General features: G+C 40.8%; 1 protein-coding gene and 1 long non-coding RNA gene across 2 annotated transcripts; one reads left to right on the plus strand and one right to left on the minus strand.

Annotated features, from left to right (window-relative positions):
* The first annotated feature begins 49,649 nt into the window (after nucleotides 1-49,649).
* On the plus strand, nucleotides 49,650-99,965 carry LOC111238536 (spermatid perinuclear RNA-binding protein-like). Its single transcript, XM_022768104.1, has 17 exons — nucleotides 49,650-49,870; nucleotides 51,470-51,635; nucleotides 55,122-55,266; nucleotides 59,709-59,716; nucleotides 60,529-60,624; nucleotides 63,266-63,361; nucleotides 63,526-63,637; nucleotides 67,463-67,560; nucleotides 70,030-70,123; nucleotides 70,409-70,477; nucleotides 81,512-81,720; nucleotides 83,441-83,590; nucleotides 84,067-84,201; nucleotides 84,839-84,979; nucleotides 94,740-94,863; nucleotides 95,457-95,507; nucleotides 99,046-99,965. The coding sequence occupies exons 1-17, from the start codon at nucleotides 49,683-49,685 to the stop codon at nucleotides 99,132-99,134; spliced, it is 1,971 nt and encodes a 656-aa protein (XP_022623825.1). The 5' UTR covers nucleotides 49,650-49,682; the 3' UTR covers nucleotides 99,135-99,965.
* On the minus strand, nucleotides 93,201-101,980 carry LOC111238537. Its single transcript, XR_002665818.1, has 5 exons — nucleotides 101,556-101,980; nucleotides 100,147-100,191; nucleotides 98,150-98,210; nucleotides 93,708-93,779; nucleotides 93,201-93,312 (listed from the first exon to the last, which is right to left on the minus strand). It is a non-coding gene; the product is annotated as an uncharacterized LOC111238537 (long non-coding RNA).
* Nucleotides 101,981-134,348: the final 32,368 nt, after the last annotated feature.

The raw sequence follows: 134,348 nt of genomic DNA on the forward strand, positions 1-134,348 counted from the left end.
AGAGTTACTCGTGTTGCTTCTTTTCTTCGCCGTTGAACGGGAAAACCACATCGAGAGTTACTCGTGTTGCTTCTTTTCTTCGCCGTTGAACGTGGTTTCTTGTCGGGAGCGGTCCTTCGGGATGCAGATGAATATCGCCTTTTAGGAGGTTCAGCCATACCTGTGTTTCTGTGATGCTAAACGTGAGCTGCTGGAAGTTGTTCTTCTTCGTGGGACTGAGGTCAGACTTGACGCTCCGCTGACTCACACAGCGTCTAGTGTCACAAAGTGGCATTACAACACAGGACAGGTCGGGGCTGGCTGGTGCGCATGCACATTTCAGTAGATAACTCTGAAGTACAACAGATGGAGGTCTTGATCATGACATCATCACTGTGGCTGCTTCACACACTGTTGATAGTGTTAATTCATTTTTGAACATTTTAAACTAAAGTTCTGGCCACATCTTATATTGCACCTTTACAGCACAACCACCAAAGCTGACATTTAAAAGTAAAGCTACATGTTCTTTACCCACATTACAAACCAACTTAGTTAAAACAAAGACATTGAGCTTAACTTGACTGATATTGACACATTTGATGCATACAAAACATTTTGATTTGCTTTGACAGTATACAAATCTATACTTGGAAAATAAAATACAGTCATGTTTTCCTTTATACTTGCATTCAATATGTGATATACAAACGCTTATATTTGCCCATTTTGCATTCAGGTCAGTAGATGTTGCACTGTTCACATGAAGTCTAAAGGTATAAACCAACAGTCTTTTTCTAAGGGTGTGATGCACAATCAGAATTTTAAACCTAGCCCAGTCCCCAACAATCACCAGCATCTCAAACCAAATCACACATTACACACAAATGTTCACAAAGGAGATACAGAGGCGAGCTGCCTATCATGTCAGCCGCCACTAATGAAGAATGCAGAAAGTTGAAAGCAGGACTGATGACAAAATTACGGAAGATTGCTCCGGTAGAGGATAACTAAACCTCTAAACTAACCTCACACTGATGGTTTCAAACACTAATGTGTCCCCACAACCACAGTAAGACATGTATACACAAATGTACATGTCCTTATAGAAGTTGACCTGCAATTAAGCTTTACCACTATATCCCCATATAGACGATCGATTTTAAGATCTTTTATCACCAACCAATTACCTCTCCGATAGCAAATTGACTCCGCACTGGATCCGTCCTGGAGGTGTCATAGGCTCCGGAACGGATCGACAAAACAGGTCCAGATCGGAGTCCACTTGCACGACGGGACGGCTCCAGAACTGATGAGGATTACGGATCCAGACCACATTCGTATCCGCTCAGGAAGCAGCTCATTCGGCCCAGATCTGATTTGGACTCGTTCATGAAGTGGTTAACTCGGTCCAGACCGGTTCTGGATCCCTTATTCAAATGACTCATCCGGCTAAAACTAGCTGCAGGAATCTAAAATCTAGCTGACCAACACCTGGATTGCTCTATGAAAGCTTGAATACTGAACCAGTATGACACAGCAGTAAAGCTCCAAAGTTGGTCTATTTTGAAGACATCTCCCCGTTCATCCTCTATGGGAATTTTTTCGCCTTTTATCGCCATTTACATCGCCATTTACATCGCCATTTACATCGCCATGGTTACTCGAATTGCTTAGAAAAGTCATAGCACACCATTCCTGATCGAACCGCACGCATTGATATATACGCATTGATATATATGCATATATACATATATAGATTTTTGGAAAGTGGAAAGTTTTGGAAAGTGGAAAGACAGAACATTTTACTTTGAAGTGGAAAGTAAAGACATACTGGGAGGTGAGGACATTTGTATAGTGGGGGACAATTTTGGAAATTGGAAGTTGAGGATATTTTTGGTAACTTAGGACATTTTCTAAGATCATTTAGAAAGAGGACATTTTAAAAAGTAAGGACATTATGTGATTTTATTTAAGTTAGGACTTTTATTTTAAGTGAGGACATTCTGAAAAGTGAGGAGATGTATGTGAGTCAATGTTTTGTAAAATTGAGAAGATTTTTTAGGATGTGAATATGTTTTTAAAAAGTGGGGACATTTGTAGATAATGAGAAGTGAGGACATTTTTGGTAAGTTGACAAATTTTGAAAAGAAAGGACATTTATAAAAAGTGACAACATCGATGAGAGTGAAAATCATTTTAAAGTGAGGAGCTCATTTGTTGAGTCGTTGAATCTTTGGACAGAGAGGATATTTTTGAAAAGTGAGGACAATTTTAAAGGGAGCAGACATTTTGAGTTCTTTCTTCTTCTAAGTAATTTTCGGCATAAGACCTGGTTTAGAGGCAGCAGAATATATTATTTCAATACAAGTATAGAAGCACAAATCTGTGTCCATGCAGCCATGTGTCAGTGTTTGTTTGTGCATGTCTGTGTCCATTTCACTATATGCATATCCTATAAACATATGTATCTGCCTGTGTACATGCTTGTCATCAGTGCGTGTATGTGTGTGTTTGCCTACGTGGGTGTGTGTTTGTCCGTGTGTGTGTGTGTGTGTGAGACTGCAGAGTCTTCTGACCTTGGACGCCCATGAAGCTGCTGGAAACACACAGCAGCTCATCAAATATTTACGGCTCCATCTAATTCAGGACTTCATGTGGTCTCTCTTCCTCTGGCCTCAGGCTGTTGGCCACTGGCTGCCAGAGGAGAGAGGAAAACACATCTGTACTCAAGTCCAGGCTCACCATGAACACATGAGAAGCACCGTTCACACCTCATCCCATAATGAGCAGTTAGACAAGCTGTTCAGGGTTAATCACCGTGAACATAGGTCCAGTCTTTGTTCCTGAATAAACTCTGAATATGGAAATAGTGATAGTGATGCAAACAATGATTATTATTATGACTACTATTATTTATGCAGTCTATCATTTGTTAATTTAATCTATGAAATGTCAAAAAAATAGAAATAAAGTAAGAATTTAATTTTAAAATGTCCTGGAAATCAAGGTGACTTCTTAAAACCAACAGTCCAAAGCCCAAGGATCAATTAGGTCAATTCACATGTATTAAACGCTGTTGCTCAGGATGGCAATATCAGCTGGTCCACTAGGTTAATCTAGATGGAAATATCTCAGCAGATATTACTGTGCATGGATTCACAGGACATTTTGTACTGACATCTATGATCCCCAGAGGATGAACCCTGTTGATAACATTTAGTGTTCCCTGACATTTCCATTAGCTCCACACTGAGGTTCACGATTGTAGTTTTTGTTATAACTCAACAAATATCAGATGCATCGTTATGAAATGTGGTTCAGACGTTCATGTTCCCCTCAGGATGAACTGTAATAAGTTTGATGATCTTCATAGGTTTTTTCAATTTTTACAATACTTTATGACAAAATACCTGCAAAACCTATCCCATCAGCCTTAGCTGTATTTCATGTTTAGTGCTAATTAGCAAATGTTAGCATACTGACTCGCTAAACATGAAAAACATTGTACTTCATTTAGGGCGGGGCCGAACTACAGCCTCCAGAGGTCAGAAACTCCACTGTGTAGCCTTAACATTTATCAATGTTTAATAAACCAATTAAGTCTAACGGTGCCCAACTCTAGCAGAAGAAGCTCTTTGTTTTTGTGTGAGTTTTACAGTCTTTTAAAGTTTTATGACACGGTTGCAGGAAAAATTCTCTCTGCACACGTTTAACGTTCGGTTTAATCCTCATGTAATTAATGAATTATACCTTCATGCAGTTTGTTTTTGTCAAAAGCAAAGTTCAGGGCATAATTTCATTTTCAGGGTTATTTATCACTAGCTAATTTAGCAAGGTCATATTCTTACTTTGCATTAAAATTATGCTTCAGATGTGTAGGAGAAGAAACACCTAGAGAAAAAGAAAAAGTAATGTTACTATAGCAAATTGTAGAAGAAGTTAATACAGTGATTGTTATTTAAGTGTTAATACAAATAGGAAGGAGATTATGCAGGACAGCAGGGTTGTGTGGTGGTTGGAGCGACTGGTGAGAGAGACCATCTTTGAAAATGTGGACAGAGCTAGAACAAGAAACTTCCTGCTTCCTAAACAAACACTGAGGACTGTGGTTCATCCACCCACTCTGCTCCAAGTCAGTGTTAATGTGCTCTGACACTGTTTCCATCCAAATTTAAAGATGTCATCATCATCTCCAGTTTTGGCAGATCACAGACTCAACCTGAGTCTGGATGACAGTGAGATGGAGATAAAAGCTGCTTCACATATTGGCAACTCCAGCAGACAGAAATACAGCGAAGTGCTATGTGCTGGTTTATACCCAGAGTAAGTGAGGGGATAAAAGAGGAAACGATGAATCACAGATGAGGCTCAGATTTCACTCTTAGTCTTCAGCCACATTAGCGGGCTAGCTCTGGGGATATCTCCACTTTGGTCCAGAGAAGAAACAGTTATTGGATGGACAGTGATGAAATTTGACACAGTCGTTCTTGGTCTTCAGAGGATGCATCCTGACAACATCAGTGATTTTTCATCTCGCACCTTCATCAGCCAAACGCAGCTGTACAATTGAGATCAACACTTGCATGCTAACTGTTATGATGTTCAAGCACAATGCAAATGCTAAATGATAAATAATGATAAACTTTATTTGTTTTGCACTTTTCATACAAGAAACTCAGCACAACAAAGAAATTACATGCACCAAGAGCATCAAATGGAAAGACATAAAATAAACAAAAACATGTTAAAAACATGAATTGTAAAATGAAAAACATTAATGTAAAATGAGATGGAATAATGAAATAATAACAGTAAAAATAAATGAATAATTAAAATAAGTTAAAAAGCATATAATCAGGAAGACATGAATACAGCATTTAAAAGAAGGCTGAGGTGAAAAGATATCTGGTCGTATGTAAATGTTACTGTCGAACATGAACATGCTAATCAAAGACATGCTAATACGCTTCTTCTTACCAACCAGATCCCACTTCCTGTACGCAGGAGTCTCAATCCACCAGTGGGTAGTCACACACGACCAATCCGAGCTCCGATCTCGCCTCCACACGAACCACAGAAAGATGTTTCTATCCACGACCTGTACATTAAAATCAATAATCTGTTGTGTCCATCTCAGGTTAGATGGTGTTTAAATCAATAAGATCATTTTTAATTTGTGAAGTTTAATTTATTGGAAAATATCCCACAACTTTTTCTATACATCACAGCTAATGTCAGTGTCGCTTACAATCATAGACATGAAGTATTAAGAGGCCTGAAGACCAGCATGCGTCCATCTATTCTCCCCTACACACACACACACACACACACACACACACACACACACACACACACACACACACACACACACAAAGCAATGCTGTGCTCGCCATTTTTTTTCTTTTTTTTTTTCCTGCCCTGATCCCTCGATTGTAATGCAGCTGTGGAGGTGAAGGGCAGACGGAGGCCATGAATAGATCGGCGGCGAGGAAGAGCTTCCTTCAAGCGAGAGGAGTGATAAACAGCGAGGGTTGAAGGTGACTCCAACAAAGAGGAGACTGAGAGTGTCAACATTTGTGCGTCAGTGGAAGTGAAAAGTGTGAAAGGCGAAAGGCAGAGGAGAGAGGTGACGAGACGCTCGCAGCTCTTAACATCATGTTTTTTTATGTGAGGACACAAAAGGTATGAAGGAGTTCACGGATCAGAGCCAGACTGAGCTGATGTATGAATCTCAAGTTTATTTTGTTGTTATGAGCTTTAGATGAAATGCTGGCTCTGTTGTCTCAACCACAGCTCAGCCATTTTTCTTTTTTAGATTTTTACATTTACATCGCATTACATTTTACAACATATATATATTCTTCTTCTTCTTCTTCTTCTGTGTTTTATTTGAAGTGTTGATCCATAAGAAGATATATTTGTGGTTTTAAGAACCAAAAACCATCTCAGTGTAGTTTTACATCTCCTCTCTCAGGCTTCTCTCTGGAGCTCTAGTAACAACAGGTCAGTGAGCCAATCAGAAGAGAGGAGGCTCTGAGCCTCTCTTCTGATTGGCTGACTGTTTTCTGAGTGATCCAATAAAAATATAGCAGATTTCAGGTAAAAACACTCAGAGAAACCAAATCCTGCAAGGTTTGGATGGTGGGTCCAGGTGGGCGGGGCTTGGTGACTGCTTTGTTGTGACATCACAAAGTTCCAGAAGTCCTGACGGCTGGTTTTAAGGCTCAGTTTCTGAATACAGGCTGTGTGCATTTCTCTGTGGACTGAGGCTTTGATACTTTCACAGTATTAATATAGAAGCTAGAGCTGATCTATAATCACACTACACATGGACACAGACCTTTACACTGGAGGAACTTTAATGTTTCTCAGTTTTATGTCATGGAGGAAAATCTTTATCAAATGACCCATAACTGAGAAATGCAACATGCAATACAAAGTCAGAAATCAAGAGAACTGAGGTAAAAATAAACAAATATGCAGATGAAATGCACCAGAGCAACCAGCCGACATGTGCATGTAATGTTTTCTCGTTCGCAGAGAGCAGCAGTTCAAACAGCAGAAAGTCTGGAAGTTTCAAATGAAAAAGACAGAAGTGCTGAAGGAGGTGTGAACTCGCCTGAGGTGTTTTTTTTTCCACTGCAGCTCCTGTGACTGAACATGAGTCTCACGATGTTAACAGTAACTCAAGACAAAAGTCAGCTGAGGCTGTGAAAGAATTACACCTGTGCTCCCGTGTTAGTCATTGGGCATCTGCACACATCAAGTCAGAGGGGGGAAAATAACAAATAACGAGCAGTGCAAATGAGCAAACAATTCGTTTCCAGGAACAGATCGACTAAATCGTTACTCTTGTGTGGTTTCATAGGTGTGGAGAAATGAATCTGTTGCACTTTGCACCTGAACGTGAACTCTGTCCTGATCTTTGTGCTCATCAAATGAAGACAAAATGCTAAACTGTGCATTTGCATTTGAATCATTTGCCATTTCATTCAAAGTGTGTGTGTGTGTGTGTGTGTGTGTGTGTGTGTGTGTGTGTGTGTGTGTGTGTGTGTGTGTGTGTGTGTGTGTGTGTGTGTGTGTGTGTGTGTGTGTGTCATGTGTTCGGTAAAGGCACCAGCTAACTGGAGCCCTTCAGGGAAGCCATTCAGCACAGCTGGTCTCACTTGATCAGCCAATTGTTTAACATCACATAAAACCATTGAGTTCTTACTGAGGGAGCGCTGAGGCATGACTCAGCAGCTTTTGTGTGGCGGCCGCGGGGGCTGCGCTGGGGTTCGACACTAAGCTTTTAGAGCCATCCATATTACAGCTGTGTTACTTATTGATTATGAGGCTGTTGAAAGCCCAGAGTTGTCATTTTCACCACGAACTGCACACATTTCACTGAGTGGTCGTGTTACTGCTTTAAAAAGGGCTTATCATATTTAATGCCTTCAGAAAAAAAGATATTAAATTATAATTCATCATAAATACTGTATGGAAACATTCACATTTTACTCTGAAAAAGAAAATGTGCAACATATCTGAAGATAAAGAATAGAAGTCGGACAAAATTAAAGCGTTAATTTAATGTTTTAATGGCCTTTAATTCATCATGAGAGAAATAATCATCAACACCATGACTGAGTGTTTCCACCTTGAACTGCAGTGATGGGGGGCGGGGCTAAATAAACCTGAAACCTTGTCAGTACAGAGCGCGAGAGAGATTTAGCATTAGCACAACCGCTAACGCTGTGTCAGCCGCTGTTAACTACGCTAACCATTCTGATCCGTCTGCTAGTCTCTGGTTCTGGTCTCAACAGACTCCTCCTCTGAGTCTGGGTCTGACTGAGTCTCTCTGCTGTTTCCTCCTCTAACCATCATCATACTCTCTGCTCTCTCACCTGTCATCCTGGAGCAAGCAGGTGGTGGGCGGGGCGTAAGGCCTGATGCAGATTTATCAATCAGGAAGTAAGAGGAGATGAGCTTCAGACCCAGTTTTTATGTGTGAAAACAAAGTTAAACTAAATATGAATCATGCTGCTCCACGACTCTCAGGATGGCACGTTGGTGTGTCGGTCGATGAAACTGAGCCAGTTTCACTCTGGTCCTCTCTGTCCTCTCTGTCCTCTCTGCTCCTCCCTCCCACTGAGTCTCATTTATCCAGTCCCTGTGTGTGTCCTGACCCTCCATCAGCTTCTTCCCATTCATAAACTGGACCCTTCCCAGAGGAAAAGAAAGTCAGAGATCTGAAAAGTGTTCCATTTATTTCTCCTAGACGACTATAAGATCTGAGAGAAACCAATATGAGACTAAAGCTTATTTCTCCCGGAGAAAAAGACTCACAAGATCTCAGATTACTGTCCTTTTAAGTTCCAAATAAGATCTCATCAAACTCAGAAATGATTCTCAGATTTTCTCAACTTTTGTGCCTCTTTTTGATTCAAGCAGAGGAATCAGAGAGCTGTCTCTATGAACTCCATCTATTCTCATCCCAGCCTTTAGTTTCACAAGTCCACACATGTCACACTGAGCTCAGACAGAAAGTTCCCTGCAAGCACTCACTGAATTAATTAGTGTTTATCTCAACCCCTCATGTACAGTTGAAGTCAGAAGTTTACATGAACATAAAACTCACTTTTAACCACTCCACAGATTTCATATTATCCATAGTTTTGGCACATCTGTCACTGTTTGTTTGAGGGACTGGTGTACTTCACAAAACAGATGGCATCATGAGGAAGGAAAATTAAGTTTCAATTTTAGGCACAAGTCACCATTCGAAAGTTTCATTGGACAAGAGAGTAATCTGTCCCGCTCCCACACAGGTCCGTGCATGAAGTATAATTCTTCTGCACTTGTTCACGTTGTATAATGAAAAATGCCAGTTTAAGGGGTATTGCCTAATTTCATTGTCCTACTTATTCTGAGTGTAAATGTATGTTGACGTTTGTGAGCTCGTTCTTCATTAGCCGATGCTGCATAAACGCTGTTAACGCTTTGCGTCTGTTATTGTCCCATTAAATGAAGACGTGCAATTCAATTCAGCGCAACAAACCGTCAGTTTGTTCCATTGTCCAACCTGTACAATATAAAAATTGAACAAGGAAATCGAGAGTGTAAACTCTAAATAAAGGGTTGATTTGTTTCAGCATTTGTAAGTGTCCTTGATTTGTAGTTTTAATTCATATATATGTATTAGGTGAACCTGGATGAAACTAATGCAGTGTAATGGAACAGGCCTGCAGTAAATCCTCCTTCATGAGGATTATCATGTTCAGTATTTACTGAATCTGTTTGAGAAGTGTTGGTTTATTTTAATGGTCATTATGGTAATGTTTAAGTGTACTGGGATATACTGAGACGTGTTCCTAATATTTTGTCAAATCTAATTCCTATAAATGGGATGGACAAAATCTTAGGAACACATGTTGACATGTTGCTCCACAGCAGCTGTAGTATCGTTTCATTTACAAAGGAGAATAAAAGGAGCCATTAAAAACACTGAATGGAGTTCAGCAGGGTTTCTCCTTAAATCTCAAGTCGTCGTGACTCACCTATTTCTCCTCGTGGATTTTAGGAGAAAAATATGAGAAACAGCATTTCAGACAAAATAGAGACTAAAGTGAAGCTGAAATGAGAATCACAGTTTTGTCTCCTGAGCTGAAGAAGAGCAGTAAAACTTTCCTCCGGGCTTTTCCTTGTCTCTGCGTCTCTCAGCGGAGAAGTCGGACTCACATGGACTCCTGCCAGGCTCCATGGAGTTTGGGCTGTGCACCAAAAACTTACAATTTACATTAGACATTATATCTGGTATATATACTCTACATGTTTTAATTTTGCTGTGTGGTACCTGCTCTTGCAGCAAATCCATTATCCCTCCTGTAACCGACTGTATATCCATGACAATACTGTATTTATGTGTCTCACCTGTCCTGCAGCATGTAGCAGCATTCACTGAACATATGAGACAGACCTCCACCTCAGATGATAAGTAAGTGCACAGGCCTGATGGCTACCTGCAGCATTCTAACATCAATAAATCAGGAGTAAATTAATGTGCTGTAAACAAAAGAGACCTTCACTGACAACACTGTCGGCACAGATATGGAGTGAATCTCATCTACACACAACATGAAAAACTCAGGTTTTATCCGGATTAATTGTGTCTGCTCAGCGTCAAGCATCAGGACAGAAGTTCGACTAAACAAATGAGTAATCGTCTCTAAAAAAAATGCCCCTGGAAATCAGATTCTTCAGTCTGTTTAATCTGATCCCGAGACTCCAGCTGCTGAATTGTGCAGGTGAAGGACTCTGGACTCTGGGCCTGAACGCGTGAACACTCAGCACCAGCAGTATGATATAAATACTTATGAACTGACACAGTGTCTTCAATATGTATTTATGTTTTTGTTTAAAACGTGTTCACATACAGATGCTTAAATATAAATTAACTCATGATATAATTTCTCTCTAGGATCTCTGAGTATATCACCTAGTAGCTAATGCGGGCTAGTAAAAACAGCTTACTAGCAATGCTAAGCTAATGATAATCCTCCTCCACCCATTGATTTCATTGATTATCATGATAAATATTTTATTAAATGTCTGTTAAAAACTGCAGCTACATGATAAACTCAACAACTGTACAGGTCGTTCCTGAAATAGCGCCTGTACTTCAGCAGTCAATCACACTGACCTTAACCTTTGACCTTGAGTTCATCCTTGAGTTCAGGTGAACGTTTGTACCAAATTTGAAGAAATTCCCTCTGGGTGTTACGGAGATATCGCGTTGACGAGGCCAAAATTGTGTTTTGTGAGGTCACCATTACCTTGACCTTTGACCTTTGACCAGCAAAATCTAATCAGGTCATCCTTGAGTCTTAATCAATGTTTCATCTAGGTGTTACCGAAATATTGTGTCCATGAGAATGGGACTGACAGACGGGCAACCCACGGCGCCGGCGTGGAGGCATAAAACGAAGACAGAGTCAGACTGCATACTGTAGTGGTAATGAAGCGGCCATTAAGTCTAAATATTAAGGGCAGCCGCTCAACACTTCTGTCATGATTAAACTTCCATAGCTCCGCAGGATTGTAATAAGTGTGAAAACCAGAGCAGCGACGCCAAGTGTGAAAACCGTCACAACTTGTGGGTGTTTGTATGAAAACAGGCTGTAAGGCTGCTGCAGAGAGGGAGGCTCTCACTCTCCAGTCCACCTGCTACTAAGTGAGGCAGACAGGGCTGACACACACACACACACACACACACACACACACACACACACGCTCACCCCCCGTAACCCAGCACTTTGCTGATGCAGCACAACAACAGCCAGTGTGTCTCTCCATCTAAACAGGGTTACTTGAGCATGCAGAGCCACTGAGTGGTGCAACATGACGGATCAGCGTCGTCCTCCTCGCTGCTTTAAGGGGCTGAGACGGCTGCTGATGCACGCCGTTAAAGATAGACGTGGGGGATCTGACGTCTGTGGCGTTAAGCACATGCCAGATGGAGGGCGTCAGTGGGGTGTGTGTGTGTGTGTGTGTGTGTGTGTGTGTGTGTGAGTGAAAGGAAATCAGAGTTGAGTTTGAATGTGACAGTACAGGAAGAAAAGCAGAAAAGAGTGAGAGCATGGATGTGTGTGTGTGTGTGTGTGTGTGTGTCACAAAGGAGGAACGTGAGAGGTGATGATGATAATGATGATGTACACACAGCTCAAACACCACTGGAGCCTAAATGATCAGCTGTCACACGTCATCTTCATCAACTTGTGTGTGATTATTCACCAGGGTGTTTAATTAACAAGAAAAGCCAGCTAAGCGAGGAGATTGCTGCAATTACTGTAATTCTTTGACATGACAGGGCCTGAACTCGTCTGAACAACCCGCCGCTCCGCTCATCGGATAAACACGAGGTGTTGAATCTGATGCACTTCTTAGTGCATTAATGTGCACGGTGCCGGTGCTGGTGGTGACTCACCAGCAGGTTCACCGACTGTTACCTGAATTGCCTTGCCTTCTGCTGGGGGACAGCGTTTGTGTTTTTTGCACCTTAGAGGAGTTTTTAAAAAAAAAGTAAGAGGTGTCACTCCGCTGCTGATTCTTGGAACCAAAAACAGGCACTGGAGCCAGTTCTACATTTAACTTTCTCTCCTGCATGTATCTTCTCTGAAACTGAGGTTTTGATAAAACAGTCTCGTCACAATGTTCATTTAGTGTCTTTTATGGACGTTTCCTTTGCATTGTTTGGATTTAAAGTGTTTCCTTGACTCACTAAATGGAGCGTGTGCTAAGACTGTGTTGTCAACATAGATGAGAAGTTCTTAAAAATCTACAAAAAATAATTAAATAAACTCCTTTCAATCAGAACAGCTACTAAATGGACTTTGTGGTGTAATTCTGTCAAAAAATATAAGGTTTAATTTCTGCCATATTGCACATACACCAATATTTAGCTTATTTTTATCACCACTCATATGAACTCAATCTGCCGAGGAAGACGAGATGAAAAACACAGTGACCTTGACTTGAGTCCTGTTCACCTCGTGATGAACGTCTGTGACACTAAGTTCTGAACAAAACACACGTCTTTTGTTCAGCAGCAGCTAATGAACAAAGACACGCAATATAGGTGCATCACTGTGGAAATAAAACTTCAACCATCTTCACACCACGGCTGTGAATTTTCACACAACCCCGCTGTGCTTTTCTTGTATTCAAATGAGCTTCACGTTGCAGAGGAGTGAACAACTGAGAAGTTCCTGCTGTAGCAGCTTTCAGATGACTGCAGGATCACTGCAGAGGAAACCTGAGCTGGGAGCTCTTCAATTATTACTGCGATGCTCCGACATGCAGTCTCTTACTGCGAGGCTACTTACAGTAAAGCTTTGTCTTACTTTGGCAATAATACTCTTTGTTTATGATTAATGTAAGTGATATGATACTCAATAAATTGTTTTTTTTTTTGCTTTTAATTTAGTGCAAATGTTTCACATATACACACTGTACATGCTTGTTAAGCACTCCTGGGAAACAGGATACTGACAATATGTGCTGACCCTAAAACCTACACATTTTATGGAATGGATGCCTATTAATAATTTTCCACAGAGGCTCTGAGGTCAGTGAGGGCGTATCCAAGCACAGATGCTAAGTTTGTTCACATAGACGTTTTGAATTATGCACAAAACGATTCAAAAATATGTAAACTGGAAATGATCCTCTTTGCCATTCAAATCCTGTGTCTTAAAAAGTATTTTACATATTGATTTTCAACAGTTAATATGTTTTCAATGAAACAGGCTAATCCTGTCCTGATTGTTTTTACCTGCATAGAAACAAATGTTCATACTGAACCTTTAAGTGATTTTTTTAATCTTCATTGACAGTTATTGATTTAATTTATCCGCTTGAAGAAGCTAAAGGATCATTAATACTTTCATGGCTGTGTTGACGCCACCGATAGCTCCTGGTTAAAGTGAAGGAAAGTGGTTTCTGATTGGCTTTAGTTAAATATCGAACAAATCACCAGGACATGCTTCCTTTTTTCAATATCTAACTTTAAAATTGAAACTTTACTAAAGTGTTTTGTTGCTGAATCATAATCATATGCTAATTTTAGGAAGACACAGCCAACACATCACTGAACTCATATGTTTTAATCGGAGGTGGGAGTCAAAGTTGGACGTTACAAAAACGGCTTCACGAGGTAGGAGAACAATGTTGCTGTATGGGCGACTCAGAGTGCCAACATTCGAACATGCAGCATTGCAAAGATGATTAAAAAGTTAATTTTTAGTTTGTGGAGATGTGGAACATCACGTTTTCTGTCTTGCATATTTTAACTTCACTCAGTAATTACGGGCAGCCACTTTTTCTGTTGTGAGCTACAGTAAAAATTAGTTTCTGGGCTAAACCATGAGTTCCAACCAGTCTGAGGTGCACGCAGACACAGTAGTCTGAGTTGTTGTTTGGCAGCAGCCTGGTATTGGCTGCACATGATTTCGAATTATAGCAGAGTGCAAAGGCACAGCAGTTTTCAAATTAGAGGCTGTAGATGGAACATACGTGTCTGTCCTGCTGCCTTCAGACGGCTGCAGGGATTTACTCCGCTGAGGGGGAAGGAGGCTTCAAGAAAAATTGATTGTTGTTGTTAATCTTGAGCTTAGTAGAGACTTCGTGACATTCCTGATATCGTGGATGGATTATGAGAAATCGGGCAGAGACAGGTAAAAGCCCCCCCACCCCCCTCATATAGGTGCCCAGATCTCTTTGTGGTCATTTTCTTTTACCCGAGCTTTATAATTTCCAAACAAGAAAGGTTACCAGTCAATTCATACAGAGGCTCAGGCCCCCTCACCTCTCAGGTCCCTGGATCTGTGCCTGGTAATCCATCCATGCCTGATATAGTCACATTGAAGTTATAATTTAGATTCTGGTCATAAGAAATCTATTTTTAGTATGTTGACAGTTCACACTTCCTGGCACTGCCTCATCTGCAGGAGGATCTCTCCTTTAGCTGCTGCACTTTGACCTTTGGGCTTCACCTGTAGAAAATCAAATGGACTGAGAGAACATCTCAAAGTCAGGACAGTACCTCGACTTCCTGGAGTGCCTTGCAGGCCCAAACGAAACGTGAATGTATCTGTGGTATTTACAGATACAGGTACACTGCTGTTGATGTAGCATGGTTAAGTAAAAGCGAGCTGAATAAGCATCCTGTAGGTCCTTATGCCTGAAACAAAGTCTTGAGTCTTTTGCAAGAAAAAATGCCACAAGTCTGTGGTTGCAGCTTCTCAAATGAAAATTTGCTGTTTTTCTGAAATATTCATGACTGTAAGTAGAATATATTCAGTTCTCAGACTATTGATTGGACAAAAAAAAGACATTTGAACATGTGAAGTTGGTCTCTGGGATTAGTTTGATATACATTTTAAATATTTTCATGTCATTTTATAGACCAAATAATGAATTGATCAATTGAGAAAATAATCAGCATCAACAATCACGTTTAATTGCATTGATTATTTAATGAAATGCAGGTTAAATATATATATCTCATGTTTGATACATAGAAACATGTTTTTCTATGTATTAGCTACAGAAACCAACATTTACAAGTAACTTTAGCTGTATGTTGTAGCCTAGCCAACCACAGAAAAAGCATGTAAATGCTACCTGCCAAAAATGTATGTCTGAAAAATCTTCCGTAAATGAACAAAACTTCTGTGATGGGATATTCCTTCTAAGAATCTAATGTGGGAGAACTCAACAAAATTCCCAGACGTAGAATTTTACTGGACTGAGCCGACCATCCTGTTACTAGACGATCTTTGTTTCGCAGTAGCAGTCTGTGTGCGCATGCGCGTCCGCAACCTGCGCGTCCGCAACCTCCGCCCCCCCCCCCTCTCCCCCCCTCCCCCGCCTGCGCTGAGCGCTGACAGCGGGCTGACCGGAGACCGACCGCTGCCGCTGCCGCTGCCGCTGTTGTTGTTGCCGCTTCCACTCCACGTTGTGAGCTGCCGTCCGGATACGAAGTGACACCGGAACGGGACTTAATTTCTGTGACGGGACACAAAAACAACAACCGCAAAGAGTTCTCGGAGGCTGTGGACACGCTGACCGCTCAGCTCTCTTCCTCCTCCCGCGGTGGTGAACGGACGGTGGGTGAAGGTAAGTGTCCGCTTTTTGTGACAGTTTTTCGGTGCGGAGGAGGAGGAGAGGGGAGGAACGCTGTCCCGCACGGCTCGGTTAACTTCAGCTCGTCTTCTCGGCTGTCTCTGTGTTAAATAACCGACGTGATTTCATTGAAGTCTTCGCTTGTTAACGAGATGACCGGGATAACGGTTAAGTTTTTCCTCCGGCCGTCCGTTAACCGTCCGCATCCAACCCGTCCTGACCGTGGCGTTTTAAACGTCGAGAGGGAAACACTTTAAATCAACATATCTTCTTCCTCTTAGACAGAAGCGGCAGGTACAGGCAGCACAGGTGACTTCCCGCTACTGAAATTAAGTTTCTATTGTCTTGATTTGTAGCTCTGGCCGATGGCACCTGTTCGTTTTCTGGTCAATCACAAGTACAGGTAGGCCCACGTAGCGCCGGTGCACCTGTGCGCTGAATGATTGATCACGTGTTACCTCGTAGGTCTGCGCTTAACATAATCAATACTTTGCAGCCTTAACCTTCCCAGTCTCACCAGGACTGAGCTTAACTTAACTGGTCTCTGTTGCTGCTGTAAATATCCATCACTAAAAACCTGGATATTTACACAAACCAGTAGAGTTTGATTGGATTTAATGGTGTTTTACACACCAGACACGTGAGAAGAAAACAACACAACATACTCCTTTATTGATTAATTGATTTTCAGTGTGACTGAAGTGAATTGCAGCCTTTAAATTCCCCTTTATATATATCAGGAGTTGATGGTCCTCTTGTTTATACTGACTGAGAAGAGATCCTTTCTTAATGTGTGACCTCACTGTGACTGCAAACTTCATCTGAAGCTAATGTGAAGCTAAATCAGCCTGAGCTGGTGAATATCTTCTAAAATTAGTCTTTTCTTGAACGCAGTTTTGCACAGAAGGGACTGTGAATTTAGTCCCCACCTCCCCCACTGTATTCACACTAGGTATGGATCTTTTCACAGCCAGTACTCACAGAGGGAAACAGGGCACAGTAACCAGAAACTATTTCAGTCTGCTCGTGGACATGTGGGTATTGTATTGTGTGAAGGTAGACTTAAATACTCCACATTTTTTGGGTCCATTTGAGTCGATTTGTAGCAGATTGTCAACTGTTAGGGATCCTCCATCCTCCACTTGCTTGTCTTGGTCTCGTAGAGTCCAAATCTAGTTGTAAAACCTTTTTATTGTTTAAATTTATATTGAGCTTGTTTGTTGTAAAGTCGTGTTTTTATCGAATTGTTTTGAGCTTTTCTGTCTGAAAACCTCGGGAAAGGTTGTAATTAATCGGTCTCGGGAGAACTGTGAGGCTGCAACCAACGATTATTTTCATCATCAGTGTATCTGACAAATGTCCTCTTCATTAATCCCCCCATTGATTGTTCACTGCATAAAATGCCAGGAAAAAGTCATTCACAAGATCATTATTTCCCTGAAGCCCAGCAGTCAAACAAAACCACAAAATGTTGAGGTTAGTGAAATAAGAAATATTCACATTTCAGAAACTGGTACCAGTGATTGTTATCAAAATAGTTGCCAGTTAATTTTCTGCCAGTCGTCTCATTGATTAACCATCTAAGTAGTAGTGGTTAGTTTCTGGGGGCCTTCAAGATATTTGGGCTCCGAAAAAGTGAATCCAGTCATGAACCTGACTGGTGCTGAATGAAGTTTGACTTTTAAATATCCAAATGGCTTCAAATGTTTTGTCAGATTTGTAGTCGTCTCTTCTTCCTCTTTGATCTGACAGACTTTAATTTTAATTAAATTTTTTTTTTTTATTGAGACAAAGTTCTTGTGATTAGACATTTGAGAGCTTTGGCTTTTCTGAGAGATTGAATGAAAATATAGCAGATTTAAAGTAAACAGAGAAACCAAATCCTGCAAGGTTTGGATGGTGGGTCCAGGTGGGCGGGGCTTGGTGACTGCTTTGTTGTGACATCACAAAGTTCCAGAAGTCCTGACGGCTGGTTTTAAGGCTCAGTTTCTGAATACAGGCTGTGTGCATTTCTCTGTGGACTGAGGCTTTGATACTTTCACAGTATTAATATAGAAGCTAGACCTGATCTACAATCACATTACACATGGACAGAGACCTTTACACTATATGGGACCTTTGTTGTCTGGATATATGTTCATATTTAAAGTAAGAAAAGAGGAAAACGTTTTATTTCACTTATCCTGGCAGTGTTTTCACCTCAGCTGTTTTCTGTTTGGGTGGGTGGGGGTTATTTGGTTTATTTTGCCCTCACCAACTGGTAGCGAGTGATTGCTCCTGCTGATTTTCAGTCAACACGGGGTTTTGTTAACTGTTCCTGATAACAGTTGTTGTTTCTGTAAGTGGACTTCCGACAGCTTGTCCAGCTGCGTCGATCTCGTCCACACTCGTTGCCATTTTTGTGGCAACTTCCCTGTTGCTGCTTTTTTCATAGATGGAGGTTAGGACAGCTGATCGGATCAGAGAGCTGGGCAGGGAACTAGAGGTCTGGACTCAGGAGGTACAGTAGTGAAAACTGATACCAAGCTCCAGTCACAATGTGAAAATGATCATTGGTCAGATTGATTCAGAGTAGCTGGTAACGACTGAAGTCTCAGTTCTGGTGTTACTCAGTGTTTACGTGACAGTTTGAGTTTGATGAGGATTAAATGAAGGTAAATGTGAGGTTGCAGCAGTTAGAGGCTCCTGCTCAGGTTTAACAGTGTCATGAGCTGCTTGGCAAACAGGACACTGTCCCATAACATAACTGTGTCCCCTGCTAAAGTGTATAAAGTGTCCTCAAGACCCTCCCACCCCCACCTGCTCCTATAACCTGCTCTGTGGAGGTATTTCTGTGTGGAGACAAAAGGGCAGCTCTGTGCCGTCAAAGCTGCTTCTGCATTTGCATTTCCCACATTTGCCTGAACCTGATAAACGCTCTGATGTACGTCACAGGTTCAGGTTTCAGCCGGGGCCCGGTGCGCTCGGTAAACAGAGCGAGCACCGGCCGGAGCAGGTGGCCCCTCCGAGCCCGAGGAATGTAAATAGAAACGGTAACTGGAGCCTAATGTTGGGAGCGTGGTCTCCTCGAGGGCCGGCTGCAGCTAAAAGTGTTGACGAGGATGCGGCACTGCTCTTGTAAATGAGGATCAAGTGTGTGCGTGACATTTTGTTTTCAATTAGAGTTGTCCTGTGCTGTGTGTAAGGAATACATAAATGTTGTCCTAACAGTAAATCCTCAGACACTGACAGAGGTCTGACCAGCGTGTTCAGGCTCTGCAGACGTCCGGTCCGTCACACTCACACAGCTGAACTCACAGCAGCTGCTGAGCCAACACAATATGAGCTGTTGGTGCTCTGGTCATCAGAAGCCTCTGGTCGTGATACCGTCTTTGTTTTGCCATCGGATGTAATCCGTGTCAAACATACAAAACATGATTAAACAGAATAGGGGGGGGAAAAAAACAGGTTTAGTGCATAGATGCATGTCTGCACACACATACACATCATTAAAATTACATGAAACAAAAATAAAAGTCAACAAAATTTACCAAACTTACTTAAAACACAACTTTATACTTGAAGATAAATAAAATTCCTCCATCCTCTAGAAACGGTCGCCAAGTCTTTTGATTTTCCCTTTTAATGAAAATGTAAATTTTCTCCATACATAGTGAGTGTGAAAGTCTTTGAGCAGCTGCCTAAGATATGACTTTAATGGATTTGTATATTTGGCGTGCAGACATATGAAGAAAAAACATAACTGGCGACAGAGAGGGAGATCATAATTAATAATATGAGAAACATAAAATGCCACTTTCCTCCAGAAATCTTTGGTAACAGGATAATCCCATAAAGCAGTGATATAGTGTCCCTTTATCTTCTTCACATTTAATGTTCTGATGAGTCCTGTTTTCCATTGTCTTTGTTTTCTTACTCACAATAAAACAATTAAATAAATTCTCCCCGTCGGATCAGCGTAACTGAGGAACGAATGAAAAACGGTAAATGTTTTATGTAGAGATGAAACAGAAAATTAATTGGCATTTATTTTGAGTATTGATCAATAGTTTAATAATTTTTGACAAATGATTAATTGATTGTATGGAGAGAACTAATACCAACATAATATGTATAATATGACCAATATATGTTTTTAACTAAAACGCATCGAGAAATCGTCGGTAGGCGTGGACCATATCCAAAATGTAATATCTCAATACAGCTCAAATATCACGATATACGATATTATCTTCTTTTCTGTTTTTTAATAATACAAAGTATATCACTGTATTTCATGTTTGAAATATTTGAATCATGCATGTTTCTAATGAGTAAAACCCTTGTGGTTTTACTAACGGAGATATTCCATCTCACTATGTGACATCCACAGCACTTCATGGTAACTCGGATAACTGAAGTGCTGGAGCACTTACTTGATTAATCTATCTGTCACTTGACAGAAAATTAATCAATGGCTATTTTGATTAATCATTTAAGTCAGGGGGGCAACAGATGTTTGCCAGCTGTGAGGGGTGAAAGCAAACGACAGGTGGACAGTGAAAACTTAATTTCATCACCGTAATGTGATCTATATCTGGCATATGGTGCAGAACGAGGCACGGTGTCGGTTTGTGTTCCTCTCTCCAGTATTGATCAGGCTATTAGACGGAGATCTGAGGCCATTTTTCAACGTACAGTCACATCAGCTTCATTGTTGTTACTGTAGATTTATCAAATAGACTGAAAAGTTCTGACTTGGCCTGAAAACAGGGAACTTTTTTGGTGGAGGGGCAGATTTCCTCTGGCACGCTGCTGTTTGCTCACCTCATAATTTATCAGTAGAAATCAATGAAAACATTTTTTGCCTCTTTGCCCCCAAATAACAGTTTTATGGCAGTTTCAGCCAAAGTAGCAGCCAAGTCTCCCAGAGGACGAACCCTCCTGACTTTTCCTTTGCTGCCACCATGAGGTCGACAGTTTGATTTTTTACTGGAATATCTGTTGAAGGGATTCCCAAGAAATGTAGTACTTTGCTATTATTATTGGTAGTTTTGATCATCAATGAATCAATTTGAGTTAAAAAATCTCTTGTTCCGTCTTATTTTGTTGTTTCCTTCGTCTTCTCCAGTTGTAAAAAGCATCTTTTGGATGTTTGAAGTCGTCACTGTGATGAACATTTTTCCCTTCCCTGGCATTTTATTAAACAAACGATTAATCTGTTATTCAATAAAAAGATATTCCACAGATTAATCAATAATGTAAACTGCAGCCCTAGGTACAAACATTCATGGTCCCCAGAGGATGAACTGTAACCACCTCTGATATTTCCTCTTGTCAAATACTTAAAAAACGGATAAAACACTTCCATCAGCCTCAGCGGTGTTTTGTGTTTAGTGGTTAATTAGCTAATGTTAGCATGATGAAACACTCAACATTACACCTGCTGAAGATCAACACGTTAGCATTGTTATTAGCCGCAGTTCCTTTGCAGTTTTGCTCAAAATAGAAGCAATTCTTTTTTAGAAAAGTTGAGAAAACACAATTAAGATTGTGTTTCCATTGAGTGATGTTATGAATAAAGCAGAGTTTTCTCCTCATATCATTTGAATTAAACATGGCAACGGATTTTCAGCTACTGCCACTTGTTGGGACAATTGTATCCACCAATAGCTGTTGTAGTATTTAATCGAAGGTAACGAGGGCCTCTGGTGCAGATAACGATGGAACAGCAGACGCCATATATTTTGCAACGACCATGTATCAGGGATTTATGGAAGATAATAGTCTGCAGTGTTTTTTGATGTCATGTGACTTATTTATTTCCATTTCACTTTAGCTAAATATTGCTTTGTTGAATGGAGCGCATACATTTTTTTTTTTGTGGCATTTGAGAGATTTTTCCATTGCTATCTAGTTTTTTTAAGTTCACAATTTCAAATATACATTAAGCAGGTTTTCACAGTATGCAGCTCCTGTTAACTTGCTGATGTGAGCATTTGGCATGTAAGTGCAGCCTCACACAGCTGCTAACCTGGCAAAACACTGTTCTACAAAACTGACAATGTAGTTTACAGTCAGCGACGTTTCTCAGCAGTGGTCACGTTTTCGTTTTCCAACATGTCCGCTGTGACGAGTTGTTTCAATGGATCACTTCTGGCTCTGCGGTCCGTGCAGTGGAGGCTGTGATGCTGTCCTTTTGATTCGCCCTCTCAGCACTATCACACAGCATATTCATGGCAGAGCTATCGCCACACAGTGAATATCTCAGGGTGTTTGATATTCTCTGTTGATACTCTTACATTTTCATGATGGAAAAACATGTCTTTGAGCCTCCCCATATGTTTTCTCTTTTCAGCCTCTGAAAACACATTCAGGAGATCATGGTAAACTAAAAAACTCTCCATGGCCACCAGACTGGTGAACCAGTTTATCAGTCTTTAAAGCAGAGTGACCAGCACACCTATTTAACTTTCCAAAAACGTAAACCAGTCAAAGAAAAACGATCACTGTTGTATGTTGTGTTTCTGTGGTCATGGATGACACAGTACACAGACACCCACACACTGTTTACTCCAGGACCATGTTCGTTAATGTGCCTAACCCTAACACAGATCTGTGAACCTGCAGAGATTCAGCTCCAGCAGCATCAGTGAGGTCAAACACTGATGTTGGGTGATGATGAGGTCTGGCTCGACGACCCGCTTCATCCCAAAGGTGTTGGATGGGGTTGAAGTCGAGTCTGTACAGACCAGGCAATTTCCTCTACAGCAAACTGTGAAAACCGTTTCTGTATGGAGCAGCTGCTTTGTGCTCGCAGGTGTTGTCATGCTGAAACAGGAAAGAGAGAAAACGCACACTGTGTCCAATATGGCTGAAATCATTCATCAGTTAATCTGCAACAATTCTGATACTCAAATAATTCTTTAAGTCACTCGTCAGATACATAAATTTGCTGTTTCCAGATTCTCAAATGTGAAGATTTCTGCTCAAAGTAAATGAAACATCTGATGGTCTGTGTTAGGACACTGGATGTTGTTCAGCAGGTAACTGAGCAGATGGCCACTTGGTAGGTGTTAATAGGTCTATCTGATGCCAGTATTTTTATATTATGGCCTGTGTGGCACATTTAGTTTTTGCAGTAGTTTTCTTAATCTTTGAATTTGACCATTTTCTGCAGCATGAATCATCGTAGTCTGAATTTCTCCTCTGGAATCAGGCTGATTAATATTTTTAGTGTGAATTGCTTTTTCTTTTTTAGAGCAGGTCAGTACTGGTGCTAAATCATACCTGGGGTTTGGTACCTAAACAATTTGTTTTTTATGTAAGAAAAAATGCATCAGGTTTTAAAAAAGAATGTAGTATAGAAAATATTGAAGTATAAAAGTTTAATTCCAGCCACACTGACACTGGAACATACTGCCTCAAACCAAATGTTCATAAAACATGCAGCAACGTTCATGTGTGCAGCTGTTTTCATGGAGGAACTTCCACCAGCACCCGACCACATGACTGCACAACATCGACCCTATATAATAGCCAGCCCACATTAATTATGGATTGATATTAATATTTAGTGATAACTACATCAGCATATTGTTTACTCGTCCTGCTGCCAACAGCGTTGGCTCGGCTGCAGGAGCTGCATCTCTTCAGTGTAACTGAGCAGGTCTGCTGAGGTAAACCAGTGAAACCTGAGCACAGAGGTTCCTGCTGCCATCAGCTGCATCTCCTCTTATTTCAGCTCATCTTTCCCCCTTATTTCACCATCCCAGAGAGCCCAGAGAGCTCAACCCGCACTATAAACCTCAGAAACAGCCCTGTTTTAGAGCCCTGATGAGGACTGAAGAGAAGAAATCTGATCTGAAGCGGCCATCTCTCTCTCTCTGACTTTGCCAGGCTGAAATAAATACCTCATCATCCGGGGCACGGTGTTTTTTTATTTTTTTTATGAGAGTCCCTGAGGACGTCTCTTCTCCTGAGCCGTTTGATGTGCTCTGAAAACACAAACCCTGCAGCACTCAGGGTGTTTGAATTGCAGTAGCTGCCGGTCGGCTGCTTCTGGCAGCACCGGGACTCATTTACCAAATCCCACATGGACTTCCATCAGAGGGCCATCGTTACATGTAATGTTTAAGATGTTCAGGGAACACGTATGTCCTAGACGTGACCACAGAACACACATAAATTACTGTGTGAGCTTTCCTTCCTTATTTAATAAAAACAAAAACTCCTTTTTTTTTAATTAATTAAAATTAATGAAGTTTGAAAAATGGTGTTTACTGAATTAATTACAAAACTAAATCCTCACAGGAGGATACAATCAGTTTCAAATGCTGCACTCAGGCCCTACACTGTAAAAGAATAGTGTTAATATTGAGAGGTTAGTTTAAGGATGCCCCACCTTATTCTTATCCTACTCATTCCAATTTATTCTCCCCTGATATCAATTCAATCACCTTAACTCGAGGTATCTGTGAATACCAAGTTCCAACCCGATGCTATGATAGACGTCAAACCTGTGAAACACCTTGGAGTCATTTCTATGTAAAATAACATGGAGTCAGAGATAACTGTGGCAAGCCGTGACTTTGACGATTACACTCTATTCAAGGTGGATCAGTCTCATCAGGGCCGATACCGATCCACTTAATCCGGTCAGTATCAGCACAGATACTGGTTCAGTGGATTGGATCGTTGCATCCATTTTTGAGTGTTTAGGATTTTCCAGTTTGAAGATTTACTGGGTCAGACTGAAAAACCCTTTGCATTAAAAACACACAGCAAGTTTTGCTCTGGATTCTGGAGACTTGATGAAATATATCTCAAGATCTTTATAACTCTTACCACAACAAAGTTATTACAACAACTGCTTTACCCCCTGTCTCGTAGCATTTGATTGGCTCATTCTGATTTTGGCCTCTTGGGGGCAGCTCAAAATGTGGTCAACACAAAACTGACATCACCTTCTTTGCTTATTATTTTTAGCAGACATTTGGCGTTATGTTTAAGTCCACCTGGCTGCAGTTCCTCTAACGACCACTAGAGTCTGGCTACAGCAGTGAGTCAGTCCCCATAGACTTCCATGTTAAAATGTCCAACTTTACAGCAGAAATAAACATGTTTACAGCCTGGTACAAAAACTGTTTTGGTCTCTATAACGAATTTTCATGCCCCACCTCTTTTCCCGTTTTTGGATTAGCTGGGAGTTAGGGGCGGAGTCATGCACTGCCAAGATGGCTATGGCGGAGCAGCTCACTCTGAGCTTCAGAACTGCTCTTCAGAAACTTGTCGGTGACGTCATGGAGGCTACGTCCATCTGTCTCCACCCAATCCTGAGAAATATGCCAGGCTCTGTTTTAGCTGCTAAGTGTTCCACTGTCTTCTCCATGTTTCATAACTTTACAACAAGAGGCTAAAATGTTCATCGAGCTGAAAGGAAGTGGTGATGATTCTCTGAGTTAGCAACTATGAGTGACCTCTTTGACCTTAAACATTTCACATTGATTCATTTTTAATATAGAAAATATTGATGAGTGCAGCTTGAAGAGTCAGCAGCAGAACCAGACACACCGGGGCAGGAGTTGCCGCACTCCTAATGTTGTATTTTAATAATAAATGAAGGCATGTTAGCTCAGGTCAGTTCTTTAAAACTCAGTATGTGCTGACGTTACACCCACACCAAGCACACTAACATGTTCAGTTCTGTGTGCTGCTCCCTGGTCAGTGTAGTGAGTTGTGGATCAAGGAGGTGAGGCTCAAGTCCGGTTGTGATGCGTTTACTGTTCAGAGAAACAAACTGGTGGAAGGTCCAATGAAAGATTTAAGGCAAATAAAATTTTCAGACAGAGGTTTGGTGCAGTAGAGACTGGAAATCAACAACAGCAGCACAAAGCAGATGAAGCTGGAACAGGAAGACAGGAAGTAACAGCTAAACACACACTTTAATTTGAGTATTTCAATTTCTGTAACTGTGGTTTTCAGCGATGCTCAGCCCTGCAGGCTGTTTCCCAGACCGTCGTTGTCTTTCCCCTCAGGACGATCAGGCCCACCTGATTGTTGTCAGCCTGGAAATGAAATCCCCCTCCAGCCCCCCACCCCCTACGAGGGGCTGTCACTCGCCTTAAGATCTCTACTCATATCTTAAAGCGGCGCTCGACTCGTGGAGGACGAACGCCGCTCGTTTGAGGCTCGCTGAAAAAGACCCACAGAGAAGCAGAGCACTTTGCCAGCAATTTCACAGGGACTGAAATATTCACGCAGGCATTTCTGCTCCGGCAGCATGAAAGGACGGTCCTCACATCCTCCTCTGTGCTGGCACATTCAGCCGGCTCCCCCAGGTGAAGGACGGAGCTCGTACACAAGTCTCTCAAGTCTGAATAAGCATTCAAAATGGATTTCAGGGTGAGACTGTTATACTGAGTCAAATTTGGTCTTTTCTCTGAATCATGTCGTCTGCTGCCAATTCTCCCCGAACACAACATGAAGAAACTGCAATGAATTTTCAGATAATTTCACAACTCGGCAACATCCATTATGAATTACTTATTGATTTAAAGAGGAAAATGTGTCAGAGTTTTCCTCGTCATGAATAGATTGTTGGGCACAAACTCGGATCCTGATATTTACCTGAATGTGGACTAAATCTCTACCAAAGTCAACACACCTTATTCTTCACGAGCTCCTCAGTCCAAACACTAAAAGTCTTCACTCAAAACTGTCGATTAGAAGCTTTAAATCATGGAGATGTTATGAGTGAGATTTTAATAAGAGAGTGTTAGGTGAAGAGAGGTGACGCAGTTTGGCCGTAAAGCTGCATTTTTGTCTGATACGTCAGGCACAGTAAAGGGATGAATACCTCAGTATAAATGGTAAATGGATTGTGTTTATACAGTGCTCTTCCAGTCTTAATGACCCCTCAAAGAGCTTTACACAAGAGTCACATCCAGCTATTTACACAGCACTTGAACCACAGAGCACACACACAACATCATGCAGACTGGAGGAGCCCGGGATTGAACCAGCGACCCTCCGATCAGTGTACGACCCGCTCTGCCTCCTGAGCCTCAGCCCTCCCTAAATGGTCTCAAAGAATCTGTGAGGGTTGACATTTCCCTCATAGTGCTAACTGTCATATTTCCCAGCCTTACATGGAAACCTCCATTGAGCTTTTAGTCTAAAAATACCATCACTGGCTACTGTTGGTCCTAAAGGATCCGACTCCAGGTCTGTACCCTACGTTACATGGACACGTCTCAGGCTGTTGTCGTCAATCTTCTGCCTCGTTGAGAGTCACACCATCAAAACGACGCGTGGCTGTGACATGTACAGAGTGTCAGCGGTGCGGTGCCTCAGGTCAGGAGGGGAAACAGGGCTGCTGTACTGGTACGTGAGCTGCGAGCGCGATGAGGTGGACTCGAGGTGAAGAGTGCCGAGCATCCACAGCTGCACTAATGAAAGCCATTAGTGGACCGCAACCGCCTCAGACAAGACTCCTCCTGCAGCTTCACCTGAGCTCAGTGGAGTCAGGGAATTGCGTCATGACCCACAAAAGCTGCCGGTGGTTTGAGCCGAGGAGATAAAAGCTGAACTTTCTTTGTGCCTTTCATGGTGTATTTAGATTGTGACACTGAGGGACACCGGCTGTGTTCTGGGCCGTGTTAGTGGCTCATCCACACAAACCTGGCTGAATCTGAAAAGGCTCTTCACACTACCTGTGTCTGTGCATCCAGTCCACACCAGCATTTTTAGGTCATTTTCCTAAAGATCTCAGTCCGTAGTGAACACCTAAACAACACAAAAACTATTTTTCTTCCTCCTTTTTCAGTAGACAAACAACATCTTATGTCTCTTATTGAGCAGTAAGATGCAGTTGACAGCTCTGACAGCTTGTAAATGAGCCTCTGAGCTCAGGAAATGTTGCTTGGTTGCTAAAGTAAAACATGAACGTCCATGTCCAAATCAAAGTAGTGTATTATAGGCAACATGTGGGCTCCTGCTTCCTCAAATAACCCTTACAATTAGTCTCATGGACATCACATGAATATTTCCGTTTCTGTTTCAAAACAAACACAAAAATAAGTGACTTGAAAGCAGCAGCTAATATAAGCTACCTGTTAAGTAGCCAAAATACTTTTCTGGCTTTTATCATCTTTTTCCAGAAGAGACTGTTATCAAAACAACTCCAAGTCTGGGTATGAAGAACGCTGAGTGCCAACAGCAAAGTTAATTTTGGCATTTGTGTGTTAGTTTTAGTCAGATGTTTATTACTTCAGTCTATATTCCATCAATGACAGTTTAGTCTCATTTGTTTAGTTTTTATATCTTCAAATCATCACAGTCACCATGGTTACAAGTGTCATTCTCGTCTGTCGTAAGGCCTGTTTACCTCACATAACCCCCCCCCCCCCCAGTGACTCCAGTCTTACTATGATTTCCACACTCTTCCTGCTAATAGCGTTAGCATTAGCACAGCCACCTGTTTCGGATTCACTTGTTAATCTTGTGACCGTCTAGTGGAAGATTTAGGAGGCTGAATGTCGACTTGAATCCTGGAACTTACTCATTCTTTCTGCTGGCAACATTACAAAGTTATTATAATATATTGGTATATATAATAATGGATACCAATATATTATAATAACTTGAGGCCAAATGAAGAGGAAAGGATGCTTTATTAGCCCAGATCAGAATAACTTCACACCTGGTTTTATAAGGAGGAGGAACAGAGCTGCACTGACCTCTGTGGGCTGACAGGTGTAGATCTCTTGAAGCTAACACCCAACATCACAGCCAGGTGTGGTCAGCTGTGGACTTCCTCCATCCAAACTCTAGCATGGAGTTCCTCTCTACAGACACAAAGAAATGGCACCTTTTACTTCCTTTATATGATGTTGTAAGCTGCACGAAAACACACAGGGAGACTTTTTAATGCATCATACAATTCATTCCTTGCAATATTAGTTTAGAAAAAAGTAGCTGGATGTAATACGAGGGACGGAGAGTGAAACTGCTTCAGAGTCTCGTCTGTTTTCTGCCTCTGTTGTCGTCTGCTAAGTAAAGGCTGAAACTCCAAGAGATAATCTGTAAAGGCAAATTAGTAGCTTTTACGTGTAGCGGCAGTTGAATTGCAGAGAGCGCGTGCTGACTCATGAACTAATAAGCTGCCTGGGTCTGTGTATTCAGTGACAACATCAAAACACACTTGTTTGTGTGATTTGTGGTGACTCTTTTGTGTGTGAGCTGAAAGGGTTTCAGAGCAGAAAGCACAGCAGCATAGAGACGGCTCAGGTCTGTTGGACCGTAGCTTTACTTACAATATAAAAATCCATCTTTGTTCTTATGTTTTTGGCATTTTACACCGAATTTTCTCACATAATAAAAAACAGCATCATTGAATAAATGAAATTTGAAAACTGCTTTGGTTTGAGCTCGACAGCCGTGGATTTTGTGTTTATCCAGACGTTGCATAAGCACGGCAACCCAACGTGCGAGTTAAAAGGTTTTCATATAACATATCAATAGACAAAGCCTCGGGGGAGCTGCTTTATCATATAATTTGATGCTAAAATGTAATTTTATGTTGGAGGGCAGCACCTAGTGTTGGTAGAATTTATATTTAATAATGAATCAGATTGTAATCGTCCATATTTTAGAATAAAAAGACTGTAAAAGCACAGTGTCGGCTGCTGGTTCATCCTCCTCCTACCTCTGTCAGTCTGACTCCTCCAGAAGCTTGAAAGTGGATTTGGAAGTGCAGCTCACAGCTTTATGTGACACCTCAGGTGGTCGCGGCAGCAGGTCTGCCGGAGAAGTGCGAGGTGAAAAGCCTGGTGCTGCGATAACTCTCCCAGGCTGTGGATTGTATGAGGTGAATGGATGTAGTGAATTGGCCTCGGCCCATGAAGCCTGCCTGGACTGATGCCCAATACTACGCTGCTGGATATTATAATTAGCTTCTTATACTGGGACTTTTTTTTTTTCAGGCTCCCAGGAAAGTCTGGGAAAGGAATTTCATTCTGTCCACGTCGTCAGAAAATACGTAAAACTGCACTAAAGAAGAATGAGAGTCCTATGGAAGAAACAGGGACAATAAGCGTTGGACAAACCGTGTGGGGGAAAAGTAGGTCATTACAGTAAAACAGAATTAGGTTTGAGACACTTGCTGTTTCCACTTTCTCAAATGTGACAGTTTGCTGATTTTCTCTTTTGATTATTGTAAATTGAATGTATTTGGGTTCGAACAACACGGGACGTTTGAGGTCGTCATCTTGAGCTCGTCCGTGCTTATGTACGTCTGATATCTCAGCAGCGTCTTCAAACTCGGCACAAACATTCAGAGATGAAACGATTCCTCCTCTAATTATGACACAATTTAACTCAAATGTCTATAAGGATCAAATGAAGTGACGACATTATATATCCAAAAGGTCAAAGGTCAACTTCACTGTGACATCATAATGTTCTGCAAAAACACCTTTTATTATTCAAGGCTGTAGCTCAGGAAGGAGATGGTGTACATATATCCTGTAACGTGGCCGATTGGTGGAGGTATACAACCATGAGGTGGTAATTCTAGTTCGCTGTTCTTTACATTTCATAGACTTATCAGGTAGAGTGGTCGGTTGGATTCCCGGCTCCTCCAGTCCGCATGGGCAAGATAGTGAATCCCGAATTGCCCCAGATGTGTCATCAGTGTGTGTGGTAGAAAAACGCTGTAGGAATGTGTGTGTACAATGGATGAATGTGGCTTCTGGCTTTCACTGTAAAGAGCTTTGAGTGGTCGATAAGACTAGAAAAGTGTCCATTTACCATTTGCCATAAATGTACAAGCAGCCGACTGTGAAAGTGATAGTAAGTCACAGCCCCACAATGCATTTCTCCTGTGGCGTTTTATCAAAGTCCATCACGATGGGGCGACCTGATGGTTGGTTAGGGCACATATTATAACGTGAGCAGTGAGTCAGTGGGTCGACTCCCGGCTGGACTATTCCCTGCATGTCATTCCCCTTCTCTCCCCTGAATCTCCTGCCTCTCTCTACGGACACTAGCTAAAATCTAAAATGGCCAAAAAATACATTTTTAAAAATCCATCATTATAATTTGTAATGCTGAGTTTGTGTTCAAGTGTCCGGCCGTAAGAAAAACCTCAGTACTGAATGTGAAGCTTAAAAACAACCAACTGTCTAAAAACCTGCTGTTTCCAAATGTCAGGCTGTTACTGTGAAGAGCCGGAGAGTGATCGGAGAGAGTGTCTCCTTAAATCTAAACCCGTCCACCAACACGCAGATGTGGGCGTGTGATGGAGGGAGCGGGGCGGGTTGACATGGAAATGTTGAGTAAAACGTGTCCGTCCAGGTTCGCTCTCCTCTCAGCTCAGCTCTGAGCGGTCAGGCGTGCACGGCCACATGATGTCTCCATTACCTGGCTGAGAGACCGACACACAGCGCCTGCCTCTCTGTGCACACACACACACACGCACCCACACATACACACACACACACACACATACACCACCTGCTGCTTCCACGGCTGTCTTCATTCGTAGCTCTGTTCTGATTGGTCGTGGGCTGCTGAGGTGATATTTAAGTCTCCTCACTGCCTTGTTTGTTATTGTTTATTGAGTCGGCAGAGGTGATTGTCACCACCGGAGGTCTGTTGTAACTGACTGTACTTCCTATATCGTCAGTTTGATTCAGCAGCCAGTTGGATCTTAAAGCTGATTCTTGACTCGTTGAAGAAGCTTGTTTCTCTGGTCACTCGCTGAACGAATGGACTTCTGGTCGATGTTGTTGACTGTCAGAATAAATAGTAAATCACAAATCAATAGGTGGTTGTTGCTGTACTGAAGACTTGTGTTTCCAACAATCCCTTAAATAGCTAATTTTTTCAGTAACATGATTTTGCAGGTTTGTAAATTCCTAATGATTTCCCATCAAGTCTTTTAATTACCGGTAAAACAGAGGCTCTGCTCACTCTTTGTACCGCCACTGAAGTAAGCTAATGTTTCAGTCAGTGCACAAAATTTCAGTTGAATGTGCAACAAATATCAGATTCAACATATACAAAGAATAAAGTGTCTAATAATATAAGAGAGGTGAACAGATATTTGGGTTTAAATGGAGCAATTTCTTCCACAAAATTAAAAAATTGAATTGAACAACTAGTCAACAACTAACTAAGCTAACAATAATGTCTCACACAAGTATTTCCAAATCAAGAAAATTAATTATCTTTGAATAAGCATCTTTACAGATAGTTTTAGTCTGTTTGTTTAAAGATCAGTAAACGTAACATCACATTTTTATACCATGTTTACTTTAGACATATTATTCCATCGGTTTCCATTCATTTCTATACAATATGAAAATCTATTAGCATACTCCCCGCTGATGGATTAAACATCACAACCCACTTCCAGAAGTTTTCTAACTGGAGCAGCAGCAGAACTGTATCCAGAAATGATAAAAGTGTAACATGCACAGCTCATATGATTCGCAGTTAAACTTGCAAACACAGTGGTACGGTCCTTTTTTAAAACAGAGGAAGTCTCAGCGGTGAGCTGGGACCATCGTACTGTCAGCAAACATCCACAATAAAAAAAATAAAAATTTACCTCGCTTCATTTTCTACAACAATTCACACCGACACACACTTGTAAACAGAAACACACCCACATGCATGAAATGTAAACTTAATCTGCTGTATAGAAAACTTTCCTGGGCAGAGCCAAAAGTGCTTTACAAACAATATAAGGATAATAAAGAAGATAGTACGGCAAGCAATAAAAATGCAAGGCAAGCTTGTTTCTGTGGACTGGAATAATATAGCAGGTCTGGAGGAAGCAGCAGCTCTCTCAGCTCTCTGCTCTTTCTCATAATTTCCTGGCAGAGATCCTCCTCCCAGTTTTTGTTGATACAGAGGCGGTTTTATCTGGGAGACGCAGCGACCGCCGCTTACATTTCACTTTATGACATTATCCTGACTTTCACAGTTTGACTCAATTCTCTGTTTCTTCACAGAGACGCTTTTCATACTGTTTCGAGAAAAAAGTTTTGGCAACTGCCCTTTTATCCACCGGCTGGTCAACAGTGGGTTGATTATTTTACCTTTTTTAAAACCTCACTGCAGCATGTGACAGCGCGGAGGTCCGACACGCAGCAATGGAGGGACCGTGTGCCATGTCCATGCAGGATTATTCTGTTTGCCTCAGTGTAACTCAGGTGCCACAAGGTTGCATCTGCATATGTATATACCCATATAGAGATACAGGTACATACTGAAGTATACCTCAGCAGAGAAACAGTACAGCAATAACAGCAGTGACAGAGTTGTAGCTAACGGCAACATCGTATGTCCTTCATTTAGTAGTGGTTCAGTACCAGAAATTGTCCAGGTTTATTATTGGTAATTTCTAGGAAGATAGTGGGAACAGGTCCTGAAAAATACAATAGCAGTTTTGTTTTTCCAAAGTTATTCTCTGCAAAGACACAAATTCAGATACTTGGTCCGGGAACATCACAAAAGTTGGAGGACATACAAGTCTGCATTTTTTAGCGAAGTATGTTAAAGTATTAATAACCTGCATTTTTTCAAAAGTAGTTTTTTATTCATCAATTTACTTCACACAAAGTGCAGTAAGAGAAAAAGCCTGGATCAGATCAGTATTTCCTGTGACCCCCCCCCCCACAAGGGTCTCAGGTCTCTGTGCGGAGGGGGGTGTCAGACCATCTGCAGCAGGACTCCTTGTTCTTCTTTATGACTCTGTCTGTGTGTTTGGACTCGTCGTCCTGCTGCAGAATGAGTCTGGGACCAATCACATGCCTCCCTGATGGAGAAGAATCTAAACATCTGAAGTGCCTTGAACGCAGCACTGTTTGTTAAAAACATAAGGGAAAAACGATGCAAGGAAAATGAAAAATAGAGGGAAACAGCTGGCAGACATTTGAACAGATAACATAACTAGGCCATCTACAAGCTTCCATCCCAGGAGCACGAGCTAACAAGCCGAATAACACGTCGCCTCATACAGACACGCAGACTCTGACTCTGCCTACTGTATCTTGCCTGTGGAGTTATCTCGCTCTGAGCCAAGGAGGACCCCCATATGATGTTATCTCCGTGTTGTGTCTTTCCAGTTATACAGTGGGGAGCTGTGGCAGTGGTAGCAAGTAACAGTCAACATTTTCCATTGTAAACTTTCGTTAATCTCAGATTGGCATTAGCAATTTTTCTGTCACTATTTCTCTGGCTCTGGTGCAGGAAGAAGAAATCCTCATTTCTAATCCCACCTACAAAGCTCTGATTGGCTCGGTTGTTTTTCCAACAAAGAGAACGACTTTAATTTGAGTCGGTGGAAAATCTTGCGATTTGGATGACTGTTAAAGGTCTTGAACCAAGTTGGTTCAGCAGCCTACACATGAATAATGTCGTAACTAATGAATCCACCTCCTTTTTACATATGAAACTTCTAAAAACATCCATGATTGAACTTAAATACAGTGATTCTGTTTACAAATATCATGACCACAATTTTAAACACGCGTCTATATAAATTCTGACAAACTAATCACCAACTGGACAAACTATCCTCAGTTAACTGGTCTGACATCAGTCCCCAAAGGGAGCCTATGACAGAAACATACACATACACACATATCCAACGTCCCCACAAAGCTGTTGGACCCCACAAGCACATTGTGCTCCCGGTTTTCTGATCCCATGACCTTGACCACTGACCACTGACGTCCTCAGTTAACTGGTCCGTAGTGTAGGGTAGCCTATGACAGAAACACACACACACATACATCCGTGTCTCACTATAATTGTGGGGACCCTTTTGTTGAGATAATGCATTCACTAGCCCCTCACCCGAGTGTCTGACCCTAAGAACAAGTCTTCTGCTGGTCCTCACAAAGCCGTCGGACCCCACAAGTACAGTGAGCTCCCGGTTTTAAGACCCCATGAATATAGTAAAACAAGGCCACACGCACACACTGCTGCTGCTTTTAGCACCAGACAGGGATGAGAGTGTTGTGCTTACTTGGATGTTTTCAGGCGCACAGCACAGCACTGATCCATTAATGCATTAATGAAGGCCTAATCCTCCTCTGAAAAAAATAAAAACACTGAAGCTGCTGTTTCATAACAAAGCAGCTGTGGTTCCTGAGCCCTGTGTGTGTGGGCGTCACTCAGCTGGCCTCTACAGTATATAACCTGGCTTCAGGGTCTGCCCAACCTTTACCTCCGCTGCGGCTTCCCCCCCTCGGAGACCTCCTGACTGCAGGATTAGCGCGGGGGGGGCGGGCTCAGGCTGCAGGTGACGCTGCTGGTTATGACGGCAGGTTAACCAGTTAGAGGCCTGGCACAGCGCGATCACCGGGTGGAAACACGCCACGAGTCACCAGCCAAAAGCTTTATGTCGAGATTTGGCAGATTGTCTGCTGCCGTTATCTCACAGAGGTTTTTGTGTACTGAAACTGGAAAGATTGAATTTATTCAATTACACACTCTCTGTCTCCCGCTGTAAACCCTCTGTGCCTCAGTGACGCATGTTGCATCAGAAATTGCATCCCTATTTCACTTCCTGCCTCCATCAAATCAAAACACACACACACTCACTCACACACACACACACACACACACACACACACACACACACACGTTACACAACTTGCTTCTTTCAGTGATGCCAATATCTCCACTGAAGATTAATATCCATAAGTCACCTTCACACAAGAAGTCACTCCTCATCACTTCAGACCTCGTCTCCTGATCACAGACTATTTCTCTCACGTCAGAATTGTCTTGGTGACTGTTGTCTGCGTTTCCGTGGTTACAGCAACAAACACAAACAGCTAGTAGCCGATGCAGCTCTCCTTTCAGATTCGGTAACCAGCCCAGAACCTGACGGGTCCAGACCACGTGACTTGTGTTGCGTAAAGCTTCAGGCTGAGAGTTTGGTGTTTGGCGTTCACCAGCCACATTCCTGTTGTTATTTAGAGACGCAGCAGTGTTGCATGCTGGTAGTTGACTGCAATGTGTGTATTGCCACTAAACCTATATAGTGTTACGTTTGTTTTTTTTTGTTGTTGTTTCTGTGGTTAGTTGTTTCGTTGAGTGAGAGTAAGCATGTAACTTTGTACGGTCGGGTTCACGGCTCAAATTCAGTCGTGCCGGTCGGGTTACGTCTGTCTGACGTGGGAACGGGTCGTGGTCAGGTCTCAGTACATTTCCTCAAGCACAGCACTGAAGTGTTTATTCTGAGAGCCACTGAGAAAGAGAGACAGGAAATTCAGGGAGAGAGAGAGAGAGAGAGAGAGAGAGAGGGGTTGACTTGCAGCAAACAAAACGCAAGTCGGACTCGAACCCGAGCCGGGTTTATAAAATGATCCGTTCCGGTCATTCTCAAGTGAACCTCAGTCCACATGCTGGAGCTGCTCTCCGCGACCTGAAGATTGTTGTTCTCATTTGTGTGATTCGTCCTGTTTGCGTCACCCAAAGCATGATGGGAATTGTAGTACAAAAACTCCTAGACGTCCCAATGGAAGACAGAGAGTAATACAGGCTTAACCTTTGTCTTTTTGGACGTTACGTCATCTGTACATTTTATTTGAGGAGCTGAAATTATTAGTTGATTAACAGAAAATTAATCGGCAATAATTTTGATGATCAATTAAAATTAACTTTCTTTAAAGTGATTATTTGCTGCTTTTCTGATTATAAATTGAATATTTTGGGGGTTTGGACTGATTTAAATCTGTCAAAACTAAACTGATATTTTATTGACTGAATGATTGATTTGAGGAAACAACCAGATAAATTGATAGTTATAACAAATTATAAATGTAGTCATTTCACATTACTGAGGCTCAGAGTGTCACATGCTTTTTATATCCCCTGAAAACACTCAAACCCCTCACGTGCCGAACAGAGCCCTCTCAACCTGTGACTTTTTATTCGTTACAAATCACAGGTTTTCCTCCGAGTGCTTCGTGATCTGTAGAGGACGTGACGGAGCCTTTTTCCTCAGACCCGTCAGCCTGTAAAGAAAGGGAGTGAAACCTCCCTGTGCTGGAGGCGGTTCGTTGATCTCCTCTGTTTAGTTTGTTAAAGTGTGAACGCAGACGTCGGGATTGTCGCTGTTCCTTGCCCCCTGCTCCGCCTGCTTCACCCGCGACGGCGCCTGATGTTTGGAGCCGTCAGTCTCCCAATTATCACTTTTCCTGAAACCCTCCATCTTGATCCTGTTTTCTCGTCTCGGAACAAACGTGTAGAAAATGTGCAGATCCCAGCCTGAGACGGAAGATAACAGCTTCTTAACGAAGAGCGCTCCTTCAGCTCCGTCGGCAGTCGCAGAAGCTTGAGCGAGACGAGCGGGTGTTAATTAACATTCTAACATATTTTGATGATATTTCACACATTATTTTCACTTACCTCAACGGTCTGAGCTTTTTTTAGGATTTTTCCTTTCAACTAAATCACATCTTCCCGCCACACTCTGAATTTCACTGCTCTGAAAAACATCTTCTTTTTTTTTCTGGTTGTACTTTGATTCGACACTTCTTCTTCTTCTGCTCTGTCTGCTATCTGGTTGGCTCTGACCTTTGACCCTTCCTCTGAGTACTATTTGACTTGCTAATGATGTAAGAATCTCCACTTTAGCACTTATTTTCAGACAGTGGCTGAAACATATAGAATTTAATACAGTATTAAAATCTTCACGTCATCGGCTCACGTCCTGCTCTGGATCAGGCTTTAAACTCAGAGCATGCTGGGAGATTACTGTGGGCTTCTGAAACATCTGAGATGTGTATGCCTGCATTCATGTTGCTGAGTGTAGTGTTGTTACCTCTGCAGCCCCCCCCCCCCCCCCCCAGCCGTGACTCACTCGTATAACATTTGTAGTGGGTTTTATTGGCTCTGCAGCAGAGTCGGACATCTCCGGCTCTGCCAGGAGATCACAGAGAATTTGTGCAGCGAATGAAATATGTTCTCCGCTGTGAGGAGTCATAATGTTCGGGGGTTACAGCACCTGCGCTGAAATACATTATGATCTCCTCGCTGTTCTGCAGTGCTGCTGAGAGGAACCACGCAGGTGTCCCGTGTGTGAGAAGAAAGCTGGTCTGACACTGAGGTCAGCAGGTCAGGACTCGCGTTGTTCTTGAAATAAAGTGCTCAACATGAAGTTCTTACGCTCCTGACCCACAATCACATTCTGCACATTCACCAGCCTCCACCCAAGACTGGACTCCTGCAGTAGGCCCCAAACAGAACCACATCCTGAGTACCGTCAGGGCCAGTTGTTGGGTTTGGGCCCTCCGGTACACTGTGAAGCTGCATGTTGCTCCACAGCACTCTGACTGGAGGCTGTAGGTATAAACCCGCCATTGGTCGCCTGTTCCAGGTGTCACTCTCCTCCCCGTCCGCTTCCCCCGCCTGTTACTGTTGAATCCCCTTCACTACGGGAAACGAGCTGCGACCTACACACTGAAAATGAAGCAAGTTAAGATCTGGATCGTCCCGATCAGACGGTCGTCCCACGTCTTTGCTGTCGTTTGTGGCGTTTTCTTTGTGGGGAAATAGGACATTTTTAACGACAGTTTCTACAGTACAGGGTCGGACTCATCAGCCTGCAAAAAAATCATGATATTCAGTATTATTGAATCATCGGCCCGATCCTACAGTAAAACATAATGGACGTATTACAGATATGCCACAGAGAGTAGAACAGAGTAGAGTGCCTTTATTTGTCATTGCACAGCTATGCAACAAAATGTGGTGCAGCAGAAACGTTCAGGATAAAAATATAAAATAAGACAAAACAAACACATGATAAATAGCATACACAGGAGTTATGAAAACAGTTGTGAATAATCAATATATTGTATATAAGTATAAATATATATGAATATATACCAGTTGTTGGAGTTCAGCAGTTTGATGGGTCCTTGGGTAAAAAGAAAGATTTGTATGTGTTGAACTGATCTACAAACAGCTGTGTCTCCTCTCACCTCAGCACACACACACACACACACACACACACACACACACACACACACACACACACACACACACACACACATCCTGCTCTGCAGCATCACCATCTAATTTACCGAGGTCTCCTCACACAATGAAGCGCTCCCTGCTGGTGACGTTCATCAGGACCAGCGTTCATATTCCTACACATCGTCGTGCAGAGCGTTAATGTGTGGCGTGAGGCGGCATCATGCTGCAAATAAATTGGGTCATTTACAAAAGTGTGTGTCCATATTAGGGAAAGCAGATCTCATTAGCTGAAGGTCATTCTGCAGGAGCTGTCAGAAGGAGAGAATCTCCTCTCACCTACTGTCCAACCTGAGAGTTTTGACTCATTCCTGCCACAGTGTCGTGATTTAGTTTTTAATTAGTTGTGGAGTTTGGAGCATTTGTTGTACTTTAGCTTGGAGACATCATTTCACAGCGAATGACAACGTGTTCCAAGTGTTGGGAGACGTGTGATCCCAGCACTTGGATTATTGCGAGAGAGTCTGCATCGCCTTTTGTTGTCAGATCAAATGTTAGTCACAAATGCTTTGTATGAGAGAACAAGGCTTCTTTTTTTTTTTTTATGACTTCCCGGGCTCGCTGGATTGCAGAGGGCATCATTTGAAGTCTTGTATGAACATAAAAGCCTGCTCATAAAAGTTCCCTGCAGTGAAAACGACCTAAATAAACACAGCCCTAAAATAAAACCCTCCCCGGGTTCATCGAACATTCCTCAAAATGGAGGCCGGGGACGGGAGAGGCTGGAGGAGGCATTAGGGAGATAATACCTGAGGACGGGACGGTGTGGAGTGGATGTTTTCTCTCCACTGTGCATTACAGCAGCAGGAGTGGCTGCATTTTTAGCAGGGCTGCAGTGTGACCTTTGACCCTGGCAGTGTTACAGCCTTACTCTGCACACTGAGCCCCGCTGGGAATGGGATGAATGACCCTTGTGCCTTCCTGCGCGCCACAATCACGGCTGTCAGACTGAATTTATACCTTGGTTTTTGCTTTGTTTTTGCCTGAAAGCATCATTCATAGCTCAGCAGACAGTACTGACAGTCTCTTACATTGTCTTCTTTCCCGCCTCCAACCTCCAGCTCCTCCTCACTCCTCTCCTCTCCTCCCAGTATCAGGATGTATTCAACAAAACACAAACTCAAATATCTGAAGAACTTGAAAGACTGTTCACTGCATCCCACTTTGCTTTCCCATCGTCGCTTGTAATCTAAATTTGAGCGTATATTTAAAAGTTGCTTGTTTTTTGAGTTGTGTAACTCCCCTTGTATTAAGGTTAGGCATGAACAAATTAGAAGACATTGATCCCCTGGCACAGATGTGTGAAAACCCTCCTCTTCCTGTCTTTCCCTGAGCCAGAGCCCTGCTGCTCGCACTTACTTACCATCTTTTTTAGCATCATTTTAAAAGTCACTCTGCTGCTGCTGCTGCTGCTGGAGAACTGCACCTGAATACTGAACTTTAATATTTCTTTTCCAAAGCTTTCTGTTGCACAATTAAAGTCCCTCTCTGTGGCTCAGAGGTTAAGACTCTGGCCGTGAACCACAACGTCCACACTTCCGTCTGACGGGGGACGTTTGTAGCGTCTCTCACTGAGAAACAAAAGTCCTTTTCCACAGATATAAAACAAAATACAGTTAGATATCATAATAACATTTTAGGAAACCATCAGAGCGAATCTGTAATGCAGGTTATAGTTTCTTAAAGGCTGTTTTTTCTGCTGTACACGCATTTTAATTGCTTTATTAATAATACATTTTAATGTAGACTTGTAACCTGCGTAGACACTGTGCAGCTGTAATGTGCTGTGCTTTTATTTTATTATCATATATATTTGATAACCTTCTGAAACACTTATAGTCTCATTATGGCCAGTTTACCTCAGTGTTACAGGTTTACGAGCTTTGTACTGAAATGTGAGTTTTGCGTTCCATTAACACAAACCATGACCTGAACCATCACATGCTGCAGAGTCTGACTCCGTCGTCTTCAGTTATCAGGAAGTCTTCAAGGTTATTTTGTTCTCCGTGCACAGCAAGCTGCGCATTTGTATCATGTTACTACACTGCGGTGAACCTCATTGCACTTTCATTGCTTAATTGTTGCAAACATTTGTCTTGGACTGGAGTTTAATGGCGTTAATTGCTGTTTGGTGAAATCAAATGAAAAGCTGTTGCAGGGTTTTTTTTTTTTTTTGTTCTCGCTGAAGATCTGAGGTCGGAGTGTCATTTTCATTTATTGTCTCATGATGTGGGCGTTGTGAAGACCTTTGAGACGGTAACTGTGATTAAGGGCTATGCAAATAAACTCGACTCACAGGGAGTAAGATGCACCCAGTGTTTATATCCCTCACTGTACTGGCCTTTATTTCTGTAAAGCAGATCAGACTCGTGTAGAAAATCTATTTTTATTTAGTGAGAGAGAGAAAAAAAAAAAGCTTTTGCTCATTTGTTCTCACTCTCACTCCCTCGCCTCTTTTTTTTTCTCTCTCTCTCTCTCTCTCTTTTTAAATCAGCATTGTCTTTTTGTCACATGCTGAGCTCGCCATCTGCCACTGCTGCAGCACCGTCAACGTCCTTAAAAAGTCATTGCTGTATTCTTAATTATCTTGGTTTAATCACCTCCCCTCTTCACGGAGATGAAAGGTTATTAGAAAATGAGTCCGCACGGGGAATTTATTAAAAGAGCAGCAGAATACTGTACGCTGGTTCCTGGAGACGAGGGTGGTACTGTAGGTCCTGTCGTCCTTGTGCCATGTGTTTCAGGATTTGATGTTTTTTTTAAGGTGTTTTGGCTGAATTCCTGTCAGGTGTCTCGTCTGACTGTATTTTCGTCTTCTTCTTCTGTGTTTTAGTTGAAGTGTTGATCCATGAGAAGATATATTTGTGGTTTTAAGAACCCAAAAACCATCTCAGTGTAGTTTCGCACCTCCTCTCTCAGGCTTCTCTCTGGTAGGATAGTAGGATACAGCTGTTAATTGTTTTTTATAAGGCAATGGTTTCAGATCAATAAAAACTCAGAAAACTGGTATCGGAACATCTCTGCTAAGAACTAGCTCGTAAGACTTTCTGTCCGACCACCATCAGAGATCAAATGTGTCCTTGGTCTCTGCAAAGGAGTAAAATGCCGAGAGGACGTGATGTCGTCAAAAAACTGAGATAACGCTTCACATTGTCTGACGTTGTACTCAGAAAGATATTCATAGCGTTTGCAGTCGGTTGCAAACACGATACGTGCCACAAACAGCTGAAATAAATAATGACAACAGCCAGAAGGAGAAGTAGAATCCCGGCTCCTCTTACCTCCACGCAGCTGACGGATCACGGCGTTGGAAAGATGAGGGTGGAGGAGGTGTCCGACACCAACCGTTCAGATTCAGATGGGCTGTTTGTGCAGAACAGAACACGAGGATTTAATGAAGGTTGATGAAAGTCAAGATAATCTCATAGAGCAGAGATTTGCTTTTTATTTTCATGTCTGCACGTCAGTGACAGACGTTATGTTTTCAAGTTGTCCGTCCCATTCTCATGGACACGATATCTCAATAACACCTTGACTGAACTTCTTCAAATTTGGTACAAACATCCACTCGGGCTCAAGGATGAACTGATTATATTTCGGTTCAAGGTTCTTTATTTGTCACGTGCACGGAGATACAAGGTAAAACATGCAGTGAAATGAAGGAGATGCTCAGCTCAGCTACTGTGCTAAAATATAATAAGATAAAAGGAGTAAAATAAGTAGAATTTTAAGAGCAAGGTGGCTAAAGGTCAGAGGTCAAGGTCGGTGTGACCTCACTCTGGATAAACAGGGATGTGACCTGGAACTAGTCTGAGTGGCGGAGGGATACGTTGTTGGAAACAGCTGGTGAAAGCCCAGAAAATGTTATGACATGCTTCCATTTCTTTTATAGTAAGTGTAACCTGGACTCCATGTGGGTGTCTCTGTTCTCAACACGTATCGGGCTCCACAGGATCTCCTGCTCACACTTACTGGTACCGGCAGTTTAAAAGGTTCAGTTCTTCACACACACAACAGTGATGTTGGGTTTGTTTACGTGTGAGGTGGACACAACTACAAAGATTAGTCTTTCAACAGTTGGTAACAATGAGTGAAAATTAGAGATTAGAGATTTAAATTTAAAGTAATCCATGACCTGTGTGCCACCTCCGTCTCTCCTCCTCCCCCTCCCCCTCAGTAATCTGTCATTAACAGTCAATTAAGTCACATTTTCTCATCAGAGGCTGGTGAACCGGATTACAGCAGAGATGTGAAGGGAAGAGGTGATGGCTGAGGGGCCTGAGCTCAGGTCTGTGTTCTCTCTCAGAGTGAGAATAAGGCTGGTTAGCATTCATGTGTTGCGTTCGCGGTCTCACACGTACCACCGTCCTCCATTATTGAGCAGTTGTAAATGCTTTGAAGTTGTGCCGTTTGGGGAGGTTTTTGTACCAAAACAAGCGCGTGGGCGGGAACGCGGGGCTCTGAAAGGCAGAAGTCTCAGCAGATGGCTCGGTAATTGTCGTGTCACATTGATCAACATCCTTTCTTTCTGATACTTCTCTGCAAACAGTTGCACTCTGTGTTTATTTCAGCGGATGCCTGAAAGGATTGTGCAAACAGAGCAGGGGAGGCTTGTGGGGGATGAGCCAGAGCGGCTGCAGCGAACACCGTCAGCCTCCGTCATTAAAACAAGGTCAAGGTGACGGAGAATCTAATTGACACTCAGCTCGACCCCGGCGAGTCTCCCGGGATGTTGTACAGCAGCGCTCCCTCCTCCACCAGCACAGTTACACCATCACGTCTCATTAGCATACGATCGCGTGGGCAAAGCTGCGGCTCCGTCTAACGTATTTAATTGTGAGAATATACTAATTAAATTAATGCCTGTGGCCAGATAACAGCATCAGAATCACAGTGGTTTGTGTTGGTAAAGGCCAGTTTACGTCTTAATCATAATATTAATATTAAACATTAAGATCAGTTCAGTAAAAAACCATTATCTCAGACCAGAGGAACACGAGCAGCTGTTTACATAACACAGGCGGAACAGCAGAGGTGATGGGACGTTTATTCAGCATCAATTAACCCACAGCTTTTATTAGACGTGGGTTCAGGACGGTCAGAGGATCGTTTGTGTCGTAAGCGACACAAACACAGATACACACAAATGGAAAACTGCGTCCGACAGCTGTGAGAAACTGTTATTACACACTGGATGTTTGTTTGATGAACAAATGAATATATTAAAAGAAACCAGTTTGACTCTCTTCACATATCAAACAGTCAGCAGACCGAGTTCATGTTAGAAACCGTCCACCAGACGATACAAAGTCTAATACAGTGTTTGTTTATTTATAACATAAATTCATACATGATTCATTTTCTGTTATTTATTCATTTAACAATCATTTTTATTGATTCATTCTTTCTGCAACCAACAGCTCAAAAGTCCAATATATTCCATTAAAAATTAAATAAAACAAATAAAACTTTAAATTTTTAGAAAATGGAACTAAAAAATTTTCATATTTGACTTGAAATAAATTTTCTTCTGATTTTTTAAAATTAATTTTTTTTATTGACATTCAGCATCAATCAGACATTTCCATACAAAATAGATCAAACTGGATGCATCCGGCATGTATTCATGTTTGAATCTCACAGTTCTTCTTAACAATATACACACACATAAAACAGACAATGAAAAACAGCCGCGAGCAGGAAGGGAGTGATCATTATTATTGACTTCACGTCTATAGGGCCTTACATGATGATGTTCTCACCATTGCACCAGCCTCAGCAGATATACCGTATATATTCAGATTTGATCCAGTCTGATATTTATTCTTCATATCTTTACTAATTCATACGTGATACAGCTGCTCAGTTCCACAGTAACGGTGTCCTGTAGTGGACACATCTGTCCACGTACTGGAGGCTCCTCAGTTCCAGTGAAGCATATAATTATATGTCAGACAACAGTTTTCTTCCAGCTTTGAGTCGTAGTTTGTGTTTGACTCTTTCCTGTGTCCCTGTGCACAAAGCAGCTCCATAAAGAAACGCTTTTCCCAGTTTGGTGTGGAGGAGTTTTTACTGGTCTGCAGCCTGTGAGTGAGACCTGAGCACCCAGCTGAGTGGGATCAAATCCCTGCAGCAGCTTCAACATCTGGAACCAGAGGAGAGGAGGCAGTTAGAGCAGCACATTAATGTAAATGATGTCACAATCCCCTGGTCAACGCTCACATCCGGAGGAAACGCTCAGCTGTCCACATACTTTTGGCCATAGTGTTTCTGGGAAAATGAGCTTCGGAGCAGTTCTGCTGTGGCGGGAAAGTTTCAACAGAATTTAAAGGAAGAAATTCTTCAGCGAAGCCGAAATACAGAAAGTCTGATGTTCCTGAAGCTTTGACGGTTTTTATCCCTCGTCTTTACCATCGAGCGCCGTTCAGCAGATGTTGACAGAAGACGTCAGGAACGTTTGTGGTTAATTGTTGTGAAATATGAAGCAGAGTGGAAATCTGACGTTTGGGATTATTATTTTAGCCCCACATTTGAAGCATTTAGCTGATGCTCAAACAGAGCAGCTTAGAGTAAGCTTTAAATCCTGGATCACTCGCATTATAAGTAACAAATAGCACAAATACAAAGGTTGAAGCCGTATCACCAAGACGACACGAGGTATGTGTCGTCTTGGTGACATTATATTATAGATTCATGTAGAATAAGCTGAAGGTGGGAGTTCATCTGTTTGTTTGATTTTTCTTCCTACAGCGAGAGTGTGACCGAGAGGCCGACCGCCGAGAGACATCTGACTGCATGAAGAGGCCGAGTGACGGGACCCTGGTCCTCACCTAGACCTCTCCCACAACCCCCCCCCACTGCCTGGACATGGTGAGCCTCCTGTACACGTCTGCTGTGTGTGTTTTAGCCTTCAACAGACTCCAGACTGAGTCTTATTTGGTGGCCGATCAGGCGACACAAACTAGAGAGTTTTTCTTCTTTCTATTTCGTCCCTAAACCTCCATTTTTGTTTTGCATCCTGACATGAACTGGTTGAATCTGGAGAGTGTTTCCAGGGGACACAAAACAGTGATGAACCCAGCTGGGACACAGCTGTTGTTCAATGCTTTGGGACTTTTAAAGTTAAAAACATTAAACAACCAGTAATATTAACAATAATCTTTATTTAAAGAGCACTTTTCAAAAACTATGTTACAAAGACAGCAAAAAAAAGTAAATAATTGTAATAATAATAATCAATAGTCAATATATTTCAAAAAGAAGAAAAATTAAAACAATTAAAAGTAATTTTAAGAGAAATAAAACGACTCCAGGGAAGATAGAACCAGGGAAAACTCTCTAATCAAAGTGTGTTTTTAGAAGAGTCTTGAAGGAGGTTTCAGTCTCAGACTTCTCCTCGGGCGGATCATTCCAGAGCCTCGGGGTCCGACTGGAAATCAGTCGGTTCATCGCCGTTTTGTGTCCCCTGGAAACACGTCCGATGCCGTCTGTGCTACTTGCAGCGCGTTCCTGTATTTAGTTCTGCTGTGAGTTATTTGCAGCACGTGCGTTGTCGTCAAACTGATGATTTGTTTGGTGTTTTGTCTGTTTGCATGTGTTTTCTTCAGAAAATATTCCAAACCAGTCTGATTTATATAAAAAAAAAGAAAAACTATAAAAGATAATATTAGCAGAGCTTCTGTCAGTCCATCAGGAGAAGGAGACAAAACCAGCGCAGCGAGACCCACAGCAACATCATCTACATCGTTTAATCCAAAGCTTGTTTTTAATTAGATGAATCCTGTGTGAGCAGAGAAGGTGATGAAGACGCAGCACTCATAACAACACCAGTCATCGCTTACCTCTGTTTGGAGCAGTTGGTTTACCTTCATCTAAACTACTAAGTGAAGATTTGGGAACGTGATCACATGACTTCCTTCCTCATGTGTTCATGATGGTTATAAATAATCTCAGTATCATCTTATTCTGAAGTCTTCTTCCTGTGCCGGTTCTCTGCCGCCTTCGCAGATGCTCAGCTCCCCTCATACACAGTAAACCAGGCTGGTTCCACATCACAAGAACCTGGATGTGTCGGGTCTCATCCTCCCGAGTGACGTTAGAGAGAAAAGAAAACGTTAAAGGAATCATTTCTGATGTGCGTGTCAGATTTAAGTAAATTGCACCCAACGACAAAACCCTGCAATGCAATTAATTAAAGCAGTGAATGTCATTATCCTGTAATTGCGGCGCGAGCTTGAACTCCCAGCTGTCTTGTAGGTAACAAATAAAAGGCAGTAGCCGGATGCGGAGCCGGGCCGGGATCCCAGAATCAGCCGTGAAAGTCTTAATCTTTCATTTAGATCTTGTTAATGTTTGTGTGGACGTCTGTGTGCCGTGGTTGTTGACGCTGCCCACACTTGCTCGCTACACAGCCTCGAATGCCCCCGGCAGTTCAGCGAGAGATTAGCTAGGTCGTGATGAATGACCCTCGCAACTCCAGCACAAGCCCCCAAGACTCATGGCCATGAATTATTAAAGCAGCATCATAAATAACTCACCGTAATGAGGGGCGCTTTTACTCGCTGCAGGCGGGGAGAGAGGGAAGCTGGGAGAAGAGAGGATCGGAGCTGAAGAGGAAGCGATGATTGAGAGGGATGGCAGTTTGACCTTGGACTGAAAGACTGGCGTGACGCTCGGCCGGAGGACCAATGCACTCAGGCTTGTAAAACACAGCACTGAGCTAGTTCTGCACCTCGGCCATTTCTTCCTCTTCTCCCCTCAGAGAGATGGGCTCTATCCCTAAGTACATGCCATAAATGTTAATGTTAACTAACGCCGCCTGTATCTAGGCCGCGCGCAGACTCGCAGCAGCACAGGTCGCTTCAGGTGTCGCCGTCGCCGGGCCGACTGCGACGAGAGTCTCTGACTCCGAAAACAAGCTCCTGCGCTCTCAGCGGCTCCTCTCAGGAGGAAGGCGAGGAAAAACAACACGAGGCGTCGAATTTGAAAGAGCAGCGTTCAAGTTCAAAGAAGTTTCTGTGTAATTATCCAGAACGAGAGCAGCTTTGATGATGTGTGTTTGATGATGGACGACAGCAATGTTAATCCTTCTTTACACATAAAATCATGAGATCTGATCAATGATGACCTTTAAAACATGGCACCCGGCTGAACTGGTTCTCTGCCTTAAAAAAGCAGCTGATTATGTGTGAAATGTCTTTATCAAGCACCTGGAGAAAATTGGCATTTACAGTTTATGGCCAAAAGTATATGGACACCCAAACATTGCACACATTTGGTAAAGCTCTTTCTAAAACAGGCATTAATCCACTGTGAGTCTGCCACGTCATGTTAATCATGATTATTATACTCTGGCCCAACATATGTCTGGGACCTCGGCCCGAGTCTGGCCCATATACTTCCACATCTGGGCAGATTGCAGCTGTTATCCTGCTGTATTGTCTGACAGCCACAAAATTTTCTGTGTGTGTGTGTGTGTGTGCCGGAGTTGGTCCATATGTGGGAGCAGCATCTGACACTCATGCTGTTTATGGGCCAGAGTCAGGCCCGTCTTGTTTTCTCTCGCCATAACAATGTTAGCGAACCACAAATTATGAGCCATGTTTTCCTGTTTTTTTTTTTGTTGTCAGGGGCTACTGGTCAGCGCAGGTGTCTTTGACTGTTACCGTGGTAACATTGGTCTTAGGCGTAAGTTAGTCTGGGGGTGAAGTGTCTAGTTACTTTGTCTTAAAATGAGTGAGTGTTTGTTTCTGTGAAGCAGTTTGACGTGCATCAGACTGATCTATGAGCAGAGTGAAGACTGGAGCGACACCACAGACCACGTCCGACACATCTTTGTTAGGAGCTTCTTTCAGCTTTTAGATGTTTTGTGACCAGAGATCTGCTCATAGAAATGTCACTGCCTTTACCACCGTCAATCAAATATGATCAAAGCACACTCACACAGTCCAGGTAAAGCAGGTGAGTGGCATTCTGAAGCTATGGACACTCATTTATTTATAACTGTATTTGTAACTTCGATTAGAGAAGAGAGGAAGAGAAAAACCTGATTTAAAGAATCTTTTCAGACACTTGAAAGTAAGAAACGTGCGGCTCTGTTCACTCATTAGGTCAGTACCTGCTCACTGACTGACTGCCAATCATCAGCACTCCCACTGATGACATTTATGCTGATTAGTGGTAACGATGAGGCAGACGCATCATCTCAAAGGTCACAAGTTGTAAAGGCCACAGGTTTGATTTCTGCAGAAGCCCGCTGAAGTCCATCAGCGGACATGTTTCCTCTCTGAACGTCCTTGAGCTTCACTCTGAACCTGAAACCTGCTCACTGTGTGATTCATACTGGGCATCAGCATCAAATGTCTAAAATAAAATGATAATGTCTCCTCCCCCCCCCCCCCCCCCCCCCCCCNAGATCTGCTCATAGAAATGTCACTGCCTTTACCACCGTCAATCAAATATGATCAAAGCACACTCACACAGTCCAGGTAAAGCAGGTGAGTGGCATTCTGAAGCTATGGACACTCATTTATTTATAACTGTATTTGTAACTTCGATTAGAGAAGAGAGGAAGAGAAAAACCTGATTTAAAGAATCTTTTCAGACACTTGAAAGTAAGAAACGTGCGGCTCTGTTCACTCATTAGGTCAGTACCTGCTCACTGACTGACTGCCAATCATCAGCACTCCCACTGATGACATTTATGCTGATTAGTGGTAACGATGAGGCAGACGCATCATCTCAAAGGTCACAAGTTGTAAAGGCCACAGGTTTGATTTCTGCAGAAGCCCGCTGAAGTCCATCAGCGGACATGTTTCCTCTCTGAACGTCCTTGAGCTTCACTCTGAACCTGAAACCTGCTCACTCTGTGTGATTCATACTGGGCATCAGCATCAAATGTCCCTAAAATAAAATGATAATGTCTCCTCTCCCCCCCCCCTCCAATCTGAACCCAGAGGTCGTTCCGATCGTTTGCAAATGACGACCGCCATGTCATGGCCAAGCATGCCGGCGTCTATCCGGCCCCGGAGGAGCTGGAGGCCGTGCAGTCGCTGGTGTCCACCGTGGAGGGAGCCCTCAAGAAGGTCTCTGATTGGATGGACGGCCTCAACAAATCATCAGGGAAGACCTCCACCAGTAACGAGGCAGGGGACACGGTGGAGGAAGACGCTGCTGAGACAAAGTAGGTCCCTCTGTCTGTGCTCTTGTGTTAGCTGCTGATTAAAAGCGCTGACCCGACTATCAGTCATATGGTTCTGAGAACATCCCTGCTACAATCTTTTCCTTTTTTTTACATCGGACTGCTAAGTGTTTGTGTTTCCAAAGCAAGACGAAGTGATTTATTGTTTGTTCCAGTTTATTTCTGTAGCTTCAGGACAAGCCTCGTAAAACTGCTCTCTGCTGTAAATCTGAAATTTACATGTCCGCTGTAAATGTGATGATTGGATGATTAAACAAGCTCCACAAACAGTCATAAACTCTCCACATGTGGCTGCAACGTCCACACAGAGGCGAAGCGTCTGTGTGGGGAGCTGATGTCATTAACACACGACCAGGACTGGGTCCGTTCAGTCATATTATTACACAGAGAAGAGACACAGCTCAAAAACAAACCGAGTCTGCTCATTCCTTCACCACAGAAAGTGTTAAAGAGTTCGTTCACTCCAAATTAACAACAACAAAAAAAAAAAATCTATTTTCTTAATTCCAAGAGTCTGTAAGAAGCCAGTCACGTTCTGGAGGATGTGCAAGACGTCTGCACGAGTGAACACGTGGTCGTCTGCTGAGTCTGAGTCCATCCTGCAGTAAATCATGACCTCATTCATTTATTTAAACATGCCGATAGTTTTATTCTTCCATCTAATACAGTGAATCAAACACAGGAATTTAGCTTGTGATGCTGAAAGCAGAAACACGTCCTTCCCCCGCTGTGAGCGCCACAAACCGAATTCCATTCACTTCCGTTGTAGTGGATGGAGACAGACATCTTCAGTCTAAAACTACCTGCATGGCTGGACACTAGATTATTGATTATCAGTGCGTTTGTCTGGTGAGAAAAGTGTCTGATGTGAGTTTGGGCTCATTTAGAAACAGTATCTGTGAAACAGTTGGTCTTCCAGAGAGCATGTGTGTGTATATATATATATATATATATATATATATATATGTTTTTCTACACTGTATTTTTTAATTACCAGATTGAAGTGATCAATATGTAAAAGAAAGAATCAGAGCTTTTATGCCTCGGTGCTGACTCAGTAACACCTGAATTTTTTTCTTTAAATTTGGTACAAACATTCACTTGGTCTCAACTGATTAGATCGTGGAGGTTAAGGGTCAAAGGTCAATGTCACTGCGACCTTTTTTTGGCCACAATTCAAGAATAAAAATTCACTTAATACCTTTTATTTAATTCCTTGTCTTCACTGTTATGAGTCGGGACAGACGGACTGGATGGTGGAGAGATCCAACCACGAGGCAGTAATTGTAGTTTAGTAACATACATTCACTAAATACCAGGTGAAGAAAATATGCAAGAAAATGAGATTTTTTTTAATGTATAATCTGGTTGAAACTCTTACAGTGAAAATACCTGCTCTCCTCAGATCAGGTTTCCTTCACAGCTGGAAAAGAAGGAGCTGATGATCCATCTGTAACATTAGGTTGAACGCTTGTGTTCAGGTGCAGAGAAGCTGCTCTCTGGCTGCAGAGTGTGTTTGTGTGTTGTCACCTGCGTGGCTGTGAGAGAGTCTGACGCTGGCTGTCATCCTTCTGCCCTCAGGCCTGATGGTACGTCAGTGCTGTGCGGGGTGACGCGCGTCAGCCTGGTGGCCAAGGGCCTGCTGATCAAAGGGGACATGGACCTGGAACTGGTGCTGATGTGCAGAGAGAAACCCACCAAACTGCTGCTGTACACCATCAGCGCCAACCTCCCCCTGCAGATCCAGGTACACGCAGCCACACCTCCAGCACTGCGGTGTTGAGCACCGTGCATCCAGAGTGAGCCATGAAAACACAGCAGAGGACACAACCTTGTGCTGGGAAGGTTTATTTTTTATAAAGGCGTCTTTGTGATTCGAGCTTCAGTGGAAACACTCGTCCACTGAGAACAATCTGAAAGTTCTTCATGTGTGATGAAAGTAGGAGAGGAGACGTGCTGACACCCTGAAGAGCAGCAACACATGATGACATGACATGAATAGAAATAATAGAATGGTACAGGAGCTCAGACACAATGCAAACACTTCACAGTAAAATACAAACAGTATCTAGCTTTTAGATAGATAGATAGATAGATAGATAGATAGATAGATAGATAGATAGATAGATAGATAGATACTTTATTTATACCCTAGGGGAACTTCAGTTAGTTAGGGTTACATACAGCTAGAAAACCCAGAAGGTAAAAGGAACCTTCTGTCAGCTTTGATCTTCAGGTTTATTGTCACATAATTGATATCACTACTACATTACACAGTTTAGGTGTGTTTAGACTACAGACAACATTGTCCAAAGAGGATTTAGATTCATTTAGGTTTTAACAAATGTTCGGACAGAATACGACGTAAAATACAAGGAGAGCAGAACAAAGTGTTTTTCCCTCTGAGGTCAGTGTTAAACTGGAGACTAAAGAACATGACGCACCAAATTATTACTTCATTTAAAATGAAATGAATGTGTAGCCTTGTATCGTTTCAGTTAAAAAGAGTGAAAATATTTTCTAATATTGAAAAGAATATTGTGTTTACTAAGATCACTAACACACAGAGATACACATCTATAATCAAGGTATTTCTTTTGACTCAGTCAGAACAATATATTCCTTCCTCCAGCTTGTGGAAACACAAACTCTCTTGGATCAGAAGCCGTGTGTCACAAGGCCGACGGCTCTGCAGCCCCACGCATTTAAATTATTATAACTGTATTAAAAAGTTCATGACACAAACAGAGGAGTTTTCATAACCAAGGTTTATGTACGAGCACACAGGAAGTCGTGTAAACCTGGATGTAAACAAATGACACGTGGACTCGAGCCTCAACATTACACACTCAGTCAATTAAGATTAAAATATTGAACCACCTCCTGATCACTAAGTGTGAGTTTTAGACTCTCTCGCTCCGCCTCTCCCAGTAGGTGGCAGCTGTTAATGAGAAGTTATTAACTCGTGACCAGCAGCCGCGGAGGAGTAAAGACATGACGCTCACAATTATCTCCAGCAGTCAGGTCAGTCAGCATCACATAAAAATGAGCCTCAGTAATTCAGTGAAAACAACTGAAAATATATCATTTTATTGACATTTCAAACCAACCTAATTAAAAAATAACACTTAAATGAAGATACGAGGGTCCGTCATCATTAGATCCACTAATCCTTCACTGTGTGACAGCAGAACTAGTTGAAATCATTCACAGCATGAAGCAGCAGAGACGAGTTTGAGCTCGACTGGAGCAAAACATCCGTCAGTCTCCAGAATATTAAAGAGAGAATAAATAATTTCTCAAGGAGAAAATGTTTTTCATTCTTAAAGCAGATGAAAGGAGGATTTTCAGAAGGATAAAGGGCAGATGATGTGAAAAAGCAAGTGGCCTGAGACTCCTCTTGATTAATCTCTGTCAGTCTGTTTCCTTGAGACGTCTGACTGAAGTATAATCGTCACACCTCAGACCCCTGACCCCTGACCCCCGGGACCCTCGCCTCACACACTGACTGTGACCCCGAGAGCTCTGTGGGTTTTTAACATCCCAGAATCCTGCAGCCTAACAATCCCCGCCTTCAGATGGGTTTCCACGGCGTCCCCGCCCCTCCACGCGTCTGCTAACAGAACAGCGCAGGAGCACAGCGAGCCTGAAAGTGCTTCCTGTGCCCCCGGCTCAGTTAATTACCTGCCATAGCTGCCGTGCGCGCTTCATCATCAAGGCAGGAAACTATTTGAAGCTCTCATTTCCTGGGCCAAAGTGAGAGAGATTGACAGGCGGAGGGGTGATGGATGGTGTCATTTCTCTCAGCGACGAGATAGAGAGACGCACTTGAAAACATGTCACTGAAGGTAACACCAGTGCTGAGGAAAAACAACACAGTTAGGCAACAACAACAGAGGTGGAAACTCTGGATGAAATGTGGAGGAGAGCTGCATCCAAACAGCTGGGATTGACCTGCAGGGCACTGAACAAAAACACACTTTTCAAGCCCCTAAACATCTTTATTTACAGTATTTTAACAGTATTTATACTGTAAATCCTCCAATAAGAGCCAGAATGCAGCTGCAACAGTACAACAGAGTCTTTTCATCCAGTAACTTTCTCCAAACCCTTCTATATATTACATGTTGTGACGGCTGTGAAAGTTATAATCCTGCCACTAACAATCAAAACTACTATATGCAGCTGATTACTGAATTTAAATACATTGAATGGCTGTTGCAGAATAAAATGCATAACTATATAAATAGCAAAAATTTCAATTTATGTAACAACATAAACATGAGTAGTTTAAAAAAAACTGCATTAAAATCTTTAAATCTTTTATGTTTAATCTTTCTAATTTTAAGAGACTGTCAATAAACCCAACACCTCCGTTGACTGACTGTTCCACATTACCAAACAATAATCAGCTAATTGCTAATAACTGATATAATAGTGTTTTTCTCCCCGATATTAAAACAAGTTTTAATCACTGATGTGACCTGTGTTTCCTCCAAAATCAGACACATTTAACAGAGTGAGATTTAGCACCTAGTAGCTTCGATTATAAATGAATGAACACAAAGTGATGACTTCATGAGGTCCTGCAGCTAAAGTAAAGAAGTAAACACACACACAACTCCCAGGCTTCAGTGGAGAACATACGTGAGATCAGACTGTGTGCTGGGCATGAGTGACGGTTGAAGTCTGACAGATCCGTGCAGTTTGTGTGGATGAAAGTCAAACATATAAATATGGAGCCGACTGGTCTGTAGTTGAACCTGTTTAACCTGCACTGAGTGAGGATAAATGATTTCTCTAACAACATAAAACCGGCTCCTTCTAGCTCCTTCATGGTTCTATTATTTATTTCCTTTAAACATAAGAGACAATATTTACATGTCGGATGAAGACGTGCCTTTAATTTCTGTCTCTCCATGTTTGACCTGGTGCTGTTGCAGCCTTTACATTAATCTGACAACATTGCAATTAATATTTTTATATGGTTTAACATGAGCCTGGTTTTCTCTTAAGTATGTTTATTTAAATATATTTATCTCATGTCTGTGCACAGAGAGCTGAAGCTCAGTGTTAACAAAGTGTTTGATATGTAGGTCAGTGATTCTGCACGTTACAGGATCTTGTTCAGACACAACAACCGAGCAGCAGCTTGTTCTTCACAAACAGCAGGAGTCAATGTTGCGACTGTGATATTCGATTTTTAATTAATGGTGCAGCCCCTTCCTTGCAGACAATGACGGAGGACAAATACGAGGTGCGGTCGTGTGTGCCAGAGGCAGCTATCCGGGTCTGCAGCACCAAAAACCCTCAACTCACGCTGAAGATCACCCTGTCCTCCTTAGCCATGAGGGAGGAGCACAGCACCACAGAAGAAGGTATTGACTCCTCCGCCCCCTAACCCCCTTTCTTCCTGCGCCTCCTCCTCAGGAGGAAGCTTCCCCGGTTTTTTATTTGACCTTTACATGACAACAGAGGGGTGAGAGAGTGCTGAAAGGGGGAGGAGGCGGGAGCGGGACTTACAGGAATGTATGAAGGTATAAAAGTGCTATGAAACCTGAGCTAGAAATAGGAGGCGATCTGGGGGAAATTGGAAAGGACGATACGTGGAGAGGACTGAAAGCTGAGAGGTGAAGAGGGAAAAAGGAGAAGGGACGATATGGATCTGGGTGAGGTGTGTTGGAAATAGCAGATGGCCGGTTGAAGGTTGATTTTCCTGCGGGGGACGTGTTAGGTTGGGATTGGCGTCTGTCGCAGGTGTCCTCTTCTACCGTCCTGCAGCTGTGACGAGAGAGGATTCACTGATCCTGATTCAGATTCAGAATAAAGTTGTTCCTTTGGTTCAGACTTCATTTCAGGCCAGTCATAGATTTGTCTTCGGGAGCTAAGATGGTGCAGCAGATAACTGCAATAACAACTGCAAAATAGCAATTTCAAGGATTTTGCAATTTAATCTCTTGTTTTATCCGACAAGGATTTCAAATTCACAACTCTTGAATTTTAATTTTTCTTCTAATATGCAATGTGAAAGATTCTGCATAAAACAAAATGTATTTCCAAATCATTTATTATGAATGATGCCAACAGTTCTGTAACGACAGTCTGCTTGTTTAACATTAGCTCACTAGGCTAACTCGTTAGCGCCTGGCTAGTTGGCAAGTTTGTTTGTGAGTTAATGTTTTAGCTGGAATATACTTTCATTTCATTTCTTTTACAGTGTAATAAATTTTATCTTCTACATTGTTGAAATGTTTGATTTGACACTTGGATTTTTCATTTGAGAAAATAGAGGATGAACTTGCCGGAAATGGCGGCCATCTTGAATTTTCAAGTAGGATTCTTGCCAAGTTTAGCATTTGTATCCACATTTGAAAGATTTCCCTGAAACACGCAGGTTATGTGCCGCGCTGAGGTGGTTGGTTGTTCAAGTGACGTAAATCCCTCGCACCAACAAGGCAATTCATCTCCAGGGGCTGATGGGAAACTTCACCCCTGGTCCCGTCAGGTGTCTGTACTGTCAGTCAAGAGCTGACATTTTGGCTTCAGTCCTTCCACTCGTGTTTTGTTTTGTTCCACAAATGGGAATGAAATAAATAAATTAAAAATAAAAAGATGAATGAAAGGCGAGTTCAGAAGCTGATTGTGGTTCCTGCTCCCGGTGGTGCAGGCTGAGTCCGGCCGCCACAAAAAGGCAGACGGATGTGATTATGGCAGACAGGAGAGCGGCAGCTGCCGAGTGCGGAGCCACAATAAAGAGAAAAAAACGATTTTCCTTCTGGTTCAACATCCTGTCGACAGCGTCTCATCCCGGTTTGTAATACAGTGTGAAATCCCATGAACAAGACTATCGCTGTACCTCTGCTGTTTACACGAAACCAGAGCAGCGCCGACCGTCCTCACAAGGCTTCCTACATTTAAGAAGCTTATTCAGATTGGAGCTTTAGGCCAAACCATTCTGGGGTTCATGTAAGGGTTGGGGTCCAATGGATTGTTCCATTTTCCATCTGTTTTGGTCCAATATCTACATTTGTAAAGATCTGAGGGAAGAGCCGATCCTCTGCAGCACCAGTGTGTCATTGTGAGTGGATTTGTGTTTTAGGTAAGACCCTAATATTTGTGCTGCTTCACTGAACAGCTGACATGTGAGGGTTCTGTAAAGAATATTTTCTCTGGTGAGTGACCTGTATCAGTCTGACCCCCCCCCCGGCTCTCAGATGACCCCTGGTTTTTAACGTGTACCTCCTGTAGCTGGCCTCTGCTCACTGACTGTTGGTTTTGTTGCCGTAGCTCCGCAGGTCGGCGTCACTGTGTGGACACCTCTCTGCGACCCCCCCCGCTGCTGCTGACGAGGCGTCCCCCCCACACACCCAGCAGCAGGAAACCCCGGGTACAAGGGGCTTCCCCGACAAGCAAATCAAACCAACCCGCTCACTCTCTGCCTCAAACATGATCCTCTACCCCCCCCTCACCCCTCCCCTCTCCCCCCTCTCCCCCTCTGTTGACTGGACTTCTCTCTGGGTCACCATGAAATTCTGGTCCATGTCTACACACACTCAAAGGACAAAACGACTACATTACCCAGCAGCCCATATTCCAGCTGACCCCTCTCTATTGATCAATTTCTATTGGCTCAGAATGACATCCCACAATTTCATGTTGTAAAAACTGTGTTAATTGAATTAATCTGATGTTCTGGTCACTAATCGTGATGTTGATGTCAAGGAGAATTTAGTGGGGGTTGCCCTTATCTGTATGTGGTCTTGACCTGTGAGTGATGGGTCCTTCATGGCCTGCCTCTGGGAAACAACTCCCATGATGCATCTGCACTACAGGAGAAAAAAGAATGAAGGGAGTCAATAAACGTAAATAAATGTACAAATAGTTTCTTTAGTTACAATAAAATCTTCCAGTTTTTCATGTATTTTTACCCCCATTATTATAAACTATTCATCCTATGGAGTCTTGAGTGTGCCCCTGTTATAATTCACTGTTTAATGAGCGGCCAGCTGGTCAGTCAGAGTCCTGTTATTGCTGTTAATTGGATCTAATTTATTTTGCAGGCCGTCCCCTGTTTGCATGTGTTTAAATTAAAGAGAACCATGGATAAACGAAAGCTAATTTAGAGACTGGAAACCAAACATCACAGCAGGAGACAAATCAGCTGTGAGAGAATCATTCATCATCCAAATACAAAATACAGAGGCTGAAATGTGCCAAAAGTTGGGTCAACATTCCTGGTAAATGATGATTTGACCGCGGCCCTGTGGACATCAATATAATTATTCAGTTTTGTGTCATTGTAAATTCAACATGTTTGAGTTTTAGATTTTAAGGCAAAAAAGGAAGCGTCTGAAAATTAGATATTTTGGTATTTTCCACCACTTTATAGATGAAATTGATAAATTAGTCAATAATGTCAATAACTGTAGTTGCTGCACTAAATTAAAGAGACAAAAAAGAAGAAAGAATTTTGAATTAAATTTTTCAAATTCAATTGTAATAGAACAAAGTGTTGTTGTTAAATCCTTTACTGCATCAACCTGCACAGTAACGACGGCCTCCACCCAGGGACTACAGGTGAAAATCATCTTTTAGCTTCATCTTTATCCCTGATAAACGAATAATAAAATCAAATTAAATGAAGCAAATGAAGTTCAGAAAATAACATTTGAGAGCTCTTTAAAAAATTTAAATTTAACTGGCAGATGTAATTATTTTTTTTTACAATAAATGTATCAATTTGATAATTTATTGTAATTGAATTCTGAACAGGTCTATAGTCGTCTCCGTGGCACACTCGACACTCCATAGGTTTCAGTTACAGAATGCTATTGTATAATTCCAGATGTTTTTTAAATGTTGAGCTGATAACTTCTCATGAGTCCATCCTGTGGCATCAGCGGCACCGAAGACCATGATCCTAAGAACCATTTCTAAACTTGAGTTTCCTGCCACAAAGTATTTTTAAGAGAGAAAAGTCCTTTAATGGTTTTTTGTTGGGTTTCACTTCAGTTCCCAGTTTCATTTGTTTTCCCGGTCTCCAGGTGCCCCAAGTAAGAAAAACTTAAAGAGAGCACCTAGAAGTGTGAGATTAAAAAAGTTTACTCCTCCAGTTTACTTTGGCAATCCGCCCTGCAGATCTCCTTCCAGAGTGGTGCATTACATTACCCAGAAGTCCCAGGGGCAGAACACAGAAGGTCCTCATTCCTGGTCGTGGAGGAGGAGCGACACGGGGAACGAAACCTGTGTCTCTCATCAGCTCCTTCGTTTGTCTTCCACCTCTTCCATCCTGTTCAGCTTTCACTACGGTCTCTACAGCAACAGACTGCCGAACCACACACGCCGCTCGCCGGCTCACAGCGCTGACCGGTCACACGCAGACAAATGAATTGGAGTCTGAATCCTGTAGATACTGTTACCTCCTCTCTGTGAGCGGGAGCTTTTTTTAAAACCTCTGTGTCAGCGTTACTGTCAGAGCCTTTATTTAATCACTGCTGGCTATTGCTCATTGGAAGAGATCTTTGAACCATAATGGCGGTGATTCCACCGTGATGGGACATTTATCAAGATCTAATTTTTGCAGCTTGGCACGCTGAAGAGTAAAGATAATGTTTCAAGTTGCAGAGAAGTCGCCATCTTAGATTTCCTGCAGGAGATCATTGATAACCCGTGAGCCCTCAGCGCTGAGCTCTGCAGTGTGGTCTGCAGTCTGTTCCCCCTCTTGTTCGTCTGCTTGACTGTCCCACAGTGGGCACCCCTTAGCTGCTCCCGAGAACAAACAGCCTTCACTTTCTTTCCAGGGTGGCGTTCTCACTCTCAGATGTTTATGTTGTCGTTGTCATCTGCTGTCACTCTTCTTCTGCTGTCGTTCTCCCATGGCTCGGCCTCCAGTCATGGCAGGAGTGCTCCCCACAGGAACCCGGTGTGGAGAGACTGTTTCAGTCAAACATAAACATCTGACCGACCCCGCAAGAGTGAAAATACTAGCATGGCGCCCCAGAAAACTGCAGAGCAAGCTGCTTTTAAAGCAGAGCGACTTCTCTTCAAGTAGAATATGTGATGTGTCTGCACTGCGCCCTGCCTCTCCTCGCTCAGACACTCCTGAGCCAGTATTTCCTGAATCCATCCTTGTTCCAAAGTGTTATTGTAATCTTCAATCTGGCCTTTGGTCCTGAATCGTTGCCATGCTCTCATTTTCGTCCTGCGTCGTAATTGATAACACACTAATCTGGCGTGTTCCATCGCCTTCAGCCACTGATCTGCATCTAGAGTGAGACTCCGGCCGGGCAGCAAGACGCATGCGCTCACGTCTACTCCGGTTCCTCCTGTCAATGTTATGAAAAATCCTGCCTTGTGCATGAGAAACCCCCCCCCCTCCCAGAAAAATCACAGAATCTCTCAAATTCCCCCCTCCCCCCTCCTCCTAGCTCATTCAGTCAGATCAGTGGGTTTGCCTAATAATTAGCTGTCCAACCCCGCTGCCTGCGTGTCTGTGTGTGAGTGTGGGAGGTCACCGGGTCACGCTCAGTCTGTGCTGTCTCATCCTGTCCCTCTCTCCAGAGGAGGGCCATCAGGACGAGGACAAGGAGACGCAGGAGGACGGGGAGACGCAGGAGGACGGGGAGACGCAGGAGGACAAGGAGACGCAGGAGGAGGAAGAGGAGGAGGATGATGTCCTGGACAGGCATAAGTGCCAGGCTGCGCTGGCGTCGCTCCGACACGCCAAATGGTTCCAGGTGAGCACAGCTGGACTGACGACACGGCCTCAGTCTTACCCAGAATACCCTGCACTTTAACGAGCGACAGATAGATATGTTTTGAAGGGAACTCAGACTCAGTTTCTAATCAAGACACAGTTTTAATGAAGCTCAGAGCCCTGACGGTGGGGGTGGGGGGTTGGGGGGGACGTCCTGGACTGGAAAAGGAAAAGACACAGTCGGGAGTGAAATCCAGAAATCCTCTCAGTAGCACATAGATGTCATTTGGAGTAGGAGTCACTTTTGGAATAACCTCATAATAAAGTTTTTCCATCCGTCTGTTTTTATGCACATTTTCAGTTCTCTCATAAAAAGTCTCAGTGGAAAATTTGAAGGAAAAAAAAAAAAGTCCAAATATTGTAAAAAAAAAAAAAGAAGTTTATCCACTGAAATTAAAAAGTTGCTGAATCAATATTCACAATCTGAAAAGGTGCAGTGGAAACAAACTTGAATGAATCACGACGTACATGAAGCACATGACGATGAGGAGTTAAAATTCTCTCTACATGTGAATCTGAATTTGATCAGTCAGTATCCAGCAGTTACAAACATCGAAACTATAATAAGCATGTAGAGATGTGAGGTTTGAGTGGAGCTGCAGCTCTGCCGTCCTGACCGAGCTGAGAGTTATTCCACCACGGAGGAGACGGAGGGAACAGACAGTCAAGGTCAAGTGAAGCAGTGAGCAGCTTCCCTCAGGGAAGGACGGCTAAATGCCAGGTAGAGTCGGAGTGAAGGGCTGCACGGTGCCTGCAGGTGAGGCGGAGCACGACAATCTTGTTTCATTATATTCAGACAGGACTAATACGACCCGGGCACCTCGGCTGTAATAACTGCAGATACAATTAGTGACGTCGGTTTCATCCATCACCACGTCTGTAAAGTAAATGAAAGAACCTGGATTCAGCTGCTGTATTTATTTAGTTTGAGAGTCTTTTCTGAGCAGATTGAAGTGTCAGTAATCTCCAGCATGATTTGTTTTTGATTTCTTCTTCTTCTTCAGTTACTGTTCTCCTGCTACATTCTGCAGACACTTCCTGTTACTTTGGTTGAACCTTGCGAGGAGGCGTGTGAAAGCATCTTGTGTCGTTTTTCAACATGTTTTTTGATTCATTTCACTAAATGCAGAGGAGTCCAGTCAAAAGGTCGTGTGTTTTCTTAGGACTGTAGGACGTAGGACACAAGGGAGACATGTCCCAACCCTTCCTGAGGGATGTCCCCCCTCAATATACCATTGTAAACCTGACTATGTCAATTAAAGTAATATAATAATTAGCACTGAAAGCACTTGAGAAAATTATAAATGCAGTTTACACAGTGCTTCACAGTGGTTTGGTCCACTTCCTGCTACCTTGACCCCACACACGTTTCTTCTCTATCTAGTTCTGACAAAGCTGTAAACAGTAATTATGAGAGAAATAAACTGACTTGTAGCAATAAGATGATTGTATCTTATATTGATGAAAGCCTTCAGGGTTTAAAAACACATTTCTGTTCCTCTCGTTTCATCACAGGATTCTTTTGTTTGATATTTCTAAAGCCAGACCTTCACAATAAAAGTCTTTTAATGGACTCCAGAAACAGATAATGAAGAGGACACGGCTCAGTGCCACAGACACTTTCAATCATCACTTCCTGCTGACATCATCCAGTCTAACGCTTTAATTAAAAACTCTTCCTGTATTTAACTCTGCAGTGAGAACGACGAAAAGTTCACACAAGAACGTGACAAAGACTCATTATTACACTTCTGTTGGAGTAAATTTACCATCAGACATTTAGTTTAGTGAAACTTTCCATATTCCTCTGTTGAACCTTGTATTTTATTCTCAAAGAAAAGATAGAAATCCATCGCAGCAACAAATAGAGAGCGTGATACATGTGGTTTATGTTGAGCTTCCCTCGCTGTCGGCCGTCATCTGTCACTATCTTCCTGTCGTCGGTCTGCCCTCATGTATCTACGTTTGTGGTTTGTTTTCATTGTGTCAGAGATGATATATGTCTGTTATATATTGTACGTCTGTGTTTCTGCTTCATATGTTTCAGTTAATGTCCAACACTGCAGCAGCGCGTCGTCTTATTTGTTCCATGTTTCTATTAATATCGACATTAATCTCATTTTATCAGTAGTTGAGTTTGTGTTGTGAGACTTTGTGCTGCATCTGAAATAGTATCTGATAATGTAATGATGCTGTTACTCACTTGTTATGTTGTTATTGTTCTGCATGATTATAAATGATCTCAATGTCTTTGTTATTTCAATCTCTAACATCTGTAATATCTGTAACACCTGTCCAGGGACTGCAGAAGAAAAATAGCCTCTTGGCTGAACAAACAAATGAAAAATGAAATCACTGCAGCTTCTTGTTTTGTTCTGCTGCCAGCAGATCGTTTTCTTTTCAAAGAAAGAACATTATCAAGTGGAACATGTATAACTCACAGTCTGACATCGGTATTAGCCAGTAAAGTGAAATTTCAGGCGGTGTGAAAAACCTCTCGGCGTGCTGGACGCTCGTATCTGAGAGCGTGGAATAGAGTCTGTGCTGCTCAGCCGGGCTGCTGCCATCTTGTTGAAATGCTCCTCATGCTGTCAGTAAGTTTGGTCTGTCTGTCCCCTCAGGCCAGAGTCACAGATCTCAAGTCCTGCGTCATCATCTTGAGGGTCCTCAGAGACATGTGCAACAGACTGCCTGTGTGGCAGCCTCTCAAAGGATGGGTAGGTGCTTGTTGTCACAGCAGCATAAACATCTCACACTCAGTAGAAAGCAAACTGTAAATTACATGTTTCCCTGATGTGAATGTGCAGGTTGTGCTGTAAACTCTGTGAATCATGACTGTAATTGATTTAGTTAGTGTCTTGTCTCTCTCTGCCCTCTGCAGCCTCTGGAGCTGATCTGTGAAAAGGCCATAGCCACCTGTAACCGGCCGCTGGGTCCAGGTGAGGCCCTGCGCCGCGTCATGGAGTGCATCGCCTCAGGGATTCTCCTGCCAGGTCAGTGACAACTCCTTCACCGCAGCCTCCGAGCTCCGTGTCGTCTGCTTTCCTTTGTCCCTTCAGAGCTGTGGGATACAAACAGACACAGTTTATGAGCCCTGGTGTCTGTGCCTGTTAAAGACGGCTGTAAAACTGCTTTAAATGTTGATTTGCTGAGTGAAATTTAGAGGCAGTAAATGCATTTTTTAAATTATAATCATAAATGTGTACAGGTTGATGCTGTGTGTTTAGATGTGCATTATGCTCCTCATACATGCAAAAACATCTGTGCCGTTCTATCTACTCTGTCTCACACACACGTCTCTTATTTCTACTGGATACCCTTCGCAATTATTATCATTATTCATCTTTTAAAAAGAGGCAGCACACGTACAGAACTTACAGAAAGACATGGACGGAGGTGAATAAGTGCAAAATGAAGATGTGTTTGCCCCAGTTGAAAATTTTAGGAAAAGTTCCAGTTGAAAATCTTGTTGACATGAAGTTGTAGGACTCGTTCTCGGTAATGGAGGAAGACAGGAAGAGGAAAAAGGACATAATCGGTTTAAAGAAAGAGAAACACAGTGGACGTCTGTTCTCTGACATGGACTGTCGAGTTTAGACTGTACAAACACAGGAGTCAGATTTTTGCAGATGACTCAAAGAAATTCTGGCAAACTGTCAGATGAGTCAGGGAGACGAGCCACGGCTTTGGCCAGGCCACAATTAGCAGGGGAGGTGAACTTCTAACCTTGACTGTTGGGCGGTTTGAAGACTTGAGGGGGCGGGGGGGCGGGGTGGGGTGGTGGGGGGGGTCTGTTGAACCGTCTGTTGAACATTTGAGGCAGAAGTCGACGCTGACTCTTTCCCCAACTTTAAAATGTCTTGGAGCGCATAAAGAAAAATGAAAACTCATCCAAAAATGTGTTTTTCCATAATTTCCTTGATGAGGAGACGTTTACCAGCTTCTCTGAACATGGTGCATCCGTCTCCTGGTCGCGCTGCTTTACTCTATACAGCGTTAGAAAGATCAGGTCTGACCCGCCTCAGTACGCCACTCAGCTCTTGGTCCGGACCACGGTCATCTCTCACCTCCACCACGGCGGCGCCCTTCATGCAGGTCTCCTTTCACACGTAGTGAAACCCTGATGGTCCAGAGTCACGTTGCACGCGCCCATATTCCGCTCTGACCCAGTGGCAAGGCTCCATGTTTGGGCGAGACACTGTAGGCCGGCTCCGGACTTTTCCAGCTCTTGGTTTGTACCGGTAGCTGTTGAACTGAGCTGAAACACAACTGTTTGCCTCCTCTGAAGGATGCGGCCCCTGAATTGCGACACAGCTTGTGGTGTGGGTGTTCCCACCTCTGAAACCAGGCAGGTTGTCCCTCAGTTGTCAGTTGTCAGCGCCGAGCCTGCTGGGAAAAAAGTGACATGTTTTAAAACACAGCGTCAGTAGCTCTGCAGATTCAGTCCTCATGGAAAACGGTCTAAAGGCGGTCGAGTTTGGTTTTTTTGAATGATATAATAATGATGATGTTACTGAAAGTGGAAATTATGTATTTGACGGTATTCTCTCTTATCAAGGGCTCATGAGGTAAGAAGCATTAAAAGTAAAATAAAAAGATTGGTATTATGTTGACAGTCAGTCTTTTAACTCCAGCATAGTTTTTCTATTATTGTACTATGAAGAAGGTTGTCATGTAGGCAGTGTGTGATATTCCCTCTGTTCAATACATTAAACCCTTTTAATCTTGTAGACGATGAAAGTCATGCTGACAGAAATTAATATATTTGAGCCGTCAGTGGTGAGAGACCGTAGTGAATGACTCTCAGCTGAGAGCAGCGAAATGAAATTACAAAGTTTGGCACTGAAATTAAAACCAGCAAGGACACTTGAAGAACGACGTGAAACCTTCTCGTTTAGATAAGAAGAGAAAGTGTGTTATTGAATCTGAAGGAGCAGAACTGGACGCCTGTTATTTCACCGCATACAGTATTTAAAATGATGATCCACTGTTTGTGATCAAAGACTGATTGATCAGTGCGTCTTTACAGCAGTAGCACGTTTCCAAAGGGACTCGTACGACATAAGTGATGTACCTGAAGTGCAGCGGCTGTCAATCAGTTGCTGAAGTCAGAAAACTGGCTCAATGTTTCAGCGGCTTTCAGGTGGATTGCTTTGGTTCAGACAGTCACGGTTCTGACTGTGGTGATCTTTCCTCTAGCGTCACCGTGACGTTCACATCAGCTACTGGATGGATTTCCATTAAAGTTGGTTCAGACTTTCTCGTTCCCCTCAGCATTAATTATAATGAATCTGATAATCTTCTTAGTGCCATCATCAGCTGAACTAATAACATGACCATCAGCCTCAGCTCTACTTGTTCAATGCTAATTAATAAATAATTAATAAACACGCTAACGATCACGGCTATTAGATATCAGATGTGCTCCCTCCATCTCTACTTTTAAATCTCAGTTAATGACACGTATTTATTCACTGGCCTTTTAGTCTGTTGTCATGTTCATAATTGTGTATTTGCTCCTTGTTGTTTTCTTGCCTTTGTGAGTATGTGTATATGTTTTTGTAAACAGTATATGTACTATGCTTTCCTTATGTTTTACTTATTTTATACATTTGTTTTACTTACTTTTATTGACTTTTATTTCCTTTGTGCAGCACTTTGGTCAGCTCAAGCTGTGTTTAAATGTGCTCTAGAAATAAAGTTCACCTGAGAGTCGACTAGCAAGCTAAACTAAGATGGTGAACATGGTAAACATGACACCTCCTGAATATCAACGTGTTAGCATTTAGCTCAAATACAGTGCAGCCTCAGCTCTATTTGATTAGTGCTATTCAGTTTATATTAGCATGCTAACAAGCTAAACTAAGATGGTAAACATGACACCTCCTGAATATCAACATGTTAGCATTTAGCTCGAACACAGTGCAGCCTTGTGCCACATGGCGACAGCGTGGCTACACACTCTGTCTTGTTAGTGGATTTCCAACCATTTCTATTGTTTTTCTGAAAGTATTTGGACAACTGAAGTAAATGCTTCCTGACATCCAGTTGCATAACGTTCCTGTTAGCTTGTGAAACGGAGCCATCTCCCAGAGATCTTTGAGTGAAACAATACAGAAACAAGACATAAAAAAAAAGCTGTCACTTGAAGGAAACATCAGGCGTCTCTGCTCCCTGCTCCACTTTCCCCACGGTAACAAATAAAAATCATATATGTAAAGTTAAAAAAAAGGAAATGAGCCCCGGGACTGAAAACAAGGTTTTAAAGTAAGAAAGCAAATAAACTAAGAAGCCGACGAGCACAGAAACAGCTTTTTACTCCCTGGAGAAACATGAAGAAAAATCTTTAATGAATGTGTTTTAGGATAACCCTGGTGTCTGGCTGTAACCTCGTTACACACAGGGTGTCAACAGTGATGCAGTATATTATCTCCCACTCTACAGCGCAGTAATGATTTCCAAATTGGGGTACAGACTCCCTGAGGCCTCCTCGACAAAGTCCCAGTGGATTCACAGGAACATAAAAGATGGTCTAGTTTAACTTTTTACTTTCATTCAGAAAGTCAGTGCAGCGATTGAACACAGGTGAACACTATTATTACTCTGTATTATCTAAACATTTATCTTCTGAGATCCCACTGACAAATTTTCATCCAACATCACTCCATGTGAAAAATGTTTCTTATTCAACTCTGATAAATAGTGTGTTTTCCTGTCAAGTGAAATAAAGCTGAGTTCAAAGCACAGGTGCTTCTCCAGTCTGAGTCAGAGCCCGGCGTGGAAGCACTGACGTGGTTTTTTTTTTGTTTTCTTTATAGGAGGTCCAGGAGTTCACGACCCCTGTGAGAGGGAACCTACAGACGTCCTGTCTGAGCTCAGCGCCCAGCAGGCCGACGCCATCACACACAGCGCACAGGTCAGTCCCTCCACACAGCAGCTCACTTTACCCTCCAGTCACTTTTACTGCTGACAGCGTCATCTTCTTCTTCTGCAGTGACGGAAGTGAAATCTTAAACCTGCAGCGTTTCTTTACTCTATTAGCATTTACATCAGCAGTGTTTCTGACATTAGTGGTTCTAGATCATAATATGGCTGCAACTAATGATTATTTTCCATTTTAGCTACTCTGTGGATTATTTTCTCAATTAATCATTTGGTCTAAAATTTCACAACAAATCGAAATCAACAAAATAAGACACAAAAACACAGAGAAGAAAATGCACAATCGTCCTTGGTTAGTCGACCTGAGGGATTGTAGGTTTCTATATGAACACAACAGTTCAGTGATGGACCTGGGGGCTCCGCCATGAACAGCCTGATGGGAATTAAGATTTTATATTGATTATAAATTCCACTGGCAGCCAATGGACAGAGTCCAACACTGGAGCAATGTTCTCCCTGCTGCAGCATTTTGACCTGTCTGCAGACGAGCTACAGAGCTTAAAGAATTACTGTAATTAAGATGTGGAGACACAAAAGAATGAATTAGACAGAATATGATATGAAATGTTTCTTATCTGTAAAATGCCTGATTGTACAACTTTCTTAACATGTATGGAAACATGTAGACCTGTGATCACAAAATGCCCAATGGTAACATATCAATAGAAAATAAAATAGGACCAAGAACAGATCCATGAGGTGCTCCAAAGTCTACAACAGCAGTGTCAGACGCTTCAGCTCCGGCTGCTTCTGAAAAATATCTGTTAGATTGACAGAATCTAAACCATTAATAAGGGAAATTTAAAATTTCGGTTCATACCCGAAACACAAAATACCATAATATAACTATGTATTAAAGAAACGTAAAACAACTATATTAAAACCCGATAATGTCGTATACCTGGACTGTGTTGGAATATTAAATTTTGGATATTTCCCAAGGATATCTCTGTACTATGCTTGACTGAAAGTTTTCAGAAATACAGTTGGCAACTACTTTTTAAAAAAATTTCTTACATAAAAGGTTTTTTCATTTTGAAATGGGTGAGAAATTACTGCACAAACTTGAATCCAGATCATTTTTTTAAGAAGGGGCAGAACATCAGCCAGCTTAAAATAAAAGTGTGATAGCATTCATTTATTAACTGCTCTCCCACTGGGGCAGTTAGAGGTTTAATGCTTGGCTCAAAGGCACTTAGACAGTAGCTATTAAGTAATATAGGAGCATTTCCCACCCACATTATCCAGTCTGCTCCAGGGGTCTGAACATTAACAGCTTCCATTAACAGACCCCCGTGTCTCACCTCTGGGCCACAGCTGCACAGGTTCTAACAGGTTAGTTCTGAAAGCTCAGATTTAATCTCTGCGGACAAAAACATTTAGAAAGTTCTTGTGTGATTTGAGTTTTTGCAATCCAAGTTGGTAATTTTTAAGTATTTTTACAGGGATCTTAAGAGACCCCCCCCCCCCCCCCCCCCCCCCCTATGCCATAAAACCTGCCGCAGACTCTCACTGAGCAGAACGTAATCATTAGTCAGGCCCAGAAAGAAGGAGTCAGCCTCAGCCGTGCCACTCAGGAGACCTTGAAGCATCCCGCTGGGGTGTGCTTCCACACCGCCCACCGCACCAAAGTCAGCGTTTCTTCCAGGAAATCAGACGATTAACGCTCCCTCCTGTTACACTGATTGAAGGAGGGTTATTTAAAGCGAGCGCTTGGCCTCCCCGGTGAAGCCCCGCGCTCACGTCAGCACTATAAATAGCTGAGTGGCCGCAGAAGCCCCAGACTCTGACCTCTGATAAGCAGCCCCTCAGTGCCACGGAGGCTTGAAGAACTGGCAGCCTAATTAGCCACATAATGAGCGTGGGAACACTCTTCCTCGTTTACACCCACACCAGCACTACTACTACCACCGCTGCTGCCACTGCACAGCACAACAAAGTCTGCCCCCGGGCGGGAACTGTGGTCTCAGCGCTGAGAAACACAGAGACGTCCTCAGATTCATGGTTTCCTCTCTCTCTCTCTCTCTCTCTCTCTCTCTCTGTGGCGCTCGCTCGCTCGCTCGCTCTGCTCCTGCCTCTGTTTTCTCTCTGGAGTTGGATGAAACGGGCCTGAAATGGAAATCTGGGAATGTTTTTTCCTTCTTTTTCCTTTCCGCCTTCATTTTTGCCCACTGAGTATTTATTCATCTCCTCTATGATGCACCAAGTTTCTCCCAACAGAATTATCTGGTTTACACAAACGTTGAGCCGCTCGCACGAGTTTCCCAGATAATTAAAGCCTATTGATCGCAGAATAAATGGTATCTCTGCAGCCTGTTTATTTCTCTGATCTCCTGTGAGTGCACAGGGGCTTTTCTGCAGTCAGTGATGTGCCCTTATTCTGTCTCTGTGTGTGTGTGTGTGTGTGTGTGTGTGTGTGTGTGTGTGTGTGTGTGTTTTTCAGCATGCGTTACGCCTCCTAGCCTTTGGACAGCTTTACAAGGTCTTGAATATGGATCCTCTCCCTGCCAGCAAACCCTCACCGAGGCTGTTAGAAGGTGTGTGTTTTCTTATTGTCTGTTCCTTTTCATGTGGATCTGTGTGAGTGTGACAGTTTGTCCGTGTGGGTTTGTGTATGTTTTCATCTGTGTGTATCCATGTGTGTCTGGACTTTTATCTCCACGCTATATTCTACTTCTCCTGCATCTATACTCGTCTGTGTAGACGCGTTCTGGGAAAGGATCATTGTACTAACTAATAATAATGACATGTTTAGTGGTGTGTGTGTCCCTCAGTGTGTGTGGGACATGTGATGCTTGATCTCACCTGTGATCCCTCTGCAGGCGGCTGTCAGAAGAGGCTTCGGGAGGACGCCGGGTCAGATGACAGAGACTTCATCAAAAGGATGAAAGGTGACTTCAACCATCGACTCGCTTGTTTCAAAGAATCACGATTCAATCTGAAATCCTCTTCCTCTCACCTCACAAACCTTAAGAGAACAAATAACTAAAGCAGACTGATGTATCAGGCCAATAGCAGCCTTATATTAAATACTGTGTTTAGGATCGGAGTTCAGACATGCAGTGGCAGGAGGGCAACTAATGCAAGTTCACAATCAATACCATGAGACAGGATCCTGACACTCTGGAAGGTTACTCTGGTGCTTTTATCCTCCTCGAGATGATTGTGAAGAACTGCAGAAAAACATCGTTGACATTAAAAAGTAATCATCCAAAAACATGCACTTGCAGTTTGCCGCCTCATGCTGTGTTGCACGAAATGTTCAACTGTTTTCCAACCGTCCTGCATTTTAACGAGCGGTGTGGGGTTTTTATTTTTGACACGGTGCTAATGCTTGTGTTGCTGTTGGTGTCGGTCAGGAGGAAGTAGCTCCAGTTAGTCAGAGCTACTGGCATTTGACTAAGAAACTCGCCGTGGCTCCAGGGGTTTTCTCTTATTTTGTCCACCCCATTCATGTCAATGAAGATTGGAAAAATAACAGAAACAAACAAAAAAATTATTCAGATAATCAGAAAAGTGCTGAATATTGCATCTGTAATTTGAACTATTTTCAGTGTTTTTTCAAGTATATTTTTGTGGGTGGAATTCAAACTAAAAGAGACATTGCTGGTATAAACAGTAATCTCATCTAAACAGTTATAAGTGACCGATGACTTGGTTTGTTTGGACTCTGTTGCTTTGATTAAGAGGCTTTTTCCACCAAGTTTAGATTAAAAAGTGAATTTTGTGAATTTTGTGGAATGGAAACAGCAAAATATTACATGTAAACACAGAACATTGTGAATCAGTTGTTTTGGTCATGTGGAGTCTGACTTCCCAGGAGAGAACTGAGTAAGTGTTTGTCTCTTAACAGCAGATAAGTGGATATTGATTGAGGACTTCGCTCAGTTGTAGCTAATGACAAAGACAAAAGGCTGTGGTGTTCAGTGTGTGTGTGTGTGTGTGTGTGCGTGCGTGCTGTACAGCTGTAAACGACAGTTGATTGTAAACGTGCTGCTCTCTGACAGGGTCTGAGTAAAAGACAGAGAGGTGAGTGGGCAGAGCTGAGCTTTTCTTAGCGATCAGGAAGCTGTGGTTTGAGCAGGATCAAAACGACCTGTCAGGCAACCTGCTGTCAGCCGGGATTCACTTCACTCTCGGTGTCAGACGAGAGAAAACACCCCGACCCCGCCTGAGTCCGATCCTTTGTGGGCCAGTGTTTGAAATTCAGCAGCCGTGTCTGGTATCTTGACGAGATCATATTAGGAATCCAGTTCAGGGCATTGAATTGTGTCACTGGCTCAGACGATAAGTGTATCTCAGAGTGGCATCACATCACCCGGCTGCATGAGACATGTTGAAATTCTTCAAGCACCTGTTGCAGCAGCAGCAGCAGCTTTCAAGTGAAATGTTTCTACGAAGCAGAAAATCGTGTGAAGTTATCAGATGTCCAAATAACTGCAAGTGAGAGAAGAAGAAAGATTCAGAGTTTATCAGGCATCGGTCTGCTCCTGTGTTCAGGTGCCAGTGTCTTAATGTTGTAATGATGAGTCCAGAACAGCATCAAGGTCAAACTGTCCACCAGGTGTCCATCAGGACCACAGACAGGTTTATTCTGCTTATTATGTTGTCAAGAGAAATTCAGATTCCTGTCAGTGTGAAGTGGAGGAGAAACTGAAAGGAAGTAAAGATGAGACTTTAATGATCCCTGATGTTACAACAGCACAGAGGCAGACAGAGGATCAAAAATGAACTAAATAAAATATAAGAATTTAAAGACCCTGTGAGGTTAAACAGACAGGTACATGTCAGTGCAGTTATTGTTTGTCTGCAGATTTGTCCCATTTACCAACCCAGTCAGCTGCAGCAGCTCAATCTAACACAGATTCAGCAGCGCTTACACTTCCTGAGAATATAATTATCTCCGTTCTCCATCGTGAATGAATCTGCTTAGAAATCTCTGGGGAAAAAAAGGTTCCTCTGAGCAAATCAGAACCTGCCTCAGAATCATCACATGTGACAGTCATCTGTCTGTCCATGAGCACGTTGCAAACAGGAAGTGCTGATAGTGAATTTTGTCATACCTTTAATGGCGCCTGTTTGACAAAACTGACTGATGAAATGACCAGGAGATGTTGGGGGGGGGGTCACACTTATGCACTGTGTCCCACTTGGTAAATACCCTGTTTTAGAATCTATAAGTCAACTCAGGAAATATTTATGTAAAACAGTTCAGTAGTGCATGTTCAGGGGCCTGATGTGTGAACTATATACAGAATATATATGAATAATAAATAAAATATACATATAAACAAGTATAAAAGCATATGTAAAATGCACAATATATATTATAAAGCTATAAAGTATACTATATATAAGAGAAATGGAAGAGAATACCATGATAATTCTTATAGTATAATAATATACAAATAAAATATAAGCAGTATAAAAAGAATATGAATGTAAAATGAAATAATAATAATGGTAACTCTGTATAAAATCAATTTGACGATCTGCGGGTAGTTCTTTTAGTCCTTTCAGCACATAGTAAATTCACTAAGCAACAGTTATTGATGTGGAAACATTGATTGTTCACCACTTAGCTGTCTAGACAACTTTTCCCTGTGAGTCAGCAAAACTGTCCTCACTGAGAGCCCATCATCCTCATCATCATCCTCATCATCATCATTATCATCATAATTATCATCCTCGTTGTCATTATTCTCATCATCATCATCCTCATTGTCATCCTCATTGTCATTATCCTCATCATCATCATCCTCATCGTCATCCTCATCATCATCATCCTCATCATTATCCTCATCATCCTCATCGTCATTGTCATTATCCTGATCATCATCCTCATCCTCATTGTCATTATCATCATCATCCTCATTGTCATTGTCATTATCCTCATCATCATCATCCTCATCATCATTATCCTCATTATTGACCTCATCATCATTATCCTCATCATTATTATCCTCATCATCATTATCCTCATTATTGACCTCATCATCATTATCCTCATTATCATCATCATTATCATCCTCATTGTCATTATCCTCATCACCATCCTCCTCATCATCATCATCCTCCTCCTCATCATCATTATCATCATCATCATCCTCCTCATTATCATCATCATCCTCATTGTCATTATCCTCATCATCATCATCATCCTCATCATTAATCCCCATCATCATCCTCATCATTATCATCATCCTCATTGTCATTATCATCATCATCCTCATCATCATCATTATCATCATCCTCATCATTATCATCATCCTCATCGTCATTGTCATCATCATCCTCATTGTCATCATCATTATCATCATCATCCTCATCCTCATCATCATCAATGTCAGAAGGAAAGACTTTGGAGCTTCGTCGCCGACAGGAAGTCGGTCCATAAGAGTAAAGTGCTTCATATTAGCGGAACCTTAGACACCGGTGGTGATGAGGAGTGGGACGTCTTCATGAGAGAGAAACTGCTGATCGGATGGTTTGATTGGAGATGGTCAGGTGAAGGGGTGGAGGTGGGTCACAGATTCTGACAGCTTACGAGCGATTGGCCAAAGGTCGGTGTGTCAGGCTGTGATTGGGTGAAGACGAGAACGAGCTGGTGGAGCTTAGAGATGGTGGGAGACATGATGGTGACCTTGAAGGCGAGGAGGAGACAGTCCTAAACACCAGAGGAACTGAATTCATTGATTGTTTCCATCTCTGCAAGAAATCCTGTAGTTCATTAGCTCTGACCCAAATCAGTGGAGGAGATGTTCTTGCTGTGTTTTGCTCTCCAGCTTCAGTTCGGCTTCTTTTCATCTCAACAAGAAGCTGAAGAATTTATCGCAGGAACTGAGGAAACAAATATCTGAGACTCTGAAGTGCCAAAAGTTTCAACGACGAGGGAAACTCGATGTAATGTCACGCTGTTTTTCTTCTTGCTGTTGAGATATTATTCCTTGTTGATCATCGATCACCAGCCTGTGATCATCAGGTGTTTGGTTCAGTCAGGGAGGTTTAGTCTTGGATGTGTTCACTCCCGCTCTTTGGGAACAACCACCTGCTCCCGAGTCGCGGATTCTAATACCAGACATCCCAGTGTAGGAAGGTCAGGAGCCGTTCAGCTGACACCTGCAGAGTCCGAACTTGGAGGTGTGTCAGATTCCCAGCACAAACCAGACCAAGACCACTTCCTGTTCTCAGTTGGTCTGCAGTTGTTTTTGTTGCTGTGTTCAGATCGTACAAATCCGAGTGTGAGGTTTAAAAATTCCCTAAAATACAACTAAGCATTCCTCCACTGATGACTACAGCCCCCCCTGTCCCTCCCTCCCCCTCTCTCTCTCTCTCTCTCTCTCTCCCCCCTCTCCCTCTCACTCCTGTCTGTCGGTGTCACAGTAATTAAATTGGCCCTCACTGGGACGATCGTCTCCGGCAACTCTCATCTGCTTCCAGTTCAAAGGAGAGAGGCAGAGATAGAGAGGGATTAATACTGCAGGCTGCTGCCACGCAATTATCTCACTGCCTCCCACCACACACACACACACACACATGTTGGTGTACGGAGACACACACACACACACACACACACGTTGATGTACGGACACACACACACACACACACACACATGGACACACACACACACACGTACATACAGAGAGCGTTAACACCTCCTCCTCTCTCCCTCCCAGCACCTGTCCATCAGCACCTTCACATTCATCTTACGCTGCGTCTCCATCCATATTCATAGTGAACCACACTCCAGTGTTAAGTGTCTGAGTGTCAGAGCCTCACAGTCATTACACACACACACACACACACACAGTGATTGCAGGATGAAAGACAAGTGTGTGCAGAAGGTGCCGGATGATTTACAACCTCAAGTGTTCTCTAAGTGACTCCAGCTCGACAGAGCGTCGACATCAGTGGATGACTGTATGGAAAAAATATTTTAATGACTACCTCAGTATTTCTCAATTATTCAAGATCATCCTGAGTATTTAAAGTTAATTGATATAAGCATCAAGACCGATTACGTCAGCGCGGCGCGACTCTGCTGTCCCGTTTCAAATGTCCTTCAGATGCGTCGTCCTTTACCTGGTCAGTGACGGATCCAACATGATCCTTCATGGTCCAACATATCCCAAGATTCATTGCACACCCGTAACGAAAGCAAACAAGATCAACAGATGAGTACACTTTTAAATCTATGTATTGTGTTTCAGCCCATCTCAACAGCTAAAAGTTTTTGTGAAAAAGAAGTTACGCGTTGTTAAGGTTGCTAGGCGACAGGAGAGGAGCGGAACCATGACATCTTTATCAACACTAACGCTGAGTGAATGTCTCCATGTTGCTGTATCTGCAGTTTGAACTATTTCTGCTGTTAAAGTCTGTTTGTCACTTTAGTTCTGGCTTGTTGCCGTTGAACTATCAGACGTTCTGGTGTTGCCCACAGAAACCTTCCACTCGAGCCGTGAGAGCAGCAGGTCAGAGTTGTTCACTGCAACTAACTGACTTCCGGGTACGCAACAAGTGACAAACTATTTACAACTTCCGGGGCCTGATTTTCATTTATGATCTCATCAAGGTAAAACCGGATAATGGATCATTTTGTCTTTTTCTGTTTTTTGTTTCCCTATTTCTAAACAGGAACCGGGAAACGAGCTGTTTCCCGATTTCGGTTTTCTCATTTCAAAACGAAAGTTCGCTGCTCGCCAAGTTCAGGGACCCTTCAGTCTGCGTGAGACTCAGAGGTCACGATCGTTTCACAGCGTCTCGTACACAACGATCATCAGTACACATCATGTCTACTGGGTGATTGTGTTGTATCCCATGGAACCACTGAAGTCCTGTCTGCACATAATATGTTTAATACACATAAATCTTTTGGAAGACTGGGGCTCCATAATGAGCAGTTCACTGACATTCATCATTCAGGATTTTGCTATTTTTCCATTTCCAGAAATGGAAAAATGAGCAGCACAGGTTGGAGGAGGTGGTGAGTATCTAAACACCTGGTGAAAGACACCGGGCAAAGATGTGTGGAACATCTGGCACATCTGGTCTGAAAGAGTTTCCTCTGAAACTTTATCAAGTTCAGTAAACGTCTTCTTTTCTTCCGGCTGCGGGAATATTAAAGGTCAGGACTGTCGGCTCTCATTTAAATTCAGTTTGTTTACAGACGAAACAAAATGAAGCGCATTCTCAAAGAACAGCTGACTGAGCTGGAGTTAAAGCGAAACGCAGCTTTATAATAGAGACATCAGGTTTGTTATAATAGATGTCACCATGTGTCACGGTTTCATTTTCAATTCATCTGTGAGACATTACTGCTCGGAGGCTCTGGGGAGGCGGATAGCTCTCCTCATCTCTCGTCAGCGTGGAGGTGTGAAGTGGCTCTGACTCCCAGTGTGTCATCAGCGTGACACCAGGGCTCAGTCCCATCTACTGCCTATTAGCAGAGAGAGAGCTCGGCCAATCAAACGGCGTTTGAGACTTCCTGTATTCATGAGTGGAGCCAGCGCGCCGTCTGATTACTTATGTTGAAGAAAATTCACCCAAGTCCTTAGTTTCAAGTTTGCTGTAGTGATGCAAGTTTATTGGTATCCCAGGATACAGTGAGCCAACTGACACAGAGCAGATGTGAGGCAGTAGACTGACCCAGAGTGAAGGGCGGGGGGACAGTTATACAGTGAAAGACAAAGGGATGGACAACTGTATTTGCATATACCTGGGGTTACAGACATTTGGTCAGACAGGAAAGGAAATTAGAAACAAAAAGTAATGTTCTCTAGAGGTCTTGCAGTGTAACACCTAGATTCAAGTGATCAAGGGGGTAGGAGGGGCTCTTAGGCTGGATCAGCATATCCATAGGTTAACAAAACAAAACAAAAATTCGATCGAGTGGTATAAAGAAAAAGTGACAAAACTACGTGAGATAATTATCAAATGAAAATGTAATAAAGAAAAACAAAATCAATCGAGAAGCAAAACCAAAAGTGAGATAATTATCATCATATAAAATGTAATAGAGAAAAAACAAACAAAACAAAAGGTAGGATCTAAGCGTAACTAGTCAATCAATTTCAATTTTGAATAAAATCTGAACTGTCCTCTTTGTTTGGAGGGGCAGGGTGAGTTGTGGTGGACTACATGATTTTAGAAGTGCTTTTTGATATGAGTGATCCGAAGATGGACTTAAAACAGGTGAACAGGAGACTAAAGAAAACAAGATTCCAAAACCCAAGTACAAATTCAAAAATCAAATAACCTAATGTCTCAACTTTTACTTTGAACCGGTCAAACAAGCTAGTGGTGGCTGGACCATGTCATAGTTTGGCAATAATTTTTATGTGGTTAGTTATTTCTTGTATAGCATTGTTATTTGGTATGACCGTACAACATTCAGTCCCGATGATAGCACAGGTTCCTCCTTCTGAGGCCAGGAGGTAATCTAGTGCGGCACGATTCTGTAAAGTCATCATTCTTATGGCAGTCATTTCCTGTGTGAATAGAGACATGCCTCTTGCAGTAGAGTTTGCAAGATCTTCAACAGCATGGGAGAGGTCTCTTATTTGGTCCAATGTTGCCATAACTTCGTAAATTGCATAGGTGGAGTTGTAGTGTCACAGAAGCTGATGGGTGAAGCCATCAATGGGAGTCCTTCAGTTGTACTGTGTGGGATGAATCCACACACATAACAGTTGTTAGGATTTGGGCTATTGTCAGCTACCATTTTTGCCAATTGAAGATATGTGTTTGTTTGGGACTTTGGGGCATATGGGCAGTAGTTGGTTCTCTGTCGTGGTGTTCTGGTTGGTCTCTTTTCTGAAGTCTGTAGGTTTCTCTGTTTAATCCGTTTGGGCGTGCTCCAGGTGGCTGGAGATGTACATCGTTTTCTGGGGCTCCGGTGTCAGCGTTGTCCTTCAGCAAGAGGGGTCCTTTTTATGATCCTGACGGTGATGAGGGAGAATGTCCACAGGATGAGGAGGGTTCTTGTTGGTTTCTGGTGCACGGTAAATCCAGGTGGGACGGCCCTCACACTTGACTGCTGTGTTGGTGGTGAGCAGGACGTGTTGCAGCTTGGACCATCTGGGTTTCTGGGCATTCTTCGGCCTCTCTGATGCAGAACCAGTCCTCAGGTTGGATGTTGTAACAAGGTTCGTCGCTAGGAGGAGACTGGACAGCTTCTACTTGTCTGTGGATTTACTCAGCAACAGCAGTTAGAACACAGCAAAATTCTCATGTAGATGGCGTAGATCTTGACGCATTGCAGTCTTTCAACAATTGTTGACGCAGAGACATATTTACATCCATGAGAAAGCCAAAACCTATGATCCTTCACATCAGCAGCTTCTTGCAAAAAGAACCACGTCATTAGGGGAAACAAGGTTGTTAGCGGGTGTGGGAGAATAGAAGTTTAGAACTTTGACAGTAGTTTGGCCGCATGGTCGGCCAAACACCTTTTGCCCACAGTGTACAAAATCATCCAAATCGTCTGTAGTCTTTGTAAAATGTAATACATACCTTAGGCTGGGTGACAAGCCTTCGTCAGTACAAATAACTCAGCTACTTGGGCGGAGCTTGAGGATGGCAGGGCGACACATTCAATAATTATCACAATCAGCACAAATTACATACCCTGCCTATGGCACTCCATTTTCTCTAAGTCATCAGTGTAGGTACTAGAGTTTGGAAGGAAGAATTAATTAATCAATTAATTAAATTTCTTGTCAAATTTTCTTTGAGTGAACTTACAGAGTACTCGCCTTTGAAACACTTAAGTATTCAAACGTACTTTCACTTTATGTCAACACATTGTTGTATTGTTACAGGGTATTGACAGAACCTATTGGCTCTGATGCGGCTGACTGAATGTCTTGATTCACTGTAGAATCTGTAGAATAAAGTTTGTAGAATGTGATACAAAGACTGTAGAAATGGCTATAAAACAACTTATTCAACAAAAGGACAGCCATATCTGGAATTAGACAAACACCTGATACCTCGACATGCTTTCTAGAGTTGGACGGCAAATTTGTAGGTAGTGAAGTATTTTGTGTTAAACGCTGCAAACATTTAAAAGCTAATGGAATCTTAATTTAATTTAAATTCCAAATGGACTTGAAGCATCTTCTGCCTCATCTTTATCTGACATAGCCATCGTTAGGACAGTGCCACGTTCAAACTGAGCTGGTCAAACATGCAGCAACACAACATGACTGACAGTGTAGAAGTTTAACTGTGATTGCTTTGTTTTGTTTTGTTAGTTTGATGCAATTAACACATTGTATGATCTATCACACTTTAGAAAACAAAAGACGAGTTATTCTTTGACTAAAAGCTCTACTTCAAAGTAAGAGTACTTCATAAAGATGTAGTAGAGTCAAAGGTACACTATTTGTCTTTTAAGTGTAGTGGAGTAAAAGTCAGAAGTTTCTGAAACAATAATGTTTAAGTAAAGATACTGGAAAATATACTTAAGTACAGTACTGAAATACATGTACTTTGTTACTGTCCCCCACTACGTGGTACCATGACTCTGAGAAGTGGAGCTTACGACATCAGATTGTAAGTGCAAGTGTAGTTCCAATTAGCTTACAAGGTAGAGGTTCTGTTTCTACTGGTTCAGGTCTGGAGGAAATATAAGTAACAGGTTTGTAAGATGAGTTAGTTGTATCAGTGGGTGTGAATAGATTATGCCAATTTCCATGAAAGATTGGTTATGGGGAATTGAGCATCAACAGAGTCTGTGCTCGAGAGCTCAGGAAGCACCGATGTCTCCTGTGTCGCAGGTTTGTCGACTCAGTCCTCGACACACTGAGGAAATGTCTAACATTAATATCGGTGCTTTAAAAAGGTTTTATATTTTTTTAACCCATTTACTGCAAATATCCAGTGGTGGAAAGTAACTAAGTACATTTACTCAAACTTGTACTTTCCTGATTTATTCTTATTTATACGTCTGCTCCGCTGCGAGCTTGTCTATTAGAAGTTAATTTATACAGTGAACATAAAATCATAAAACCAGTGTCTAGTTTTGGGTAAATTTAACCAACATTTGACAAAGAATTAAAACGAATCCAAATGTATTCATCAGAACTTTGTCTTTTCTTCTTCGCTCCTCCTTTAATCGTCTCACAACCGCTCACATTTCTCTCGTGACCCTTTTGGAGGGGCCCGACCCAAGGTTGGGAACTAAACCAAATGACCATATGTAAAGTAATTACATCAGAAACATCAGTATTAACAATCTCATACACTGTACAATGATAAATCAGTCATGTTTTACTGAAGTATTTTTGATACTTTAAGTACATTTTACTGATAATACCGTTGTATTTTTACTTCCTTATTTTTAATGGAGTGGAGTCTTTTTACATTGTTGTACTGTGAAGCCCTCCATCTCCCCCACCGCCACCGTCTTTGGTTTGTTTCTGTTGGTAGAAGTGAAACTGTCGGTTCCAGGCAGCACAAACTCCTTTGATTTAAAACTGTGTTTGCAGATTCTTGAAACTTGTTTGTGTTTTCAGCCGAGTGAGATTTCTACCCGCAAATCAGTTGTAGGAAATATTATAGGACACAAAACAGAGGCTCAAATCTTCAATTTCTTTATTTATTTCATTTGAAGGAGCAAAATTCACAGTTCATGTGTTTTGCTACCAAATCAGTTGTTGCTCTCCCGCCCTGAATCTGTCCAGAAACGACACACATCAGATGGATCTTTAATGATCAAATATTGTCTATGAATAAACTAATAATAAAAAATAGTGATAGATGTACTGATAAGATTAAATAAAGTGGCAATAATTTTTGTAAAAAACTGCGTCACAGTCAGAGAGCAGCTGGTGAACATGGTGAAGCATTTAGCTGCTAAAGACACAGACGTTTCCTTCAAATCAACATAAAAGCTAAAAGTGAGTTTCTCTCTCCTCCTTTAGTCCTCGACTGGAGGATGACGGATCCTAACCACCCCATGAACGCTCTGATGCGTCTGAACCAGATCCACCCGGGTCTTCAGTACCGCCTGCTGTCCCAGTCCGGCCCGGTCCACGCTCCGGTCTTCACCATGTCCGTGGAGATCCAGGGAACCACGTACCAGGCCACCGGGAACTCCAAGAGGACCGCCAAGCTCCAAGTAGCCCTCAAGGTATTTACAGAGTTTAAAGAATTTAAAGAATCAGTGAAATCTGACACAGTTCTGACTGACATCATTTCATCTTTTCTTCATCAGTATAAAACTGTATTAAAAAAAAAAAAAAGTAGATTTCATGACGTTCTGAGATGAGAACTGAAGTGCAGAACGTCTTCGTAACAAATACAAAGAAGGAGAGAAACAAAACGAGAGTGTCACATCCACGCTCTCACACTCCTCCATCATTCATACACTCATCCTGTTGTAAGTCCCTGCAGACACACAGGTGAAAACACCGTGGAGACACGTGATTGGATGATGCTCCTGAGTAAATATGACATGTTTTTTTTAATTTTTTTTATTTAAAATTCAAGCACAAACTTTAAAGGCACAAATCAATTAAACATTTTCTGCATACAGTATTAAAGAGAAGGAAAACAAGAGCAGACTCAACCATGAGACGTGAGCTGGGAGGGAGGGTTTTAATCAAACGGCATAAACACGTCTAATAAATGAAAGTTTTATTCCTGTCCTTCATACATTGAAGAGATATTTCAAATAGATTTAATTCATTCTTCCAGATGTTCATTTGGAGCTCATGAATAACATCAGAAAAATGAAATAAAATGATTTAGCAGAAAATCCAAGTAGTTCTCTTTCATTCACGCTCGAGCTTTAACAGACGCAGAACTCCTGCTCAGATTCACACCGGAGGGAAAGATGTTGTTCAGGATCCACTGGAGGATTTATCCTGATTAAATCTTTTATGCAGAAAGTTGCTGCTGGATCGATTCAGGATTTTAAAGCTTTGACTTTAGCTGAGACAAATATTTTCTCTGCTCCTTCGTCCCTGTGCTCTCATACAACATTTCTTTTCAGCTGATTCGGTTCATATTCTGTTGACAAAACATCTCTAATAAACTCGTTACGTTCAAACCTTCAATACCGAGACGCCTCATAACTAAAACAATACTAGACTGCACCAGAAACTAATGAATAAGTTCAATGGGGAATTGGGTTTTATTACTTTATTATGTTCTCTAAATGAACAGATTAAATTGATCACACAAATCTCCTCAGTGTAATAAGTTTCCAAACTAACTTCCAGCCCATTATTAGTAAAGCTAAAACAATTAGTCAGTTAGTTGTTCAATGACTTTTTAAAATATTCGATTGATAATTTCAGTCATTTGTCTCTTTGTGTTTTTGACTGTTGATCAGACAAACTGATTGTTGTGAGTGGTTTATTACTTTTTGTCCAAAACCACTGATCACAAAAATAATCAGCAGATTAATCAATAATGATAATAATGGTTCGTCACAGCCTCACATCCACGTTATGCTAACAGGTCTCAGACTCTGACTTCTGCTGTAGTTTGTCACGTTTAGAGACGTGAAATGAACAGAACATTTTCTTTTTGTGACAAAGATTTTATTGAAGTCCGACTGCTCACACTGTCTCTGTTTCACACACATTTTTTCCTTCAGTTACACGTTCACACTCCCAGTACAGCCAGTCTTTGTGCTGTTGATGGTGTTGATGGTGTTGATGGTGTTGATGGTGTTGATGACCACTTCACTGCCTCACTACAGCAGCAGTGAGGTGGTCGACTGCCTTGCTCATGGACTGCTGAGTCACACATGATGACTTTTCTAATCAGATGAATGTTCAAATCTTTATTGTAAGGTAATGAAACGTGTGTGTGTGTGTGTGTGTGTGTGTGTGTGGTCTCAGGCGCTGCAGGCTCTGGGCTACGTGCTCAGCAGCGACGGAGACGTGGACTCTCTGAGCGCTGACGAGAAGTCAGATGGCGAAGGCAAGAACGACAGGATGTCGACCAGCTCCAGCTCCACCTCCATCACCTCCTCCACAGACGCACAGGAGGTGGGGAACACACACACACACACAGACACACACAGGGATTATTAACAAGTACACATGAGGTTGAGACTGATGCACAGACGGACAGTGGCTACAAACCTGTGAAGTGATGGAGATTCCTCACTATTCACAGCAGCACTTAAACACATCAGTGAGGTCAATTATGAAAGTGTCATCCTGCCAAAAACAACCTGGACCCTGAACTGAAGTCATCTGGGAAAATATTTGATGACATTTGGCTCGTTCCCACAGAAGTTTAATGGACTGATTATAAGTTGCTATCAGCCAAGTTCATGTAATGTCATGGAGGAGGGGTTTTAGAAACCTTTGAATGGGGGGGGGGCGAACCGGGCAACAATCAATGCATATTAGTTAGGAGTTATTGTACATGAGATAGAGGAAAACTTGAACCTGTTGCACCTCATATCTGTGACCAGAGGACGTGAGACCCGTGTGTCTGATTCTCTGTCCGTCTGCAGTCCAGAGCTCCAGGTCCGATCCTGACGGCGGGAGGTAAAAACCCGGTGATGGAGCTGAATGAGAAACGCCGCGGCCTCAAATACGAGCTGATATCAGAGAGCGGCAACAGCTACGACAAACGCTTTATCATAGAGGTACGAGAGCACGCACGTACATGCACACACTCACTATTGCGTTTCATAGATTTCCTGTCTTCCTTTCAGAAGGTCTTATTAGAAATTGATGAGGGAAGGAGCTTGTTTGATGTTTGGCTCCTCTGCGCTTCCTGCATTTCAAAAGTCTTTACACTTCTTATGAATGCCAGAGAAGACGCCGAACATGAAACAAATTTCATCCAATAAAATCAGCCTGAATCACTGAAGTTTATTTGGTTTTTACAGCTGAATTTTATTGTGGTGTCATGAACTGAGCTGCTAGTTTTCTGTCATAATCACTCAATGTGTGGCAGAAAATTTCTTTACAATAACACGAGCTGGAAACACACAAATCTTTATATGTAAAAATATTTGACCATCAAATGTTTAGTATTTTTTTTTAATAACTCATTTACACAAAATTTCAAATCAATAATGTTCTGTTGAACTTCCAAACGTTTTATGACATAATTCAACTACACAGCATTAGCCTGATAACACGAATCTAACATCCTGAGTGACAAAACATTGTGTAATCTGATCCTGACATATGCTCTACTGAGAAACAGAAACAAACATGTCTTATAGCCCCTGAATCCTCAGTGAGAACACGTCATATCTTTGTGTGGTGTGACAGGTGGAGGTGGACAAGCAGGTTTTCCGGGGGACGGGTCCCAATAAGAAAGTAGCCAAAGCCAGCGCCGCGCTGGCTGCCCTGAACAGCCTGTTCTCCGGCTCCAAGTCAACGACCAACAAGAAGAAACGGCCCAACCCTCCAGTGAGTGAATTAAACTGCTCCTGTAGTCAGCCTTAAGTGATCCATCATGTACAGTTGCTGATGTGTATTGAATTGAATTGAATTGAAGGCCTTTATTGTCATTGTAAGCTCTGCATACAATTAAATTTAGAGCACTGCTCCTTAATTGGTACATGTGAATAAATCAACACAATAATACACAAAATAATTACAAAATTAAGATGAATCAAGGGCATAGGTTTGCTTATGGACATGTCCCTACCAATATTTTGGGAGGACATGTTTAATGCCTAAGTATACTAAGACATTTTTATGACATTTTTCATGCCTTACTATACTATGACGTTTTAAATACATTTTTAATACCTTACTATACTATGATATTTTTATGACATTTTTCATGCCTTATTATAGACATATTTATGACATTTTTAATGCCTTACTATACTATGACATTTTTGATGCTTTACTATATTATGACGTTTATATGTTTAATGCCTTACTATATTATGACATTTATATGTTTAATGCCTTACTATATTATGACATTTTTATGACATTTTTAATGCCATACTATACTATGACATTTTTGATACCTTACTATACTTTGACATTTTTATGGAATTTTTCATGCTTTATTATACTCTGACATGTTTATGACATTTTTGATGCCTTACTATACTATGACATTTTTATGACATTTTTCATGCCTTACTGTACTTTGACAGTTTTATGACATTTTTGCTGGCTTGCTATAATATGACAGTTTTATGACATTTTTCATGCCTTACTGTACTATGACGTTTTTATGACGTTTTTAATGCTTATTATAGATATATTAATTACATTTTCATTCCTTACTATACTATGACATTTTTAATGCCTTACTATATTATGACGTTTTTATAACATTTTTAATGCCTTACTGTACTGTGACAGTTTTATGACATTTTTGATGGCTTGCTATACTATGAAATTTTTACATTTTTCATGCCTTACTATACTATGACATTTTTATGACATTTTTCATGCTTTATTATAGACATATTTATTACATTTTTCATGCCTTACTATACTATGACATTTTTATGACATTTTTCATGCTTTATTATAGACGTTTTTATGACATTTTTCATTCCTTACTATACTATGATGTTTTTATGACATTTTTTAATGCCTTACCGTGCTATGACAGTTTTATGACATTTTTCATGCTTTATTATAGACATATTTATTACATTTTTCATGCCTTACTATACTATGACATTTTTATGACATTTTTCATGCTTTATTATCGACGTTTTTATGACATTTTTCATTCCTTACTATACTATGATGTTTTTATGACATTTTTAATGCCTTACTGTACTATGACAGTTTTATGACATTTTTGACGGCTTACTATACTATGAAATTTTTACATTTTTCATGCCTTACTATACTATGACATTTTTCATACTTTGCTATACTATGTTGTTTTCATGACATTTTTAATGCCTTACTCTACTATGACGTTTTTAAGACATTTTTGATGCCTTACTATACTATGACATTTTTGTGACGTTTTTGATGCCTTACTATACTATGACGTTTATATGACATTTTTCATGCCTTACTATACTGTGATGTTTTTATGTTTAATGCCTTACTATACTATGACATTTTTCATGCTTTACTGTACTATGACGTTTTTATGACATTTTTGATACCTTACTATACTATGACATTTTTCATGCCTTACTATACTATGAAGTGTTTATGACATTTTTGATGCCTTACTACAATATGACGTTATTATGACATTTTATTGCCTTACTATACTATGACATTTTTGATACCTTACTATACTTTGGCATTGTTATTACATTTTTTATGCTTTATTATAGACATATTCATGACATTTTTGATGCCTCACCATACTTTGGCATTTTTAATGCCTGATTCTACTATGACATTTTTGATGCATTACTATACAATGACATTTTTATGACATTTTTCATTCCTTATTATATACATATTTATTACATTTTTCATGTCTTACTATACTATGACATTTTTAATGCCTTACTATACTATGACATTTTATGACATTTTTCATGCTTTACTGTACTATGACAGATTTATGACATTTTTGATGGCTTGCTATACTATGACATTTCTATGACATTTTTGATACCTTACTATACTATGACATTTTTGATGCCTTACTATACTATGACGTTTTCGTGACATTTTTGATGGCTTACTATACTAAGACGTTTGACATTTTTCATTCCTTACTGTACTATGACAGATTTATGACATTTTTGATGGCTTGCTATACTTTGACATTTTTATGACATTTTTCATGACTTACTATACTATGACATTTTTATGACATTTTTGATGCCTTACTATAATATGACGTTATTATGACATTTTAATGCCCTACTATACTATGACATTTTTGATGTCTTACTTTACTATGACGTTTTTATGACATTTTTGATACCTTACTATACTTTGACATTTTTATGAAATTTTCATGACTTACTATACTATGACGTTTTTATGACATTTTTAATGCTTATTATAGATTTATGACATTGTCATTCCTTACTATACTATGACATTTTTCATGCTTTATTATAGACATATTCATGACATTTTTGATGCCTCACCATACTTTGGCATTTTTAATGCCTAACTATACTATGTAATTTTGATGACATTTTAAATGTCTTACTATACTATGACATGTTTGACATTTTGATACCTTACTGTACTCTGACATTTTTATGACATTTTTCATGCTTTTCTATGCTATGACATTTTATATGCCTGACTCTACTATGACATTTTTCATGCCTTACTATATTATGACATTTTTATGACATTTTTGATGCATTACTATACAATGACATTTTTATGACATTTTTCATGCCTTATTATATACATATGTATTACATTTTTCATGTCTTACTACACTATGAAATTTTTAATGCTTTACTATACTATGACATTTTTTTGACATTTTTAATGCCTTACTATACTATGACGTTTTATGACATTTTAATGCCTTACTACACTATGAAGTGTTTATGACATTTTTCATGCCTTATTATATACATGTCTTACTATACTATGAAATTTTTAATGCTTTACTATACTATGACATTTTTTTGACATTTTTAATGCCTTACTATACTATGACGTTTTATGACATTTTAATGCCTTACTACACTATGAAGTGTTTATGACATTTTTCATGCCTTACTACAATATGACGTTATTATGACATTTTATTGCCCTTTCATGCCTTATTATAGACATATTTATTACATTTTTCATGCTTTACTATACTATGACATTTTTCATGCCTTACTATACTATGACATTTTTATGATATTTTTCATGCCTTACTATACTGTGACGTATGACTTTTTTTTTTCCTTACGGTACTATGACAGATTTATGACATTTTTGATGGCTTGCTATACTATGACGTTTTATGACATTTTTCATGCCTTACTATACTATGACATTTTTAATGCCTTACAATACTATGACATTTTTATGGCATTTTTCATGCTTTACTATACTATGACGTTTTTATGACATTTTTAATGCCTTACTGTATTATGACGTTTTTATAGTGTTTTTAATGCCTTACTATACTATATTTTTGATGCCTTACTATACTATGACAGTTTTATGACATTTTTGATGGCTTGCTATACTATGACATTTTTAATGCCTTACTATACTATGACATTTTTGATGTCTTATTTTACTATGACGTTTTTATGACATTTTTATGCTTTATTATAGACATATTCATGACATTTTTGATGCCTCACTATACTATGACATTTTTATGACATTTTTCATGCCTTATTATATACATATCTATTACATTTTTCATGTCTTACTATATTATGAAATTTTTATGACATTTTTCATACCTAACTATACTATGACGTTTTTATGACATTTTTCAAGCCTTACTGTACTATAAAAACTATAAAATATACTATGACTTTTGTTTACGTTTTATGCCATACTATACATACAGGTTTTTTGGCATTTTTATGCCTTACTATACTGTCTTGTTTGATGCCTGACCATACTATAATATTTTTATGACCTTTAATGCCTTAATATACTATGATGTTTTTTTGACGTTTTATGCCATACTATACCATGACGTTTTTGGCATTTTTCTGCCATACTATACTTGGATGTTTTTTGGCATTTTTATGCCTTACTATACTGTCTTGTTTGATGCCTGACCATACTATAATATTTTTATGACCTTTAATGCCTTAATATACTATGATGTTTTTTTGACATTTTATGCCATACTATACTATAACGTTTTCTGCATTTTTCTGCCATACTATAATTAGATGTTTTTTGGCATTTTTATGCCTCATTATATCATTTCGTCTCATACCTGGCCATACTATGACGTTTTTATGACTTTTTATGCCTTAATATACTAGGATGTTTTTTTGACATTTTATGCCATACTATACTATAACGTTTTCTGCATTTTTCTGCCATACTATACTTCGATATTTTTTGGTATTTTTATGCCTTACTATACTGTCTTGTTTGATGCCTGACCATACTATGACGTTTTTATGACTTTTTATGCCTTAATATACTAGGATGTTTTTTTGACATTTTATGCCATACTATACTATAACGTTTTCTGCATTTTTCTGCCATACTATACTTCGATATTTTTTGGTATTTTTATGCCTTACTATACTGTCTTGTTTGATGCCTGACCATACTATGACGTTTTTATGACTTTTTATGCCTTAATATACTAGGATGTTTTTTTGACATTTTATGCCATACTATACTATAACGTTTTCTGCATTTTTCTGCCATACTATACTTCGATATTTTTTGGTATTTTTATGCCTTACTATACTGTCTTGTTTGATGCCTGACCATACTATGACGTTTTTATGACTTTTTATGCCTTAATATACTAGGATGTTTTTTTGACATTTTATGCCATACTATACTATAACGTTTTCTGCATTTTTCTGCCATACTATACTTCGATATTTTTTGGTATTTTTATGCCTTACTATACTGTCTTGTTTGATGCCTGACCATACTATGACGTTTTTATGACTTTTTATGCCTTAATATACTAGGATGTTTTTTTGACATTTTATGCCATACTATACTATAACGTTTTCTGCATTTTTCTGCCATACTATACTTCGATATTTTTTGGTATTTTTATGCCTTACTATACTGTCTTGTTTGATGCCTGACCATACTATGACGTTTTTATGACTTTTTATGCCTTAATATACTAGGATGTTTTTTTGACATTTTATGCCATACTATACTATAACGTTTTCTGCATTTTTCTGCCATACTATACTTCGATATTTTTTGGTATTTTTATGCCTTACTATACTGTCTTGTTTGATGCCTGACCATACTATGACGTTTTTATGACTTTTTATGCCTTAATATACTAGGATGTTTTTTTGACATTTTATGCCATACTATACTATAACGTTTTCTGCATTTTTCTGCCATACTATACTTCGATATTTTTTGGTATTTTTATGCCTTACTATACTGTCTTGTTTGATGCCTGACCATACTATGACGTTTTTATGACTTTTTATGCCTTAATATACTAGGATGTTTTTTTGACATTTTATGCCATACTATACTATAACGTTTTCTGCATTTTTCTGCCATACTATACTTCGATATTTTTTGGTATTTTTATGCCTTACTATACTGTCTTGTTTGATGCCTGACCATACTATGACGTTTTTATGACTTTTTATGCCTTAATATACTAGGATGTTTTTTTGACATTTTATGCCATACTATACTATAACGTTTTCTGCATTTTTCTGCCATACTATACTTCGATATTTTTTGGTATTTTTATGCCTTACTATACTGTCTTGTTTGATGCCTGACCATACTATGACGTTTTTATGACTTTTTATGCCTTAATATACTAGGATGTTTTTTTGACATTTTATGCCATACTATACTATAACGTTTTCTGCATTTTTCTGCCATACTATACTTCGATATTTTTTGGTATTTTTATGCCTTACTATACTGTCTTGTTTGATGCCTGACCATACTATGACGTTTTTATGACTTTTTATGCCTTAATATACTAGGATGTTTTTTTGACATTTTATGCCATACTATACTATAACGTTTTCTGCATTTTTCTGCCATACTATACTTCGATATTTTTTGGTATTTTTATGCCTTACTATACTGTCTTGTTTGATGCCTGACCATACTATGACGTTTTTATGACTTTTTATGCCTTAATATACTAGGATGTTTTTTTGACATTTTATGCCATACTATACTATAACGTTTTCTGCATTTTTCTGCCATACTATACTTCGATATTTTTTGGTATTTTTATGCCTTACTATACTGTCTTGTTTGATGCCTGACCATACTATGACGTTTTTATGACTTTTTATGCCTTAATATACTAGGATGTTTTTTTGACATTTTATGCCATACTATACTATAACGTTTTCTGCATTTTTCTGCCATACTATACTTCGATATTTTTTGGTATTTTTATGCCTTACTATACTGTCTTGTTTGATGCCTGACCATACTATGACGTTTTTATGACTTTTTATGCCTTAATATACTAGGATGTTTTTTTGACATTTTATGCCATACTATACTATAACGTTTTCTGCATTTTTCTGCCATACTATACTTCGATATTTTTTGGTATTTTTATGCCTTACTATACTGTCTTGTTTGATGCCTGACCATACTATGACGTTTTTATGACTTTTTATGCCTTAATATACTAGGATGTTTTTTTGACATTTTATGCCATACTATACTGTGACGTTTTTTGGCAATTTTGTACCATACTATACTATGACGTTTTTGGCATTTTTCTGCCATACTATACTTCGATATTTTTTGGCAATTTTGTACCATACTGTACTTAGATTTTTTTTGGCCTTTTTATGCCTTACTATACTGTCTTGTTTGATGCGTGACCATACTATGACGTTTTTATGACTTTTTATGCCTTAATAGTCTATGATGTTTTTTTAGCATTTTATGCCATACTATACTGTGACGTTTTTTGGCATTTTTCTGCTATACTATACTTAGATGTTTTTTGGTATTTTTATGCCTTACTATACTGTCTTGTTTGATGCGTGACCATACTATGACGTTTTTATGACTTTTTATGCCTTAATAGTCTATGATGTTTTTTTAGCATTTTATGCCATACTATACTGTGACGTTTTTTGGCATTTTTCTGCTATACTATACTTAGATGTTTTTTGGTATTTTTATGCCTTACTATACTGTCTTGTTTGATGCGTGACCATACTATGACGTTTTTATGACTTTTTATGCCTTAATAGTCTATGATGTTTTTTTAGCATTTTATGCCATACTATACTGTGACGTTTTTTGGCATTTTTCTGCTATACTATACTTAGATGTTTTTTGGTATTTTTATGCCTTACTATACTGTCTTGTTTGATGCGTGACCATACTATGACGTTTTTATGACTTTTTATGCCTTAATAGTCTATGATGTTTTTTTAGCATTTTATGCCATACTATACTTAGATTTTTTTTTGGCATTTTATGCCATACTATACTATGACGTTTTTGGCATGTTTCTGCCATACTATACTTCGATATTTTTTGGCAATTTTGTTTCTGCCATACTATACTTCGATATTTCTTGGCAATTTTATGCCTAACTATATTATTTCGTCTCATACCTTCACATACTATGACATTTTTATGATCTTTTATGCCTTAATATACTATGATGTTTTTTTGACATTTTATGCCGTACTATACTTCGATTTTTTTTGGTATTTTTATGCCTTACGATACTATGACGTTTTTATGACCTTTTATGCCTTAATATGGAATGATGTATTTTTGAGGTTTTCTGCTATACTAAACTATGACGTCTTTTGGCACTTTTCTGCCTAATTATATTATTTCGTCTCATGCCTTGCCATGCCATGACATTCATATGACCTTTTATGCCATACTATACTATGACGTTTTTAAGACATTTTTCATGACTTGTGTTCTGGCCGAGCTCTGAGCCCATAGCTAATAAGGAAAACATGGAAAACAAAGGAATTTTATTTAACAGACATTCTTGTTGTTCTTACAAAGATAACAAAAGAAACAGAAAATCAAGACTCCAACATAAGATCATGTGGTGCAAAGAGGGAGCCTCCTTAGTGGCAGGATGGGGAAGTCTTGTATAATCTAGGTGGAGGACAGTGGCCAACTGCCTTCACTTCCTCGATGGCCTCCAGCTCCACCCACCTAGGAACCTACATGAACACAGAACACAACGAAACACACACACAGGCTGTCACACTTACGATGGTAAAATATTTTTAGGACATTTTTTATGAAATTTTTGATGCTTTACTATTGAATTGAATTCAATTCTATTTGCATAGCACCAAATCATAATGTACATTATCTCATGGCACTTTACAAGGTACGGTCAAGACCTTATTTAATTCTAGAGAGAAACCCAACAGTTCCTAGAAAGAGCAAGCACTCGGCAACAGGAGTGAGGAAAAAACTCCTTTTTACCACTGACAGCAGTATACACTGTTGATTGTTAATTCTAACAGTGAAAATAAGAAGTTATACCAATAGGTAACAGGGTTATCATATCTGCTGTTAATTGTTATAGTGGAAATAATCATACTAATACCTATAGATACTAGTAGTAATGATGAGTGTTGTCATGGCAGATCTGGATCCTGCTCCTTCAAAAAAGAGATACCTGCAGAATGAGGACAGAGAAAGAGACACAGAGAGGAGAAGCACAAACTATGGGAGAGAAAAAATTGAAAATTGGTGACATGAAGTAATACGATATAAATGGAGAGAGACAGCTTTAGGACAGTTTTAAGCCTGATCTTAAATGTAGATATGGTCTCTGCCTCCCCACCCAGATAATAAAGAATTCTGCAGTCTAGTCTAGAGGTAACAAATGCATGGACTAGTTTTTCAGCAACCTTTTAGTGACAGGATGTTTCTAATTTTCATAATGTTGTGTAGGTGGAAGAAGGCTGTCCTAGAAACTTGTTTTATGTGTGAAGTAAAAGATGAGGTCAAAAATGACCCCAAGGTTTCTTACTATATATACATCCTCTGGATATATTAAGATATACGTTTATAACATATGAAATATTCAGTGAAATACAACAACATGCTTCTTAAAATTCTATATCTTTGTATGTGATTTGACATACAAAGATGATGTGACAGGCTTTGGGATGGATATATATTTATCTAACATATGTCTATAATATAAACAAACATACTAAAATACATGTTTCTATTAGCTAGACACCTGTCAATATATGATATTGTTCCAATTCCTAACAGGTTTTATATGTATTTTTTTACATATATAGGCTATACTTTAAATACATATCTTATATGTTACTAAACAGCTTGGTTGACAACATTTGAAAGTCAAGCTCTTTGTTTTGGAGGCGTGGCGGGGTTGTTGCATCCCTACAAATGTTGAGACCAAACCTACGCCCAACAAAATATGTATAAACATTATCGACAAATGTTGAGGTATGTCTTGGTATTGCACATGAGTCGATGACAGTGTGGGATGAATAACAGTTGGTTGATGATTATTGCAGTGTTCAGTGCATTAACGGCCTTGGGGAAGAAACTGTCTCTGAGTCTGGAGGTGTCTGTATCTGTGTGTGTTTGTGTTGTGCAGCCAAAGCGACCTGTGGCCTCAGTGCTGACCCTCCCGGCCCTCGCTGCCAGACCTCCACGGGTCCCCGTCATCCCCCGAGCTCCCTACATCAGCACCCCACCCACACATGGATACATCCCCCCAGGTGAGTCACAGATACATATATATATATACTGTATATATAGTAGAGAGATGTTTTCTTATGTAAGTTATAAGCAAAAGACGGGGGAGAGGGAAGCACATATGATTAAAAAACGAATTCTACCGTTTTATTCCATAAAAGTTTGCAGTAAAAAACAATTGATCACTGTTTCGCACTTGAGCAGCAATACAAGCTCGTGCTCATAAAGGCTGAACTGTCAGCTGTGACACCCTGTAGTTTTACTTTGGTAAAGGCTGGAGATTAACTGGAGAAATGTCAGTTTTGCTGGATTTATTATCTGAGAAGTCATCAGAGGGCTCCACATTCACAAGATCAGATAACTTTAAGAAGACGCAAATTTAGGGTTATTGGTTAGTTTTGATTGGTTATTAGCCTAAGGGTGAAGTTTAACAATTTAGTGTCTCAAGTATAAACCTGTTTTCACTTGGTCCTGTACAGACAGCTCACACTGGAGAAGCTGGAGGCTTAAAAAATTATTAAAATTACTGTTGAATTGGCACTAATCACTGCAGCTGCAGATGATGCACATAGAATCGTCTGTTTTCTGTTATCATACTTTGTCTTTCTCCTCTCAGGTTTTGGTGCTCCTTATGGCTACAGCCCTGCAGGCGCCCTCCCAGCCTACGGTAAGATCAATGTCCTCTCTAACTGATAAACAATAATCCATCCATTAAATCTTCATCGCTACATCCCAACATTTGAGTTCTTTTTTTTCCTTTTTCTTTGCTTTTCTTCAGGTTTTCCCTCCAGAATGCCCTCAGTAGTTGTCCCAGTCATCAGAGTCCCCACAGCATACCCCGTCACCAACCTCTACCCCTATTAGGACTGTCCCTCACCCACCTCACAGGAAGTCACTTGTTAAAGGAATATCCTGACTTTGACTGTGTGTTCACACTCCAACACTGACATTTTTTGGAAGCTTTTCATCAGTACCATTGTTGTGAACTATGTTCCCTCTGGGCTGCAGCAGCTAGATTAAATTGGCCATTACAAAGCTGTGCAGCAGCGTTATTAATTTACTTTGACAAATAAGCTCTTTGATCATCAAACCGTTATGCAAAGAAAAACTGAGTTCAGCATTCAGTGAGCTGCACTGTGTGAAAGACGGGTCAGGTAAATATTACACAGTAGGGAGCTGAACATCTCCTCGAAGTGATGGAAATCTACTATAGGGAACTAATTAACCACCTACAATACAAGACCCTCCAAACTTTAACTCCAACCACACAGCAACTTCTAAATATCTATGAGCAAATAAACAAACTCTGTTGGGAACTAGAAAAAAACAACTACATCATATCCATTGTAGGGAACTAAATAAATATCTTCTGTAAGGAGCTAAACATTATCTGTAGGGTACAAAGTACAAATCCACTGTAAGTAATTGACAATACTTTGTTTGGAACTAAAGAAACACCTGTCATATCCAGACTACTAAAATACAATCCAAGTAATTATAAAATGTAAGAAGCTAAATATGTTTTATGTACAGAATCTCAAACATTAAAATATTCACTGCAAAAGCTAATCATCCTCAGTGGGATCTAAGTAAAGATTCCTGGCAGGGAACTTACAAAAACAAACTACCATACACTATCAAAATATAGAAAGTAGGGAACTTAACATCTTCTGTAGGGAACTAAAGAAACATGTACTTTGGAAATATCTACCATACAACTCAACACACTGGATAGATAGCTGGATAGGTAGATAGTGAGTCTAGGGAACTTTAAAAACAGTTACTAAATATAAGATGCAGGAAATTGAATTAATATCCACTATAAGGAACCAAACATCCTCTTGTGGAATTAGAGCCAACTAAATATGCCCTGCAGGAAACTTACATAACCATTGTAGGAAACTAAAGAAACATGTACACAGAACGCTAAATACACAATGTAGTAAATTAGGGAACTTAATTGACAAGTTCTTTGTAGTTTGTCACTTCTGTAGGGAACTAAAGAAACAACTAACCATCTACAAACAATATATACAATGTAGGAACTAAAGAAATGTGTAACATTCACTATACTAAATACACAAAGTAGTAAATTAGGGAACTAAAGAAACAAACTAACCATATGCCAACAGCATATACAATGCAGGAAACTAATGCAAACCCACCATAGCAAAATAAAACCTGTCACTACAGGGAACTAAATACGCAGGTCAAAACTGATCAGAGAGCTTCTTTGACAAAATCTTACTTATTCCTTTAACAATCACTCATGGATGTGAACGTTGTTTTGTATCTTAATTTTTCTTTGTTTTCTAATGATGTTTTAAGATAAAGTAAAAAGAAAAACAGGTTTACAATAATCGGTTGCACTGAGACCTTTTCCTGTTGTTTGGATATTGAATGTCCGGGTTTACAGTCACTGTTGAGTATGAGCCATTTTGTGTTGAGTTAAATAACTTTCTTTTCAGAAAGATTTTATTTTGACCTGTTTGTAGGTAATATTCTTTTTAAATAAATGAATATTTTTGTCAACAGCTGAGTAACTTGTGGTTCGTAATGTTTGTTTTTTTATGATTTTTTTTTTTTCCTAACTGACACTTATATTCAGTTAACTTTTACAGTTAGTTAAACCTCTCTTGTAGATAACTCACCTTGATTTATTTCTGTTAAAAGTTATTTTACAATGTTCGTGGAGTATTAAAGGAGCTATTTGTAAGTTTTGCTGTTGCTACATAGCTAATGTTAGCATTAGCAGCTGGTTACTCACCAACAGCTGTCTCCAGAGGTGGAAAACAACACCAATGTTAACTCTATCATCATCTATCATGTCTTTTCCTCTACTTAAGTGGGCATGCTAACTGGCTAGCCTAATTAACCATCTCGTCACTTTTCAATAGTGACTCTCTGTAGCCTCCAATCTGCCCTGAAGACGTAGCGCTGCACAGAAGGCGTATTATAACCTCTTGCCTTGTAAACGCAATGATGGCCGAAGCTCCTATCAAGCAACAATCACCACTACACACTCAACAAGAAACCATGATCAGTGGCAGAGAAAAACGTACAAATAGCCCCTTTAAGTTTGTATCATATTTTACAGCCTGAATCACTGACATTAACTCCATTCCCCCTGTTAATTTATGTGCAGTGATTTCTTACCCACTCTCACTTATTATTTTTGTTTTTAAAATAAATCAACCTCATTCCTGATCCATAACCCCGGTACAGAAACACATCAACACACTCTCTTGAAGCTCTTGAAGGATAACTGCTCATTATTTCTAACAATAGCTGTAATAATGTTGTACTCACCAAATGAGTCCAGAAACCCAAGCAGTCAGACGATCAGACGGGACAAAGTCAAACTGCAGCTCTGGAGGAGAAAACAGAGGCGGGATGGTGAAGATCATCACAGTTTACACACCAACTTCCAAGTTCAACTTTAACCTAACATACTTACGCAAGCTGTGCACAGTGTTCCTGTGCAGTTAGGGGATTCTCTCTGTCAGTTTGAACTCCATATACAGTGGTTTAGATACTGACTTGTTTTGAAACTTTCTCTATATGACTTCTTAGTGATGTCACCATACTTCCAGATCTCAGTTACTTTGGTGAAGTCAGTGTTATTGTTACTAAACCAAAACCATCCCTGAAGTTAATGCTGTTCCCGCCTCTTTCACATGCACTCAGGTAACCGGGTTATAGATTGCTTTTCTGCAGAAACACGATTTATGAAACATGATGTAAACCAGAAGTCCAACCTTTAACAGTTAACATCTGAACTGAGCAACTAAAAACAACATGTGGGGAGTGGGAAACAGCATCATGTATCAGTAACACAGTTAAAATGAGTCGCTGTGGTTCCAAGAAAATCTGATTATTCATCAGATGTAAACACATCGTCTGCTTTCCTGTGTAACCTGAGTATCTTGAGTTCCAGTGAGCACCGACATGTACCACAGAGAAATAACTTAGTGGTTCTGCTGCAGCTCCTGTTGTCCTTGACAGAGGCTGCACTAAATCTACTTACCCCCCACCCCGACCTTTAAGAATCCTGGAGCTGCTAGACCTTCGATGGAGGATGTAATCTGCTCTCTAATTAGCCTTCAGTGATCATGTGGTTGAAGCTCTCCCTCCACGGTTAAGAAATACTAACTGCTAATGATTTGTGCTGCTGTTAACCCGGCTGTTGTGTCTCCTGTCTGTAGGTGGCCTGTACATCGACAGTGCCTATTACCAGCCGCAGACCATAGCCACACCTATAATCATCCACCTGGGCCCTCAAGATCTTTTCTGACCCCGATGATGTACCGAGACCACATCCGGCAACAGACTCGACCTCCTGTTTAATCCCTCACCCTTATTAAACTCTGTCAGCGCCTCTCAATTACTGCAGCACTGCTCCCCTCCCCTCCCCTCCCCCGGGTTTCTCCTTCCACACGAGACAAAGCAGCAATATTGAAAGCAATATGGAAGAGAAAACCCCTCGGGCGACGCTCCTGCCGAGTCCGGGTCGGGTTTAAGAGAGGACGAGGCCGCAGCCGAGCCTTTGTTTTACCCAGCTCGCTCAGAAAACGTCAATAAAACACAAAGCAATACTTCTTCTGCCTTCGGGAATCTCAACGTGTTCCAGAGCGACTTGACTCGAGTCTCAAACGCTGTTTCAGACGATCACACGACAATGTGAGCTACTGTATGTAAATACTATATTTACTACACTGTATATATGGATGTTTGTGAGTTTTGAATATATATATAAACATGTTAATATGTTTGAATATGTAAAACCCCCTGACGGGTAAAGAAACATATTTATAATCTATCTCTGAATGTAAATACAGTAGTGACTGAAGTAGCTTTGTACTGAAAGCACTCTCAGATATGATATCTATAAATATTAAGAGTTAAATACATTTTACAAATTGTCTATAACAATGTCTACAACACTGTATTGGTATGTTGATGGTATATAATCCCAAATTAAACATTATTGCATATAGTAGACTTAAGTAGTAATTTTCCAATCCAAAGCATCAAGATTAAAATAAGTAATTTGACAAAAACTAATTTATAAACGATTTTAAATCATGTTAAAAAGGACGTTTGTCATCATCTGTTCTCTGCTGTTACACATCAGTGTGGGAGGGGTCACAAGATGATTAACAGAATATTTCTGCTACACAAAATCATTTTTCACACTTTCTTCCAATGGGTTTTTTTTTTCCAACTGGATCATTTTACCTGGAAAATTATTCAAATATAAGAAGGAAAAAAAAAAAATCCCTCTTTAGTTGTAGTAGTTTTAGTACCTGGAATACGTCGGGAAACACTGGTTGAAACAGTTGTATTTGTTCCTGGAAGACAAGGCGCAGGGCTTTAGAAACGTGTTAGCAGTCGAACATGATAACTTTCCTCATATTTACAGCTTTTATTCGCCTCTATTCCTTTATTATGATATATGTCAAGATATAAAGCTTCAGCACATCCCTGACAAATGATTTGATTTAAAGAAGGATAAAGTTTCATGAGGCAGAACCACATGTAACGACCCGTCCAGATGTTTCCGCTGCGTTATTCCTCGCTGCTGGCACAAGTGTCCAAAGCAATATTCAACTCAGGAACCACAGGAATGCAAACTTAATCTGATTATGACAACTGACAGAAATGCTTCTGCGCTTTGACCTGCAAGCTTTGACAGGATGTGAACGCCACTGTAACATCCCGTAATGTTTAAATGGCGATGGATGTCTTGTGGCTGAGATCAGAAGTCTCAGTGAGGGGAGAGTGTCGGGTCAGATTAAGGTCCTGTACATCAAGGACATGACCTCTGACAGTACGGAAGTTCATTAATGACGAAAAGTGCACGAAAAGTACAAATTTTTTGCTGTAATTTATCTGCAACAAGATTCTGTGATTTGACAAACTAACCTCAGTCTTTTTAAAAATGAATCCCCTTTTCCACTGGTCAGAAAACTCGCTAAGACTCGCCAACATCAGGCTTTTGTCAGCAAATGTAAAAGGGAACAATCAGTATTCACACCCGGGTCAAATGACTCTGCAGCAGACGTGGGTATTTTATTGGCTCCAATCGACATTGACGTAAACACAACAACCTTTCCGATTCACTCAGCTGACCTGCAGCTGTGGCGTAACACAGTGGAGGAACAGCGGTTGAAAAATGTAGTGCCAACGGAAAGTGCTGTTTTCACGGGAAGATGAGGCGCTGAAATATTCTACATGAAGCGCACATTTAAACGGATATTGGATTTTGACAAAGACATAAACCACTGAAAAATAAGCAAATGTGGAACCTCTGAAGATTCGTATTTTTTCCTCGTTGTCGATCAATTTTCGGTCAATTGACTAATCAAGTATCAGATCTAAAAACACTGAGCTTCTGCTCTGAATTTAACAAACTGTTTCTGCCGCTCTTTAGTCTTGATTAACCGCTCAGATATGTTTAGTTCTTGCAGGTTTTGTCGTTTCTGAACTTCCATACCAACAGCTCTGTACAGCTCCGTCAGTTTGATCTGATCCGTCTGAAATCAGGATTCTTGTCTTTACTGTGTGAAATCAGAAATGCTTTTCTGATTCGTAACAGTCATGCAAAGGATTGCAAATTAAAAAAAAAAAAAAGAAAGAAGAAAAAGAGGCAAAACGCAAGTTTGAGAAGTGTGTGTGTGTGTGTGTGTGTGTGTGTGTGGTGTTTGTTCCTAACCTCGTCTTCATCCGGGTGGGTGTTCCTCCAGTCACGCTCGGCTGCTGCAGAGCTAATTACATCTGAGCTAACAGAGAGAGAGAGAGAGAGAGAGAGAGAGAGAGAGAGAAGAGAGAGAGAGAGAGAGAGAGAGAGAGAGAGAGAGAGATGTCTGATTACACACGGCCACAATCCAATAACAGCCCAAAACAAGACCTTTTAAACCAGCTGTTTGTACAAGAGGAAACGTCTGTTTGTGACTCTGCAGGACGTCCTTTTGTCTCCACTCTCACTGACGTTCCTCAAACGCCACCTCGGTGCTACACGACATGTATGAACATCACATCACAGGAGACTAAAGACACACTCCACATTTTTATTTCCCACCCCCCACCACTGATTGTCTAGGTAACGTCCAGGTTATTTTTCCTGCCAGCGGAGGAAAATAAAAACTGTCCATCAGTCAGAGTGATGATGTTTCTACCTGTTGGTTTATGACTGGAATATTTATTTCTGTCTATCAAATAAACCTTCACTTCTCCTAAAGGCAGCAATGTGTTTGGGCCTGAATATTGTTTTTTCTGTATCGCCTCAGTCGCCTGTAATCATGTCTTCACTGTCAGGTGACAAGCTGGAGTTCTCAGGGATTTACACAGATGAAATGACTAAAAAATCCCAAACATTTTATTTATTTATTTTTATTTATTTATTTATTACATTTTTATAACACCTGAGTGTGGTGAATCCTAAAATCTTCTATTCCTGCTTTAAATGCTCAGCAGCTGACGTGTGAGGACACAAGGTTCTCACACGTCAATAGTAACATTACTTTAATCTACAGTTTCCATCTGCACCAGAGAGGTCACAGGTCAGGGTCTTCTGGAGCGACTGTTAATAACATCAAGCATCAGTCAATGAGTAGGTCAAAGGACATGTGAGCAAAAAAAGTCTAAACGTTCATTCCCAACATCTAAACTCAAGGTCCACTTAGTCTGGACTCAGAACAAAGTGGCAATTAGCTTAAATTAATTGATTTAAGATAATTGGTATCAGAGCCAAAGATAGGTGCCTGAGCTGATTTATTATCAGTATCGCTCTAGCATGGTTTGTCCACCAGAGAGCGCTGTGACTTAGCGTACCAGTCAGTAATCATCTACCACTGGACGCTCCTTCAGTGTGTCATCTTCATCCCATCCCCTCCCGCACTGGAGTGCCCCAAGGATCGGTGCTGGGACCCCTCCACAACCTCAGGAAAACCCAGTACACCACCCAGCTCCTGGTCCTGGCCGTGGTTCTCTCCCTTCACACAGTGAAACCCTGACAGATGTCCCAGAATGCAGCTGGTCTTCCATCAGTCCCTCTCTATCTTCAAAAAGACTCCTCTCATCAAAAATCTTTGTGTTACTGTTAAAAAATGAATATCTGCTGATGAATCGTCATGTGATTTTTTTTTAAACCCTCATATCGACATGAGCATCCGCCTTAAAAACCCTGTATCTGTCTTATCTCCAACATCCTGCCACAAATTTCATATCTTTAAAAAGATTTAGATGAAACTGATTCCACTCTCTGAATGACAGCTGCTTAGCTCAGCTTAGCATAGCATAGCACAAAGGTTTCAAACAGGCAGAAACAGCCAGAGGAAACTAAATCCAGCCACAATACTAACACCTGTAAAAGTATCAGCTTATATCTCATTTTGTTTTATCCGTAAAACAAAAGATTTCTTAAAACATGAAGCTAAATTAATGAAAATAATTCATGACGACAAATTTGAACAAATCTTTATCAAACTGAGCTGCTGCCTGTTAAATGACTGTGATGCAGCTGCAGCTTTTACAGCGTTTCATGAGCCTCGAAGGTTTTTTTTTTTTTGTCCGTTAACAGCAGAACATGTTGTTGAAAAGCAGTCGGACACAAATCAGCAGTTTCCCAGTGGCAGCGCTGGAACAGACACAGAGGGTCATCAACTGCTGTCAGCCACAGAAGCCCCCACCCCCACCCCACCCAGGGTCCCCCTGCTGCTGACCTGTGATGACACCCTGCAGCTCGGTGGCATCAGGCCTGCAGACGGAGACCTGACACCGTCCTTCACTGCAAATATGAGTCAGCAAAAAGCTGAAAAACAAACAAGACTTCGGTCTGCCGCTTCGTTTCAAGACTCAAATAAGTTACACAAACTTTCCTCACCCTGTCGACAGAGTTGTTCTGTCTCGTTTGGAAAGGAACAGAGACAGTAGGACGCCTGTGCGTGAGATGAAATCAGGGATAAGGATGTGTTGTGTTTTTTTTTGAGAGGCGGGAGCGAGCGCAGACAGCGAGGACGTATCAGATGGAGGTCCAGATCCTGTCGGTATTTTTAGCTGCGAGAGAGGAGCCAGGAGGTGTTGGATTACGCAACGTGGGCACATGCCACCCTCACTGATGGCAGTTTGTCATCTTATATCAGCACTCGGGACCATGATGCATTGCAGTGTAGACACACTCAAGCTGCAGTTTAGTCACCTTTTAAGACCGACACAGAAACACCTCTGACATCAGCAGCACAGTGACGCTGTGGAGATGGAGACGTACGGCGGCCATGACAGGCAGAAATGTCTTTTTATATCTAAGTATGTGATAATAAATTCACAAGATTGCTGTTATCACTCTCTGTGTCTTATATCACCCTTCACTAAATCTATCACTCTTTTTTCGTGACATGAGTAGAGTCTTTCTTTTGCACATATTTTTGCATAAATTAAACAAAATTAACTTCAAACTATATTAATGTTTTTGCTTATTTAAGATGACTCAGTTCATATCAAACCTTATTTTCACAGAATTAAACCCAAAGTTTTTATTTTCCTTCTTATCATTAATTATTTATCTTATAGTTTGACTTTATTTACTATTATTTACTGCATAATATTGGTATATATGTCTCACACACAATGATTTTAATCTGAGAAACAGAAGCAACAAATGAAGAGTTTCATTTCTGATTTAAGTTTAGCAGTAAATGTATGTTTGTGAATTAAAATATTAATATATCATAATGGACTGAATGGAAAACATCTGGAAAACATCTGGAAAACAAAGAAGAGGACAGGAAATTCACTAAACGGTGAGTTTACGTTGTGTTGAAAACAAGCCTTGACATTCAGTGAAAATAAACTGTTATACTACAGCAGCAAACAGCTGTTTTCAGGGGTCAGAGGTCAAAAAGACAAATGGGAAGATTGAGCCAATGATAACTCTACATGATTCCACAAACAGGAAGTGGGAGGTGGAGCTGTCAGCAGAGGAGCAGAGGATCTGTGGTGTGGTCACAGCCTCCTCTGCTGGTGGAGCCGTGTTTTCTTTAAGGCTGATATCAGATATCCAGCACCAAGGTACTCTTTGTACCTTTTCCTGTTCTGCCACCTTCTTTTTCCAGCAGGAGTCGTAACAGCATCAGAGAAAGAGAACAAGTGTAAAAGAAAGAGGAAAGAAGGGAGGATTACAGAAAGGAAAAGAGGACACGTGAAGGAGGGACAACAACATAAGCAAAATCAGAGTGAGGATGGGACAGAGAAGAAAGAGGGAAATGCCAAAGGAAACAAAGAAGGAATAAAAGATGAAAGGAGAAAAGTGAGGAAAGAAGAAAGGACAGAAGACAAATTCAAAGTAGAGGAAGGAAGCTGATAAATAAAGGTTTTATGAAGCAGTAAAGAAGAGGAAGAAGGAAAATGAAGGTGAGTTAAGAAGGAAAAAAAGAATAGCAAGTAAAAAGTAAAGAAGGAAAGAAAACAACGTGGAAAAGGAAGATGGAAAGAAAACGGAGGAATGAAGAAAAGAGAGGAAACGAAAAATGTTGCAAAATGCAAAAATAAATGAAGAGAGAGAAAATGAAAGAGTGGGAGGAACAGAAACAGGAAGAAGGAGGGAAATTAAAAGTAAGACAGGAAAGACTGGAGCTAAGAAGGAAATAAAGATGACGTGTGACGCTCTGACAGAAACTCTCTCCTCATCTCTCCAGCAGATCTCACATTCAACCACTAGATGGCAGCAAACGTCTCCGACTCTGCGGCTGAACTGAGATCAGCTGCAGCAGCAGAAACACTGGCTGCTTTGTCTCCCTCCATCACTGAGGATGTACATCTCTGAAACACACACACACACACACACACACACACACACACACACACACACACACACACACACACACACACACACACACACACACACACACACACTTCTTTGGGTCACACACACACACACACACACACACAAGTCGTGTTATTGTCTCCGCTCCTCGTCCTCACAGGGTGTTTTCGTCTTATTTTGATCAGCGCCTCAGTGCATCAGGCCGCCGCGCTCCGACCGCAGCCTCTCCAGAAAGGTACAGAGTGTTTTAACCACCAGCAGTAAACAGCTCTGCATGTTCATCACGAGGAAGCTCCCAAATCCAAACCTGATGAAGATTTCTTCTCCCGCACAGTTTTTGTATTTTCTTGCAAATATAATAAATCACATCTGAAGCGATCAAAATCTAAACTTCAGGAGCTGTTTCTGAAGAAAAAAATAAAAGATAAAACAATAAAAACAAGGAAACTAAGCCGTAAGAACTTTTTCCTGCTACGTTTTTCTTTTTGTTAATGGAGTCACGAGTGGCGCATAAGAACTACTGAAGCAGCAACTTATTGATTATAAATCCACACTGATTTCTGCTGATGTCTCCTGCTCCACAAGGAGTATCAAAACAAAACAGCCTTGTTTTTATTCATTTATCTTTTTTTTTCCCTGTGCACTGTAGCTCTACATGTCCACATTGGTTATATAGATACAGGCTGGAGGCTCACTACTACAGATACGAAGTGCAGAGAGGTGGAGAGAGAGTCTGTTACCATAACAACAAAGAAAAGGAAACAAGAGGAACTGACAAACAAAAGATCCACAAGGCCGAACACAAACACATCCCAACACTCCTACAACATACACACAGCAGGAGGTGTGTGGCATTTAAATGACGGCAGAAAACCACACCTCACTGAACACACCAGAGAAAAGATACAGACTTTCTGCTTCATGAGACACACGACAGACACACGACAGACAGACAGATGACAGACGACAGACAGACAGACGATAGAAAGACGACAGACAGACAGATGACAGACGACAGACACAGACGATAGAAAGACGACAGACAGACGGACAGACAGACAGACAGACGACAGACAGACGACAGACAGATGACAGACAGACACACGACAGACAGATGACAGACAGACAGACGACAGACAGACAGACGACAGACAGATGACAGACAGACGACAGACAGATGACAGACGACAGACAGACAGACAGACAGACAGACGATAGAAAGACGACAGACAGACGGACAGACAGACAGACAGACAGACAGACAGATGACAGACGACAGACAGACAGACAGACAGACAGACGATAGAAAGACGACAGACAGACGGACAGACAGACAGACAGACGACAGACAGATGACAGACGACAGACAGACAGACAGACAGACACCAGCGATGGCCGGTGTTTGGCTGCCTTTAAAGAAAGTTTGAGATTAAAGAGATCTATATGTAAAGTTGATGAATATATATGTTACACAGTACAACTTGTATATTTTGGTTATTCAGTGCTACACTGACAACACCCAATGTACAGTTTTCTGTCACGATGGGAACTCTGAAAGAAGGGTCAAAGGTCGCCGCATGCGGAACCAGTGAAGTCGCCTTTTTTTATTCCAAGCTTTCTTCTTCCTCATCTAAATCCGCTGTTAAAAGTTCAGCTGACGTAGCCTGGAGCCTGGAGCCTGGAGCCTGGAGCCTGGAGCAGAGGGTTTCTGGGGGGGGTGGGCTGAAGTCTGGAATCACAAACGAGTGACATCACCTGAGGACATTTATCAAGACTCCACCCCCTGAAGACACAGCAGGCTTTATATGACTTAGTGCTCTCCATGAACTGACTTTAAAAATGTTTCAGAAAACAAGACGTGACAGAATCATGACTGCAGCCGAGGAGTGTTTGAATTATATGATTCTGTTTTTGTCAGTGAATGTGTTATTTGTTTGTGAGAGTCTGAGGTGACAGTCGACACCCAAAGATGTTCAGTTCACAATAACATGCAGCAAAGAAAAGCAGCAAAGTCTCCGACTGAGAAACTGGAACCATCAGATCTTTGGTGTTTGGAAAATGACCGAAATAATTAATCAGTTTTTGAATGAATGAATGAATGAATGAATGAATGAATGAAGTTACTAAAACTAAATTTGATGAATCTCATCTAGTTGTTACTGTGGCTTCTGTACCTTTCATTGTTTTCTTGTTAATGTGCATTAGCGACAATATTGATTTAGTTTTCATAGTAAGTAATTATTGTTGATTGTTTTACGTGTAGAGTTATTTGAATTATTTTCTGTTTGGCTTGTTTTGTTTGTTTTTCCTGCTTTATTGACACAGTGAGATTTTAATAATTGTTTGTTGTTTTCGTGAGTGGACCCCAGGAAGACGAGCGCCCGCTGTGTGGAAGCTGATGGGGATCCAAATGAAGAAATAAAGAAAATAAAGAGTTAATCTGTAAACCTATTTTATTCATAATTTTGTTTTACTGTATTAAAGAGCCACTAAACAGCAACTAAAAAACCTGCAGTGGTCTCACAGTGATGTACGAGTGCACTCCAGGGTGTGGCGGTACAGTGTGACATCACTGGTGGGTGAAATGCTTCCGAGCTGTGACACGAGGGTTCACATGTCAGTTACTTCTTGGTGTTTACAGTCACATTAGAGCTGGAGTGACTGGTTGATTAATCAGAATATTAAGATTAAACATGGAAATCAAGCAAAAAAGATGAAAATGATCTGGTCCAGGTCGGATTTTCTGCTTTAATCCGTCTGAAACGACAGTAAATGAATTCTCTTTGGGTTCGCAGCTGTTTTCTGGTCTTGATGTGTCGCACTGGAAACTAAAACATTTTATAGACCAATTAATCCTAACTCGAGACAGAAAAGATCAAATCTGAGTCGCATGTGATGTTGAAGATCAGCATCAGAGCTGCAGTTTGAACGCAGATTGTGGTTCCAGTTGGTATTTTGCTGCTGCACCTGCAGATCATGAGACCGGCTGATAACAGAGCTGCTGTCTCTCCCCTCAACACTGGGCCGTATTGTGGCGACGCAGCCGGAGGCTAATCGATCCAGCCGGAGCCCAAAATCATCCCGACTCCCCCCTGAGAATCCCTGGGGGAGTGGAAACAAGACAGTCATGGACAAAAAGAGAGGAAAAAAATCATCCATTATATTGTTTGTGTTGACTCAAAAAAAAAGAAAAGTTTTTATTACCATCTGAAGATTTAAAAATACATAAAAACAACATAAAAAAAGAGGGGAGCCGCCGAGTGCAGGCGAAGTACGTACATGAGTGTGGCCCCTCAGTGAGGAAGAGGAGGAGGAGGAGGAGGACTGCGACATGTCTCAGACTCTTCCTCAGGCGGGATGATAAAACAGCTCGTCACCGAGTGTCTCCGAGAGTTCGATGAGATTTTTATATTTGAATCAAATGACTCTGGAGGAAACACAGCTCTGACACTCGTGTTGCTTTGCTGCTGATGCAAGACGAGAGCTGGAGCTGCGATTAGTCGACTAATCCACATGTATTCAAAGTAAGTGACAGAGGAACGAGGAGCGCGGTGATTGGAAACCGCAAAAAAAACAACTGTAGATCTAAATTTAACGACAACTCTGGAAACCCGTCGCCAGCTGACATCAAATCAACTCCAGATATAAATTTACAACAAAGGTTAAATGCTGCTGAAAGCTACAGTTGTATGTTATTACACTGCACATGTAAAAGCAACAACTAGGGACAAGAGTTGGAAATTAGCAATAGCTATAAACTCTGTGCGCTTTGCATTGAAACTATGTTAATCTGCATCGTCCCTATTAAACAAATTAATAAAAAGTTTTGTTGTACATGAGAGTAAACTGAGATTTTATAGAAAACAAAAAGATAAACCAAGAGAATAATTCAGATTAACGGGTAATGAAATGCACCTGTAACCGGGGAGAAGGACTGCGTGTGTGTGTCTGACATTAAAAATACATTTCACACCGTTGGGTGCAGAAGTGAAGTGTCCGTTTCCTCCGCAGCAGCAGCAGGAAGGCCTGAAACCTGAAACCCTGAAATATTCATGCGACCCCCAGAACCAGAGCTGCGGAGAACTGAACAACAGTTTGATTTCATTTACAGCCGGAAAATACGATTGAAGGGTTTACAGTGCACACAGACACACGGTCTACACAGACCGGTATCCGAAGAGATCGATCGAGAAAGGGAGTGAGGTTGCTGGTGGACGGAGAGGGAAACACAGTCACTGCTACGGCCTATTTTTCAAATCAATGAAGTTCATGGAGAAAATGAATAGAAAGGCTATTTTCTATTTCTTAATATTTGTTTCCTTGCTCTCTTGTGCTGTGCGTCTCCTTACCTTGTTTTTTTATTTACTTTCCCATATTTATTTTGTTTTAATTTATCTTTCTCCAAATTTTTATGTTTATTTTTGGCTGTTCTACAGCCGATTATCATTTCCATCGTTTAATCAATGTTATTCCTTTCTGTAAGTTCATTCACTATCTTGTCTTGTACAATAATTTTGTGAATTGAAATAAATAAATAAATAAATAAATAAAAATCACTGTTACGTCTGAATTTAACAATAAAAAACAAGGAGACACCATTACATACATGACGAGTCAATAAGTTTCCTATTGACATTTACATCCAAGTTCGAGCAGAAAAACGAGGATCCAGCACCGTGAGTGTAGGTCTGTGGGTTTCTGTGGGACTTAGTGGTAGTTTTATAACATTGAAGTGATCAGGTGAAGCAAAGATCAGTGAGCTGATCATCAACATCTTGAGGGGTGACATTTTGAAACCTTTGGTTTTTGTTGATTGGTCTCAATATAAAGATTAAAATGGTTTTCATGTTTCTCTGTAAACGTTTTTCAAGTATTTCAATTAGTCTCTGAAGCAAAACTGATGACTTTACATTTGTTCTTAGCTCCCTGACGATGGCTCCTCGGACTTTTCCTCTAGCGCCCCCTTGAGGTTCACATTGGTGGTTTTGAATTGGCATGCTAACACACTAAATAAATAAATATAATTAAATGAATATTAGCACGTTAACATGGGATGTGGTTTTACCAGCTGTTAAGAAACAGCCGTCATCTGACTCGCCGTCACATCGCTTTACTACCGGACTCTGTTAAAGTGGCTCTACACAGCATCACACACCGTCCTGTAGGGGGCGCAAGAACGAGGGGGAGGTCCCATAAAAAGACTGACAGCCTCCACCATGACTCCTCCCTCCATCAGCAGACAGAGGAGGGAGGATGCTGATGTGACTAATATAGCAGCAGGAGGCAAAGCTTCAAAGCTACCTGCCTCCCACGCAAACACACACACACAGACACACACAGACACACACACACACACACACACACACACACACACACACACACAATCTTAACCCTAAAATAAACAGTTTACTCTGTAAGCACGAGCTTGGTCTTGAGTACCCGCGATGTGACTGATTTTTGTCCCCACAACAAGTACACACACACACACACACACACACACACACACTGCATATTCTCCATATTGGTCCATAGATTACACTCCTGCTGTTTTCAATGATTAATTAGCTGCTGGTTTCATTATTGATGCCGTGTTTGTGCGCAGCAGCGAAGCCTCGCTGAATAATAGATTGAACCCCGACTCTGCTGCTGCTGCTTTTGGGGAGAGGGAGGGGGCAAAGGAGGTAGGAAACAAATTAGGATGGAAGGAACATAGGAAGGAAAGGTCATGGGGAGACGTCACATTCCTTTGCAAACACTTGAATATGAGACTGAGAACTAAATTTGTATTAATAGCTTTGTCATATACTTTTGTATGTATTTATTTATTTAACATTATCTCTTCGGGCATTTTGGCTTTTATTCTGATAGGACAGTGAGAGAGGGACAGGAAAGAGAGGGGATGACGTGCAGCGAGGGGCCGAGGATCAGACTCGAACCCGTGGCCGCTGCGGTTAGGAACAAGCCGATGCGCTCTACCAGCACTTTTTTTTATTTTATATGTGATTTGATTCCTTTTGAGTTTTCCCTCCACCCCTACTTTACTTCCTGCTTCCTGCGTCTCTTCCTCCTTCAGCGAATATTGGATCTGTGCAGGTTTGTGTAACGTAACTGCGCTGTGATTCAGGGTATTTATCGAAATCTCAAGAGGCGATTGTGGATAAATAAAGGTCAGTTTTCTCTTGACATGATCAGACTAGTGAACCAGCAGAAACACTTGTTGTTTATAGACTGTGAGCCTGAGGTTTCAAAGGTAATGTTCTGGTCTAAACAAAGCATTAACTCACTGTACAACCACTATTTGTGTCACGGCTCTTCTCCTTCCTGTACACTATAGAAGAACACATTCAGTATGTCGATCTACGTATAGAAATACGTATATACAGTTACTATCCCACCTGTCCTGCTCTCCTTCAGATTAAAGGTTGTGCATCTTTACCTTCTTGAAACTAAATGAAGACAAAACTGAAATACCTCCCCATGTCTCCAAGGATGAAGGAGATTTACTCTGCTGGTTAAAATTAGAAGTAACATGCCTGGGAATTATTTTAGACTCTGAATTAAATTTGACTTCACACATAAAGAAGGTGACCAAAATAGCTTTTTATCACTTGAGAAATATTGCCAAAGTACAGCTGGTCATGTCCCATAAAGAGGCTGAAAAAACTCATTCATGCTTTAATTTCACATACATTAGATTATCAATGGAAAGAATTCAGTTTATGGGTTTTAGCTTCTCTCCACAGGCTCCCAGTATCTTCTCCAAGAGATTTTATGGTCATTTTACTTGTTTTTAAAGCTCTTCGTGGTTTTAGGTTTCTCCGCCGTTTTATAATCTTCACACGCTCTCAGATCTCTTACTGTCAGGCTTTTAAATTCACACAATTGTACACAGAAGAAAAGAGGCAGCAAAGCTTCTTTTTGTTTTCTTTTTTTTAACTGTGCTTCAAAACGATGCAAAACCCTGTAGAGCTGTAAGAGATGCTCAGTGAACACTTTTAAAACAGCAGCTGAAAATCTATTTATTTAACTTGGCTTTTAATTCATTCTCATATTTTACTATTTTTTACTGGTTTCTGTTTTTATTTTCATTTACATATTCTATCATCTTTTTGTCTGATTTCATTGTCCTTCTATTCGCCCTTATTTTATTGTATTATTCCATTTTATTGTAAAGCACTTCGAGCTACATCTCTCTCCATAAATAAAGTTTGTCATTATTATTTACAATCTTAAAGTTGTTGCTTGTTGAGATAAAAAACAATCTCCGGGCTGTAATGTTACACAACAACCCCTGCAGTTAAAGAGGAATATGTGCAACTCACTGTCATCTTCCCTGTGATGTGTGTGTCACTGATAAATCTACTGGACACATAATGTAGTGTGAAGACATTAGTCAGGGTTAGATAACTGCTGTCGCATTCACAAAGGATCCTTGTTCCCTTTAAATTAACCATTTCTATATTTCTATATCATCAGCTAGGTCTCAGGATCCCCGGAGGTTCACGGCTCTGATTGTATCTGCACATCATCATAGGCTGAAAACACGTTCCCTGAGGAAAGACAGACTTCTTTGAAATGTGTCGGCACAGTTGAGCTTATTGAAGAGTTTTAAATTTCTTTCCTGAATCTTTTACTTGCACCAGCATCTCACTGAGGCCGAAGTCTGACAGAGACGTCTCAGAAAAGCGTGATCTGGCCAAATGCAAAACAGAGATGAACAAACTTTATAGAATACAAAGGTTTTCAACTATTTTAAACTAGACAAATAGTTAAAGTTAAAAATAAAGATAAATGTTGTTCAAATAAGAACTTTTATGTCAGGTGGATCTATATCTTAAACAATTACATCCTGGCAAAATGTGACTAAATTCATTCACATGCTAATGCTAAAGCTAAACCTAAGGACAACAGCAGTTGCTCCAGTTAGAGCCTCTTTCTTCCTCTTATTGTAAACGCACACAGTAGGGACCGACTATGAATTACTCCCTCACGGCTGCATCCTTCCGCTAAACCAGTCCAGTCGCAGTTTAGTGCCAAAAATGTGTTCTGTACAGTCACAGTGACCTTTGACCTTTGACCACCAAAGTCTAATCAGTTCGTCCTCGAGTCCAAATGAATGTTTGTGACAAATTTGAAGAAGTTCCCTCAAGGCGTTACGGAGATTTTGTGTTCATGTGAAATGCACATGTTCAGTTAGCCTACCTGTATTTAAACAGCCATGCTAGCAGCTGTGTGAGGCTCAGCTGTGAGAAAAGCAGTGCTGTGAGCTAAATGCTAACATTGGTATGCTAAACAACTCACAATAGCAATGCTAGCAGATTTATACATTATGTTTACCATGGTCACAATCTTAGTTTTCTATGTTAGCATGCTAACATTTGCTCATTAACAAACGTCACGGTTTCATACGTCACAGACCTAAGGAACCAATCCTGTCAACTTGTGGGGACAGAGGGCGGGGCTAAATAAACCTAACCGTACGCTAACCGTTCTGATACGTCTGCTAGCGTTCAGACCCAGTTTTTTTCATATTTTATTTGGGAAAACCAGTTAAACAAAAAATTAATCAAAGCCGAGGAGTTTCACACGTCTGAGGAGGAACTTAAATCCAGAGTTTAAAGCTACTGTGTAAGGCAGGGATGCCATGGTTACGGCCTGCGGGCCGGACCCGGCCCGATTGAACATCACATCCGGCCCGTGGGTTGATATGGGACAGCATTTTTTGTCTGCTTTGCGAGTGGGTAAAGTTGTTTTAGAAAGACAAAACGCCAAAAATGTGAATTAAATCAGATAATTTCGTTAGGTAAAAATGTGTTATGAACGAATAAAATACTTTACATACTTTATTAATCCTGCGGAGCTGCCTGGTGTGACTCTGCAGGAGACAAACAGCGCAGTGAGCCCCCCGCCTCCCCTCGCGTGCGGACGATATCGCCAACCAGCGAAGGAGACATCACCCATCCCTAAACTTAAATTGCTTGCACCAAACTTTTGATCAGCACTCAGCATTTGTTTATTGTTGTTGTTCATTTAAACTAGTATGCACAGAGAGCGTGAGGGGGCGGGCGAGAGAGAGAGAGAGAGAGTGAGCTCTGCAGTCTTGGCCATTAGTTCATGTTATTTTTATGTAGGTAATATGTTGTCAAATATGTTTAAACTTAAATAAACTAGCCTTCCTATACAGTAGTTATGTCTCGTTGTATTAGTTTGTCCTGGTATTGACGTGATGCGCGTCATTGAATAATGCGCAAATGGATATTCAAACAGTTTGAATATATGTGTTTTTTAGAGGGAATATTCAAACGTCATTTTTGAGCAGTGTTGACAGCCCTCGCATGGATAGGACAATGTTACGTTTTCAGAGGGTACTGTAACTTACTTTAGGCGTCTATGTAATTGTAGGCCTCATTGTGAGGCTATTGTGGTGCCAATGCAATTTCTTTTTGATGTGTAGGCTTTAATGAATAATTTCAAACAGTGATGTTGAGTCAGTGTTTGTGTCTTTTCAGTTCGAAAGTGTAATTCAGCCCGCTGAGGTCTCACTTGAAAAAAATCTGGCCCCCTGACAATTTCACCCTGGCATCCCTGGTGTAAGGTCTATGAGAATTTGTCACATTTATTCCTATTTATTCTGATAGTATACATTCTTGATTTGTTTTCAGAAAAAGTGGTGCGGTCTATTTTAGCTTCAAGGTCCAGGCAAGTCAACTGTTAACTTCTAAAATGTTTGAGTTGGATTTGGGTTTATTTTTATCTGCAGAGCTGCAGCAGACAAGCAGCTGACTGTTTAATGATGCTCCGCTATCAGGGGAGAAAAACAGTGAAGTGTTAGTGGAAACCAAGTCGAACATGCTCTCGTGTTTAAGAGTGTTATCAAAGGTCTGAATGTCCCGGAGTCCTTGAGAATCATTCGGCAACATTACATCCTCATGTAAACCCTCAGCTGGAGGCGGAGAAGGAAAACAAACAGTGGAGAAGTTGATGCGATTCCTCTGCAGAGAAGAACGGAGCGGCACGGAGCAAAGTTGGATGATGTTATTAAAACATTCATTCAAATCAATTCAAAGTGAAAACAGCTTTGTTAACATGACAGCTGCCGTCTACATCTGCCAAAGCCACACAACAATCTCATTTGTCAAGCTTGGCTGAGGGAATGAGAGTTTCACAGTAATGAACTCTGGAGAAACCCTTACGTTCGTCCCGACTATTTTTGGCTCTGCGTTGTTAATTTGCAGTGTTTGCATTTTGGCAGCGTGTCGTCCCATCAGCTCACCTACTGTCTCTCAGACTTCAGTGTGTTGTCATGCCGACGCCAGTCTGTTATCCTGTTGCAGTATGAAGCCTTGTTAATTATAGTATTTGTATTTTCCTTCAGTATTTCCCATTATATTTCCAGTCTAAATACATTTAGCTGATAAAACCGTTGTACTTTTACTGTGGTAGGATTTTAAATGCATGAATTTTACGGTAATGAGGTATTTTAAAAAGGACCTGAGTCCCTCTTCTGATGGAAACAATATCTCAGATGGTGGAGCTTCTTCAAATTTGGTTCAAACATTCATTTGGGTGACCTGAGTTTTATTTCCAAGATAGCGTGGGGAGTAATGTTTGTTATTTTGACCTTGGAGACCCCGACATTTTCTTGCTTCTGTTAGTTGCGTGTTGCGTTTTGCTGCGTGTTATTCTGATAATAAACACGTGTCTGAGCCGCTTCTTTTTCTTCTCTTTGTTGTTGAGGTTTGTTAGCGTAACCTTGTGAACTTTATGGTACTCCCTGTGTTCCCCTGGACATTTTCTTAAGAAGGTCGTAACCAATCCATTTTCAACATGACTACAAGAAATAGTGCACGAAATCCAGTTCTCAAATCCAATGGGTTTGTTCATACCTGCAGGAGTGTATAAGTTTATTTCCAGTGTTTTGTCCTGACAATAAATCTGTTTGCAAACAGGAAGTATCCATCCACCAAGCCTCAGCAAGGAAAACACTGTGGAAGTCATTGGTGCGACCGATAACTGTTTCAACCTACATTCTCCATTATTGTATAAAGTTCAAACCCACCCGAAAAAAAAAGTTAACATTCCCCCTCAGTTTCTCTTAAACGATTCATTATCATCAGTTCCAGATTTATATTACATTCCAGGAATTAGTTTGTGACGCTGTTGTGTAATTTACTTCACTGCTGTGTCCATTCAGTCCTTGTTTGGTTCTACCCAAATAGCTTGTGAACACTAAAGCGTGTCAGCTAAAAGCCACACCCGTTTAGGTTGGAATTTAAATTTAATACAGCTTTATACTGAGTGAGTAACACTGTGGTCTGCACACGGCCTTATTAACTCGTATGTTCCCAGAAGGTTTACCGTCTTAGTTTGGCGTGATGCCATGCTGACTGAGCGGAGGCTGATGGGAATATCATTAGTTTACAAAATATTTAGACAAGCGAGAAGATTTTTGACCTGATACTGGTGCTAGATTAAAGATCGGTGGATCACCGAAGTGATTACAGTTCATCCTGAGAGTGAGCTTTTATATTAATAGAGTTATTTCTTTTATTTCATAATAAAATCCAATTAAATTAATCCAATTTCTAAGCTCCAGAGCAAGAGTCCCTGAGATAACCACATAATGTAAACTTTCATTCAGGTTGCAGACAGAACTACAGTACAGCTCTGAGGGTAACCACTCATCTCTTAATGACAGCTGATTAAGGTTAATGCTCAGTTCTCATATTGATAGATTTCTGATTCAACTGATCACAATATACGAAATAAAGACTGTTGTCTGTGATAGATTTTAAAAACTGGATGTCTCCTTCCTTATAATTGTCCCTGACCTTCTGCATACAGATTTAAAATCCTCACTTTTCCACCAACACTGTCAAAAACCCAGGTGTCCTATTTGAATATAACCTTAATTTTGAAATTCATGCTAGCAAGGGTCGACCACTCTGGCTTTTATTATCTGGGACAGTGGCTCTCAAAGTGGGGTCTCCCCCAGGGGTGCTCAAGGGGGTTCAGAGTGAGTCAGAATCATGTTTATTGCCAAGTAGGTTTTCACATACAAGGAATTTGCTTTGGTGTTTTTGGTGCATAACAAAAGGCAGAGAAGTAAGAGGAGAAAATATAAAGGAAGATAAAACAAATCAGTTACTGCAGGTCAGGTAGCTTAAACATTTACACATTTATTTTCACTATATTTCCATCTTGGCTGAGGACTAAGGGTGACCGGGCCGTTTTACTGTACCTCATTGTCACAGCTGCAGGTTGTAAAACCTTTAAAAACTGTTTTTAAATCTTGTTCAACCTCAATTTTAACTTGTCCTGAAAGGTGCTAGATAAATAAAGCTTTGTATTATTATAATTATTATTATCCATAAGTAATACAGTGACAGGATGTATGAATATTTTGGTCATGGGTTTCAAACACTTTCTGTAAAACATCTAAAAGCATCAGATGGGGGTTAGTGGTCTAGTCTGTGTCACTTTAGGTCCTTGATGTGAGAAACTTTGAGAGGCATTGATCGAGGGAATAATGCTAAAAGCTTCAGAGACACCAAATCATTCAAAGACTGAACAGAAAACATCACGAACAAACCCAAAGCCAAAGAAATCTGATGCATCCTCACATTACATCTGTGAACTGAACCAGAAACAGTCACAGTCCTCATGTTTCCATTAGCTGATAAAATTCTACGAACTTTGCATAAGAAGGCAGATAAGATGAAAAAATGCGTTGCCATCAAGCTGTAACCAAGAACTGTTTGTTTGTTCCTGGAAAGCCGACACGCTGCGGACATGAGTTTGATAGCGTTCAGGCGTGGGACCGAAAAGCTGACAGGGGAAACGTGAAGGAGAAAACACCCCGTCGTGTGGGGAACGGCCTCCGTACAAACTCTAAATCAAGCAACACAGATGTTTGGAATATTTGTATGACACAGGAACATTAGAAGTTTCTTTAGTTCTCCTAAAATGGTTTGTTAGCGTCGTTAACACGCCTCATTTAAACCGAGAGGCAGAGGCAGCTGCTGCTACAGAGGGAAGTCTGAATGTGAGGAATGCTAACAGGCCACTTCAGGGAAAACTGATGAAGACGCTGATTTAAAACAACACTTTGCCTTATTGATTCAAACTTCACTTCTTCTTCCTCTTCTTCTTCTTCTTCTTCTTCTTCTACCTATCAGGACTCGGTGCAGATTTAACACACACACACACCTGAAGCTGGTGAAATAAATCAGATTTTCGTGTCCAGAGATGAAAGAAACCGAGTTGAAGTGAGACTTTTCCCACTGGTGGGTACAGTGAAGGCAACACAATAACTGGGTGAGATAATACGCCCACCGTCACACCTGTACAGGTAACTGAATCAACAAGCAAACACCTGTGTCTGACATGACTTCTCTCTACACACTGGAAACACTGTGTGAAGCTTCACTGAGGTTTACTCCGTATTCATGTCGGTCTGGAAATAGATCTTACTGTAGCCACTACACTGAGAGAGGATCAATGGATCATAGAGCAACAAACGATCAATCTATTAGTCAATCAGAAGAATAATTGGCAACTAATTGATTAACAATTTTAGTGATTTTTCAAGCAAAAAAACAGTCAACTGAATAACTTTGACTGATTAGCATTTTTGCTCAATTACATATCACAAACAGTTAATTGATTAATCAATTCGCTCTCCAATTCTCTTCTTCAATGCTCCTGAGAGGCTCTAATTTGGTTTCAGAGACAAGAAATAGTCGATCAAACTATTGATTGATCACATAAAGGAAGTAAATTGAAGACATCACCGTGGGCCACTGTGAGAAACTGTGAATGCCAACGACATGAATAATCAATTAATCAAGAGACTAAATCAATTTGAGATTCCTGTCCCTTTAAGACTTTGTTTCACTGCTGCAGGTACAGAAGTACAGTGTGTGTGTGTGTGTTCACATGGATTCCTTTCATTCAGTGTAAATTGATCACTAATGTAATCTCCTTCAGAAAGTCCCTCCTTCAGTGAAGGATCAACTCAGTCACCTCAGATCTGGACACTGAGTCGAGTCGAGTCGAGTCGAGTCGAGTCGAGTCACGTCACGTCACGTCACGTCACGTCACGTCACGTCGCACGCGTCTGTCGGCTGGAGTTAAGCCCGAGCTGCCGCTGCGCTCATGTTTGGTTTGTTAGCAAAAACACTCCCATTGTAGAGCATGTAATGAAACCATGAAGAAGAATGCTCCCTGTTTCACTGAGCACGGAGTTTGTAAGAGCGGATTACAGCTGCTACGGCCGTTTGTAACCTGCAATCACGGCGGAAATTGGTCAGTCAACAAAAAAAAAACATCTGAAAGTGATTTCATTCACCTACAGTGTGTAATTTTTCACTGCTTGGTGTCTCTAAATCAAAAAAATGACAAACCACAAATTACATGAATTAAATTAAAAATGCTAAGCTGAGCTGTCACTAACATTCACTCAGCTTTTTCCTTAAGATCCAGACGTCCGACGACTAAAATCCCTCATCCGGTCAAAGTATATGTATATAGTTAAACAACCAAGATCTACAAAGTTTATTCTAAAAATGTGGCTTAAAACTGATTAAGAAAATCAATTCTCAGCTTCTGGAAGGAAACCACCAACACTGCGCATGAGAATGGAGGATATAACGTCATTTAAAAGCGACCAAAATCAATGATTTCTGTTGGTTTAAAAATTGATAGAAACATTTGAGATAATGTGCAAACACAACTCAATAAAAAAAAATATATATATTTATACAATTTAAAGTAGAAAAAAATCTGGTTCAAGAAGAATTTGACAGAAATTGTCGCTGTTGATTTGAAACAAGCAGAATAAAGAGGATCAGTTTGGGCCACAAAAACCACATTTTATTAATATATGTGGGGGCATCTTGTCTCCATGTGAAAGAGGTTTAACAGGGAATCAGACAGGAGATGTGAGTGAAGAAGGTGAGAAGAGACTGGATCCTGGTTCTGGTCTGGAAAACACCACAATAAAAGCCCAACACTGATTGTTGGCAGTAAAGTAAGTCTGTCACATGCTTCCTCTGCTACACTTTTAGATACAATCATAATACGTTAAAAAAAACAAACAGCCAACTTACTATAATGAAATGATCAACAAGTAGCTTAATACACAGAGAGAGAGAGAGACGTGAGAGAGTGAGTGAGCTGCAGAAGAATGACAGGAAGTGAGGGTAATGAACGGAGAGGGAAGCTGAGGAATGTCAGCGTCTGTATCAGAGCTTCGCTCCGCAGACCCGAGGCCTCACTCATTAAACAGTCTGTACGATACGCACTGAAAGTGTTCAAGTACACAATATATGGACTGAAATCAAAGCAATGCACATAATTTCCCCTTATAAATCACAATCAAATTGTAACGGTGCGCACTTTAGCGAGTCTGCCGCACCCAAAACACAATTAACTATAAATGATCAATGCAAATCCCTCATCAGTATTGATTCCTGTGTCTGAGAGGCTGACGGCTGCAGCAGCTGTCAATGCAACAAACGGGACGATTCCTCAGATGAATCTAAGTGATCAGTCATGAAGGTGGGACGCCTTGATGCACGGACCGACCAGCGGAGGCCTCTCATTAGCCCGTCGCTTAACCGGAGCTTCAGCCGTTGTCGCGTTTACAAGACAAGAGGTTATCACACGTCCTCCGAGCAGCTGACTGGCAGCTACAGTGACTCGCTATCGGAAAGTGACGAAAAGGGGGCTGGGGCTAGCTGGTTAGCATGCTAACTTCAGTAGAAGAAAAGGCATGATAGAGATAGAGTTAACATTGATGTTGCTTTCCACCTCTGGAGACAGATGTTGATGAGTAAAGGAATGAAGTTTGATGCTGAACTCACCGTACTGGTGAGTAAACAGCTGTTAATGCTATCGTTAGCTACGTAGCGATAGCAAAACTTACAAATAGCTCCTTTAAAGCAACTTAAACCTCACAAAGTATTCTGTTATGAAATGCCCCCGGCCTTGGAGGTAACGATGGGTTATTTCTGTCAGTGGTAAACTAGTTTGCAGCGTTGACAGATCGCAAATAAACATATTTAATTAATTCATTACATTTTTCTTCTTGTGTTTGTAGAGAGTTAAAAAAAAAAGTAAGAACATCCAAACAAGTTGAAACTCAATTGAACTGGCACTCGTCCAAACCACACAATCCACTGATCACAGCCACTCACTGTAATGAAGTGAATTTGAATTTGAGTCCTTAATGTGATGATGCATCTCAGTTTGCAGGCGTTAATCAGAGCAGAGTGGCGTCAGCTGACATTTATCACCTGAGAACAATCAAACAATTCAACGGGACATCATTTTAGATTTCTTTGAAGTTCACTGTATTTAGTCTCCACCCCAAAACATCCCTGAAGCAACACCCACGCGTCGCTGTAACGCAGCAGGGAAATATTCTCAGAGTACAAACTGTGCCTGTGCTCTGATGTTGTTCTAAGTTTACAGTGATCATGATGCCGTCTCTGATGTGACAGATTTAATGTGCTCATGATTTATGATTTATTGTCGTTAAGCAGCAACATTCACATTGCCAGAAGATATTTTTTGCAGCGTAGTGTTCTTTGGCAGTGATAATCATCAGTGTTTACATTGTCTCTATTTCTGGTTATCAGGGTCTCACACACACACACACAGATTACATCATGCTGCTATAATAACCTCTATTTTTGTCAACTGCAGGTCTGACACACAAACCAGCAAAAGGTATGGACATAAGTGTGTGTGGTGTCTTGTTCTTGTGTCTTTGTGAGGACCGGGTCGAGTCACACCCCTGAGAGTGATGACGTTTTTTCTGGCCCTCAGTTTGACAGTGTTTAGACTCAGTTTAATTGTTAAAGTTTGTCCGTAACACGAGGGTTAGGATTAGAGTAATGTCGATCTTGGCCCTCATGAGTAATATAAATTCAATATATATATCAATAGTGTTTTATTGAATCCAGATCCAGTATTGAATCCACTTATCAAATCCGACTGAATCCCTCAAAGGTTCAGCTTTTATCAAGTCAATAAAGTTATAAATAACAACAACTAAAAGACTCGGTTTATATCTTTGATCAGATGTTGACAAGCTGGGTATCGTTCAAAAATGATCAATATTGGTACCAATATCGATACTGATTCTTAACAATACTTTTTTCAATACCAATTTTATCAAATCCATTTTAACAAAAAGAAAATTACAAAACATTACGGTGCAAATTTTAGTTTTACTTTGAAGCTCGGTCTCTTTACACACTCGAACATGTTTGTGCAGATAAACAGCCAATCAACAGCAATATTGGATCACGGTCCAAGCATACTGGATGCTGATTGGCTCACGGACGCTGATGAGATTTACTCATTTACTCCTCAAGTTTTGATATTAGGTATCAAATGATGAGGCATTTTTCCCTTTTTTTTGGGGGGGCAGTTTTTATGCTTTTATTTTGATAGGGAAAGTGGAGCAGGACAGGAAATGAGCAAGGAAATGAGCTGCGCAGCAGAAGATATGAAATGTTGATTATTGATTGATATTGACTGCTGTGACACACTCACTCTCGGGTCATTTTTAACCACTTGATCCAAACAAAGAAGCTCCTGATTCACAACTATGATCTTCACGAGCTCCGATTATTGCTTTGATCTGTGTGAAAAAGTTGAAGTGGAACTGTCCTTTATTTAACGAGCTGACTTAATCAGCTGATCATCTCTCTATAAAACTACAAAATAGTGATGTGTCTTTTCACCCGTAAACAATCTCTTCTAAATTCAGCGACTTAAAGGAAGCACATGAACACTGGAGCTGTTACAGAACATTAATTAACATTCAGTAATAGTTATTAATTAACGTCAATTATCTCCAGCTGATCTACTGCTGGTGGCGTCAGTCATGCTGCATGTTTTCAACACGCATAAAAAATAACGAGGACTGTCGATAACAGTTTCGTTAGTGTTGGATCGTAATGAATCAGGATATTTTGCCAAAAGGGAACCAGCTATCTGAAGCCAACACTTTGCTGGTTCTATGTCTGGGACATTTTTTTTTTGTGCTTTACACCAACATCACACCACTTGTTCCTCTGCTCCTGACCAACCAGAGTCAGACACTTGTTGTTCCTGAACAGAGACGCGTTTGTCCAGATGAGAAACTTTTTTTATTAGCAGCTAATTTAAGACCAAGTGAGTCACACCTCATCATCCTTTCCATCTGCATTGTTTATAGTTTATTATTTAAAAGAAGAGAAGCGTCTTTGCCACTTTGCTGATGCGTGTATGTCTGTTTGATTGACAGCAGCTGCCAGGACGCCGGAGTCACACTGTAGGGAACAGAGCAGTGAGCAGTTAATTAGCTATCCAGCTGTTTAGCGGTGCAGTCTTCCCCAGTGAATGTTTGTTTGTAAGACGTGTGTTCGTGTCTGTGAGTTAGATAAGGACGAGACTCATGTGGGTTGTTGTTCAGAGTCTGTGGCCCTTGTGATCAGCTGCTGCCTGGTTCAGTGTGACCGTCTGCTCTGCCTGTGATTTACTGGAACAGTGTTCTGTTGAATTAAAGGTCCTCCAGTGTAAAGGTCTGTGTCCATGTGTAGTGTGATTATAGATCAGCTCTAGCTTCTATATTAATACTGTGAAAGTATCAAAGCCTCAGTCCACAGAGAAATGCACACAGCCTGTATTCAGAAACTGAGCCTTAAAACCAGCCGTCAGGACTTCTGGAACTTTGTGATGTCACAACGAAGCAGTCACCAAGCCCCGCCCACCTGGACCCACCATCCAAACCTGGCAGGATCTGTTTTCCCTGGATGTGAAATCTAATAATTTTTCTTCCATGCACTCGCCTTAACGTCGCCACCGATCCTTCGTCTGCTGTCCCAATCAATCCCGTTCAAAACGCCATGTTCTGGCGGCAACAAAAGAATAGACCACTCCCGTTCCTTCTTCTTTCAATCCCCTCGCCATATTCCACTCTTGCTGTCCCAGCTGCCCAATCAACCACCTCCCTTATGGCCTCGACGCACACTAGTACTGTACCCGTCCGCTCTCCGAGGGTCTAGCGGCCAAGGAGAATGAGCTGGCCAAAACTGCAAAACCGCACACGGTCTCCCCCCATGCCGCCGGATGATTCATCAGTTTGCTCCAGAACCAGGTCTAAGGCTCCGGTCTACAGCTTCACACAGAATCCAGACGGAGGATTTCATTCTGAATTTGATCATTTGTTCGGCTCATTTCATCGCTGACCGGCCGTCGCCATTACAGGTGAGTTTTTACCAAGCTACAGCAGGCGGAGTCTCTCTTCTGATTGGCTGACTGATGAGATGTAAAACTACATTGAGATGGTTTTTGGTACTTAAAACCACAAATATACTGTATCCTCTTACAGCTATTGAAACTTCACATGAAACAGGCCTTTCATGCAGAACGAGGGGAAGCCATTAGGAAACCAAAAAACTAGACCCTAACCCTAACCCTTCCCCCTTTTGGTTTCAGAACCATCCTCAGAGAAGAACACGGGACGAGTGATTTACAGAGCAGGTACGAGCAGTAGCAGACGGATAAATGACATTTAATTTGAGTGAGACTGTGAGTCTCCAGGTGAGGGGTGTTTCCTGTTCTGGTGCGTGTGTTTGACTTTAACTGCGTCATGAACTCATTATTTCTGCTTCTCTGAACTGTTTATACAAATGTAGTCTTTACGTCTGGTGTGTATGCCTATCTGTGCATATATATCTGGCTGTGGTACGTACGTCTGTATGTGTGTGTGCATGTGTGTGTGCATGTGTGTGTGTGTGATAGCAGTCAGGTGAGTCGTCCTGGCTCCAGGCTCATTTCCTCGGCACTAAGAATAACCAGCAGCATGAACAGGCTGTTTTCACTCGCCTCCTTCTCTCTGATTACAGATAGGACCTCCACTTTCTTATCGCTCAGGGTTCCCAAACACACTGCGTTACCACACACACACAAACACACACACACAAACACACACACACACACACACACACACACACAATACAGCCACTCACAGGACCACACTGCAAAAAATGTCACTGGTCAGTCCAGACTCCTTTACTTATTCTCGCGTTGTGGAAACAGACTAAAACTTTATCAAAATTAGGCTGAAACAAACAATTATAAATATTTCATTGATGATTAATCTGTCAATTATTTTCCTGATAAATATAAAATGTATTAATAATAAATGAATCGTTGAGTATTACAATGTTAGTAAATAGTGAAAGAAAAATAGTTTAACTTGTTTTAAAGAAAACATTTGAGAGGCCAGACATCATCAAAAATTAGTCAAACGATTAATTGATAATCAAAATAGCTGCTTATTAATTTTCTAATTGATTCATTGATGCATTTTGAACGAAATCACAATTATTGAAACTGCTGCCAGTTGTAGTGAATTAACCTTTTGCTCTTTGGGGGGATTTAAGTCAATTTCGCTGAAGTGCGACACAGAACTCCCGACTTCTTAAAAACATAATAAGGAGAAAGTGTTGACATTTGGTGACGCTGTTAACAAAGTCAGGGGGCGTGTCCTCTTGGTCAGGGTTACGTTAACTGGATTTTACACTCAGCCTATGACAATAAATTTAGAGAAGCTCCATCAAAACTGAGAAAACTGCTGAGGTGACATCACCCAGTGATTCTGGCTTGGCCTCAGAGACTATTATTTCCATTATTAATTAATATGTTGATTATTTTTTATTATTATTTTGTCACAGAGCTTCAAATTTCTCGTTTTATCTGTCCAGCAAATACTGTTTTTATTAAGAAAATGGCTGAAATGATGAATCATTATCAAAATATTTGTTCATTTCTTTCAAGTCGTAGATGAAAAGTGAGGGATCCTGTGTTTTTTGGACCTTAATCCAAACTGGGGTCTTTAACTCTGCATATATATATATATATGATATTATATAATATTAATTCTGGTATACCTACTAGATGGCGCGGTTAGTTTCTCAAGTCTCAATAACTGTGTTATTTAGAACGTGAGATTAGCTTAGCAGGCGTTCCAACAGTCAAGAGGTCAAACTGTGGATTCAGATGAAGCCATGACATATTTCAGAGAAGTGTGGCTCATTTTTCAGACACCTGACAGAAGTTCATGTTTTCACGTTGCAAACTGAACTTTGGAAAAATGTCTATTTGACTCACTGACAAATGCTCGTTTCAGGGCTTTCCAGGAAACAAAACACACAGATGTCATTGTAGCATTTATAACTGTACAGTGAGCCATCTCACTCTGCCACGTTTCAGTGTTTAGTTTCCAGGAAATTAAGAATTTGTCAAGAAGTCAGTTGATCTCTGCTCTCTGTGTTGATTCTCAGCCTGAACAATGTGTTTTTTTTTTATGGAGGATATTTTTTGCAGCAGACAGAAAACACACAGCAGATACAGCAGATGTCTATCACTGAATCCAGGGGCACAAGACTGGAGAGTGAATGACTACCAATCACAAGATTACTGTAATCTCATTACAAACTGATAGCTACTAAATTCACTGTACGGCCATTTAAAAACACACAGTGGACCACAATGTAAGAAGGTCAAAATATACATAATGCTGCTGCTGTGACGTCTTTGATTTACAGACAAGGACAGGATTCTTTATAGCAGTTTCTTTTCTAAACAAAGTTCACTTTATTGGGTCTAATGGCCTCAAAACAAGCTAACACCCACACCACTTCAAGCGTCTGCAGGTTCATTAGTTGGATAAATTATAGATATATTTTGAGAGCAAAACCCTACAGGTTCACAGTACTATTCTTCTATTTCTATATTTTACATTAAAGGTCCTCCAGTGTAAAGGTCTGTGTCCATGTGTAGTGTGATTATAGATCAGCTCTAGCTTCTATATTAATACTGTGAAAGTATCAAAGCCTCAGTCCACAGAGAAATGCACACAGCCTGTATTCAGAAACTGAGCCTTAAAACCAGCCGTCAGGACTTCTGGAACTTTGTGATGTCACAACAAAGCAGTCACCAAGCCCCGCCCACCCGGACCCACCATCCAAACCTTGCAGGATTTGGTTTCTCTGAGTGTTTTTACCTGAAATCTGCTTTATTTTTATTGGATCACTCAGAAAAAAAGTCAGCCAATCAGAAGAGAGGCTCAGAGCCTCCTCTCTTCTGATTGGCTCACAGACCTGTTGTTACTAGAGCTCCAGAGAGAAGCCTGAGAGTGGAGATGTAAAACTACACTGAGGTGGTTTTTACATCTTCTTATGGATCAACACTTCAAATAAAACACAGAAGAAGAAGAAAATCTGATTAAAGTTAGTTTTCAGGCCTCACTTCCTTTAAAATGTGCATCAGAAATAATATTTTTCACTAAATAAGTAATTGACTCTGACAGTTGGTGTATCACTTTACAGACAAGTGAACTGAGTTTCATTCCCATGGATTTCAACACTATTACCTCATGTTCGCTGCTCAACGCTCCCACACAGCACACGGCGTTTGACGAATACACGTTTTAACATAAATAAGAAGAAGAAGAAGAAGAAGAAGAATATTCAAAGTTTTGCGTCCATGCCAGCAGACGTCACATTCGTCAGATCTCACGCTGGAAATGATGCGTGGGTGTAGGAGAGCTGAGCCGGACCATTCCAAGCTAAATACATAAAATCTCACCCACCCCAACCTTGATCCCCCTCCCTCCCTCCACCTTGATTCCCCCTCCTCCCCCCCCCTCCCCCCTCCCTCCCCTCCCCTCCCCCTCCCCTCCCCCCCCTCCCCTCCCCCTCCTCTCCGCTCTCAGTCCTGGTCCAAATTTGGCACTGTTGGGTCTCTGTGAAAGGCATTTCCCCCGGGGGGGGCGATCGAGTCTCTATGTAACTCTTGACTGCGGTCCGAGTCTGACAACATGGTGATTTTCCCACAGGAAAATAAAAACATAAACTTTGAACATAACATGTTTTTGAATCAGGGGATCAAAGTTGTGAGAGGAGAGCTTCGTGGGATCCCGTGGACGTGGAAGCAGGAAAAAGCTCCATTAGTATTTTCAGAGAGTTAATCAGAAATACAATCGCACACACGCAGGAAGTGGAGGCAGAAAACAAGAGGCAGCGCAATGTTTCTTCAGCGTGTATGAGAAAAAGATCTACTCTATCATCATTTTTTCACCCACAAGTAAAATAAAAAGAACAAAACTGACACCAACACAAGTCACAAGAAATAAAAAGGAGAGACTAAAGAAATAAAATTAACATCAGTAGTTGTCAAACAGTCGACTCTACAAATAGCAACAAAAAACAAATTACCTACCACAGAAAATGATAAAGTCATTTTTGATATAATTTTGAAGTCATTTAGCAATCTTAGTTTGAGATTAAAGGTTAATTCTGAAGTATTAACTTAAGGTCTACGCCTGACTTCTCTGGATCTTTCGAGCCGCATCTCGTGGATCTTTAGGAGAGTTTTAAGATTCAAGGACAAGGTTGGATAACGAGTCTGACCCTGGTTCAACTGAGCGAATCCTGCTTGTATATCGTATTTCTAATTTATCTTATTTATTTTAGATTCTTGTGCTACTACTTTCCTCTAGGGGGATCAATAAAAGTAAAACATTTTTATTTTTTTGTTCCATCCGTATTGGTTGGTGCGTTTTAGTGTCCATGGAAGGTCCAAATGTTACGTCAGAGGCGTTTTAGGGATGAAATGGTCAAATCATCAAAACCCAGTTAGATCATCACAATATTTTGGACATGAGGTCCCACATCGACACAAATCAGGAGCTTCATCCCACGCATCTCTCAGTTATGTCAGAGCTACATGCTGGCGTTCGTGGACGCCCCGGACGTCACCGGGACAATCGCTCATTGTACATTGGGGACATTGAGTGTACTCTCTCCTCCCCTGATCAATAACTTTCATGTGAGCCTCATCAATTGCATCAAACGCAAACAGTCAACGTCATGTGAGCACGGCGGGGAACGGTCACTTGGCTCGGAAACGCACGGTCATGTGAGCCAAATAAAGCAGGACTCTGTGCTGTGGGACGCGCCGGAGAACAAGAGACGGAGGATGCAGAACGAGTGGATCACAGTCGTCACATTACATAAATAATCAAAAAAACATCTGGACTGATTCTCACATCAGCACAGCTGGAGACACTGTAATCACACCACAGATTACCTGTCTGATTACAAACTTTAAATCAACAAATGCTTAAGCTTGTTGAGTACGAGCTGACGTGTTAAAACATTTCTCCTGTCTTCTTTCTGAATGGCTGCTTCTGATTTTTATTGTAAATACAGTTTGAATTATTGCCCAGTAACATGAACTTTCATAACGACAAAAATTAGCTGCAAAAACAGCAGTTGAGTGGATTTAATAAGTGACTCCACTCAAGTGTCTGAGCCTCGGGTTCAACTTGGTGAAACACAAATTCACCAGCCATCAATTTTATATTATCGTCCTTGCTGGAGAACGAGCCGCGCCACAAAACAACACAACACAAATCATCGGTACTTATGAAATCATGAGACGGCCTCCTCGTGGGTTAATGGTGACACAAACAAACATCAATTTCTGCTGCTTGTGCATCAGCATCTGTGAGCGACAATCACGAGTGAAATGTGACGTTGTGCTTTGTGTGTAAATTTATTGATATTTTAAGAGGTATTTCACTTGTTACTGAAGGTCTGAGAGGCTGGAGGAGGAATGCTATGGTTTTTCTTTTACGACTAATGATAACGTAGTTATTGTACACAATTGAGTTAGGTTAGTTATGAGTAGATGGTTAAGATTTTATCAGTACTACTTTTATCAATAAGGTTCTTTAAAACACTATTATCGCACTTTTTGTGATTTCATAAGAGAAAAATAAACTAATTAAGAACAGAATTAAGAATTGCTTGAATGGTCTTAATCAGAAACGGAGTTGGTGAAATAAAATGTGAGAACTTTTATGTCACAGTAACAAAGAGCAGAACCAATAACGTTATCAATAACTCTGATCATTAAAAAATTTAGCCCCAGGGCCTGTTTAATACCGGGTTTAGGTACCCTCGCTTAATGTTAATCATAAGATGAATATATATATTATATATATATATATTATGAGTATAATCTATTTGAGTTTATTACATATTATTTATTTATGTATGATATATATCTTGAGCTATTTGAGTTTTATTATATTATATATTATGTTATTATTTACTTGAGTCTATTGAGGGCTGAAAATGATGAATATTATTGAAAGATAATGTACCAAGTGAATTCTAAACAGAAACGAGCTTGCAATTTTTGAATAAAAAAGGTGAAATGTGTCACAACAGACCAAAAATGAAGCAGTTGTGTTGCCACAGTGACGCCCCGGTCCACAGATCATTATTCTCCAGAGGTAGGAAGGACATGTTTTGTTCGGTACAAACCCCGACAAAAAGTCACATCCTGATCATTTTTATTTTATTTTTTTTTGTTGAAAATGAAATGCAAAAAACGATAATTCCCACTGAATCGCAGTATCTGCCAAAATAATGATAATAACTATGATTTTTTTTGCATATCAGTTGCCGCATGCTGATTTTTATAGGTATAACAGATTTCACGTTGCTCATTTACAACTCCTTTAGTGTGGAGTACTTTTGTTCCCACCTGCTGTTGTTTACGGAAAGGACAGTGTATGAAAGAATATAGTAGTTAATAGTTTAGCAGTATAATAGTAGAAGTAGTATTATAGCATAGTATATGTGTATACCGTCTAAAACAATTAAGTTGTGTTTACTGTCCTGCCGTGTTGGCGGAGGTTAAAGAGCCTGGAGAACCCACGAGAATACATCAGGGTTACACCAACCATACACTGCTCAGGAAATACAGATAGAAAAACGATAAGTAATAATGCAAACAATCATAAAAGTATCTTGCACAAATGATTATAAATGAACTGAATATGGTGTTTTCAATATGCTGTAAAAATACAAAAAATGGTCATTTGAAAACCACGTGCACACGGACTTGGCGCAACCAGGACCCGTCGCAGACACGAAGATTCGACCAGGCGCCATCCAGAACGCGACAACACATCCTCCTCTCATCCCGTATCCGGGGTCATTAATGGGTCATAAAGGATGGAATAGTTTGTCTCTATTAGATTAGACTTTCATAACTGCACTGTAACAAACAGTTTGATGCTGCATTTTTCAGACGTTTTGGTACCAAATCAATCCCAAAAGACAGTAAATCACAAACATCTATTTTAATCATTTGATTACACCTCGATATTTACAATTAACTGCAGCAGTAACTTGTTCGGGACACATGCTGAGGAGCAGACGGCTCAACCAGAGTGGAAGAAAACTCAGCCCCTTTCATTCAGACCTTTTCTTGTAGTGTCAGTGATTTGTTGTAGTCTGGGGGTTTAAAGCAGAGCTGTATTGCACTGACTCGCACCGCTGTCCAGGAAAAATAACACTCAAAACTGCAAATAGTGAGACATTTGATGCATCAGCTTCTGATTGTCAACGTCAAATTGGAAATGTTTTTTTTGCAGATTTGCATCATTTTCCTCCCGAACAGCCGCTGACAGGAGAAAGATCACAGACCAGGCCAGAGGGTATTTCCTGGCAGGTCATTACTGTTTTTCTGACATGAAACTTTGCACCAGGAAACATCTTTTGCCCTCATGAAAACAAAAAAACAGAGATAAGCCATCTGTGTACACAACAGCAGAGCCAGGATACGGAGACGAGGAGTACAGTTCCAGTAAAATTACGTTCAGTAGCATCATGAGACAGAAACCGTCGATCCAACAGAACGCAGAATCATGCAGGTAAAGTCTGACTGTGCTGTGTGTGTGTGTGTGGTGCTGTGGTGTGTGGTGTGTGTGTGTGATGTGTGTGTGTGTTAGTGGTGTGTGTGTTTTCACAAGGCCCGATAAGCAGGAATCAAACATTTTCATAGGCAGACACGTAAACACAACATATTGTTACACAGAAGAGAATGTCCGTACGGGACACTAACTGCGGGCTAGCCAGGGGCACTGGGACAGCAGCTGGTTGTCTCTGGAACGTCCTGCAGGTAAAACCCTGAAACCCTGACCTCATCTCTTGACCTCTGAACCCCTGTGGTGAAAAATGCCTGGTTGTGTGTGATCTCTATAAGGGAGATGCAAAATAAAAAATAAAAAATTCCTCACAAAATCAAGCAACGTGTTACTTTGTTAAAGTCACAATGAAAATAAAACATAAAAACTTTTTTAACATGAAAATTTGAATTACAATCACATTTAATGTGAATCATCTACAATTTCAATACAGAGCAGGCAAACTCTGCTGAGGAAGTCATGTGATACACGACCGAAAGCTTCAGTATGTAGCTATTAAAGCGGCGCCCCGTGGTGAGTACTGTTTTTCGCAAACATCAAGAAGAAATTTTTTAAACTAATTTCCCTTGTGATGGCACACACACCTGTGACAAAGTAAATGTTAGATTTTTCACATTTTTTTTCACCTATTTTTAATATCATAAATATATCTGGATTTATTTTTATATCAATAACGTACAACATGACGTTGTGTGTGCTACAGAGAAGCTTAAGTTGAGAAATAAATCAAGAGGGTTTATTAACATTTTCAGATGTACTGTCTTCATTTTATGTCTTTTAGCCCCCAAAATGCATCAGGATAAACCAAACCTAAAATTTCTTCACTCTGCCTTTAATAAATCTTCAGGGATTTGGAGGGGAAAAATACATCATAGATAAACTTTTTTCTGTAGCTTTTCAGTTCAATATTTTGTTAATACTTCCTTATAATCACATAATAAATGAATATACATTATTAAATTTTAAATATGTGAATTAAAGTACAGTAGCTTGACCACAATTAAATAATTTCAGTTCCACAAACGGACACAAGCTGAGATGGCAATTAGCCAACTGCTGCTCTTGCTTAAGCTAAGGCTAGTCAACGTTAGCAGATTGTTTAGTCAGGTTTTAGTTACGTCTCCACACATCTGAAATTAGCTTATTGTTGGATAACAAACTAATCTTATAAGATGTTGTATTTGTTATTGCCAGGTGACAGTTGAGTAAGCAAAACAAAACATGTAGCCTAGTTTTAGCTACAGCTAGCTAACGGCTAGCTCATCCTGTTAGCTGGAACCGCATGTAGCTCTCTTTTTTTAGCGCGGTCTTTTCTTTCGTCTCGTGGAAAGCAGCGAGTTGCGGCTAGCCGGCTCTAATTTTGGTACATTTACACTTACAGGTACTTTCCCTGTTACATAAACCAGATAAATACAACATTAACCAGACACATTTTACTGCGGTTGTTTCAAGTGTTTTAAATTTTACATGCAGTTTTTCAGGAAAATTATCATTTTTCTGACATAGATATTCCTAGATGGGTAAAACTGACGTTAAAAAAATCATATTTTTGTCAAATTCTTACGCAAATATAACAGTTATAAATCTCAATTTCAATCATTAAACCCCAAAGACGAAGAACTCACACGGTAGATTTACGTTTTCCAACCAAGATATTCAAGGTTTAAATCTTGAATATTTGCTTGAAAAACTATCATTTTAATCATCAAAAAGCTGACAAGTTATTTTTCTGTTGATCAACTAATCATTATATCAACTTATTGTTTCAGATTCAATTGAGATTTATCCATAGTGGAATGTAAGGACGCCTTGAAAATCATCCCAGACACAAAAAGAGC

This window comes from Seriola dumerili, unplaced genomic scaffold (assembly GCF_002260705.1).
Source record: "Seriola dumerili isolate Sdu_G_001 unplaced genomic scaffold, Sdu_1.0 BDQW01001417.1, whole genome shotgun sequence".
NCBI classification, from domain to species: domain Eukaryota; kingdom Metazoa; phylum Chordata; class Actinopteri; order Carangiformes; family Carangidae; genus Seriola; species Seriola dumerili.

Bases quoted from the DNA above. Each gene is read 5' to 3' on its own strand.
- LOC111238536 (XM_022768104.1), top strand. From the start codon at position 49,683: ATGGCCAAGCATGCCGGCGTCTATCCGGCCCCGGAGGAGCTGGAGGCC. The intron at 51,636-55,121 runs GTACACGCAGCC...CCTTCCTTGCAG, and splicing joins ACCTCCCCCTGCAGATCCAG to ACAATGACGGAGGACAAATA. The intron at 94,864-95,456 runs GTGAGTCACAGA...TTCTCCTCTCAG, and splicing joins ACATGGATACATCCCCCCAG to GTTTTGGTGCTCCTTATGGC.